This window comes from Micrasema longulum, unplaced genomic scaffold (genome assembly GCF_059751315.1).
Source record: "Micrasema longulum isolate JH-2025_06_02 unplaced genomic scaffold, ASM5975131v1 h1tg001567l, whole genome shotgun sequence".
NCBI classification, from domain to species: domain Eukaryota; kingdom Metazoa; phylum Arthropoda; class Insecta; order Trichoptera; family Brachycentridae; genus Micrasema; species Micrasema longulum.
In genome coordinates, this window is record NW_028278750.1 from 18,876 (window position 1) to 135,165 (window position 116,290).

Here is a 116,290-nt window from a genome sequence, read left to right on the forward strand (position 1 = left end):
GACACTCCGCGCCCGGCCAGGGGGCTCCGTGGGGCACGGGCCGCGCAGGGCGCACGGGGCAGCGGAAACCAATATTGAACTAATGTTACCAGAATAATGAACTGGCACTTTTTTCGTCCAATTTAATTCATTAGGGAAGAGCCACACACACGGTGGGACAAAACTCCGGTCCCCCTTCATTATCTTATGTATTATTAAAGTTGGATCATTTATATAGCGCCATTGCCCCAGAGCTGTAAGGCTCCGCTTCTTATTTTCCTCTTGGGAAAACTTAATAGAAAGTCAGCAAAATCAGGAAAAAGTTGTCTTTTTGACAGTTGTTTCCCGAGACTTTTTGTCAACATTTTTATTACTGCGATCAAACATGTTCAGTACTAGATACAAATAACTATTCACGTGCTTAAAAACATGCTAAGCATTTAAGCGATCACAATGAACAATAGTGAACATGCTTAAGTCATCGCAGTCATAATTCAACGCGTGTGTAATCTCTAAGTCAACGCTCGTGTCAGTTTGTTTGTTGTTTTCCTCGTAAATCTTTGTTTTTAAGTTTTGTATAAAATTGTAAGATTCAATATGTCCATGTATTAGTAATTTTATCAAACTGAACGGCTTGGGTAGATAAGATGAAATCGCCTTAAGGCAATATGCCCACCCCAGTGGCGAATGGTGATTTTATTTACAGGTAAGCTATAAAAAATATCATGTATATTTGTGCCTACATTGGAGGTACATAATATAACGAAAGTAATATATACCATAAATTGATATTTTTCTGTGGTTCTGTGTGATACAACAACTCTCATCCATGAAATCAACTCAAACGATGTAACTTCGTGATATATTATATTCTATAGATATATTATCCATTACTTTAATATATAATTCATTAAAAAATAAATAAAAAATACCACGAATTCAGTCAATATTAGGTATTCAATTGAAATGTCAACTGGCCGAATTGTTCTAGTAATTAATAGTGCTAAAAACGGCCGCGTGGAGCGCCATATGTCCCGCAATATGACGCATGAAAGTAATAATGGTCTTTTGTCAAAAGTACCATCTCAAAGAAAAATAGTCCTCAAGAAACAATGTTTGAAATGCTGTTTTCCAAATCAAAAATCTTCAAATAATTTGTGTAATCTGCAAGTTTAATCTAGGAGAAAAACCCGCACTGGGGTTAATACATTCAAAATATAGTATACTTATTTGTATGAAAAAATAAGCTGGAATAATCGGCTAGTTTCTTGGCTCACCGCAGGCGCTGGGCGCGCTTTATTAAAATTAATATTTATGTTAGGATAAAAATACAAACGGTGGAAATTATTCAAAATAAATGGTAATTATTTATTTGTTTTTCTGTAAATAAAGTTACAATAAAACATTATGATGGTTAGTCAAATATAATGGTAAGCTGCGCATAATCGCTTCTATATACGGTTCGCCCCTGGCCTACCCTTATTTGTATATATATTGTATATGTATGTAAAGTGTTAAATAAATACAGTTCACTGGCGACAAATCGGCGTTTACTATAAAAAATAATACAATATATTGCATTTGCAAAATAGTAAGGAGTATCTAATACAAAAAAGTCAAAATTAAATTACAATTACTATGGCGACTGCTTTTCTTGACATTTGGCTTGCCAACCTCCGGTTAAATGCAATAAATAGCGTGATAAATAATGAATAAATAAATGAAAATAGCAGTTTTGGAATATTTTCCATATTTACACTGGTGAAATTCAAATATGTGATTGCGCAGCAGGATTACACGTCGCGAAACGTAATTATTTTGACATTTAATATTACGTGTTCGCGGATGTTGCATTGCGATCGCAAATACGACAAACAACCACGGTGTGAAATTGTTATCACGTCGCTTATTAGCACGTCGATAGTTATTTGCGATTGAGCTACTGGACTAGTACTTGGAACACAAAACTGATCATTTTACTTTCACGTAACAAAAATGCTCAAGATGCGCTGCGATTGGTGTACCGATGCAGTGCCCTATGCACCATTAGGTGCGGAAAGAGAATTGATTTATTTATCTGACACTTTATTTACATTTACAATAAATATACATATAAGGGCGGGCATATTGCCTTAAGGCAATTTCTTCCTACCTACCCAAACCGTTCAGTTTGAGAAATTATAAATACATGGACATATTGAATCTTACAACTTTATACAAAAATTGAAAGCAAAGATCAACAAAAATAAATATATATAAAAAAAATAACACTATACTATGAAGAGAGGAGAGGGGATGGGAAGGAAAGAAGAAGGATAAAGGAATAATTTAAATATTTAGATAGTGACATTTCAATCTTGACTTAAATGTAAATAATGAAGGGGCGTCTCTAACATTAGTGGGTAGATTATTCCACAATCGAGCGGCTACTACTGCGAAAGAGGAGGCAAGAAAATTAGAGCGATGACAGGGTATTAAAAGGGTTCTCTCGTTACTAGAACGAAAAGATAGTCCGTGTTGTGATAGAGGTTGGATGAGCTCTCTCAGATAAACAGGCGAAGTGGGATATTGTGAAGAAGTGATAGAATGTGAATGTTTCTTCTATGCCTGATACTGAGCCAGTGTAGTTGCGTGCGATACTCGGTTATGTGGTCACATTTGCGAAGATTAAATATATAACGAATTCAAATATTCTGCAATCGTGCTAACTTATTAAGCAATTTCTGAATTGCAGCTCCCCAGGGAGTTGAATCCAGTCCTTGTCTACAAAAATTTGGACAAACTCAAAATATTGTTGATAAATTACCTGGTCCATGAAGAAGTACAGAAATTGAAAAAATAATATTTTCAGGCGTTGCCTAGTCTAGTATGTAGGTGAAATAATTCAATTATATGAATCTCACCCGCATAAATAAAGGTTTCAGCTCTTTAACTTAACAAACATCAACAGATGAAAGAATTGAAGTAATATAGATGTTCAAATATGGGCAAAATGGTGAATGTTACACAGTGTGTAACGTGGCCACTAAAACCAGCCAATGACAGGTCATAAGCCCTGTAGATGACTTGACTTCTATATTACATTCTTTAAAATGTTCTACATCTCTGTTGTAATATGTTAATGTTAACAGCTCCCCAGGGAGTTGAATCCAGTCCTTGTCTGCAGAAGTTTGGACCAACTCAAAATGTTCTTGTTTATTTATTGTTGTAATCGGGGTGGAATTTCTGGGCCACTCTGTACCGTGTAGCGGGTGCGTAGAACAAAGCACACATCACCCCCTGCCACCCTCCGCCACCCCCCGCCGCCCCTTCCAGGAGCGATAGTGGAGGGGGAAGCTAATAGAGTGAATGATGTTTCCTTTGGTAAATATTATATAACAAACAATAATGTCTTTTGTAAAGGGTACAGCGGAATTCGATACAGAACTGTGCGAGTACCGCCGTTTCGTTCGCGTCCAGGCGGGCGAAGAACACATATTTGCTCAACAATATTTTGAGTCTAGCCGAATTGTTGTAGAAGACCTGTACGCAACTCCCTTAGGAAATATCAATATTAATACAAAATTTAATTTGTTTTATTAACTTACAGCCAATCTGCCAAACAATATGGATTTTATACCCTTGAAAATAGACGCACTGCATCTGAATTTATGCTATTTATTTATTTATTTATTCACACTCTTTATCAAAATACAATTCCATGTTCACTTTGCCCAGCTAACAAGGGTACATACCCCGTTCCAAGCTAGGCAATTACATTTTAATATATTATAATAGTTGACAAATTAATATAGAGCACAGACAAACAAAATATTAACTTATTCGGCCACACATTTTGATTCATATACATACACACATACACATATATACACACATATATATACATGTACATACACACACGCGTACATACACCCATGCGCATACACATACATTCATAAAAACATAGACAATTTATTTATGCGAAACTTCATGGTTGTCATCTATAAATATATATTTTTTAAATTATTCCTTATTTTTTATATTTTATTTTTGACATCCAGTAAGATTCTCCAATCCGTGGCACGCACCAACTTTTCTGACTCCCTACGACCAATGTCACGAAAGAGCGAGGTCAACACCTTCCGCAACTTGACAACACTCCCGTCTTTCCACGATTCTGGCAAAAGGTTATGGACCTTTTTGCCTACGTTATAGTGTTGTCTCGATGCCAGAACAGTGTTGACCCCTTCACTTAGTATCAGATCCCTATTAGAGTATCTTGTATTATGGTTGTGGTTGACGCTCGGGTAAATGTCTCTCTTTATGTGTGTCCACTACCGTTCTCAATATGTACTGTTGAATAATATTCAGTACTCTGAATTTATTTACATAAATTATTAAATAATAAAGTAGACTCTTTTAACCTGCTCTCCAAAATTAATCTTAATGTCCCCTTTCGCGTGACAAGAAATAAGTATTTATTCCATCTGCCAGTCTGTAGCGTTAACTATGCACAACACTCTTTCCTCTGTCTATATATTATTGCTCTAACTATAATGTTTTTTATTCATCTATTGATATATTTTACGTACCCCTTAATTTATTTAAAAATAAATTAAGACTTATTATTTCTGGCTGCGATACGATCCCACTTAATATTTAATGATGCACACACCTGAACACTTACTCCCACACTAATACACATAAACACACACCTACACCTACAAATACACATAAACACACCTTTTTGTTCTAACACAATTTGATAATATGTATGATTTTTATTTAGAAACTTTGCTGGTCTGTCTTTAAACTGTATTTTTTTTTAAATGTTATTATATCATTGTTGACTGTTTGTTTCTTTAAAATAAATAAATAAATAATACATAAACGGCAAATCTGCCTTTTACAAAGATTTATAATGCTAACATATTTGGCTGAATATATATATATATTTTTTAAAACATAAATTTCCTTATCGCCAAGATTTATAAAAATAAAAAAAAACCAAAAATTATATAAATTTTATTAAAAAAATTATACAGCATATTCAGTAGAAAGTTTAAATAATAAAAATATAGATTACACAAACATCACTCTGTCAGATTTAAAATTTACACTAAAAATGTATTATGTAACTTAGTAGACATTATAATAATAAATATGAACATCTCCCCTCCCCTCCTTATCCTCTCTTCAAGCATTCTTGTCCTTATCCCGCCCAATTTACAGTAACTTAATGTTCTTAAAATAAATATTTTTTTAAATCCTTGATTATTGAGAACATGAAAATAACATTTTTATATGTATAAATTGTATGTATTTATTTGATATGTAATATTTTCTTTACTAACTTTGTATACTATGTGGAAATCTGTTATTAGTTCTGAGTTTATACACTACATCTGTTTGTTTACTATAAATATGTATGTAGAACTGTTGATTTCCCAAATAAAATAAAATAAAATAAGATAAAATAAAATAAGATAAAATAAAATAAAATAAAATAAAATAAAATAAAATAAAATAAAATAAAATAAAATAAAATAAAATAAAATAAAATAAAATAAAATAAAATAAAATAAAATAAAATAAAATAAAATAAAATAAAATAAAATAAAATAAAATAAAATAAAATAAAATAAAATAAAATAAAATAAAATAAAATAAAATAAAATAAAATAAAATAAAATAAAATAAAATAAAATAAAATAAAATAAAATAAAATAAAATAAAACATTCTACATTAAGAAAGTCAATACAATGTTATTGCTCCAAAAATATTTAATGATTTATTGCCAAATATAAACGACTCAAAATGTAAAACAAATTTTAAAATAAAAATAACTGCACATATAAATAGTGTAGCGAGAGATTTAAAAAAAAAAATGTAAATCAAAAAACGTAGTACTTTATACAGTTGGTACACATATTATTTATATTTTTATGTATTTCATTGCTTTATATTTGTTTTATTATATATTATACTATATTATTTATGTTTAAGTAACATGTATTCTTGGCACATATATATATACTTTATATTTGTATAATAACGATGTTTAATTTCTTACATTTGATTAGCCAGGCATTTATAATTAAGAAGTTTTAGTTTTTCTTTTTTATGTTATTGTTTTATTAGTATAGGACTACGTACGCTCTAAAGATAGACAATCTCCACCTTAGAACAGGCTGTGCCATGTTAGATGGAGACTATCATAAACAGAGAACACTCCGTTTTCATTTTACATTAATTGGTTTTATATAGATTCCCTGTTATTAAGTATGTATATTATTTTTTGCAATAAATTTATAAATAAAACTGTTTCATACAGCTGGGCAAAGTGAACAAAAAACTGTATATATTATGAAATGCACGAATAAATAAATATAATTACCATTCACCATCTTTGAAAAAGTTCAAAAGCTTTGTTCTTTAGGAACAATACCCTACGCTAAATATATTATATACGTGGGAATAACTATTGCCGAGTTCGTGAAGTCTGTTTAATACGGCATTACAAGTATACGCTGTCCGTGAATTGTCGCTACAAAACGGTGGCACCTGTCTAGTCATTCTTCCAGGCACCCTGAAGTTGATGAGAGGTATATGGTGGGCAAGCTGAATGCCTACGCTTCAATATTCCCTTCTAAAATTTGTCATCCCAAATGCTTTAACTTTAACCGCGCTGAAGAAAACATTTTTTATCCGCAATTTCCCGTTGCATTGAACTTCCTGACTCAATAGACAAATGTATTCCACCTCTGCCGACTGCCGACACAATCGAGTGTTGGATTTCTTTGTGAAGTTATATGGACTTAGCAATTTGTTAAAGGGATTACTCAGACGTTTTGTTCACAAACAATTTTCATTAGTCAAATGGTTTAAATTTTCAAGGTAAGGTTACTTTTAAATTTCATTTGATTATTTTAAAATATTCATTTATTTATCCAATTATGTGCAAATTTTTTTTTACCATTAACAATACTTCGAGCTCGTCCAAATTCTTATAGACAAAGACTGGACTGATCTGGTGCGTTAATAGATGTTGATATGAGATTAAGAAAGGGTCTCTGAGATGGTTTGGTCACGTAGAACGAATGGACGATGAGAGAATGGTAAAACAAGTATATATGGCAAAAATTAACGGCAACGTTAGACGAGAACGACCAAGGAAGACGCGGCATGATCAGATAAACCAAAATCTTAAGTCTGGTCATGTCAAAAGCAGACAGAACCGAAGGGCATCTATGACAAGATGTATGAATGTGGAAGAGGCTAGGATTGTATGCCAGGATAGACGTGTGTGGCGGTCCATTCTCTCTGCCTACCCCTACGGGGAAATGGCGTGATGGTAGTAGTAGTAGTAGTAGTAGTAGATATGATTTTTTAAGGAATATATAAACGGCAGGAGCGAACCGTGTATAGAAGCGATTATGCGCAGCTTACCAATATATTTGACTAACCAAAATAATGTTTTATTGTAACCTTATTTACAGAAAAACAAATAAATAATTAACATTTATTTTAAATCAATTCCACCGTTTGTATTTTTATCATAATATAAATATAAATTTTAATAAAGCGCGCCCAGCGCCAGGGGTGAGTCAAGAAACCAGCCGATTATTCCAGCTTATTTTTTCATACAAATAAGTATACTATATTTTGCACCCAGTGCGAGTTTTTTCTCCTAGATTAAACTTACAGATTACACAAATTATTTGAAGATTCTTGATTTGGAAAACAGCATTTCAAACATTGTTTCTTAAGGACTATTTTCCTTTGAGATGGTACTTTTGACATAAAACCATAATTACTTTCATGCGTCATATTGCGGGACATATAGCGCTCCACGCGGTCGTTTTTAGCACTATTAATTACTAGAACAATGCGGCCAGTTGACATTTCAATTGAATACCTAATATTGACTGAATTCATAGTGGTATTTTTAATTTATTTTTTAATGAATTATATATTAAAGTAATGGATAATATATCTATATAATATAATATATCACGAAGTTACATCGTTTGAGTTGATTTCATGGATGAGAGTTGTTGTATCACACAGAACCACAGAAAAATATCAATTAATAGGATATGACTTACATTATCTTATGTACCTCCTATGTAGGTACAAATATATGATATTTTTTTATAGCTTACCTGTAAATAAAATCACCACTCGCCACTGCCGTCTCGATATATACAGATGAAGATAGCGTTCATAATCGCAGGGACTGTGAAGTATTCTGGTGTGAAATAACCCTTTTAAATAAATATTTCATATCAACCATGACGGGAATCGAACTCGAGACCTCTTGCATGGTAGGCAGACGCGCTGACCGCTACACCACGAGGCCGCCAATAAAGTTATAAAGCCGAGTTATAAAACCAACTGGTCCAAAAATTGGAAAATCGTTGTCAGACGTTGCCTAGGATGGGAAATAATTCGATCAGACGAATCTCCCGACAACAATAAAGGTTTCAGCTCTTTCTTCACTAAAATAAACATACATAAGAATTGAAGAAATACGGATGTTAAAACATAGGGAAAATGGCGAATGTTACACATTGTGTAAAGTGGCCACTTAAACCAGCCAATCACAGGTCATAAGCCTTGAAAATTAATTGACTTCCGTATTTAAACAAACAAACAAACCGTCACGCCGTTTCCCCGTAGGGGTAGGCAGAGAGGATAGAGCGCCACATCACTCTGTCTTTGCATACAGACCTCGCTTCCTCTGCATTTATACATCTTCTCATGCACGCACACCGATTATTCCTATTCTTGGCATGTCCAATGTCCATCTTCAAGTATGGACTCGATCGTGCCATGTCTTTCTCGGTCTTCCCCGTTTCTGCGTCCGTCAGCATTCACACCGCAGATCCTTTTGGCCGTTTTTTCGCTGTCCATTCGCTCCACATGTCCAAACCGACGCAGCGCCCGTTTCTTGACCCTGTCGATAATGCATGTCTCAGACTTACACAGTTCGCGGATCTCGACATTTGTGCACCTATCATACATCGTTTTAACACACATTCGCCCGAGGGATCGCATTTCGACAGCATTTAATCCACTTCCATCATTATTTTTCCAATTCAATACTTCGCTCCCATAAATTAGAGTTGACACTACATCTCCATTGTGAACTGCTAGTTTTGCCTCCTACGACAAACACGTTCTCCATCCCTGTTGTAATTTGGCAGTCCTTCAAATTGCTGTTAATACAAGGACAATACATTCGAATCTGGGACAAGACAACATTATATTGTCCTCCCTTGAGGTAATGACATAAACGGCAATTTACAAAATATAATAATAATAATTTAAAAAAACATTTTACATCTAGATTGCCAAATTACAACAGGGATGGAGAATACCTTAATAAAGGAAATATTGAAGTCTAGGCATTTACAGGGCTTATGACCTGTCATTGGCTGGTTTAAATGGCCACTTTACACACTGTGTAACATTCACCATTTGGCCTATGTTTCAACATCCATATTTCTTCATTTCTTCCATTTGTTAATTTTAGTGAAGTTAAATGTAAATTACTAAAATTAACAAACAGAAGAAATACGGATGTTAAAACATGGGCAAAATGGTGAATGTTACACAGTGTGTAAAGTGGCCACTTAAACCAGCCAATGACAGGTCATAAGCCCTGTAAATTCCTAGACTTCCATATTCCCATAAGGGATTAAATAATTAAGGTATTCTCCATCGCTGTTGTAATTTGGTAATCTAAAGGACTCCCGAGGGGGTGAAATCCAGTCTTTTGTCTACAAACATTTAGACATACTCAAATATTGTAATTTTACATTTACCTTCTGTCACATTCTCACTTAACTAAAAAAAACTGCCTTTTAAAACGATTTTTTGACACATTTCACATAATTTTGCAAACTGGAAACTTCACGATTGATCAAAAAAACTATTTTTCTGCGTATTGACTGTTAAAAAATGAATTTTCAACTGTTTTTTGCCCGGAGAAATGTGGCTGTCGTGCGAAATCCGCGAGAATTTCAACGCTCGGTCGCGTATCTGTCAAAACTGTTCCAAATGAAAATTTGAATCCGGTAGGCGTGGCCACCACAGGGGGCGGAACCAATGGAAAACTCTTCCACCCGCACGCACGCCCCTCTCCCGAGCCGGCCAATACGTTCAGGCGGCTGCACACGCCGCCGAGACGCGCGCCAGTACGCCGGCGCGCGTACTGGCGCGCGTCTCGACCAGTATCGCCTCGAATCTCGTCGTCAATTTTTTCTCGGGAAACATTTCTAGAAGCCGTTTTCTGGAAGTATATTATTATTTAATCCAAATAAACTTTATTTAATTTTACAATACGCCCAAGGGGCATTTACAAAAAATATACAGGTAAGTAACAAACGTAGTAAGTAAAAATTTAAAAGATAAACAACGCTTTTTTGTATACATGTAGAAACAATAAAAAGCATACTGCTATGCAAAAATAAAAAGTGAAACACTGCGTAGTAAAAAAAATATGGAAATAAGAAAAGTTATTGAATTAAAAAGCAAATTGTAAATAACTTTTAAAGAATTTAAACAAAAAAATATTTACATTTACATATACTTATACGTATAAAAAAAATGGTATTAACAAATTATTGTTAAAAACAAATAATAAAAATTAGTTTATAGATAGTAACATAATATCTGGTACACAAAAATATTTAATACATTAATTTTCTTGAATATGCCTCAGTGGTCTGGTCTCCATTCTATGTCAATCGCATAAATCACATTGAATCAGTCCAACATCGCTTGCTTCGAAAAATAGCGTGGATGCTCGGACTAGAGAGAGATAATTATTCTTATGCTGAAATAGAGTCAATGTTAAATATTTCTAGTCTACAAAAACATAGAACTAATATTGACTCCATATATATGTTCGGCATACTAAATGGTATAATCGATGTTCCATCATTACTGGAAGAAGTAAAATTCAATATTCCGACTCGTAGATTGAGAAACAATGAAGTACTGTTCATCGATCAGCATAGAACAAACTATGGTCTAAATTCTCCAATGACCCGCCTTTGTCGTATTGTTAACTCAAGACAAGATCTGGACTTTTTTGGTTTAAGTTTACAAGGATTTAAACGAGCACTAAATAAATACTCCAGATTTTGTCTCGATGTCCCTTATGTTTGTCAATGCTTCTTTCTTTTTTTAAAAAATGTTTTAAACTATTCTTTTATTGTCATATTTAAACCTTATAAATTGTATACATGAACAATGCCCGTTAATAAATAAATAGTTTGTATGTCCACAAAATTTTAAACTAGAGCGAGATCTCATTCACTGTTTCACGCACCCAGAATAACGCACACTTATGAAAGTCAGAATTCACCCATTAATAGGGTAATTCGATTGCTGAATGCGGTTAAAATGGATCTATTTTTCTGTCCATATTTATTTATTTTGACGGCTTACGCCTTTAACAAAGTATAAAATAATATTGAAAAACAATTAAAACAAAACAAAACACCCGAACCCAGTATAAAAAATGTAGATTCATTAAATAAAATCAGCAGAAAAATTAAATAAGAAATTATAACATAGGTATGCAGCGAATTAACAATAAATAAAGGGTTTTAATCTAAAAGTATTGAAGTAACAGAGGCGATATATCATAGCATAAACAGTCAAACAACTATAACACTTGGTACATTTTTATAATTTAGAAAAGAAGTGATTAAAAAGTGAAGATTTTTAATTGGTATAAAGATAAATTAATTAAATCTAAGTTTCCATGTTTGCTCGCTAACATGTGGAGCCGTGGAAGAGGTGAGTATTTGGCATAGTTTGAACTATAGCGGCCTCCGTGGTGTAGTGGTCAAGACGCTTGACTCACGCACGGAAGGTTCCGGGTTCGATTCCCGGTGAGAACACGAAAATTAATAATGTGATTTTTCTCAAGCCTGGGTGCTCTGTGATGTAATTCACCACTGTAATTAGGCCTCCTGGCCTGTTATGGTGCAAAAAAAAAATGTAAACTATGCAAATCAATAGCAAAGGAAGTATTTTGTCTCGTCCCACGCTGTCTCACATAAAAATTCACACAATTTAAAAGTTCGGGACTGTCAAGAACATTATTGAATAATTTGAAAAGCAGCACTAAATCTGAATTTTCCCTTCTATCACTAATACATATTAATTTTAACTGCTTCATTAAACATTTATAGTTAAGCTCTTCAATCGGAATGTTTAATTTGAAATTTATAAATCTTAAAAACTTGTGTTGGACTTTCTCCATACTGTTTATATGGGCATCTTTATGAATATTTATATCGGCAGTTTAGCCGCTATCTGCTTTCTATTTTATAACTTATATTCAGTCACTTCACTTATAACAGTCTGCATTAAGTAATAGATTAATTTAAATATTATTTTAATACAACCTATACGAAAAAATGTATTCCTGTTCTCCACTAATATATATGTATGTATTATTATGTATCCTCATATATTTTCTACTAATATGTAATAATTTTTATTTTAAATTTAAATTTTATTTCTCTTCTTAATTCATTTTTATTTTTTGCTCCTTTCTTTGTGTAAAATGCATTTCTGTCTTCGTATTTAAAAATGCCCTTCTGTTCTTTCCACGTTTATACTAATATGTAAAAATGATATTTTTGATATTTTTCTTTTTCTTTTAAAAATCATTTTTTTATTTTTTGCTACTTCTTTGTAAAATATATGTCTGTTTTTATTTGTATATATGTATGTAAAATCATGTAAAAGCCTAAAAGGCGTTTAAATAAATAAATATTTTTTTTAAAAAATACAAAATAAACAGCCCGCAAAGTAATGCAGATCACAATTGTCAAATAAATAAATATGCGGATGTGTATGGTTTTTTCTTTATTTTTTTAAGGCAGAAGAAGGCCCCAAGAAGGGTGATTTCTATGCATCGGTGGCCTAAGGCACTACTACACCATGAAGGCTAGATAGATACTTAACTCACGTACGGAAGGTTCCGGGTTCGATTCCCGGTGAGAACACAAAAAACAAACGCGATTTTTCTCAAGCCTGGGAGTTCTGGGTTCTTCACCACTGTAATTAGTCCTCCAAGGGCTTTTCTTTTGATTTTCATCTCAATATTCTTCAATGTTCTAATTCATCCACTCAAATTCAGTGTTCTAATTCATCAAATTTAATTCAGATTCATCTCAACGTTCTTCACCTCTGTTGTAATATGTTATTGTTAGCAGCTCCCCAGGGCGCTGAATTCACTCATTGCCAACAAAATTTTGGACAGTTTATTTGTAAAATAATTTATATATCCCCATAAATGCGCGCACATTGTGATGAAGACTTTCTAGTTAATTTTAAATATGTGTATAAACAATGTTTTGAGTATATCCAAATGTTTGTAGACAGGCTGGAGACTAAACATTGTTGAATAAACTAACTGGTATAAAAAGAAGTATGAAAGTTGAAAATATGTTTTCAGGCTTTGCCTGATAGATGAAACAATTCAGCTAGAAGAATCTCACTCACATCAATAAAGGTTTCAGCTCTTTTTTCTTCTTTTTTACAGTATACATTCTTATTAAGACAGAATATTAAAAAAATAAAGGATAAATTACATAGCAATGAAATACATATTAACAGTAAAAATAGTAAACAAAAATCCCACAAAGGCGGGTGCTGTTCGTGGATATACAAGAAATGTTTATGAATTTTGCTCCTATAATAAATAGACCAGTATAATATTTTTGTTTAATATAAGAAAGAGAAAAGAAAATATTCTGTAAAAGATTAGAAGTTGTAGTTAAAAAAGGAAATAAAAAATATAAAAAAACATAAAAATATTCCTTATTATTAAAGGGCAACAAAATATATCATAGAAAAAAAGAGTTCATATCTTTAGTTTGAATCCAGGATAGTGCGTGTTTTTTAAAAGAAGGAAAATTTTGAAAGTTTGGATCAATGAAATGTCATCAGTAAAAAAAGAATTAATTTTTCTTTTCATAAAAAAATTCATTTTACTTCATAAAAGTCAACAGATGAAAAAGTTGAGGAAAGGTGGATATTTAAGCATGGACAGAATGGTGATTGTCACACTGTGAGTAAAGTGGCTACTTAAATCACCCAATGACAGGTCAATTAGGTCAATTATTATATTCATTGTCGGCCTCGTGGTGTAATGGTTAGCGCATTTGTCTACCATGCAAGAGGTCTCAGGTTCGATTCCTGACATGGTTGACATTAAATGTTTATTTCAAAAGGTGTTTTTACACTAGAATATTTCACAGTCCCTGGACTGGTACCTGATGCGTAAGACTGATCACCTTACCTTCATGTAACATAAAGGATCAAGATACGCTGCGATGGTGTACCAATGCAGTGCCCTATGCACCACTAGGTGCGGATTGGTAGTGACGATGATGATGATGTTCAACATAATTTAGACTTTATGTGTATTTTTACAAACAGTTTTCTCAATGGTATAACTAGATTTAAAAAAAATCTTCATTGCTCATATTCAGGCCGCCATCTTGTCGAAAACCTAAAAAAATACGCGAAAAATGACAAAAATAACGCGTGCATTCTCTCCGGCAGTCCGTAGCGTACTGAAAGATGTCCGTTCACTACTGTTTAGCCAGCGCCCTTTGACCTATGTTGAAATACCGACAATATTCGGGTCGGCGTGCTGCCAGCGTACTCGCCAGCGTACTGGCGAACGTATTGGCAAACGTATTGGCCAACGTGTAGAGCCGCCTCAATAAGGCCTCCTCAACATTCACCGTGCGTCGGACAGGGATGAGATTACGCGAGGAAATCTGTATCTGTGTCTCTTTCGCTCTCAATCAATTCAGCGTGAGCAAGAGCGAGACGGACGATGGAATCCTTGGATAATTTATGAAAATAGAATTGAGAATTTTGGCGCATCCATCTCGTTTTCCCTCATAGTTTCTTACGAAGAAAACCGAGACAAAACACGCGAAATAATTTATGAGCGTGTATACTCTTGTGTATTGTTGAAATTAAGATAATTTTAAATACGTACAGGATGTTCAAAACCTCGCACAGATAAATTTATTATTCATAAATACAGGATGCGCAAAAATGAGATTAATTAAATATTTTATTTTTACTAATTCGTTAGTACAAACCCGGTGGTGTACAGGGCACTGCAATACGCCTGTGATCCACTCCCAAAGATCATGAAATATTGCAATAAAAACCATTTAGAAGGGGGGGTAGTCAGAGAGGATAGAACACCATACCGCTCAGTCTTTGCATACAGACCTCGCTTCCTCTACATTCATCCATCCTACGCACGCGCGCCGATTATTCCAACTTTTGACGAGTCCAACTTCGAGTATTTGTTGAGTTTGGTCACGCCATCTTGTAATTTTTTCTGGTTGTTTTTTCGCCGTCCATTCGCTCCACGTGTCCAAACAACACCCCTTAATAATATTTTCACATATTCGGGATTCGAACCCGCGACCTGATATAGCAGGCAAAAGCTCTAACCAACCACGAGGACCAATCTGCACCATCCTTTTTCAGTTTTGTTTCGATTTCTCACACAGAGCTGTATTCTTCATTCGAATGGACAAGGAAAATGCAAACACGTTTTACAAATAAATATCTTTATTTTATTAATAATAATACCTTATTTATTGATTAAAATTAGATTACATATTTTTTGGGTAAAATTTTAAGCATAATAAAATTTTACGTAACTAAAATAATTTAAATGATATAATAAGTTTGTTTTTCTTAAAGTCACGTCACATCTTCTTTAGTATTATCACTACTAGATGCAATAGAATCTGCGGTGCTAACAAGCGCAGAATCAGCAGTGTTAACGATAGAAGAATCAGCGTTGTTAACAATAGCAAAATCAGTCGTGTTCAGAATAGCAAAATCAGAATTGTTAACATTAGAAGAATCAGCGGTGTTCAGAACAGCGGAATCAGCGGTGTTCAAAACAGAAAAATCAGCAGAATCAGAAGTTTTAACAACAGTAGAATCAGCGCTGTCAACATTAGAAGAATCGCCGATGTTAACAATAGGAAAATCACTTTCGCAAATTTTGGCAGAATCGCTAGTGCCAGCATTAACAATAAAAGGGTCAGTAGTATTAAGATTAGTGGACGCACTTGGGTTTGCATCAGCAGTTCTACTGGTGTTAACATTAGCACCATCTTTCTCGTTCGTCTTCGCCGCCCTCTTCTGCTTGTCCTTTTTGTCCTTTTTCTTCTTCTTTCTCTTTCCTTTGCCGCCCTTGTCCCGCTCGGCGCGGCGGTGGATCTTCAGCAGCTTCTTGTACATGCGCATGAGCTGGTGCGCGTCCGTCGCCATCGCCGCCCTCTTTTGCTCCTCGAGCTGCGCCCACGCCGGGTCACGTACTTGACGCAGCTGGGAAGCGTCATGTAGAAATCTACCGATCCAACATCGGTGGCGTTATCGACCCCCGCATTATCGACTGGGTTATCGACTTTCAGATTGTCAACTTCAGTTGGCTCCGGGCCTGTTTCAGCTGGCTCATCTTCTTTCGTTTCTTTCATGTTTTCAGCATCTTTCGCTTTGCTTTCAACCAGTTTAATTTTAATTTCTTTGTTTTTCTTCCTGAGCGCATTGCAAAGATTCGAAGTCGCCAATACCTTTTTAACCTTGTCGCTTTTGAGCCAGCGGCATTTCCAGTTGCTGTCGTTAATTGATAGTTCTTCCCCGCTCACCCCCACGCTCTTCAGTATTTCCTGTCTCGTTTCGTCGTCCACGTCTCCCGTGATGCTCTTCTCGAACACGATTTCCTCTCTCTCTATCTCGCAGTCGATCTTCTTGCTGAGTTCCTCGATTTCTTCGGCGGTCGGTTCTTTGGACAGACAGTTCCCCCCTTCGTCTCCGCTGGAATCGTCGGAAATTTCAAACACTTCGTAATCCATCAAATCTTTGTCAAGTTTTTTTGGTTCCAAACCATCTTGGGTTTTAGTTTTAATTTTACCATCTGTTAGTAAGCACACTTCGTCCGTATCTTCCAAATCTTCGTATTTACCCAATTCATCGTCAGTGTTCTTTGCTTTATCAATATTGTCAGCGTCTGCTTTTATATTTGTTATTTCATTGGTTTCCGGGTGCTCAGAGCTCGCGCTGCTGCTTGTCGATTTTCTGCGTTTTCTATACCTTTTCTTCTTAGGTTTTCCAGCCACAACGCTGTCGACGCTCGACTCGGAAATGCATACAACTTCATGCTCTAACTCCGTAATTTCAATCCCGTCCGAGCTATAACTGCATTCCCCTTCAGACAAATTAGCTTCTGGTGATTTGGCCTTCTCATTTTCTGTACATTTGTCTTGTAAACCTCCCGTACTTTCTTCATTTTTCGCCTGCGATTCTTCTAAGTCTTTGGAATTATTTTGGCGTTTTTTTTTAGCCACATTTTCAGAATCATCTTTCTCTGTTCTCGCGCCTTTCTTTTCTTTCTTGTCACTTTTCGACTTCTTAGATTTTTTGTTCTTTTTTTTGGAACCTCCGACAGCTCCAACATTCTCGTCTTTGTTGATCTTCTCCGTGTTCTCATCGCCTTTCTGAGCTTCCTCACCTAGTTCTTTCTCCGGAATATCTAATCTGTTCTCTCGACTGCTTTGTACGCTTTCATCACCTTTTGCATCAGTTGCACGCACTTCGACATTCGGTTCCTCTATTATATCACTACACGCTCCACTATCTAGGTCTATGATATCATTTTGAATGTGATCCGAAGAGTCTTTAATAGGCTCGAAACATTTAGTATCATCACTGACAACTGTTGTTTCCTCACACGCGACCGTATCACTCTTTTCTTGCTCACTTTGTTCTCCGGAATCGCTGCTAGTATCTGAGGAATTAAAACTGTCTAAAAGATCCATTTTTTCCGTGTCCGACAGATCTAGCATGATCTCATCTTCGTCCAAAGTACTTTTAGTTTTTTTAGTGGATTTGTTTTTCTTCGTAACCTTTCCAACGCCTTTGTTTTTTGGTCTTTTTACGCCATTGGCATCTTCAGCAGGTCTGTTCTGATCATTTTTTGAAGCTGCACTCTCTACTTTGTCTTCTATTGCTGTTTTATCAAGATCTATAACGGTGTTGCTTATTTGCTCTGTGGCAGCAATAGTTGTCCTGTTGCTAACAGAGACAACCAAATTATTTCTGTTAAGTTTGATCTTCCTCGGAGGGTTCGGATCGACTTTAGCAGCGGGCATAGATATGACGAGAGTCGACGTAGACTTCGGTGGATCGGTTTTGTTTCTATCCTTAGAAGAAGCACTGGAAGATGGTACGCTTTTAGAAGATTTTTTCTTTACTGAAAAAGAAACAATAAATTAAAAACATAATAACTTAGAAAAACTCATTGTGCGACTTACAGTGTATTCAAATTAAGGCGACGACACGCATAAAAGGCGTAAACATACAATCAATATCTCAACCAAATCCATATCTACTCGTCCCCCCTATTTCCTAGCGCACTCCACGTAACAATAATTCAATGTGTAAGTGCCGGTAACAACATTGGCAGCACTAATATAACATCAACTAACTAAAGTGCTTAAACAAATCATTCATCAAGCGAGCTGTGCCAGCGTCCATTAAGACCGCCAGCTTCATCAGCCAGGTTCCAGCGCACGTCACGCCTCATCATCAGCAAGTAAGTGCAGTACCTTCCTTCCCCGATAATACAGCTTTGGTCCTTCGAGCCGGATTGAAACAGCGGATAAAATGTTTTTGATTAAGATGAACTGTCGGTTTACCCGTTTTGTTTTCATCGTCGGACGAGCTGCCAATATTGACGACTTCCGGCGGCTCTTCCTTGATGACCACTTCGTCGTCAGCACTGATTTCCTCAACTTTTGGACTAACACTGTTCGATTCTATGACATCGGGACCTAGAAACAGGGCGAACACTCAGCAGATATGAGACAAGAACAAATACAAACATTCGATACAGCAAATTAATATTTATTTATTTAACACTTTACATACATCTACAATTTATAAACATATAAGGGCGGGCATATTGCCTTAAGGCAATTTCTTCCTACCTACCCAAACCGTTCAGTTTAAGAAAACTACAAGTACATGGACATATTCTATGGTCCTTAAAATTTAGCTTGATTAGAATGACAGGTGTCAGAAAAGTGACGACTTTAATTTGTAGTAATAATAATAATAATAATGTTTGGATAATTTATACAGCGCAATTTTTGTGAAAATCACCTCAAGGGCGCTGTACAATAGATAAATATCCCAGCACGTCTTGCAGCTACAAAGCGCATGGACGGTTGGGATTCTAGTTCCTCGTCTACAATTATGATATATTACAACATTTTATTTGACAATGAAGTTTTTTCAAAGAATTTAATTGTCACTTTTTTGTATTAGATACTCCTTACTATTTTGCAAATGCAATATATTGTATTATTTTTTATAGTAAACGCCGATTTTTCGCCAGTGAACTGTATTTATTTACGAGGAAAACAAAAAACAAACCGACACGAGCGTTGACTTAGAGATTACACACGCGTTGACTTATGACCGCGATGACTTTAGCATGTTCATTATTGCGTGATCGCTCAAATGCTTAGCACGTCGATAGTTATTTGTGATTGAGCTAATAAACTCATTTGGAGATATCTCATTTATATCACGGTTATGTAAAGGCTGTTACAGAGAACTAGCTCTCTCTTAACCCTACCCGTGTGCACGCGGACGGCCTGCAGCTGGGCCCGGATGGCCCGCGCCCGAGCCTGCAGCTCCAGCAACTCCAGGACGGTCATGCCCGCGGGGGGCGCTTCCGCGGAGGCCTCGGGGGGCGCCTTTGTCTTGCGCCTCGAGTGGCGAGACTTCTTCTTCGGCTTGAAGAAAAAACATCAGATTTTAACTCGCAAAAGAAGAGATATTTTGAAATACATTTTTTATACAAATAATTGCAGACAAGCCTGGATTTCACTCTCCAGGGAGTTATATAGATGTAGAAACATAAGCAGAATGACTGAGACTGATCGTCGGTGAAATGACTTGGCATTAACATCTTATTAACTCTCTAGGGAGCGAAAATTAGCCTCGTCTAAAAACAGTTGGACATACTCAAAATATATTGTTGAACCAAAGCCTATTACTCACAAATGCGTATTTTTTTTTCCTTTGATCTAAATATTTTTCCAACACATCTGAATATTTTTCCAACACATCTAAATGTTAATCCAGCACATCTGAATATTTTTCCAACATATCTAAACAGTTGACCAACATATCTAAATATTTTCCCAACATATCTAAATATTTTTCAAACATATCGAAATATATTTCCATCATATCTAAATATATTTCCATCATATCTCAATATTTGACCAACATATCTAAATATTTTTCTAACATACCTAAATATTTGACCAACAACTCTAAATATTTTTACAACAAATCTAATTTTTTTAACATATCTAAATATATGACCAACAAATCTGAATATTTTCCCAAAATATCTATATATTTGACCAACATATCTAAATATTTGACCAACATATCTGAATATTTCCCAACATACTAAATATTTTTCAAACATATCTAAATATTTGACCAACATATCTGAATATTTTCCGAAAATATCTATATATTTGACCAACATATCGAAATATTTGACCAACATATCTGAATATTTCCCAACATACTAAATATTTTTCAAACATATCTAAATATTTGACCAACATATCGGAATATTTTCCCAAAATATCAATATATATGAGACCAACATATCTAAATATTTGCCCAACATATCTAAATAATTTTCCAACATATCTAAATATTTGACCAACATATCTGAATATTTTCCCAACATATATAAAGATATTTACATCATATCTAAATAAATGACCAACATATCTAAATATTTTTCAAACATATGTAATTCAAACACATATATGACCAACTGTTCTGAATATTTTTCTAACATTTGACCAACATATCTAAATATTTGACCAATATATCTAAATATTTGATAAACATATCTAAATATTCGACCAACATATCTAAATATTTGACTAACATATCTAAATATTTGATTAACATTTTTTTTTTTCAACATATCTAATTTAAATAACACATCTGAATACTTTTCCAACACATCTGAATATTTTTCCAACATATCTAAATATTTGACCAACATATCTGAATATTTTTCCAACATATCTAAATATTTAACTAACACATCTGAATATTTTTCCAACATATCTAAACATTTTTCTAACATATTTAAACATTTTTCCAGTACCTTGGCAGAAAGCGGTGCCTCGTCGGAAGAGATGCTGTCCAAGGAAATAGTCTCCAGATCCATCAAGCCGTCTCCGCTTCCAGCTGAACTATCCGTGTCCGACGGACAGTCGTACCCATCAAGGATAGAATGTAAACGCTTTGAACTAATTCCCAGAACCTGTAAAAGTTAGAAAGAGTGTCTTAGCTGAGTTAGTAAAAAAAATCACCACGCCGTTTCCCCGTAGGTGTTGGCAGAGAGGATATAATTCCATATGTTCAAATATAGGCAGAATGGTGAATGTTACACAGTGTGTAAAGTGGCCGCTTAAACCAGCCATTGACAGGTCATAAGCCCTGTAGATGACTGGACTTCTATATTACCTTCTCTTAAATGTTCTTCATCTCTGTTGTAATATGTTAATATAAACAGCTCCCCAGGGAGTTGAATCCAGTCCTTGTCTACAAAAATTTGGACAAACTCAAAATAATGTTAATAAATTACCTGGTCCATGAAGAAGTATAGAAATTGAAAAAATAATATTTTCAGGCGTTGCCTAGTCTAATATGTAGGTGAAATAATTCAATTAGATGAATCTCACCCGCATAAATAAAGGTTTCAGCTCTTTAACTTCACAAACATCAACAGATGAAAGAGTTGAAGGAATATAGTTGTTCAAATATATGCAGAATGGTGAATGTTACACAGTGTGTAAAGTGGCCACTTAAACCAGCCATTGACAGGTCATAAGCCCTGTAGATGTCCCTGTATATTACCTTCTCTTAAATGTTCTTCATCTCTGTTGTAGTATGTTAATATAAACAGCTCCCCAGGGAGTTGAATCCAGTCCTTGTCTACAAAAATTTGGACAAACTCAAAATATTGTTGTTAATATTTTGTTGGGTTCTTTTGACCTCACTTAATTTATCATAAAATGTAAGCAGTAGGCACCTCACAAACAATTGTCTTACATCCAATATCTTTAACTCAGCGAATAGATCTTCCGTTGGATACCTCGAGGGTTTTTTGAGAATGATCTTCATGATCCATTTTTGTGCTATTTTTACTGGTTCAAGGATTCACCTGAGAGATTGCATTTCGACAGCATTCAGCCAACTTTCATCCCTGTTTTTCATACATCAGAATCAGGACCAGACTCCATTGTGAACTGCTAATTTTGCCTCTCGCGACAAAACATTTATTTGCCAAGGTTGATGTAAGCGCACCGTTCACTCTGTTGCAGGCACTGACCCTCCTTTCAATATCTTTAAGTAGAAGTAGACTCGAGAGTGGCTCGATGATTTGGGGGCCACATGAGCTGAAGTACTCTCTTATGATAGAGAAAATCCAAAAGAAGTTTTTGAGATATCTCTGCATGAGAGAGTGCGGGTATTATCCTCGGCTCTACCCGACCGAGTCTCTCCAGGGTACGCTCGGCTACAACAGTTTAGAGACTAGAAGGAATGTGTATTTGACTACACATTTTTATCGATTGTTGCGCGGTATGATCGATAGTTCTGAAATTATGATGAGCATTGGTTTGTATGTTCCTGATAATTACCTAAGACAGCGTCAGCATAGATTGTTTCATATTCCGATATACAGGAGCACCTGCCGTTGGAAGGGCTATCGCTACTCTGAACAACATCCTTCTGGATATTGATCTGTTCCATGTATCCGAGGGGTTTTCCGGAGCAGGATTCTTCTACTACTTTGACATGAGTCTCTTTCGTGTATTCTTTTTTCTGTTTTATAATATTCTCGTATTGAATATATTTTTGTAATGTATTTGTTATATTTAAAATAAATGAATAGAATTGAATTGAAAATCTTTTTCAGTCATTCCATCCCTAGTAAACATACTTCCCTGATACACAAATTCCTCTACCTGTTTTAGTTCAACCCCATTCACAGTGATTTCACATTTAGTCATACTTTCATCTCTTTCAAAAACCATCACATTCGATTTATCGACATTCATCAACAAGTCTCTTCCCTTAGCAAATATTTATTTATTTACAGACATTGTCCATTTATACAATTTATAGGGTATTAATATTACAATATAAAAAATAGACGTATTGCCGTATTAAACAGACTTCATGAACTCGGCAATAGTTATTCCCACGTATCTGATATATTTAGTGTAGGGTATTGTTCCTATAGAACAAACCTTTTGAACTTTTTCAAAGATGGTGAATGGTAATTATATTTATTTATTCATGCATTTCATAATACATACAGTTTTTTGTTCACTTTGCCCAGCCGTATGAAACAGTACTTATGATTTTCTTGTTGTATTACTGTAGAATGTTTTATTATTTAAACTTTCTACTGAATAATATTTTGAGTTTGTCCAATTTTTTGTAGACAAGGACTGGATTCAACTCCCTGGGGAGCTGTTTATATTAACATATTACATAGGCAGAATAGTGAATGTTACACAGTGTGTAAAGTGGCCACTTAAACCAGCCATTGACAGGTCATAAGCCCTGTAGATGCCTTCTCCTTACCTTCTTACCTTAAGATATTACCTTCTCTTAAATGTTCTTCATCTCTGTTGTAATATGTTAATATAAACAGCTCCCCAGGGAGTTGAATCCAATCCTTGTCTACAAAAATTTGGGCAAACTCAAAATATTGTTGATAAATTACCTGGTCCATGGACATTCTTCATGAAGAAGTATAGAAATTGAAAAAATAACATTTTCAGGCGTTGCCTAGTATGTAGGTGAAATAATTCAATTAGATGAATCTCACCCGCATAAGTAAAGGTTTCAGCTCTTTAACTTCACAAACATCAACAGATGAAAGAATGGAAGGAATATAGATGGTCAAATATGGGCAGAATGGTGAATGTTACACAGTGTGTAAAGTGGCCACTTGATCCAGCCATTGACAGGTCGCAAGCCCTTTAGATGCCTAGACTTCTGTATTACCTTCTCTTAAATGTTCTTCATTTTTTTTGTTAATTCTACTGAATATGCTGTATAATTTTTAGGATAAGTTTTTAAATATAAATCTTGTATAATTTTTACGTTTAATTTTTTTTTATAAATCTTATGTTTTATAAAAAAAAAAATATTAAGCCAAATATGTTAGTATTGTAAATGTTTGTAAAAGGCAGATTTGCCGTTTATGTTTATAAAATAAAATATAAGAATATTAACATATTTATATATTAACTCTTTAGGACATGAGATCTGCATTTGATACTGTGGACTATAATATTTTGTGTGAACGTCTAGAAAAAACTTATGGTGTCCGTGATCAGGCGCATATGTGGTTCAGTTCATAATGAAAGCCAATATGCAGTTGTGTTCCAGGATAAAAGCTCACCCAACTTTCAGGTGTCTACTGGAGTACCTCAAGGGTCAGTATTCGGACCACTCCTTTATCTCCTATTTACTCAATATAAAGAGAACATTACCAAAGAATGTGCATTGTATAGCATGTGATAACAAAATAAATTATTTTAATTAAATTTATTGATCTATAGAATCATTTTTTTAAGCGCCCTAGAGGCAATATATTACGAAAAGGGCACGAAATTATTATCCATTATGTTATCCATAAGTTATATATAATATTTAACTGACAAATATTTAACATATTACAACAGAGATGAAGAACATTTCAGAGAAAATAATATAGAAGTCTAGGCATCTTACAGCGCTTATGACCTGTCATTGGCTGGTTTAAGTGGCCACTTTACACACTGTGTAATATTCACCATTCTGCCCGTATTTGAACATCTATATTCATTCAATTCTTTCATCTATTGATGTTTGTGAAATTAAAGAGCTGAAACCTTTATTTGTGCGGGTGAGATTCATCTAATTCAATTATTTATCTAAGGAATAGTTAAAAACATTTAAAAAAAGAAAAGAAGCATTGATATTCAATCCATATATCCCTTCTAATCATAAAACCGCTCTGAATATCCTACAATCTATCTTTAGTAACTTTTTTTACTCTCTCAATCAGTATTCTACCAGGCATTTTACCAACAGCGCTTGAAAGACTAGTTCTGTAACCACAGCATTCCACACTAGAGCTTTTCCCCCGTATAGACGTTGAAAATCAATTTTTAAATACCTCTTCTAAGCACAGTTCTTGCAGATCGTCAACTTTGAGGGTTCGCAGACACTGCGGCGCCATGGCCAGAAGTTCCCTGTCCTTCAACACAGCGAAAATTTGCTTCATCAGTTCGACACGGTCTTTGATATAGTGAGTTAGATCTTTTTCCGCAGTATCGGGAACTGGTGGCGCTCCGGGAGGTCTGATTTCGATTTTCTCCTTCTTAACTTTTGTCTTTTTGGGCTTTTTCTGGCGGCCGGCGTGCATTTTAGGAAAATTATTTTAAAATAACCTAAAAAATTGTTCTACATTTGATCCAGAATTTGACGTTTCGCTGTCCGTTGTTGTTGTAGACATATATAACTATTATCTATGGTTATCGACGTATCACTAGTGATATGATTCGAATAAAAATAATCGATTGAATTCAAATTGTGTATTCATTCGAATGAAAATCCAAATGCATATATTTTTTTTAAATATTGAAACACAGGGAAAACGTTTTTGAGCGGGAATTTGGAAGTCTAAGCATTTACAGAGCAATTTGGCCTGTCATTGGCTGGTTTACGTCGGCCTAGTGGTGTATTGGTCAACGCGTTTGCCTACCATGCAAGAAATCTCAGGTCCGATTCGCCACATGGCTGATATGAAATATATTTTTAATTTTTTTAAACATTCATTTAATTCCCGCCAAACTGCAGAAGACGTTTTTTTTGTAGGAATTTCTCTCTTTAAATATTTTAGTAACACATTATCATAAAAATAAATCATAAATATATCAACAAAATACAACTAAAAAAATAAGATAACAGTAAATCAAGTCTTTTTTTGTATGGAAAAATATTTAAAAAAATAATAAAAAAAGAAATATTCGCGTTCTTATGTTTTACCCAAATATTTCATTTTGAGGACCATTTTCAACGAGTTGTAAATAACTCACTTTTATAAAATGGAATCAATAAACTATAAATAATCAATAAACTAGAAAATAATAAACAATCACTTTTTTTTAACACTGTTTCCAACTGTTTGGTTTTTTTTACACACTAAACGTAGAATTTAGGTGAAAGATTTTAAAACAAATTTAACCCTATTTTTATTTATTTCACTTTTTTCTATTTCGTTCGGGAAAAGGGTGTTTTTACACAAAAATATTTCATAGTTCCCAGACTGGTACCTGAAGCGTAAAGCTGATTATCTTACCTTCATGTAACAAAAATGACCAAGATACGCTGCGATTGGTGTACCAATGCAGTGCTAGATGCATCATTAGGTTCGGAAAGGGAATGATGATTATGATTGACTGGTTTAAGTGGCTTTATTTTGCACACTGTGTAAGATAGTGGGTTAAACTTAATGTTAAGACACATAATTAACAAGTTAAGACAATAATAAGGAATATTTTTATATTTTTTTGTATATTTTTATTTTTTTTATTATCCCTTTTAATTACTATAAAAAAAATACCGTATTATCCTTTACAGAATATTTTATTTTCTGTTTCTTATGTTACACAAAAATATCATAACTGTCTATTTATTATAGAAGCAAAAATTCATTATCGTTTTCTTGTATACCTACGAACAGACCATGCCTTTGTGGGATTTTTTGTTTACTTTTTAAACTATTAATATGTATTTCATTGCTATGTAATTAGTAATTATCTTTTATTTTTTGAATTCTCTGTTTTACCTCTTATGTATATTGTAAAATAAAAACTAAAAAAACAATAAAAAAACATATATATTTATGTGTTAAACTCTCAAGTAATAATTCGCTCCCACTCATAGAGACGCCCTTTTCTTTGCATAAAACAATAACGTTCTACATTATTGGTTTAGCAACAGACGTGTAAAGCTAGGGTTTCCTAGGACAGCGGTGCCCGTATTTTAACGGCCATAGTGAACGGTGATGCAGTGGACAGCCATCGTAAAGGTGATTAGAGAGTGGTTTCCTAGGAAAACGGTGTTAAATGGTGTTGATAACACCGTTTTCCTAGAAAACCACACTCTAGTCACCTTTACGACGGCTGTCCACTGCATCACCGTTCACTACGGCCGTTAAAATACGGGCACCGCTGTCCTAGGAAACCCTAGCTTAACTAACGGTTTTCGTTTGCGCTTGCAATCCTCGACTTGAGTACATACGACCCATTTTATTGCTGTAAATTGTATCTAACTTCGTGATTGATAATCATAGAATGGTTTTTGTCCGTATGGGTGACTCTATAAGTGGGTGGCGTATTATTTCTCTGAGGCTAAACTTTAGTGCAACTCCGTTTATCCGAACTCTATTTACCCAGATCCAAATAAATAAAAAAATATTGGGTGTTGATACTGAAAACTATGCCTCTAAGAGTGTAAAGTGGGTGATAACTTATATGTACTAGCCAATGTTTTTATTTGATTTTTTATTAAATTAAAAATAAGCTACATCTAAAAATATACTTTTTGTCATTTTTAGCTATAATACTGGTTAATTTTTCGTTTTTTTCTTAGAAAGTATCGAGAATCTAGTCATCTGACAGCAATCAAAAGTATGGAAATACATCAAGCAATTTTAGACTCTTTGAATGGCTGCATTAAAGACTAAAATTGTTTACAAATTATTATCACACATTTCAATGCCGTAATTACCACAAGTTTCTGTCAATATAATCTTTAATCGCCATAAAACCGAAAAAAAAAACACGAGTTGTTTTGATGTTTCGCGGACGTAATTTCGTGATTCTTGAACTTGTTTTTATCAGTAAAATTCGCCGGCATTATTCGAATTGCGTAAAATTTTCACACCGTAATTTGTAAGAGACTCGTAGCGGCTTTTGAAAAGTGTCTTTCAAAAAATTCAGTGTATAATATTCGAGATGCGAGCAGATTCGTGCGCGGTTTGATAGATCCGTATAAGTAATGTCGATTTTTGTGTTTCCTGATTATGTTCTTGTCCGCGCACGGCCCAGCCATGACAGAAGAGGACATCGCTGGTACCAGCTTCGGGGGTAGCTTCCGGTTCGAGGGGCCGTCCTCGGAGCTGGACGACACTCTGATTCTGAACGGCGTGCGGAGCAGGAAAAAGGTTGGCGAGCTTCCCTGCTGCCCGATTTGCAGCTGCACGATCAGGAACGGAGAGCTGCAGACGCATTTGAGTCTCGAAATGGACAAGTTGACCAAGATTTCGTGCGGGAAGAGGAAGTGCGCTGGTACTCCCAACTCCTCGAGCTCCAGTTCCAACGGGCTGAACGAAGACTTGGATATTTCTGGAAGTACTGGCAGCGAGGTATACGAGGTACATACTGACTGCACAATCAATCTTCAACATTGAGAAAAAAAAGAAATTACATTCCATACAAATTCGAGCTAAAAAGTCTTTCCCAGTAGCTCAATCACAAATAGCTGTCGACGTGCTTAATCCTCCCTCCCCGGTGATGTGTAGCTAGTACACATTGCGTCTAATAACTATAATATCTTTATAAATATTGGGTTTAGATTTTCTAAATTCCTCCATAACTCATTTACGTATTGACTGAAATAATTTGTTATTAAATAATAAGTACTTTAAAATCAGTACTTCAGGGTGCCTGGAAGAATGACTAGACAGGTGCCACCGTTTTGTAGCAACAATTCACGGACAGTGTATACTTGTAATGCCGTATTAAACAGACTTCACGAACTCGGCAATAGTTATTCCCACGTATCTGATATATTTAGTGTAGGGTATTGTTCCTATAGAACAAATCTTTTGAACTTTTTCAAAGATAGTGAATGGTAATTATATTTATTTATTCATGATAACTGTACAACTGTATGAAAGAGATAGAATGTATGGGTATTGGAGCAAAAATGGATAATTTTTCAGTAAGCTGCTTATTGTATGCTGACGATGCAGTTCTGTTAGCAAGCAGTAAGGCTGATTTGCAGCAAATAGTCTCTAGAATGTATGATGTATGCCTGGAGAGCGAACTGGCGATGAACGAAAGTAAGTCAAAAGTGATGGTATTTGAAAGGAGAAGTGAGGTTATGACTGCATAATAAATGTAAACAACGAATGTCTCGAGCAAGTAGAAGAATTTGTGTATCTGGGAAGCATGTTTTCAAGACATGGAAGAGTAGAAAAAGATGTCGAAAGAAGAGTAAATGCGGGCAACAAAATATACGGAGCACTAAGCACAGTAATTTCTAATAAAAATATGTCGATCGAAGCTAAACTGGCAGTGCACAACGAAGTTTTAGTCCCGACACTTATGTATGGAAGTGAAACATGGAACTGGCAGAGGAAGGATGAAATCCCAGTGAACGCGGATGAAATGCGATCTCTTAGACGAATGTGTGGGAAATCAATGTGTGACAGGGTCACGAATGAGAAATCAGGCTAGAGTGTAAATCTGAGTCAAGTGTAATTGATAAGATTAAAAAAGGATCTCTGAGATGGTTTGGTCACGTAGAACGAATGGACGACGAAAGAATGGTAAAACAAGTATATATGGCGAAAATGAACGGCAACGTGAGACGAGGACGACCGAGGAAGACGTGGCATGATCAGATTAACCAAAATCTTAAGTCTAGTCATGTCAAAAGCAGACAGAACCGAAGGGCATGTTTGACAAGATGAATGAATGTGGAAGAAGCTAGGAATGTATGCCAGGATAGACGTGTGTGGCGGTCCATTCTCTCTGCCTACCGCTACGGGGAAATGGCGTGATGGTAGTAGTAGTAAATCTCTTATTTTTTAAATGTGAAGTGACTACACAGCACCGTAACTCGAGGGTGTTAAAAACACCTAAAAGGACAGTAAGGAAAAGGTTAAAAACATGCTAAGCATTTAAGCGATTACAATGAACAATAATGAACATCCAACATTGTTTTGAGTATGTCCAAATGCCTGCAGACTGGCTGGATTTTCTCCCTAGGGAGTTGTTCATATTTAAGTTTGTTGCAGCAGAGAGAGAAAATATTTTTCAGAAAGAAATATGGGAGACTAGGTACTAACAGGGCTTATGACCTGTTATCGGCTGCTTTAAGTATATAAATATGAATATATTAATCATTTTTTTGTTTACTATATAAATATAAATATATTAATCATTTTTGTGTTTACTATTTTTCTATTAATATGTACTTCATTGATATGTAATTATGCTTCATTTTTTTTTTAATACTCTGTTTAATTATCATGTTTATTGTAAAAAAAACAAAAAAAATTGAATAAAAAAAAAAGGAACATTATTTTTTAAAGCTTTCCTAATGTGAAATGTTTCCATATTATTTACTTTTAACCCTTTATTATTTGTATGTAATATTTGAACTTCTGTATTTTTATTAAAGTCACAATTAAAATTGATCAAGTGTTTTGCGAATTTGAGGAAATAGTTATTGTGAAGACACCTCATATGTTCTTTAACACAATATCAAAATTTCTTGATATTCTTCCAACTTAAACTGAAGGACAAGAATTTCATTTTAATTGGTAAACACCTGAATTATTCCACCTTTATTTTTACCAGTGACCGGGTTTCGTCGTGACCGACATCGTCATACTGGGGGAAATGTATTACCACTGTAAAATAGTTTCAATAAGTCTGTAAATAAATAAATATCTAATAATCGTTGGATGGAGTAACGTGCGAGTTTGTTTACAGCGCGTGCGAAGGAACAGGTCGCGCAGGCTCCGCGCGGCCCGCGGCAGGGGCGTGGTGCAGTGCCCCGTGTGCTCCGTGCGCCTGCCCGCGAGCGCGGCCGAGGCCCACGTCGAGGCGTGTCTCGCCGCGCCCGAGGAGAGCGTCGACGTCGAGGTAATCAAAACTATTTTCTTAGACAGTTAGATTTCTAAAATAATGTTTCATTTTCAAGTAGGACTGAGTCCGCTAATTTTCACAAAGTTCAAAATCTCGCAACTCGGCGTACCGTACCATGTTGGATATGAGCTCTCTCTACAAAATTGTTAATAACGTAATTGATAGCCCAGAAATTGTTGGAGGCATTTCATATCGAGTGCCTGTCCGTGGAACTCGTCAATCTGTACTCTTCGACATTCCTAACTCGATGACTAATTATTTGAAAAATAGCACTCTTCGAAGAATACAGATTACCTATAATGACAGTTTTAGTGACATCGGCATACTACATTGTAAATACCATGTTTTCATCAGATCTGTTAAAGACATTTAAAATTTATCTCCTGTTTGATTTTAACTTTTAATTTGACTCTTAATTTTATTTTTCAGTTTTAACTTTTTAATTTTAAATCTTCATTTTAACTTTTAATTTTAACTTTTAATTTAAACGTTTAACTTTAATTTTAATTTAAACTTTTAATTTTAATTCTTCATTTTAACTTTTAATTTAAACTTTTAATTTAAACTTTTACCTTTAATTTTAATTTAAAAACTAAATTTAACTTTTTTATAAACTTTTAACTTTAATTTTAATTTAAACTTTTAATTTTAATTCTTCATTTTAACTTTTAATTTAAACTTTTAACTTTAATTTTAATTTAAACTTTTAATTTTAATTCTTCATTTTAACTTTTAATTTGAACTTTTAATTAAAATTTTAACTTTAATTTTAATTTAAACTTTTAATTTTAAATCTTAATTTAACTTTTAATTTAAACTTTTAACATTAATTTTAATTAAAAAAAATAATTCTTAACTTTTAATTTTTATTTTTATTATTTTTTTTTTGTTTTTTCACAATAAACATAATAATAAAACAGAGTATTAAAAAAATAAATCATAATTACATATCTACGAAATACATATTAATAGTAAAAATAGTAAACAAAAATCCCACAAAGGCATTGCCTGTTCGTGGGTATACAAAAAAATGTTAATGAATTTTTGCTCCTATAATAAATAATGGACAGTTATAATATTTTTGTGATTTCAACTCTTAATTTATACTTATTCATTTGTACATCTACTATCTGCATCTTAATAAATTATTGTTGGTTGTGAATTTTTACTAAGAAATATAAATATTCATGGAAGCAGAGAGAGAGGGAGGAAAGTAGGGTTGGAGCAATGTCTTCTCCCTTTTATGTACTTTTTATTTAATATTCATATTTTTACTTTTTTAGAATTCAATTATTTTTCCCGTCTCCTCCTGCATTCATATTAAATTAGTGTATTGTATTAATTGTTCTTTTGTACCTTGTTTTATTATATAAGGACTGCATGATTTCTTTAATAAATAAATAAATAAATATAACCATTATTGACTTTTCAATGTATACCGGTTTCATTAAAAAAGAATTGTTTTTTAGTATGAGGGAAACCAATAGAAGACTCACAGTCTCAAAAAATTTCATCACATCACAAAATTCCATTTCATATGCATTATTAATTTTTTTTGCAGAACGATGCAGAGACGGGTTTCGGCACGGTGTACTCCTGGTGTTCGGAAGAACGCGTCCGGGCCGGGGCTCTCCAGCTGCGCGAGGGGGGCGCTTTGCCCTCAGGGGCGCACAGGGTGCGCAGAGCCTCCACAGACACGGACCTGGTAATGTCTATCTTTAAATTTATCAGCATTCCATGTCCGCTCCCTCCCCGGTTGGAGCATATGGTATCCACAAAGATCTCTATTGGCTGCCAACTCTTCTGCGTCCTCCCAAGTCACGTTCTCGTCCCGAAATTCTGACAAACTGTCGACGAACAGTCGGCAGTGGACGTCCGGGACGTCGATAACCTGATGCCTTGTAAAGTAGGCAAGCGTGGTTAAGACTCTCAGGAGGCGTCCGCAGCACATGGCCAAGCCAACCGTATCGCCTCCGGTTGATGACAGTTGTCATCGGAGTTTGCTGCGTCCGTACTCTTATTACTTCGTTCCGCACGAAGTCAAACCACCGCACACACAAGATTCTTCTGAGACACCAATTCTCAAAACTCAGTATCTTGCTGTTTTGGGCCCTAGCGAGGTGCCATGATTCACATCCGTAGAGGAGAATAGGTGTTACGCAGGCGTTATATAGGCGGCATTTGGTTTTCACTGAGTAAATATTCGATCTCATTTATATCAAAATTTATATTGATGTTTAAACATAGGCGGAATGGTGAATTTTAATGAGGCCGGAGATGGGTTCGCGTCCCGTAGTTCAGACGTGAAATGCTGACATACTGCAGGCATTTATAGGGCTTATGACTTGTCTAAATGATCCCATTGAACACTGTGTAACATTCATCCTTCTACCTTTCTTTGAACATTGACATTTCTTCAATTTTTGTAAGGGAAATAAATCCAATGAGACTTCCATATTTCCTTGTTAACAATGATTGAAAATAGGAATCAAGTTTTGGGGCTCTTTAGTGCTTACACGCTTTTTGTTTGCAGGTCGTGGACGGAGACGATGACATTCTTTTGTACGGACCGCCACAGTATTCCCCGGAAAGGATCGCTCCCGAGGTCAGTACGGAATATGAGGCAACGGACGCAGCGACCGTATGTTGAATCCATTGGCCGGGCCGCATACAGTTCATTTAGCTACGCTGCCTTACTGCTGACAGCTTATGTCTGGATTACGGAACTCAGGAAAACACACAGGAGTTGGCCATATGCCTAGTGATGATGCCTGTAAATTCAATTTTACAAATTGTGATTATTTTGCGTCAGGTGTATAGTTGAAGCACATGGTGTCCATAAATGGCTTCTCTGTCAGCCGCCAACTCTTTGTGTCCTCTCGCGTCCCGTAGACCAGCCACTATCAGCAGTAAATAAGTTTTGACACAGCTTTCAGAGGATATTCACAGTATATGGCCCAATCAACTAACTGTAACGCCTCCACAGACAGTTGTCACCGGAGGTTGCTGCGTCCATTCTCTTACTTTTGAAAAAATATTTTTTATAATAAGTTTTTTTCAGGTAAGTGTCGTCAGAACGAAGAATACAGTTCTGTACTCCTACTCCCCCTACTACTGTACTGTATGGAAATATGGAAATGTAGGCATGTACGGAGTCACTGGCCGGTTTAAAAACCTGGTTGTGGTCCCGTGGCCGGTGTCGCGGACTCACGTATCACACTACCACAACTTGATTCCCATTTTCTAATAATAGACGTTTTTTATTTATTTATTGAAATCTACAGTCATATACAATAATACAGTTCTAATATAATAGGTACTTAAAACTAGACTAAAAATGATCTCAAACTTATAATTATCAATATACGTATGGAATTCAAAAACATAGGCATTTTGAAGTTGATGTATACTTCATTAGTGAGAAGCCAGTCAGAGTACAACTCCACAACATGGACTCCTTACTCCTTACTACAACTGTCACCAAAATTCTCAGCAAAGAGTCCAAAAAAATTCTTACGGTACATAAATTTTGAACTTAGAATCAGTCATGAATTTTTAAATGACGATTTTTTACTAAAAACATGAAATTTGTTAAAACTTAACAATAGGAGAAAAATTATAGACATTTTAAATTTATTCAAAATTGTAAATTCAATATGGGATTGCCCCGAACTGTAATCTCCCATCAACTTCAGGGTGCCTGGAAGAATGACTAGACAGGTGCCACCGTTTTGTAGCGACAATTCACGGACAGTGTATACTTGTAATGCCGCATTAAACAGACTTCACGAACTCGGCAATAGTTATTCCCGCGTATCTGATATATTTAGTGTAGGGTATTGTTCCTATAGAACAAACCTTTTGAACTTTTTCAAAGATGGCGAATGGTAATTATATTTATTTATTTATGCATTTCATAATATATATATTATAATATAAATATATATATATATAAATTTTAAATCTGACAGAGTGATGTTTGTGTAATCTATATTTTTAAATTTTGTATTGTTCACTGGAAAAGTCTTAGGAAAAAAAGCATTTTTAACATACGACATTTTACTTATTGGTACATTGAAACAGGTGGTACCGCCTACAAATCCTGGCTGGCACATGTATTGTCATTAAACCAAGCAGCAGTGTGATTCCAAGATGGGAATATATAAGTCTAGGAAATTACAGGGCTTATGACCCGTCAGAGTCTAGAGTCGATTATTGTAATGGTATCTATGCAGGTCTACCAATGAACAAAATGACTCGCCTACAATCTGTATTGAATGCCGCAGCGAGACTTATTTTCGGAATCTCTAAGTTCAGTCATATCACTCCACTACTTCGGGAACTACACTGGCTACGTTTTCCTCAGAGGGTCGAATACAAACTCTGTCGGCTTATGTATAAGTCACTGCACAACTCGGCTCCGGAATATCTAAGGGAATTATGCATTCCAGATGAACTAGCTGACAGGCGTCTCACGCTTAGATCAGCTACGTCGACGGCGAGAGGAAAAGTTATTATACCTCTACGCAAACAGCGCACTAAATTTGGTGAACGCTCATTTGCGGTCGCAGGCCCTACGGCATGGAATGCTCTCCCAGCGGAGGTGCGAGGCTGCGAAAGTGAGATGATGTTTCGGAAAAGACTTAAAACCCACTTGTTCTCTAAATCGTTTGAATGAATCCGTAGCACGTGTCAACAAAATAAATAATTTTAATTAAATTACAAATTTAAAAGCTTCAATTAAATTAACTTAACAATAGAATCACCATGTAAAGCGCCCTTGAGGTATTTTATTACGAAAATGGCGCTGTATTAGTTATCCATAATAAATAAATAAATAAAAATTGGCCGGTTTAAGTGGCCGCTTCAAACACCATTTAACATCATTGATTTTGGTTTGCAGGAAAATTTTTTCGAGGGACACGCCAGTGAAGAGACATCCCAGACGCCCCGAGACGACGAACCCGACGATGGGACGTCCGTCGCCCTGCAGCTGTCCAACCACTCGCACCACAACTCGTTTGATGTAAGCAGCGAGCTTTATAGAATACAAATATACGTTCTTCTCACAGCCGGTCGAGGCCACACTGCACTAAATTGTTATTTATTTATTTTATTTTATTTTAAACAAAACAAACAAACAAACCATCACGCCGTTTCCCCGTAAGGGTAGGCAGAGAGGATAGAACGCCACAACACTCTATCTTTGCATACAGATCTCGCTTCCTCTACATTCATACATCTTCTCGTGCACGCGCGCCGATTATTCCGACTTTTGACATGTCCATCTTTAAGTATTTGTTGGATTTAGTCATGCCATGTCTTTTTCTATCTTCCTTTATTTCTGCATCCATCAACATTCGCATTGTAAATATTCTTAGCCGTTCTCTCGCTGTGCATTCGTTCTGCGTGTCCGAACCAGCGCAGAGCTGCTTTCTTGATTTTGTCGATAATGCTCGTCTCAGCCTTACATAATGTACGGATCTCGACATTTGCGCATCTATCGTACATAGTTTTACCACACTTTCGCCTGAGAGATCGCATTTCGACGGCATTCAGCCTTCTTTCATCCCTGTTTTTCCAAGTCCATACTTCGCTCCCATACATCAGGGACGGGACCGGGACTCCGTTGTGAACTGCCAATTTTGCCTCTTGTGACAAGCATTTATTTGCCAAGGTCGATTTAAGTGCACCGTTCACTTTGTTCATGTGAACAACTCCCTAGGGAGGAAATCCAGCCAGTCTGCAAGCATTTGGACATAATCAAACATTGTTGGTATAGGTAATATTTAACTCTCAAAGGACTGCGGTAAATAATCCCTTTGCGCGCGGTGTTGTAACATCGTGTTACCACTAGTAAAAGATGGAATATTCTAAAGTTTAAACATTCAAAAAAAAAAAAAACATAAAGACATACTTTTTAATAAATCTATTCATAATTTATAATTTAGCCCTGTAATTGCAAAATAAATTAAAAATCACAAATACGCCGCTCATATTACGCGCGTGCGTCCCCCACAACTGTCATCAACCGGCTGAAGACTGAATCTGTTTTAAACAACACCCGCCGCAGAATAGCGTCTCTGTCTTCCTTGTTATGATTTTTATCTTCGTGCCCTCTCTTGTATAAGGTATCTGAATAGATGTGTTGCTGAATTAGCGGACTCATTCTTCGCGTAGCATGGATACATATTTTTCGTATTAACATTTAGCATAGTTATACAAATTGTACTTTGCAAATCGGGTGTGAAAATGTCCATTTTAAGATTACAGAAAATACGAATTCATTATTCAAAAAAATAAGAGAGATATATCAAATCTTGTATCCTATTTATTTATTTATTTATTAACGGACATTGTCCATGTTTACAATTTATAAGGTTTAAATATTACAATAAAAGAGTAGTTTAAAACATTTAAAGAAAAAAGAAAGAAGCATTTACAAACATAAGGGACATCGAGACAAGATCTGGACTATTTATTTAGTGCTCGTTTAAATCCTTGTAAACTTAAACCAAAAAAGTCCAGATCCTGTCTTGAGTTAACAATACGACAAAGGCGGGTCATTGGAGAATTTAGGCCATAGTTTGTTCTATGCTGATCGATGAACAGTACTTCATTGTTTCTCAATCTACGAGTCGGAATATTGAATTTTACTTGTCCCAGTAATGATGGAACATCGATTATACCATTTAGTATGCCGAACATATATATGGAGTCAATATTAGTTCTACGTTTTTGTAGACTAGAAATATTTAACATCGACTCTATTTCAGCATAAGAATAATTATCTCTCTCTAGTCCGAGCATCCACGCTATTTTTTGAAGCAAGCGATGTTGGACTGGTTCAATGTGATTTATGCGATTGACATAGAATGGAGACCAGCCCACTATTCTAGGAGGCATATTCTAGAAGAGGGCGAACAGTCGAGCAATAAAGAGTTTTGATTGTACGGACATGAGTAAAATCAGAGGATATTCTGTTAATGAAGCCAAGTAATTTCAGTGATTTATTTACTGTATGTCGACTAATGTGACATCACAGCCACACAAGAGTTGAAAAAGCAATATAACGAGAAGATTTTAAACCAAAGGCAGTTGATAAAGTTTCAGTAAAGCGATTTTCGCAGTAATACAAATTTCAGAAGAAAAATCCGATTAAAATTAATAATTATATACAAATATTCAATAACATTTAGAAAAATATAGTTCAGTAATACCTATTCATCGAAATTACCAGATTTTCCCTGATTTTCTTTTTTTTCCACTGGTTTTCAGAGTCAACCGATAGTTCTGGCCCTCAAAGACAGAGTGAGGGAACTGGAGTCTCGACTGGCCAGCAGAAATAATCGCGCTGAGGTATTTCTATTATTTATTTATTTATCTTATTGCGTCCGCGTGCAACGAAGAGTGCACTGTTCTGTGAGTGAAATAGAGCCGGAATCATCGAGTGTTTTCGAGTCAACCGCTGCCCGTTTGATTCCCGAGATCCCGGGTTCGTCTTCCCGGTTCACGCTACCCGGCTTAGCGGAGTCAACCTCAGTAGTCCCGCAGGACTTTCCGACAGGTGTTGGAACGGAGATGCGAGCGCAATTCTTTCAGAAAATTACAAAAATTAGAAAATATAGCATCATAAAAAAAATCATAAATAATGTTTGGATAATTTTTGTGAAAATCACCTCAAGGGCGCTGTACAATAAATAAATATCCCAACACGTCTCGCAGCCACAGAGCGCATGGACGGTTGGGACTCTAGTTCCTCGTCTCCAATTATGATATATATGAGCTAGATAACAGAATGTCTTGCAGCTACAGAGCGCATGGACAATAAGAAATCTAGCCCCTATTTACATTTTTATTTTTTAATTTTTTATTTGACGATGAAGTTTAGAGTTTAAGTGATATTTTAAAAACGAAATAAAAAGCAAATTTATAAAATTAGAAGTTAGATAACAACAAGTCTCGCAGCTACTGGGCGCATGGACGGTTGAAATTCTAGACCCCATTTACTAAATTTAGATATTTGATAGTTGATAACATTTACATAATATGATAGCAATATGTTTTTTTTTTTAATGAATTTAAAAAAAAAACATGTCCAAATAATTTTATGCAGGCACTTAACTTAAACACGAAAATAAACATTTTTATTTGCGTAAAATGCGTACAAAACCCACTTGTTCTTTAAATCATTTGAATAAATCCGTAGCATGTGACAACAAAATAAATTGTTTTAATTAAATTACAAATTTAAAAGCTTCAATTAAATTAATTTAACAACAGAATCACTATGTAAAGCGTCCTTGAGGTATTTTTTTTACGAAAATGGCGCTTTATAAGTTATCCATAATAATAATAATAATGCTTATTATAATCTCAGGATTATCGACCATACCGCGCAATAATCGATAAAAATGTGTAGTCAAACACACATTCCTTCTAGTCTCTAAACTGCTGTAGCCGAGCCGACCCTGGAGAGACTCGGCCGGGTAGAGCCGAGGATAATACCCGCACTCTCATGTAGAGATGTCTCGGAAACTTCTTTTGGATTTTCTCTATCGTAGGAGAGTGTTTGAATGAATGACGTCATGCTGGCCAATATTAACTATTCGATTTCATATTTCAGACCAAGTGCCTTATCTGCATGGGACCTTATTCGGAGCCTGTAGTCTCCATAGAGTGCTGGCACGTCTACTGCGAGGTATGTCAATTTCTTATTCAGAATACACGCATTGGGTATCTTTTTAGTCTACGGAAATATGACCACGTGTCTGATTATCGTAGGCAACTGAAATGACTCAAATTAGACATGGGGGAGACTATCACTTCTGTTCAATGTACTTCAGTCCCAACGCTTATCAGTTCATGGTTTACCTCTTCGTTCTAACTCACAAGACATCCTCTCAATACCCATCCGCAATTCCTCTTTCTTCTCTAACTCGTATAGTGTCCATGCGGCTCCACTGTGGAATCATCTCCCATCCACCATCAGAGATGTTACTACATTATCTCTGTTTAAATCATGTCTGAAGACACATCTCCTTTCTCTTCCTCAATCTCTCCTCCTTTCTTCTTTATTAATTTTTCCCATTGGGTAATAGTATTGATTTAAGGTAATTTATAAACAAATATAATTATTATTTATATCACTACAGAGATGGGTAGAATTTTTGTTTCAAGATTATGGATATTGGAGCGTTTACAGGGCTTATGACCTGTCATAGGTTGGGTTCAAGTGGCCACTTTTATGTAGAATTCTACAACATTCCCCATTTCGCTTATTAGCGAATATCCATATCGGTGACATTTTAATACTTAAATACTTAACCTCAATATCAAATACATAGATGGCGCTCCAAACGCGCTAGCGAAAGCTTTCCCTGTTTCATGACATATATACTAAAACCAAAAATGTCACCGATATGGATATTCGCTAATAAGCGGAATGGGGAATGTTGTAGAATTCTACATAAAAGTGGCCACTTGAACCCAACCTATGACAGGTCATAAGCCCTGTAAACGCTCCAATATCCATAATCTTGAAACAAAAATTCTGCCCATCTCTGTAGTGATATAAATAATAATATACCTACTACCCCTTGGGATAAAAAAACCCAGAATTGTGTGTGTATAAATATGTAAATATATATACATACCAAAATAATATTGTGTAAAATATAATTATTTATATTTTTGTATTTTTATTTGTTTATTCATTATTTTTCCAAAACAAAGATTAAGCTGTTATTTTTTGACAGTCGTTTGAGTAAGTTTCTATAAGTGTTTGTGTAAAAAAGATTTTTGTAGAGAAGTGAATTTTATATAATTTTGTTGATTTATATGTCAAGCATTGTATTAAAAAAAAAAATTAACACGCCAGATACAAATGATTTTCGTGTGTCAATATAAATCACTCCTTAAACGTTACTACAAAGTTATGTCGTCACTTTTGCTGACGGCTGTCCTTCCAATCAAGCTATATTTTAAGGACTATAGATTCAATGACCGTTGTTATAAATTTCTGATTTTTCGTTTCTTTCAGAATTGCTGGCTGGAGTCCCTCAGAGCGAAGAAGACATGTCCACAGTGTAACGCCATAACTACAGCGTCCCACCTGCGGAGAATATACATATAATGCCCGTATTAAACGACTCGGAAATGTTCGGCACAAATATTTTACTTAAGCCATGTCCGCTCCCCGGGTTGAGGTATAGGTAACCCAACGTAAGTTGAGGCCAACAAACACATGGGAAAATATTTGTGTAAGTGTATCTGTATACACTTCCGAAGGGGTGGTTTCAGACTGGAATCGATTCAAGCCCAGTCTTCCATTTCGGTCGACCAATATGAATAAATTTAATCAAATATAATATTGGGACTAGAGATGGGAGTTTCAGTTATTTAAAGAGAGTTTCCTGTTACTGTTTCGTAAATTAAACTGTTTTGTGCAACAGCTTAAATCGGCGTCAAAAAAATTAGTACAAGCAACTGCTGGAACAGTTTCACAAAAGTTAATTAAACTGTTATGACAACAAAATAAATTGTTTTAATCAAATTAAAAATTTAAAAGCTTCAATAATTTTTTTTTATCCATAGAATCACTTTGTAAAGCGCCCCGAGGATATTATGAAAATGGCACTAAAAGTTATCCATAATCATAATAATAATATGATTATGATACTTGTTACGAGCTATGCCGGCTCAAAAACCTGTTTTTAAGAAACAGTTTTCTACGCCTCTTTATAAACTGTTTTTTTAGAAACAGTTTTCTACGCCGCTTAAAGAAGTTTTTTTTTAAGAAACAGTTTTCTACGCCACTTGAAAACTGTAAAAGTTTTCCACTGTGAAACAGTTTTCTACGTTACTTGTAGAATTGTTTATTTAAGAAACAGTTTTCCACAGTAAAACAGTTTTCCATGCTGCTCGAAAAACTGTTTTAATAAGCAGTTACTACGCCATAGAAAAAACTGTTTTTTTAAGAAACAGTTTTCTACAGTAAAACAGTTTTCCATGCTGCTCGAAAAACTGTTTTAATAAGCAATTACTACGCCATAAAAACTGTTTTTTTAAGAAACAGTTTTCTACGCCGCTTAATAAACTTTATAAGAAACAGTTTTTTACGCTGCTCATAAAACTGTTTTTTTAGAAACAGTTTTCCACATTATTCGTTAAACTGTAAGAAACCTTTAAGAATCAGTCTCACATCCGGATGTGTCCGGACACATTTTTCATTTCATGCGGGGGACACCTTTAAACTTTTATTGCACACACTTTTGAACTGTTAGAAACAGCTTAATTTAAGACTAGTTTTTCCTTTAATCTAGACCTTGGAAAGAAGTGTTTGTTTGGAGGGCGAGAACTAATTCACGGGGACCCGTCACAGTAGAATGTAGCTATGCGGAAAGTAGCCAGGCCGCAATTGAAAAAAAATGGATATCAGTGTTATCGGGGGTAGTAATGTCAATGTGACAGTTCAGTGGTTTTAAAAAAAAAATTGTTAATTGATATGATTTTTTAATGTTTTGTATTTCTGAAATTACGGCGGACGACGCTGTCGACGGAGCTGGGACAGGACAGCATCGTCCGGAAACAGTTGCACCCAGGATGTTAACCAATGTTGACCTGGGCCTCGATTATGATGGGAAGGTAAAGACGTCACACCTTCACATTGACGGTATAGTTGAAGATAAATTCCTTCTAGCGATTATAAAGATATACTACCGACCCCCCACATTCAAGTTTTAGGTAGGTACATTGATATGAAACAAGGGGAAGCGTACGTCACGGTACACATATCTACGCTCTAAAATGACATAGCTTCAGTATCAAAAATTTCGTTCCACTGAGCAATTTTTCCTTTAATTATGATTTATTAAAATTTTTAATCGTCTTGAGGTTGGCACTTTTTTTCTTAAAAGCCTATTAAAAATATGAGAGAGAAATAAGTAAATTTTGAAGTCGAATTGAATTCCGACATCAATGTCATTTCGATAAAACTATCGCCTAGATGTGAAAATAATGTCACTAGGTTCTGTTCTGTCCTATCAACAAATAAGAGTATCTAGGCGTTAGAAAGTTACCACTCTAAAAAAATAATTTAGTTATTATATTTTTTCCATCTGTTTTACTATCTTTCCGAGTGTATGTATCGAGACGTTAAAGGCGTTGTAGTCGATCGGTAGATACATATAGACGATCGTTAAGCGTACCGTCTAGGTGATTTCCAAAAGTCATTCAAAATTCATGTTCAAGCGAGCATTTTTTGCTTGAATCGGGATTTATTGGAGTTTATAATCGCTTTGAAATGGGCACTTTCTATCACAGAAGCCTATTTAAAATATAATTGACAACTATTTTAAATGTTAATGACGCAAGGAACGCGGAGTAATCGGTAAAGTAAGTGGTCATTCCATTGGCTTGTTTGGATCATATGATGTGGATATGGCAAGCAGGTAGAACATACCGAGGTAGATACAGATAGTACAGAAGTTAAGTATACCGTCTCGATATATACAGATGAAGATAGCGTTCATAATCGAGACACAGACCCCCGTATGTAAAAATAAGGCCAACTTTGTGTGGTAAAAATCTGTCAATTTTACGAATGTCGCACGAGGGTGTACGTTCGATACCCGCGATTGTCGACTCGTACGATAAATGAACACATTACAACAGAGACGAAGAACATTTTTGGGAAGCGAATATAGAAGTCTAGACATCCACAGGGCTTGTGACCTGTGCTTTAGCTGTGTAACATTCACCATTCTGCCCATATTTGAACATTTGTATTCCTTCTATTCTTCCAACTGTTGACTTTTTGATTTTATGCATTGATAGGGGTACATTTTTAAAATGAGAGAGAGGTTGGGTTGAGTTTAATTATAAATAAAATAAAAATATTATTAAACTTAACCCAACCTAACCTAACCGTTTTCGGTTCGGCTGTTTCCAAAGGGCTAGCTTACGACCAGCCAACACGTTGAACGTTGAGTTATCTTAATTCGTTTGATGAACGGCTTAGCCATTCAGGTGAATGCCGGCATTTAATGAACAGCCTAGCCGCTCTGTTGAGTGGCTGATCCAACTATTTGACGGCGACATATACAACTTGATTTCGGCTATTGTCACTTAGCCTTTTTACTGTTGACATACAAAATTATCATAAGCTAGTTATATTATGTCTAAATTGTAAAAAAATTAACATTAAAAAAATAAAAACATTGCAATATTTTTTCATATCAAACCTTGTCCCTCTGTGTCTGACAAAATGAAGAATACGCTGAAAGTAGGCTGAATGCTGTCGAAATGCTCTCAGGCGAATGTGTGGTAAAACTATGTACGATAGATACGCAAATGTTGAGGTTCGTACATTATGCAAGGCTGAGACAAGCATTATCGACAAAATCAAGAAATGAGCTCTGCGCTGGATTGGACATGTAGAACGAATGGACAGCGAAAGAACGGCTAAGAATATTTACAATGCGAATGTTGATGGATGCAGAAATAGAGGAAGACCGAGAAAGACATGGCATGACCAAATCTAACAAATACTTAAAGATGGACATGTCAAAAGTCGGAATAATCGGCGCGCATGCATGAGAAGATGTATGAATGTAGAGGAAGCGAGATCTGTATGCAAAGATAGTGTTGTGGCGTTCTATCCTCTCTGCCTACCCTTACAAGAAAACGGCATGATGGTATGTTGGTTTGTTTTTCCTAAAATTTGTAAATAACTTGTGCGGGAGAAGTAGGAATCGAGTACTGGTAAAGTGGGATTTGAACTTCGGACGTTTAATCCGCGAGTCCACAACACTACCACGGGACTACAACCCGGTTCCTCGCGTGCATGAGAAGATGTATGAATGTAGAGGAAGCGAGATATGTATGCAAAGATAGTGTTGTGGCGTTCTATCCTCTCTGCCGTAAGGACGGGGAAACGGCGTGATGGTTTGTTGTTGTTGTTGCTCTCTGTTAAAATAAATTTAAATATGAACAACTCCCTAGAGAGGAAATCCAGGCAGTCTGCAAGCATTTGGACATACTCAATTGAGGGTTATTTGGCATAATAAAGTACAATTTTTACTTTTGTTCATTGGATTTATTTAAAAATAATGAAATTACAAACACACGTAACATTAAATCAGTCTCGTTATCAATAAATTGTACCTTTTATGATAATTTCTCTGTGCTTAGTACGCCTAAGGTACAATCAATCACCCACTGTGTAGGCCAGGTCTGGACCTGGCACCGAGTTATTTTTTTTGCTTCCAAATCTAAAGAAAGACATTCGTGGGGAACACAGCAACGCCAGTGAAGGACACCTTGAAATCGCTCGGATGGAGTGTCCTTCCACACCCGCCGTGGTCCCCCGACCTGATGCCATCTGACTATCGCCTCTTCGCATCGACGAGGCATGCGCTCGCAGAGCGGCGCTTCTGAAGATTTACATCTTCTCCAAGCGTACAGCTTGCCCACCACATACTCCACACCGCATCTGGACATAAGTCTCCTTGGCGGTGCCCACATACACGGAAAATTTGCTCGTTGTCAAACGAGAAAAGCTGCCCGAAGGAGCTTTGTGCTGAAAGAAAGTAATCCAGAAGTATACCAGATCTGTATATTCGACAGGATCTATAACAGGGCCACGGATCGTAGCGAGAAGCTCCATTCGGTAATCATAGAGAAGGGGAAAGGGACAAGAGCACAGGATGTGTTCGGAAGATTGGTTAGGATATCCGCAGCAGCACGAAGGGGAGTCAACAATATTAAAAACATATCATTTTTAGAGAAAAATCACATTTAATTTTTGTGTTCTCACCGGGAATTGAACCCGGAACCTTCCGTGTGTGAGTCAAGCGTCTTGACCACTACACCACGGAGGCCGCCAATTTTTAATGTTCATTCAAGTTCATACCTATCTAAATATCAGCTGTTTCATTCAAGTTCACACTTATTGAGACAGCCGGTATTTACCGGCTGTCTCATTCAAATTCACGTCTATCTAAATACCAGCTGCCTCATTTAAGTTCACACCTATCTAAATATCAGCTGCCTCATTCAAGTTCACACCTATCTAAATACCAGCTGTCTCATTCAAGTTCATACCTATCTAAATACCAGCTGTCTCATTCAAGTTCACACCTAACTAAATACCAGCTGTCTCATTCAAGTTCACGCCTATCTAAATACTAGCTGCCTCATTCAAGTTCACACCTATCTAAATATCAGCTGCCTCATTCAAGTTCACACCTATCTAAATACCAGCTGCCTCATTCAAGTTCACACCTATCTAAATATCAGCTGCCTCATTCAAGTTCACACCTATCTAAATATCAGCTGCCTCATTCAAGTTCACACCTATCTAAATACCAGCTGTCTCATTCAAGTTCACGCCTATCTAAATACTAGCTGCCTCATTCAAGTTCACACCTATCTAAATATCAGCTGCCTCATTCAAGTTCACACCTATCTAAATACCAGCTGCCTCATTCAAGTTCACACCTTACTAAATACCAACTGTCTCATTCAAGTATACACCTATCTAAATACCAGCTGTCTCATTCAAGTTCACACCTATCTAAATATCAGCTGTCTCATTCAAGTTCAAACCTATCTAAATACCAGCTGCCTCATTCAAGTTCACACCTATCTAAATATCAGCTGCCTCATTCAAGTTCACACCTAACTAAATACCAGCTGTCTCATTCAAGTTCAAACCTATCTAAATACCAGCTGCCTCATTCAAGTTCACACCTAACTAAATACCAACTGTCTCATTCAAGTATACACCTATCTAAATACCAGCTGTCTCATTCAAGTTCACACCTATCTAAATACCAGTTGTCTCATTCAAGTTCACACCTATCTAAATACCAGCTGTCTCATTCAAGTTCACACCTATCTAAATACCAGCTGTCTCATTCAAGTTCACACCTAACTAAATACAAGCTGTCTCATTCAAGTTCACACCTATCTAAATACCAGCTGTCTCATTCAAGTTCACACCTAACTAAATACCAGTTGTCTCATTCAAGTTCACACCTATCTAAATACCAGCTGTCTCATTCAAGTTCACACCTGTCTAAATATCAGTCAGTAGAAATTAATTCAAACTAATCGAATATTAGTCGCTAGATTCAAGTTTAAAAATATGTATCTAAAAGTTTGCTTGACTGGAAGATATTGCGTTTAGCAATAAGTCTGCGGTGCGTATACTCTTGTATAGATAAATGAACACCAGTTTGCAGACCCGTGTTCATGCATATCTAAAAATCAGTCGCCAGATTCAAGTTCACACCTATGTAAACACCAGCTGGCTTCCAGTTCACACCTATCCAAGCTTAGATCAGTTGGCAGGTTCAATCTTTGGTTTTTTCAGCTTGAGATGTACCAGGCGCACGTGCGTGTTGAGAGTGGAGAGCTGGGCAAACTTCTTCCCGCACTCGGAGCACTCGAATGGTCTCTCTCCCGTGTGTACCCGGATGTGCTTCACGAGAACTGCTTTGGCCTGCAAAGGAACATCGAATTAAAAATACTTATAGGAAATAAGTTCTCGCGGTTTCCCGACACGGTGTTATCTTAGCCTCAACAATGTTTTAAGTACGTCCAGGAATGGGAGACTCTCAGGGGTGAACAGATATTTTGTACTATCCTTTCCCATCAAAGGAAAGTAGTGTTGCCTAGATAATGTCAGGAGTAATCAAGCACATCTCTTTCCATGACCCACTTTTTTGCACGTTCTTTAAAGGTGTGATTGGTTAAAATTCTCCACTCCGATGCCATTCCAAGTCACCAAAAAGTTAATTCCATATATATAATATGAATTATATAGGCAACACCGCTTCCCTTTGATGGGAAGCGATAGTACAAGATATTTGTTCACCCCTGAGAGTCTCCCATTCCCGTGTGAGTACAGTGAAAATGGCGACTTACCCGGAAGGCCTTGTCGCAGTGCGGGCACGCGTGCGCGCGCGCCGCCCGCACGCCGTCGTGCACGCGGCGCCGGTGTGCGCGCAGCCCGTCGGCCGAGCCGAAGCGGCGCGCGCACGCGGCGCACGCGTAGTTGCGCTGGCGCAGGTGCGCCCACGCCTCGTGCGCGCGCAGCGCGCGCTCGCCGGCGTAGCGCCGCGCGCACTGCCCGCACGCCCACCTGGGGAAAGACAGCGCACGTTTATATCACAAAGAACACCCAAAAAGTAGATTTCGTTTGTATTTCTCGTCATCGTCATCTGACCTATTGACGAGTGGACGCCATTATGAGTTAGCTGACCGTAGTGTATGCTTCGTGGTGCTTGTTTGAAATGCCGAAAAAAAATTGAGGATCCTGCCGTTGATGAGATAAGATCCATAATGCGAAGACCATTCCCTTACTGTCCTAAAAACTTCCGCGAGTTACGGTGCTGTGTAGTCACTACACATGCAAAAATGAGAGATTTTAAATCGTAAAAGTGTAATATTCATCGGCAATTGCTTCAATTATTTAAAGTTGAAGTCAAAAGTTATGATATTTTTAATCTAATTGCTAAAAACACGGAAAAAACATTATTCACGCTCTCAGTGCGCGCAAAAGAACCGCCCCCAACGAATGCCGGGAAGCTACTAACGCGGCTAACGGGCGTCAGGGAGAAGTACAAGAAACTTTGCTGTTCGCGCGTGACGCATAAAAATTATCTCTCTCGCTCCCAAATATATATGTATTATCGAGAGTGAGACGTAAAGAGTGTGCGAGACAATTATTTTATTTTATTTATTTATTTATGTTCGCACCACAACAGGCCAGGAGGCCCAATTACAGTAGTGAATTACATCACAGAACACCCGGATTTGAGAAAAATCACATTTTAATTTTTGTGTTCTCACCGGGAATCGAACCCGGAACCTTTCGTGTGCGAGTCAAGCGTCTTGACCACTACACCACGGAGGCCGCCTAATATTAGGATTACCCTTTTACTACAAACGCAACTTGGTAAACTTTCTATTGTATCGGTGATATTTCAGATTTTTGACGAAAGGCTTTTTATGTTCCCAATAAACATTAATTATTTAATAAAAACGTAAATGTATAACGAAGGAATAGGAAAAATCTCAACCCATCATTTATTATATTTACGGAGATATTAAAGTTATTAGATGCCCCGTGTACTGGCTGCACATCACCGGGAAGGGAGAGTTGAACCAGTCCACATTCATCCACAGATCTGCGAGGTGTATGGAGAACATGTGATGAGTATCTTTATGTATCTTAATGGACCTCGATAAGTTCTTATATCCATCATTATTCCTAGCACGGACGCTGGATTACGACACCCTCGAACCTCGTCGTCAAATTTTTCTCGGGACACATTTCTATAAGCTGATTTGTGGAAGTATTTACAGGTGTTCTTTAAACCCCGTCACATCCAAAACCACGATGATCAGAATGGGCAAAAAGACATATTGCCATATTTTAAAAAATATTTAGAACTAAGAAAATTCGTAAAAATAAAATATTCAAAAGAACAAATGGTTGCTTACTTCTGCAGGGGAGAAGCGAGGGGGGCGCGGACGCGTGGTTAACGGTGTGTCAGACTCCCTCCCCCAGGGGCGAACCGTCCATATAATCGATTATTCGCCGCTTACCATTATATTTCACTACCAATAATAATGTTTTATAGCAGTTTTAATTATAGGAAAATAAATAAAATAATCTTTATTTATTATAAATTAACGTCACTGTTTATATCTTCCTCAAAAAGTAAATATAAGCTGCAAAATGCGCGCCCAGCGCATCGCCCGGTTCCGATTATTGCAGCTTATTTTTTAATACAAAATGTAAACTGCATTTTAACATTCAAAAACCCAGTGCGTATATTTTCCTCGCTAAGTTCACTCGCAGATTACTGATATTATTTCGAGCTTCTCTATTTGGAGAGTAGCATTTCGAGCGTTATTTCCTAAATACCATTTTCGTTTGATAGTATTCTGTTGACATATGACGCCAGTTTTTTAGTCCGCGCGTTTTAGCTAGTGGCGCCTCGCTCGGTGTCGTCAATTTCTCGCATTATTCATTCTCAGTTTAGAAGGAAACGAAGCGAAAATACAAGAAGTTAATAGTTTTAAACAGTTACAAGACATTATCCAAAACGAAATAAAAAAGAACACAAAAACCAAGGTGAGAAACTTCACAACGTCAATAAAGGAGGGTTGGCTAACTAAAAACATATTTCAAAAAATAAAAAATAAAAATCAAGTATATAAAAAAATGATTAAAGAAAGAAATAACAGTCAACTTGTAACTGAACTAAAAAATATTCAAAAAGATTTAAGAAATGAAATCAGAAAATCAAAAAAACAATATTACCAGAATTATATAAAATCAGCAGAAGGCAGCAGCAATAAACTTTGGAAAATAATAAAAAATATCAAGTCTGGAGAAAAATTGCAGTCAGCTAGTATAAAAGAAATGAATGTAAAAGATGGGATTTTCACAAATGATGAAGAAGAAATATCAAACATTATCAATGAATATTACTCCAATGTAGGCCAAAACCTTGCAAGTAAATTAGATGGACCATGTCTAAACATATCAGAAAAACGAAGAAGAAACATAAATAGTACCTTTTTTCTTAGACCAACAACGACAAAAGAAGTGTGTAAAATAATTGACAATCTTAAAAAAAATGCATCGCCAGGATATGATAAAATTAAACCTTCACTCATAAAAAATCTCAAAGATATTTTAAGCCCGGTCGTATCAAAATTAATTAACATGCATATAAAGTTAGGAATCTACCCGGAAGAACTAAAGACTGCAAGAATAACTCCTATATTTAAAGGTGGAGATCGAACGGAACCTAGTAACTATAGACCTATAGCAAATTTAACTGTATTTAATAAAATCTTTGAAAAATGTATTCATAAACGATTAATGGGACATATTAAAAATCTTAATATAATATGCTTAAACCAACATGGTTTTCAAGAAAAAAAAGGAACTGGAACCGCTCTAGTAAATTTGATTAATTATATTCAAACAAATATGGATGCTAAAATTCCAACCACAGGAGTAATATTAGATTTTAAAAAAGCTTTTGATACGGTTCACATTGAGACCATGATAAAAAAATTAAATGATATAGGAGTAAAATCTCAAGAATACAAACTATTAAAATCATACTTAACTAATCGGAAGCAGTATACCTTTGTAAATGAAAAAAAAAGTAAAATACAAACAGTAAATTTTGGAGTCCCACAAGGATCTATTTTGGGTCCACTGTTATATATTTTATATATTAATGACTTATCACTGTATAATTTTAAAGGGAAAATTATTATGTATGCCGATGACATTGGACTTTTTTATAAAAATCAAACAGACGTATTAACAAACAATGACATAAACGAAGACCTTACTATATTGACTAAATGGACAAACACAAACTTACTTACACTTAATGAAAAAAAATGCAATATTATCCATTTTGAATCTAGAAAAAAATGTCACAAAGTAGATGCTTACATAAATAATGAACGACTAACTGAAATTGAACATGTTAAATATTTAGGACTAACAATAGACAGACAATTGACATAGACAATTCATATCAACAATTTAATTAGCAAAGTGGCAACTTTATCGAGTCTATTTTTTAAAATCAAAAACTTTGTTCCAATAAAGGAAAAAATTTTAATGTATGAAGCATATGTTAAAACTAAAATATGTTATATGCAACTACTATGGGGAACAGGATATCAAAATGACATAAACAGACTACAAAGACAGCAAAATAAAATATTAAAGTTAGTATATGACCTTCCCTATCTAACAGCAACTAAAGAACTTTTTGAACAAACTAAACAATTAAACGTAACTGAACTCTTTAAACTAGAATCTTTAAAATTTATTCATAAATTAGCCACTGATGTAATTGTAGACGAAGAATTAAAACTTGAAAAAAATTGTAGTAAACATGAACACAATACGAGAATTTCAGAAAAATATCATATACAATCTTTTAAAACGAGAAAAGGACAATCGAGACTTATAAACCATGGACTGAAATTATACAATAAACTACCAGACAAAACTAAACAAAAGACTCAGGCAACCTTTACAAAAGATGTTAAAAATATTATTATTAACAGTAGAATTTGAATTTTAAAAGTGAAAACATTTTGTTAAATGTATGTAACCCGTAAGGGTTTATCAATAAAAAAAAAATTTAAATAAAATAAAAAAAAAAAAAAAAAAAAAAAAAGCTGACGGCCGGCGCGGCGCGGCGCGGCGGTCACGACGGTCACGTGACATTTTTGTCGCAATATTATTGCGAATATTTCTAATGAATGTTATTGTTATGTTATGTAATGCAATATGTAAAGTTAAAATTATGTATTTTGGCATAAATTAATTAATTTAAATCTAATCTTATTGTTTTTTTTTTTTAATTTTTCAGAAAAAAAAATATATAGTAAAAGAAAAAATATTTTTTTGTGTACATAATGGGAGTGACGTCTTACAATAAAATGTTTACTTCCTTTTATATTAGTACCTAAATAATTGCAGTATAAAATGTAAATTACAAACAAATATACGGTGTTTTTAATCAGTGCCAAACAAAAAGGAATTATGAATATACTTATTTTATTATCCTTATTTTTTAACATATTTTATTTTTTTTAACTTTTGCATACATGTACTGTCTTAAAATAATGGAGAATATATCTACATATTAGGCAAAGTTATTAATTGTTGTTTGTTTGTTGGGTTATTGGTTAAAATTATTTTGATTAAAAATAAGTAGGTATTGCGTCTTCTGTTGCCAGCAGGTGAAACTGGAGCTGGAGAGATGAAGTTGTTTTTACACAAAACCATAGAAAAAGAATCCGTGTACCTGTATATACTTTTTTTATACGCCTCCACTCATTTGCGAGATTACTTATATGTATGTATTATGTATGTACATGCAGGTACAAATTATGAAAAAAATTAAAGCTTACCTATAAAAAAAGTCGCCGCTCGCCACTGCCCTCCCCCCTCCTCGTTTCTCCCCCGCAGAAGTTAGCAACCATTTGTTTTTTTTGATATTTTATTTTCAAAAAAATATTCGTTCTAAAAGATTATTTTAATGTGCCAATATGTCTTCTTGCTCATACTGATCATCGTGGTTTCGGATGTGACAGGGTTTAAAGAACACCCTCTATAATCCAAATACAGTAAAAAAAACCTTTTTACGTTTTTCAAGGGAGCGAGAAAAAAAAGAGTGTAAAACTGAGTTAATAGATCGCGGTAAAATTGTTTCCACTTTTGTAGACAAGGACTGGATTCAACTCCCCGGGGAGCTGTTTATATTAACATATTACAACACAGATGAAGAACATTTAAGAGAAGGTAATATAGAAGTCTAGGCATCTACAGGGCTTATGACCTGTCAATGGCTGGTTTAAGTGGCCACTTTACACACTGTGTAACATTCACCATTCTGCCTATATTTGAACATCTATATTCCTTCAATTATTTCATCTGTTGATGTTTGTGAAGTTAAGAAAAGTTAAGTATAGAAATTGAAAAAATAATATTTTCAGGCGTTGCCTAGTCTAGTATGTAGGTGAAATAATTCAATTAGATGAATCTCACCCGCATAAATAAAGGTTTCAGCTCTTTAACTTCACAAACATCAACAGATGAAAGAATTGAAGGAATACAGATGTTCAAATATAGGCAGAATGGTGAATGTTACACAGTGTGTAAAGTGGCCACTTAAACCAGCCATTGACAGGTCATAAGCCCTGTAGATGCCTAGACTTCTCTATTACCTTTTATTAAATGTTATTCATCTCTGTTGTAATATGTTCATATTTTTTATAACTTTAAATATTTTTATTGTTGTGTTTTAAACATCGCAATTTAATGATATTAAAACTTTATTGTTCCTAAACGTTTGTCAACTGCGCATCATTATTTGTACAAGTCAATATGACGTTTTTGTTCCAATGAAAACTAAGACTAACCCTAAAGGAAGACACTTCAACAAAAAGGTCCATTACACTGCACCTGCTTTGAATTTAGGCTAAGACAATAATTTGTCCTTTATTAGTTGTTCACCTGTTTTTATTCTACATTCGCGTGGCGAGCGCGGCGGCGCGCGGGCCACGGCATCGTTATTACGACATGGTTTTGGCCTTTTGACGCATCAAATGAATTCCGAAAATTTTTAAACGTAAAACCGAGGTGATCAAAAATGTAAATAACGTTATTTGGGGGGAATATTTGTATGAGAATGTGTGAAGAAAAATGGGTCCTGAACATTTCGGTGTAAAAAGCGGGAAAATGTAAAATTGAGGAACGTAAAAACGAGGTTTTACTGTATACTGAAAGAGATCAGATTAGAGCGAGATCTCATGCACTGTTTTACACACCCAGAAGCACGCACACAGATCAGAATTCACCCATTAATAAGGCAATACGCTTGCTGAATAAAATATATTTTCTGCGAATAATATTTATTTATTCACATTTTTTTCTTACAAACTATAATTAACAATATTTTGAGTTTGTCCAAATTTTTGTAGACAAGGACTGTTGAAATATGTTAATATAAACAGCTCCCCAGGGAGTTGAATCCAATCTTGTCTACAAAAATTTGGACAAACTCAAAATATTGTTGATAAATTACCTGGTCCATGAAGAAGTATAGAAATTGAAAAAAAACAATTTCAGGCGTTGCCTAGTATGTAGGTGAAATAATTCAATTAGATGAATCTCACCCGCATAAATAAAGGTTTCAGCTCTTTAACTTCACAAACATCAACAGATGAAAGAATTGAAGGAATACAGATGTTCAAATATAGGCAGAATGGTGAATGTTACACAGTGTGTAAAGTGGCCACTTAAACCAGCCATTGACAGGTCATAAGCCCTGTAGATGCCTAGACTTCTATATTACCTTTTCTTAAATGTTCTTCATCTCTGTTGTAATATGTTAATATAAACTATAATTAATAATAAAAATAATGTGACCTCACTGGGGTTACCCGTGCCGAGGACACTTAACAATATACTTTTTTTAAATTACATTTGAGAATACACAAAGAAGACTTACTTTAAAAAAACGAAGATAATTAACAAATATTCAGACAGTTTTAAAAACAAGGTATTTATGTACATTTATATTATTTATATTACAAAACACACAATGAAAATAACAAAAACCTAACATAAGCTATACACTTGTGGAGCAGTTGATTCAATATTGGTATGGGCGAATAAGACAATCCATTTTACTTCTACCTAGCTCCACTATCCATTTTTTTATAGCCTTTTTAAACGATATGAATCGTTTTTTCTGTACATATCGACAGTTTAACGGCTATCCGCTTTCTAGGAATTAATTTCTACGTGCTCTTACTTGAGAGTGGCGGGGTCAGCGTGCTTGCTCGCCTTGCGCAGATGCAGCCGCAGGTTGGACTGCGTTTTGAAGCGCAGATCGCACTCCACGCAGTAGAAGTCCCGGGTCTGCACGTGCGTGACCTTGTGCGTGTAGAGGAGCGAGGCGTAGCGGAACGTCTTGGGGCATTGGTCGCACGAGAACTTCTTCTGGTCAGCGTGCCGACTGCGAAACAAAACGAAAATTACATTCTGAGAACAAGAGAACCGACAAAGCTTCCATAGAAACAATCGCCATGCCACTCGTATTTGAAGCACTGAAAATTCTTAAATGAAGATTGCAGGAAGGTGGGAGAAAGGCGACTTGATGGAGGCATAAAATACTAAACAGTCACTAAGCAGCCCATATTTCTATCCCGTGTTCAAACCAAAACAGAGGCCACAGCCTCAGACCGGAGAAAACCAGATCAACCTTAAACCATGGAGCAATACGATAGTCAATAGTAAAATCAAAGTGGTTGATGAATTCATATATTTAGGACACAGAGTCAAACTTGGTAAAGATAACCAGACAGCGGAGTTACCAAGAAGAATTGGGCTGCTTTCGGCAAACTAAAATATGTTTTTGAAAATAAAGAAGTCCTTTTATATTTTTATTTATATCCCTACAGAGATGAGGTAGAATTTTTTTCCAAATTCAGGATTATGGATATTCGAGCGTTTACAGGGCTTATGACCTGTCATTGGCTGGGTTAAGTGGCCACTTTAAGTAGATACTACAACATTCCCCATTCCGCTTATTAGCGAATATCCACACAGGTAACATTTTTGATTTTTGTATATGTCTTACTAAACGAGAAACCATTCACAAGCGAGTTGGAGCGCCATCTATGTATTGATATTGAAGTTAAGTATTTTAATTAGCAGATTACTTTATTTTTATGTAGTTAAGACTCTTCCGAGTTAAATTAAGTACTAGTAATCGCCTGCAGATGACTCTGCAATTTATTTTTACTTATATTTGACCAGATCTTATTACACAACATTATTTTGGTACGTGTATTTGTACAGATTTGTGTACAAATACACGTACCAAAATAATGTTGTAAAATAAATAAAAAATAAAATAAGTCCTTTTATGCTTGAAAAGACAATGTATGAATCGTGCATATTGCCGGTGACAACATACGGACTAGAAACCATGTCTGTAGCACAAAAAGTAGCCAGAAATTAAAATGCACGCAACGATCCGTGGAAAGACAGATGCTCGGTGTATGTCTAAGAGACAGAGTAAGAAATTAAGAAATAAGACGCCGAACCGGAGTCGTGGAAATCATGGATCGTGCAGCGAAATTGAAATGGCAGTGGGCAGGACACTCTGCGAGGCAAAATGATGGCAGGTGGACACCCAGAATAATAAAGTGGAGACTATGGGCAAATAAAAGACGAGTTGGATGGCCACAGAAAAGATGGGTCGACGACATTGCCTCCATTGCCGGTAAAACGTGGATGGTGAAAGCGGGTGATAGGAAGGAATGGAGACGCTTGGAAGAGGCCGCCATCCGCCATCCAGCAGTGGAGAGAATAAGGCTGAAGAATACGAAGAATAGGGTTGTCGGTGGTTGGAATAAGCTGCCGCAAGAGCTGCTCTCAACGTGTAGTTTCAATAACTTATTAACTAAAATAGGCTAGATTTGTTTGAGAAAAGTTAAAACACAGGTGTCCCTCAAGGTAGCCAGCTAGGGCCACTTTTATTTTATATCTACGTTCATAATATTGGAAAATGGTTTCTTGACTCAAAATATACGGTGAATGCTGATGACACGAAGGTGTATTTGAATATTGAAAGAACTTATGATTGTCAAAAAATGCAAGAAGACTATAGTCCTTAAAATATAGCTTGATTAGAATGACAGTTGTCAGAAAGGACAGATGGGACAAATTGATCAATGTAAATTGATCGAATAAAAAAAAATTATTCATTCGATGTTGTTCATGAAAAAAGTATAAATGTCTTATTTTTTGTGTTTTTTAAATGTCTCGTTTTTATATAAATTTTTGGAAACAGTTTCATGTTTGCATGAAAAAACGGATAAAATCGATTTGATCGGTACATCATCAATGATCAGTAATTTTTCATCACAAGTGACATTAGTTCGGCAGCTGTCATTTAATCGAGCTATATTTTAAGGACTATAGGTCTCCGGAAACAATATTTTGAGTTCAAGTTGCCATTTGGCAATACGCTCGCCAATGTGCAATGCCAGTACAAAAAGTTGTTGTTACTTACTCTTTGCTATCCTCATGATGGCTGTAATAAGATGAAACAGAAAAGTTAGTGGATATAAAACTATAATATTAAATATAACGGCAATAACGGCAAAAAGCACCTGGCAGTGGCAATCGGTGAGTTTTTAAATGGGTAAGCTACGAAAATTCTGATAAAATGTCCATAGCGGTAGTATGGCATATAAAAAACAAGTCTATTTTATATTTGATATATAATCCACAGCAAATGGCTCCAGCGGCTAATAGTTTCAGTAAAAATATTTTATAATATAGCACAAACATTTGATTAAAAAAACATAATTGCAAAAAAAAAATGGTACCCCTAAGGACTCGAACTCCCGCCTTCGTCATTAGAAAGCAACGACCCATCCGCGCAGCTATTCCGTGTTTTGGGCCAAGTGCCGAAAAAGTCATTTATAAAACTGGATAATTCATTAGCGTACCGGTGCATTTCTGTTTAAGTCTGACTATTATAACTTGTCTTGAAATAAAACACTATTTCTTCATAAATGAGATAAAAACTAAATAATTAAAAAGTATTCCTTACCGAGTACGATAGTTCACCAAACAAAACATAAATTACGTTTTAAGAATCATTGTTTCATCGACTTTTATATCACATTATTATTCACAAAACGACATAAGTTATACATATTATAATTCTTCATATATATTTATTCTTAACACTATACACTAGTAACGTTTTTATCATAACTCTAACTAAATTTTAAAAGTTTAAATGGATACTGAAGAATAACCTATAATATTCAACTGTCATCGTATGCACAAAAACGAATTACAATTAAAAAACAATTAGCGAATCTTTGTTTTTTAAAAACCCACTAAAAGATTTATACTGACACGCTAATATTATGGATTAAAATATCAATTCGTTTCGATTAAAATATCAAAATATCAATTTATTTTAAAGCAAATTTACTTTCAAATCACCGAAACATAAGTGTGATAAAGTATTATTGTAACTTCCGTGTTAAGACATACAAAATATATTCGTTATCTCTTTCTCACACATAACGAGTGCGTATATTGTCACCTCCCTTAGACTGTCGTAAGTCAAATTGATGTATTTTAAAGAATACTAGACCTTATGAAAAAGTATTGAAAGACTAAATTACATTAATGAAAGCTGCAAGATTTTACTGTAATCGCAAGTGTAATTTTTCGAACGAGATTCTAAAATTTTAGGTTTAAGACGTATTTAAATGAGTGTTTTTTCGTCAGCAGAGTAATCTCGTGTGATCCAGTAGTAATAATTTTGGCGCAACTGGTCGCTGTGTGGAATAAAGGAATATGATATAAATTTACTTACCCAAGAGAAGTAATATATTTTTTTGGTGATGTGTTTTTTCCTAATAATACTGTAACATAAAACATTACTTTCGATGTCAAAAAAATATGGTAGGCTGCAAATAATCGATTATAAGGAGCATTCGCCCCTGGCACCTGGCCGGCACCATGCGAAGAAACTACTGAAGGGATACATCAAAAGGATTGCTTTAAGTCAGAGGTCCCCAAATCTTTTGTCTCTTAGACACCTTGCCGATCTTTCCATTTTGCGTAGACCCCCTGCTTTCTATATTTTTCAAAGAAATTTGTGGCAACACTATAGACGTCACGCGCGACGCCGCGCGCCAGGTCCGAGCGACGGACACGGAGAGAAGCGTTTTGGCTGTGTTCGGTGACACACGTTCTTTAGACAAAAACTTGATTTAATTTTAATTGTTACGATTTCATACTTTTTCTTAACTGCTTTATTTTACGTTTTACAAATTAGATTCCTTGAGTTATTTAAATTTATTTCAACAGAGAGGGAAAATTTTTGAGAAGGGGATATGGAAGTCTAGGCATTTACAGGGCTTATGACCTGTCATTGGCTGGTTTAAGTGGCCACTTTACACACTGTGTAACATTCACCATTCTGCCCATGTTTGAACATCCACATTTCCTGAAATCTTCCATCTGTTGACTTTTGTGAAGTAAAAGAGCTGAAACTTTTATCACGTGGGTGAGATTCATCCGGCTGAACCAAATCACCTACTAGGCAACGCCTGAAAACAATTTTCCAATTTTTATACTTCTTCTTTTACCAGGTAGTAATTCAACAATGTTTGATTATGTCCAAATGCTTGCAGACTGGCTGGATTTCCTCCCTAGGGAGTTGTTCATATTTAAATTTATTTCAACAGAGAGGGAAAATTTTTGAGAAGGGGTTATGGAAGTCTAGGCATTTACAGAGGAAATCCAGACAGTCTGCAAGCATTTGGACATAATCAAACATTGTCCTTGAGTTATTATTAAGTATTTCAATTCTCTATTTTATTAAGTTTAGTTAGGTTCATATATTGTATCTTTTGTATTGATAAAAAATCATAAAACTGTAAATACAATCTTTTACTCTATCTGCGCATCACACATACCATGTTAGTCTGAAGATTTGTCCAAAACGAGCGAGAAGTAAAAAACGTTCTCACGAGACGATTTTTACGGAACGATATCAACGCGGATAAATATTAAGCAATTTATGTGGAACCTACTAGGCAGTCGACATGACTCGACGTTTAGTAGGCAACAAATAACCATAAATTCATCAACTACAAATGTGTTTTTGAAGCTGACGTAGAACTACTCACTTTTAATAGGCTTACTGTACGGCGGCAAATTTAGAAATAAAAGAAACTTCGGTGTGAATGAGTGATTGATGAAAGTCTCCATCATTTTCTGCAGACGACCGCCTGACTCCGGCAGACAGCCGGTGTCGAACCAGCGCAACATGTGGTATAATTTCATCTGAAATATAGTGTCACGACTCCAAGGAGAAACTCAGCGTTTTCTATTGAATTCAATACATTATACTCTGCGAAACACGAGATCAACGTCCTGCAGTACATTAACATCGTCCCCTACCATGGAGATATGAAGAACAAAGGAACGTGGCCTATAAAGAGACCACAGGGCGCAGTCAACGCCCAGTCCAGTTCAACCAGTCACTCAGTTCCAGCATGTAGCTCAAGTGTAGTTACTTCAACTCCTCATCGCCGTAGCACTCGCGCGACACAATTTATTATTTATTCGCTACTACTACTACTACTACCATCACGCCATTTTCCCGTAGGGGTAGGCAGAGAGAATGGACCGCCACACACGTCCATCTTGTCATACATGCCCTTCGGTTCTGTCTGCTTTTGACGTGACCAGACTTAAGATTTTGGTTTATCTGATCATGCCACGTCTTCCTCGGTCGTCCTCGTCTCACGTTACCGTTCATTTTTGCCACATATACTTGTTTTACCATCCTTTCGTCGTTCATTCGTTCTACGTGACCAATCCACCTCAGAGACCCTTAGTTGCATCTTATCAATTATACTTGACTCAGATTTACACTCTCGCCTGATTTCATCATTCGTAACCCTGTCATACATTGATTCCCCACACATTCGTCTAAGAGATCGCATTTCAACCGCGTTCACTCAGCTTTCATCCTTCCTCTGCCGATGCCATGTTTTAAGATTGGAATAACAAGCATTTATTCGCCATGTAATAAATACACATTAAACAGCAACTACGTGTATTCTGTCAACTTCTAACTGGGGTAGGAGCTCCAACCTTCAACTACTAAAATCCTACAGATCTAAAGCTCCACTCAGTAGCCCAGCGCTCTCAACATCTAGGTGAATCGACCTAGTGGGGCCCCTCACAATAGTCAGGTCGCGGTGACGTCTTTCAAAACAGGAATAAAAATACACGAAGTTTAATAAATGAATTATAAAAAACTTACAGCATATGTGCTCGGAGAGTCTCTATAGATTTAAAGAGCTTCCCACATTTCTCGCAAGGTAGTTTTGTGCTGGGAAAGTGTATTTTCACGTGCTTCTGAAACATCGTTCTTTTCCTGGAATAAAAATTACATCATACAATCAATATATATATATATATATATATAATTTATAGCCAGACAAGGAGTTTACAAATGGGTCAACTTTGTAGTCCATTGTTATCTCATCTTGATGAATGCATTAGAAAATGAAATATTTCAAAGTAATTCTCCACTTCTGAAACGTATGGAGACGCTATGTAGAAGATATTTTTTGCCTTTTTACAGGAACTTCTAAAATTCTTTCATTTCCTAAATTCCATTGTTTCCTGACACGTTTATGGACGAATTAGAGAATGAAATATTTTAAAGTAAGCAATTTGCCACTAGCGAAACGTATTATAATATGGAGACGCTATGTAGACGACATTTTATGGTTTTTTACAGGATCTTCTGAAATTTCATCATTTCCTAAAGTCCATTGTTTCCTGACATGTTAATGGACGAATTAGAGAATGAAATATTTTAAAGCAAGCAGTTCGCCACTTTTGAAACGTATTATAATATGGAGACGCTACGTAGACGATATTTTTTGTATTTTTACAGGAACTTCAGAAATTCCTTCATTTCCTAAAATCATTACATAAAAAAAAAAAATTAAAAAAATGAAGAATTAAAATCTCTTGAATATTTATTATTTAATGTAGCAGAGAGGGAAAACATTTCTGAAAAGGTAATATGGAAGTCTAGGCAGTATAAAGCTTATGACCTGTCATTGGCTGGTTTAAGTGGCCACTTTACACACTGTGTAACAAGAGTTGAGAGAATGTGGATGTTTAAACACAGGCGCAGTGTGCAAACTGGCTGGTCACAAGCCCTGTAAATGCCTGGACTTCCGTATGCCCCACTCGGCACTTAGCGTGCGTATTTTAACACATTACAAAGCGGTGAAATAATGCGACAACAGTCTTACGTGAGTGTCTTCCCGCACACGTTGCAGACGTAGACGGGCGGCGTGTGCGTGTGCAGCAGCCCGTAGTGCTCCAGCATGTGCTGGCGCGACGCCCGCACCTCTCCGCACGCCTTGCAGCGGTACTTGGTGAAGTGGGACTTCAGGTGGCCGCGGAGCGACGTCGCGGAGGGAACTATCTGCGAGCAGAGACATCGGGGGTGATAGAAACGGGAGCAAGCTGTACTGCCGTGTACTGCATTCGCACACCAATCGCAGCGTATCTTGCCCAAAAAACTCTATTTTTTCGCTACAACATTCGTTAATTACCATAATCTGATACGAACATCGAATGTTAAGGATCTGGGCGTTAGATTTGTGAGCACTCTGACATTTCACGAACACATAGAGACAATCAGTGGTAATGCATTGAAGATGTTAGGATTTGTTCTGCGTACTCCCAGGGTTTTCGAAAATACCCGTGTATTAAGGACTCTTTACAACTCCTCGGCGCGAAGTAGACTCGAGAGTGGCTCGATGATTTGGGGGCCACATGAACTGAAGTACTCTCTTATGATAGAGAAAATCCAAAAGGAGATATTTCTACATGAGAGAGTGCGGGTATTATCCTCGGCTCTACCCGACCGAGTTTCTCCGGGGTATGCTCGGCTACAACAGTTTAGAGACTAGAAGGAATGTGTATTTGACTGCACATTTTTATCCATTGTTGCGCGGTATGGTCGATAATTCTGAGATTATGATGAGCATTGGTTTGTATGTTCCTGATAATTACGTAAGACAGCGTCAGCATAGATTGTTTCATATTCCGATATTTAGGACCAGCCTGCCGTTGCAAGGGCTATCGCTATGCTGAACAACATCGCTCTGGATGTTGATCTGTTCCATGTACCCGAAGGGGTTTTCCGGAGCAGGATTCTCTTACTACTTTGACATGAGTCTCTTTCATGTATTTTTTTATTTTTATAATACGTACGTATTGAATATATGTTTGTAATGTATATGTTATATGGCGGTCTCCGTGGTGGAGTGGTCAAGACGCTTGACTCACACACGGAAGGTTCCGGGTTCGATTCCCAGTGGAAAGACAAAAATTAAAAAATGTGATTTTTCTCAAGCCAGGGTGTTCTGTGATGTAATTCACCACTGTAATTGGGCCTCCTGGCTTGTTGTGGTGCAAAAATAAAATAAAATAAATAAATGAATTGAAAAATCGTTTTTTCATACTTGAAGGTAAGATGATCAGTCTTATGCTTCAGGTGCTATGAAATTCAATAAATATTTCACATCAACCATATCTGATTTTTACTGTTTGATGTGACTGTGTTTGAATTTGTAGGGAATGAAGTAATAAGAGAACAGACGCAACAAACTCCGGTGACAACTGTTATCAAGCGGAAGCAATACGGTCAGCTTGGCCATGTACTGCGGATGCCTCCTGAGAGCCTTAACCACGCTCGCTTACTTTAAAAGGCATCCGTTTCTCGACATCCTGAACGTCCACTGCCGACTGCTCGTCTGCAGTTCATGCCAGATCTACGGGACGCGAATGTACAAATAACATTATGTACAAAAAGTTAAATAAATAAATAAATAAAAAATGATCAGTTTTACGCTTTAGGTGCCAGTCCAGGGACTGAGAAATGTTATATTTTAAAAACGCGTTTTATGTATGGTAGGCAAATGCGCTGACCACTACACCCCAAGCCCGAAAAATGTAAAAGTCTAGATTTGCTTCCCTATTTAAAAACCTCACAACAGGTTCCTTGGGGCAATCACAAATGCAATCTTCATCGGTTCATAGAGAGACGGTATAACGACGGTAATGTTGAGGCTATCTTTGTACCATTTTAAGAGGGTTTAATATATTGGCGTATGCACCACCCCATCCTACAATACCATATTGTAACAAAGATTGTACAATTGAGTAATAAGATATTTTTAAAATATTCCTTAATGTAATAAATATGTATTTACATTTTCTAATTCGTTCTAATTTCCATACTTATTACATGCTTTTGGTACTGCCAAGCCACCATTAGACGTGAAGCGTGTATTATGGTTATGTTTGAGAGGAAACTTGAATGTATTACTATTAACTTGTTCCAAAATGATGCAAAGCCACAGAAGTCCCCGAACAGGCAGAGTTTTGATTGTTTTGTACGGGAGATCATTATTACTTCTTTGTTCGCGTGTTTGGAATGACAAATTTGTGTACCTGCTTGCAAAGCGAGCACTGCTCCCCGGGCCCGGTATGCTTAGCTCTGTGCTTCTCCCACACGTCCGGGTAGTTGAAACCCTTGACGCAGTCCTCGCATTTGTAAGGAGCCTGCTGATATTTGGCGCCGCTGAGAGCCTTGTCTCTTTCCTCGTTCACCTCTTGTAAGCTGAGCCGGATCACCTGCGAACAGAATCATCGTCGGTCGGTTGGCTAGAACTTGAACCACCACCACAGCCACCTAAACGTGTCGAGTTTTTGGTCATCTTATTTAACTCTCCCTTCCCGGTGATGTGTAGAACACATCGCATCTAATAACTGTAATCTCTCCATAAATATAACAAATTCTGGGTTATTTCCAGTATTCCTCCATTCATTTACGCATCAGTTTAAACACAATATTTTGATTTAAATTTACCGCGAGGGAAAAACATTTTTGAGAAGGGAATATGGAAGTCTAGGCATTTAAGCTCTCGGTTGCAATAAATTTAAATAAGAATAACTCCCTAGGGAGGAAATCCAGCCAGTCTGCAAGCATTTGGACATACTCAAACATTGTTGACAATATTTTGAGTTTATCAGTTTGATAATTTGACTTAAAGACTGGATTTCACTCTCTAGGGAGTCATTATTCATTCTATATTGGTTCTATATTCGATTATCTCTTCGTTCTAGTAATGAGAGAACACTTTTAATACCCTTTCACCGCTCTAATTTTCTTGCCTCTTCTTTCACAGTAGTAGCTGCTCAATTGTGGAATAATCTACGCACTAACATTAGAGACGCCCCTTCTTTATTTACATTTAAATCAAGATTGAAATGTCACTATCTAAATATTTGACTTGTTCCTTCTTCTTCTTTCCTTCGCATCTCCTCTACTCATAGTATAGTGTTATTGATAATTTTTGTTTTTAATTTTGTATAAAATTACAAGATAAAATATAGTTCCTTAGAATATGTCCATGTACTTGTAATTTCTCAAACTGAACGGTTTGGGACGGTAGGAAGTAATTGCCTTAAGGCAATATGCCCTATGCACCTGTAGCGAAATCTTTTGTTAAAATGAAATGGTTGGTTTGACTAACCGCAGTTTCGTTGAAAGGTTGTGTGAAATTAAATGAAAGATTTACTTACATTGTTCTGAGATTTAATGGATAATATGATGAATACAAGATGTGATTAAATTAAGTAAAACACTGAATGAATTAACCGAGACACGAATTTTCACAATGTGGGTATTTGTAAGTTTTAGAAAGAGAGAGCAAAAGCCAACTGAACCGAAGCAGACCGGGCACACACAGATTCTGGCGATCGTGCCGACGCCGGGCAGTTCCGGCGTGTCTTGCGCGGCGTTGTTAGTGGTAAAAATGCGGCGAGAGTGCGTGCCCATACCCCAAAATAAAGTGTAGAAATGAAATAAATTAAGATTAACAAATTACAACAGGGATGGAGTTCAGTTACTAATCCCTTTGCATAAAATTATTCCTTACCGTGTATTCATCAGTCTCCAGGACCATGCGTTTGCTAACGCGCTTCTCTTGCTCCGGTCTTGTTTCCTCATTTCTTGCATTTTCCGGTTCCAATTCGAGGTATTTTTCCTTTTTCTCTTTTCTTTTTTTGATTTTATGTTTTTTCCTCTTTTTGCTTTTTACCTTTTTTCTCAACATTTCCGGTGTCAGCGGAGTTCCACCGGCAGCGTCGGTTTTTTCTTCCTGTAAAAGATAATTATGAATCAAAATACAGCTTTCTCATAGAAATTTTAATTTGGCTTTGGTGTCGACGTAACGTCGCGTAGCAAAAATCTAGCGGCATTTGGACTGGGACCTTGATATCTAGATAGAATAGGAACCTCGGCATATGCTAGCTATGTACTTTTCAGAAATAATTCTCGTTATTCCTTTACAAAAATGTGGACAGCCCTGAAATGTTGGGCTAGCCAATAAAGAGCTAGCTGCGCGCGCACTTCCCTCGCGAGTCCTGGCCAGTCCTTGACAATGCTGCAATGTTTTGAGTTGGTCCAATTCGGAAAATTGTTTCGGACAATTCGGAAAATTGTTTCGGACAATTCGGAAAATTGTTTTGGACAATTCAGAAAATTGTTTTCAGAATGTGAAATAATTCAGTCAGATGTATCTCTTCGCGACAATAAAGGTTTCAGCTCTTTAACTTGGCTAAAATCAACAGTCGGCAGAATTGAAGAAATATGGATGTTCGAACAAAGGCAGAATGGTGAATGTTACACAGTGTGTAAAGTGTCCACTTAAACCAGCCAATGACAGGTCATAAGCCCTGTAAATGCCTAGACTCCCATATTCCCTTCTCAAAAATGTTTTCCCTCTCTGTTGCGACAAATTTAAATATAAAAGAGTATTTTCTTACCTTGACTTCATCACAAGGCAGCTCCTCTTTGAGAGTTTCTAACGCACCATCGTCATAGTCCGCATGTCCAGAATCGCTTTCGAAGGAACCGTCTTCCAACCTGGAAAACAACAATGTCCATTCACCAAATGCCATCAACAATCAATCATCACTCTGCTCGCCTCCTCCGCATAACATTACGAGCGTTTTGAAGAGCTGTGAACGCTAATACTGCGGATCACGTGATAGTAGCTATCGCGCCGGCAGCTTCCTAGCGGCGAAGAGGAGAAGAACTGGTCACGCGGTAGACGGACTGGCAGCAAAGAGGCAGCAGTAAAACGCTCTGCGAGGAGAGGAGAGGATATAGGATACTTTGGTGTTGAGCAGCGCCCTTCCGAGACAAGATTTAGCGTACTATGTGATGTTATGCGAGGCGTAACTCTCAATCAATGGCAGAATATAATGTTTAATAATCATGTACACTTGATATACACGCATCAGCTTCATAGCTGCTAGTGTATTATTATTAATTGATTGATTTGGTGTTTATTTTGTAGAACTCCATATTTAAACTTAGAATTAGTTAGAAATTAAACATTGATTTGAGTCTACTGAACACTTTATTTTATTTTTACAAATATAAACATATGAAAATTAAAACTTTGTATATGATTTATTTATTTATTTATTTATTAACGGACATTGTCCATGTATACAATTTATAAGGTTTAAATATTACAAATAAAAGAGTAGTTTAAAACATTTAAAGAAAAAAGAAAGAAGCATTGACAAACATAAGGGACATCGAGACAAGATCTGGACTATTTATTTAGTGCTCGTTTAAATCGTTGTAAACTTAAACCAAAAAAGTCCAGATCCTGTCTTGAGTTAACAATACGACAAAGGCGGGTCATTGGAGAATTTAGGCCATAGTTTGTTCTATGCTGATCGATGAACAGTACTTCGTTGTTTCTCAATCTACGAGTCGGAATATTGAATTTTACTTGTCCCAGTAATGATGGAACATCGATTATACCATTTAGTATGCCGAACATATATATGGAGTCAATATTAGTTCTACGTTACATGATAAAGATTTATCAGAGAGGTGAATTTTATTTATTTATTTATTTAAATCTTAAAGTAGGGCACACATATCATACATATTGTTATGTGTGTTCTAATAATAACATTGCAAATATATTTAATTTATAAATTGTTTATCACATATGTCTTGACCATTATTTTAAATTTTGATATGTTTTTTTCTTCAGAAATATTTAATTTTTTTCACATGTGACTTTCTCACAGAACGGTAGAAGCAACAAGAATTTTGAAATAGGAAGGATTTGGGAAGGAAATGAATATTTACAGTCTTATATGAGTTGCCAGTATGGAAAATGTAAAATCAGTACTTGACAAATATAATAAAAACTTAATACTAGGCTAGAAATTATTTCATACTTAAAATTAACAATGCATTGCCAAGTTCAGCTCGTATAATAATATTTATTAACATTATTTTGAGTTTGTCCAAATTTTTGTAGACAAGGACTGGATTCAACTCCCTGGGGAGCTGTTTATATTAACATATTACAACAGAGATGAAGAACATTTAAGAGAAGGTAATATAGAAGTCAAGGCATCTACAGGGCTTATGACCTGTCAATGGCTGGTTTAAGTGGCCACTTTACACACTGTGTAACATTCACCATTCTGCCTATATTTGAACATCTATATTCCTTCAATTCTTTCATCTGTTGATGTTTGTGAAGTTAAAGAGCTGAAACCTTTATTTATGCGGGTGAGATTCATCTAGTTTAATTATTTCACCTACATACTAGGCAACGCCTGAAAATGTTATTTTTTCAATTTGTATACTTCTTCATGGACCAGGTAATTTATCAACAATATTTTGAGTTGTAATACCTGTAGATGCCTAGACTTCTATAATATTACCTTTTCTTAAATGTTCTTCATCTCTGTTGTAATATGTTAATATAAACAGCTCCCCAGGGAGTTGAATCCAGTCTTTGTCTACAAAAATTTGGACAAACTCAAAATATTGTTGATAAATTACCTGGTCCATGAAGAAGTATACAAATTGAAAAAATAACATTTTCAGGCGTTGCCTAGTCTAGTATGTAGGTGAAATAATTCAATTAGATGAATCTCACCTGCATAAATAAAGGTTTCAGCTCTTTAACTTCACAAACATCAACAGATGAAAGAATTGAAGGAATATAAATGTTCAAATATAGGCAGAATGGTGAATGTTACACAGTGTGTAAAGTGGCCACTTAAACCAGCCGTTGACAGGTCATAAGCCCTGTAGATGCCTAGACTTCTATATTACCTTTTCTTAAATGTTCTTCATCTCTGTTGTAATATGTTTATTAACATTAGTTTAAATGTCTGACCACAAAGGTAATGCTTTAAACATAAATGATAATTAATTCATATTTAAATTTATTTCAACAGAGAGGGAAAAAGCTTTTGAGAAGGGAATATGGAAGTCTAGGCATTTACAGGGCTTATGACCTGTCATCGGCTGGTTTAAGTGGCCACTTTACACACTGTGTAACATTCACCATTCTGCCCATGTTTGAACATCCACATTTCCTCAACTCTTCCATCTGTTGACTTTTGTGAAGTAAAAGAGCTGAAACCACCAGCCGATGACAGGTCATAAGCCCTGTAAATGCCTAGACTTCCATATTCCCTTCTCAAAAGCTTTTTCCCTCTCTGTTGAAATAAATTTAAATACGAACAGCTCCTTAGGGAGGAAATCCAGCCAGTCTGCAAGCATTTGGACATAATCAAACATTGTTGATAATTAATTCCTTTATCTATTTGGACGGACACACTTACTTGGACGGCAGTATCAGAACACTTATGTTGGGAGAAGACGGAACATCATAGTGATCTGAACCCAGGTGCAAGACTTCAGACTTGATCAGTCTCGAACTTCGTCTATTCGTCAACTGAAAATTACAATACATTGCAAGATTAGAGCTTGTTCAGCAAAAGTTTCTTAAACCTAAGGAGTGATGGGATATTTATTTGACATTTTGTACATAATGTTATTTGTACATTGGCGGGCTGATTGCCAAATGGCAATTTCTTCCAACCAACCAATGAAATAAAAGTTTTATTTTTATAATTCAAGTTACAGAACATATTCAACAGAAAAAAAATATTAAAAAGCTAAAGATATATAAAAATAGAAATAAACGTATTTGTTTATAAATTACCTTAAATCAAAACTATTACTCAATGGGAAAAAGGAAAAAAGAGGAAAAAGGAAAGATTAAGGAAGAGAAAGGAGATGTTTCTTCAGACGTGATTTAAACAGAGATAATGTAGTAACATCTCTGATAGTGGATGGGAGATGATTCCACAGTGGAGCCGCATGGACACTATATGAGTTAGAGAAGAAAGAGGAATTGTGGATGGGTATTAAGAGAGTCCCTCGAGAAGTAGAACGAAGGGGTAAACCATGAACTGATAAGCGTTGAAATTTTTCACGCAGGTATATAGGAGCGTTAGGACTATGAAGTACATTGAACAGAAGTGAGAGGGAGTGATAGTCTCTCCGCTGTCTAATTTTGAGCCATTTCAGTTACATAATGCATAATTTTTTACAGGAGCTAGGTTTTAACTGATCTGGTCTAGAACTCATCTGATATCGCCCACTTATTTATTTATTTTATTTTATTTACAAAAAATACAGTACAGTTACAAAGTTTTATATTTTACACAGTTAGACTTAAATCTAATGGACCAACGAAGTTTCCATATTATAAAGTATTATTATTATTATGGATAACTTATATAGCGCCATTTTCGTAACAAAATACCTCAAGGGCGCTTTACATAGTGATTCTTTAAAATTTGTAGTTTAATTAAAATAATTTATTTTGTTGTCACATGCTACGGATTTATTCAAATGATTTAGAGAACAAGTGGGTTTTAAGTTTTTTCCGAAACATCACTTCACTTTCACAGCCTCGCGCCTCTGCTGGGAGAGCATTCCATGCCATAGGGCCTGCGACCGCAAATGCGCGTTCACTAAATTTAGTGCGCTGTTTGCGTAGAGGTACAATAACTTTTCCTCTCGCCGTAGACGTAGCCGATCTAAGCGTGAGACGCCTGTCAGCCAGTTCACCTGGAGTGCAGAGTTCCCTTAGATATTCCGGAGCAGAGTTGCGCAGTGACTTATACATAAGCCGACAGAGTTTGTATTCGACCCTCTGTAGAAAACGTAGCCAGTGTAGTTCCCGAAGTAGTGGAGTAATTATATGTAAGGTTGTTAATTGAAGTACAAAAAAGAGAAGGAAAAAAAACATAAATAAAAGTTAACATATTACAACAGAGATGAAGAACATTTAAGAGAAGGTAATATAGAAGTCTAGGCATCTACAGGGCTTATGACCTGTCAATGGCTGGCTTAAGTGGCCACTTTACACACTGTGTAACATTCACCATTCTGCCTATATTTGAACATCTGTATTCCTTCAATTCTTTCATCTGGTGATGTTTGTGAAGTTAACGAGCTGAAACCTTTATTTATGCGGGTGAGATTCATCTAATTGAATTATTTCACCTACATACTAGGAAAATGTTATTTTTTCATAGAAATTGAAAAAATAACATTTTCAGGCGTTGCCTAGTTGCCGATTGGAGTTTGACGTTTGCAAAAAGAATTCTATATTTTTGAAAAATATTTATTTTATGTTTTGGAATTCAACCATAAACAAGTACCTAGGTACCTACTTACCAATAAAAAGTATTTTCCCGAGGCAAGCCAACGTTCGGACAGGACAACGTCTGTCGGGTCAGCTAGTTCGATATAAAATAAGATTTTATTACTTATAGAAACTACCGAGTATAAGAGAAAAATGTGTGTTTTAAAACGCGCATATAAATACAATTATTTATATTGTTTTTTAGCCTTTTAATTTTTATTTTCTATTCAATATGTTGTAATAAAACTTTCTTTTTCATACAATTCTTTCTCTGTTTTTGATGTGGATTATTATTATCTTATCTCTTTCTGATATTAATTTGTCAAATATTTTCGTGTACCGTATATTATATTATTTTCACATTTATACTTACTGTTAACTAATTTTCATTATTTGTTTTTAACAATAATTTGTTGATACCATTTTTTTTAAAACTTATAAGTATATGTAAATGTATTTATTTTTTGTTTGAATTCTTTACAAGTTATTTAGAATTTGCTTTTTATTTCAATTACTTTTCTTATATCCATTTTTTTTTTTTTTCTTTTTTACTATGTAAAGTTTTACTTTTTATTTTGCATGGCAGTATGCTTCTTATTGTTTCTAAATGTACACAAAAAAGCGTTGTTTATCTTTTAAATTTTTACGCACTATGTTTGTACTTACTTGTATATTATTTGTAAATGCCCCTTGGGCGTATTGTAAAATTAAATAAATAAAATATGTTTTGCAAGATGAATTATTGAAATAAAACATTTATTTTATCGGTTGGCTGGAAGAAATTGCCATTCCGCAATAAGGTTGCGAATGTACAATCAACATCATGTACAAAAAATAAAATTTAAATAGTAATGCCATACCGAGCTGACTGCAGCCAGTTGCGAGAGAGTCAAATTTGTCTCTAGGGCGTTATTTCTCAGTGAGAGAGAGGACTGAGTCACATCGTAACATTTCCAGCAAAGCGTCGGCACCTGAAACCATACAAAACACAAGCTTTCACAGCGGTAGCTGCTTGATTGTGGAATAATCTACTGGTCCCTTCATAAAATGGCTCCAAAATACCCATCGGACCTTTGCATTAGGGAAATACGTGGCAAAGAAAATCTACTAATCTAACTTGTCGAAATCCGGCGCTCCCCAAACACTAGATTCGGAGATCGCGCTTTTGCCGCCGCCGGCCCCTCTGCCTGGAACCGATTGCCTTCAAACTTACGAATCATCGACAGCCCCGGTCAGTTCAGATCCCAACTAAAATCCCACTATCATACCCTCAATTTTAAATGTGGAAATATAATATATCACTCTAGTTTAGTTAGAATGTAAGTTTAGATATACAATTGTAAAGCGCCCTTGAGGTAAGTTTTTACAAAAATGGCGCTATATAAATCAGCCAAATATTATTACATTACTAATGTTAGAGACGCCTCTTCTTTATTTACATTTAGGTCAAGATTTAAATGTCACTATCTAAATATTTAAGTTGTTCCTTTATCCTTCTTCTTTCCTTCCCATCCCCTCTCCTCTCTTCATAGTATAGTGTTAATTTTTTATATATTTTTATTTTGTTAATCTTTGTTTTTAATTTTTGTATAAAATGTAAGATTCAATATGTCCATGTACTTGTAATTTTCTCGAACTGAACAGTTTGGGTAGGCAGGAAGAAATTGCCTCAAGGCAATATGTCCGCCCTAATATGTATATAAATTGTGTATTTATTTATTCGTATTTTTCTCTTACAAACTATAATTAATAATAAAAATAATGTGACCTCACTGGGGTTACCCGTGCCGAGGACACTTAACAATATACTTGTTGAAATCTTTTTCTACATTTGAGAATAAACAAAGAAGACTAACTTAATAAACAGAGATAATTAACAAAATGTCCAGACAGTTTTAAACACTACGCATATATGTACATTAGAGTGGGCCAATGATGTATGAGGTTTATCAAAGTGAAAGGGGTCTAAAAAGTTGCATTTTGGATCACATGCCCTCCTCAACATGGCCCTCAACCAGGAGGTTTGAAGTTTATCACTGTCTGAACATTTTGTTAATTATCTATATTGATAAAATTATTTTGTGTTAGTACAGAAATAACTTAATCACATTACAAATTCGAACGCGCTTTAGAACTACCGAAATGGAAAAAGTTTACACTCCGCGGAACTAATTCCGGCGGGCGCCTGGCTAATATTGACGAAAACAATGGCTTATTAAAACAATGCTACCCATTTATAACAAAACAAAGTGCAACTCACGCCCTTAGATGCTTATTTAATAAGATTTAATTTTATTTTATTTTCTATTTTATTTATTGGGGATATCAACAGTAATACATGTAACAAAAATACAACAAATAAAATATACAGGGAATAAAACCAATGACAGATATCCACAGAAATACATTAAATACACGTACAATACATACTAGCGTGTTTGTGTGAGTGTAAGTGAGTGAGAGGGTGGGTGAGTGGGTGTTATATTGGAATGAGGGTGGACATGTGTGTAAATATTGCACAAGTGTCAAGTGTCGAAAATATATGTAAATATTGCACAAGTGTCAAGTGTCGAAAATATAAATATGTTTAAAATATTAAGAATTAGAGATAAAATATAATAAAATAAGATAAAATAAGACTTTATTATTGAAACTAAGTATAAGACAAAAAAGTATGTTTAAAGACGCGCATTTTAAATGTTATTTTTTTAAAATCAAATGGATCAATAAGGGGAAAGTTCAAATTATATTCACTTACAAAACGTATAAGTGGAGAGTTCTGGGCATAGTTCGTACGAACTGCTGGCAGATGAAATAGAGAGCTCGACGTGTGACGGGTGCGGTAGCCGGGGACATTTAATGATAACTCCGACGAAAGAGCCGGACTATAACATTTAATTAGACTGATTTTCTTACTTAAATACGAAATGACAGCCGGTTTACTCCAAAAAATCGACTTTTTCGAAAATTTCAAGCTCTGGTTGAGGGCTAAAAGTAGTATCGAATATTTTTTGCATTCTGAGTAATTCAAAAGGCAACTTTTTAGACCCCTTTTATTTCAAAATCCAGAAAAAAAAATTATCGGCCTACCCTAATGTACATCTATTTTTATTTATATTACAAAACGCACAATGAAAATAACAAAAACCTAACATAAGCTATACACTTGTGAAGCAGTTGATTTGAGTATATAAAGTGTTAAATAAATATGCGCCTTGACGGCTTCCTGCATGACATAATAGAGGGAATGGCCGAGGGCGGCCCCGACGGGAGTATTTGGAGCAAGTGTGCGAGGATTTGAACTGCGCCCGTATGTCGAGCTGAAGAGGGCTGCAGAGAATACAGAGCAATGGAGGACGAGATGCAGGACTTGGCTGCAAACCAATCCCCAGGATTGAGACGGCACAGAAGACTACTTAACTATGGTTACGTTTTCGTGTCACAGCTTTTTAAAATGTTACTCTACAGGGCATGTCTATGTATTATCAAAGGTGAAAATTAAATAAATACCTTCAGTTGCGTCAAAAAGTAAAAATGCTCCCACAATTCACTCTTCAAAGGAACGAGACATTCCTTGGAAAGGCAGGCACCGCACGTGTCCTCTCTGTCCTCCATCCTTACTTATTTTGCGGCCATAAATCTACTTAAACGCAGCCAAAGTAAAAATATTATATACTAATAAATTGTTATTAATGAGTTTTGTTTTTAGATAAATATACGCGTTCTTATGATTCACGCAAGTGTTTCAATTATGGGGTCCATTTTCAACGCATTCCGCTGTTATAAATCGGGAACAAACAAGCGGCAAAGAGTTCGAGACTCGAGACATGTTATTTGTTATTTTGTTAGTAAAATTTTAATTTGATTGACAGGCTAAATCCATAGAAACACTGACAGCACCAATTACTTGACAGGTTATTGTTTGTGAGGTGCGTTCGAATACATTTCCAGACCGTATTTTTTAACAGTTTTTTTGGGTTATTGATTATTGAAAACAAAAACAAACCATCACGCCGTTTTTCCGTAAGGGTAGGCAGAGAGGATAGAACGTCACATAACTCTGCTGTTGCATAAAAACAATGCTTCCTCTAGATTTGTTTATTTTATTTAGATTTTTTCATCCTGAAATTGGGAACACAATCATATTTTGTTATTTATTCAGAATTTTTACAGCTATTACATAAAAAATAAGTAGAAATATATTGATAATGCTAGAGCGTAATAAAAAAATCCACTGACAACCTAGTGATACATAATATCGTGGGTATACTGGCAAAAACGTAAACTCGAAAATATGCGGATTTGAATTAATGATGATGCAGTTTTGTAAAGTTTTTAACGCTCTACAAACTGGAAAATACATATTAAATTTCATATATCTGTAGTTCTTTAAATAAATTTAAGGTTAAGCCATACACCGGGTATTTTATTCTGGCTAAAAGCTTTAAATACGGGAGTTTCAAATAATTTAATTTGTGAAGAACCTAAGACTAACAGAAAAATAAATAGTTTTGTGTATACAGCAATAAATTTTTACGATTCATTTTCTAATGACCTAAAAAATATACAAAACATATACGCACTTAAAAAAACACCTAAGTAAAACAGTTTTAACAGCCCGTGTGACGAGTGATATGTGATGTTTTTTTTATCGAATTTTTACTAAAAATGTTGTGTTATAATACTTAATATCCCCTCATACCAGCACTTTTGTTAATTAAGAATATTTCGTACAAAAAACTATGCAATGTAATGTAATACGCAAACTAAAACAAAACGATGTATTTTGTCACAAATAAATAAATCTAATCTCATTTAATATTTACTTAATATAAAAAAATTAAGAAACGGAAAAATTAACATGTTTTTAAATGAGCACTTAACATTTTACTATTTACATTGAAATAAAAAATAAAAATGTGAAAAAATTAAAATCATGCGAACCGGGTTGTGATCCCGAGGTAGTATTGTAAGCTCACGAACCAAATGTTGGTGGTTCAAATCCCACTCTACCATAACACGAATTTTATTTTTCCAGAACAAGACATTTACTACTTTTAGGAAATGGTCTGAAAATCGAAATATTTTAGTAAATAATTAGAACTCAAGTATTTTCATTTTTTATAAAAAAATAAGTAGGTATAAGAAAAGAGTTTACAAAATTGTGTGTTTGCGACGTTTGTATTCATGTATGTGTGAATGAATGTGCGAGAGCGCGCGTGTGTGGGTGCGTAAATAATTTTCTCAGAAGAATGTTTTATATTGTGTAATTTTTGGAGATCCCGGTGGACAAAATATATTATTTAAAATTATTAAGTATACCTAAATTGTGAAATAATTGTTTCTTTTGCGTTAAAGTTTACTTGAAGTGAAATAAAAACCACGGTAAAATAAATTAATTAAGCGCAATTTTAAACACCGATTACCTACATCACAAGAACGTTTATGTTCATGTCCATTGTTCTTAATCGTCCGAATTCTTGTGTGTTTTTTCCTTAGTCATCAACATGTTTTTATCATAAATATGTCCTTAATTAATAATAATAATAATATAATAGTTTATTAACAAAAATAACTATGACTTTATCTACTACATACACACTTAGGTAAAAGATTTCTCTGGATCATGTCTAGTCTACCTAACTAGGTACAACCTGTTTTAAGGCAGACATTTTTATGCAAAAATAAACAACATTTTGAGTTTGTCCAAATTTTTGTAGACAAGGACTGGATTCAACTCCATGGGGAGCTGTTTACATTAACATTTTACAACAGAGATGGAGAACATTTAAGAGAAGGTAATATAGAAGTCTAGGCATCTACAGGGCTTATAACCTGTCAATGGCTGGTTTAAGTGGCCACTTTACACACTGTGTAACATTCACCATTCTGCCTATATTTGAACGTCTATATTCCTTCAATTCTTTCATCTGTTGATGTTTGTGAAGTATAAGAGCTGAAACCTTTATTTATGCGGGTGAGATTCATCTAATTGAATTATTTCACCTACATACTAGGCAACGCCTGAAAATATTATTTTTTCAATTTCTATACTTCTTCATGGACCAGGTAATTTATCAACAGGTAAATAATTAAATTGAATTAAATAATTAAATTAAAAGTAGGTGAAATAATTCAATTAGATGAATCTCACCCGCATAAATAAAGGTTTCAGCTCTTTAACTTCACAAAAATCAACAGATGAAAGAATTGAAGGAATATAGATGTTCAAATATAGGCAGAATGGTGAATGTTACACAGTGTGTAAAGTGGCCACTTAAACCAGCCATTGACAGGTCATAGGCCCTGTAGATGCCTAGACTTCTATATTACCTTCTCTTAAATGTTCTTCATCTCTCTTGTTTTGTTAGGTAGTAATGTTATTGTTTATTTTTATAAACAATAACATTACTACCTACTGGTTAATTTACTATACTAACTAACTAACTAACTAACCATCACGCCATTTCCCCAGAGGGGTAGGCAGAGAGGATAGAACGCCACACCACTCTGTCCTGGCACACTTCCTTTGCTTCCTTCACATTCATACATCTTCTCATGCACGCACGTCGATTATTCCGACTTTTCACATGACTACTTTCAAGAATTTGTTGTACTTGATCATGCCATGTCTTTCTCGGCCTTCCTCGACTTCTACAACCAGACACATTCGCATCATAAATCTTTTTAGCCGTTCTTTCATCATTCATTCGCTCCACATGACCGAACCATCGCAAAAGACCTTTCTTAATTTTGTCGATAATGCTTAACTCAGCCTTGCATTCTGCTCTAATTTCGACATTAGGGCACCTATCATACATTGTTTTTCCGCACATTCGCCTGAGGGATCGCATTTCAACAGCATTCAGTCTACTTTCGTCCCTTTTTTTCCAACTCCATGCTTCGCTTCCATACATTAGGGTTGGTACCAGAACTCCATTATGAACTGCTAATTTAGCCTCTTGCGATAGACACTTATTTGCTACGACAGACTTTAAGACACCATTAACTCTGTTACCGGCACTAACCCTCCTTTCAATATCCTTGTCCATATTTCCATCTCTAGTAAACATACTACCCAGATATACAAATTCTTCGACCTGTTTCAAACTATCTCCATTTACTACAATCTTACAATTTACTATACAGTTATACAATATTAATTTATGCCACTTATTATCTAAGAATGCATTTTGAGTAAATTTTCTGATTTTTCTCGTCCTAAACCCAGTAACCATTTTTATACAAATCTATTGAATGGAATCCGGATCATGGTCTTACAATATTTTGTAATATAATAAATAATTGTCCGTATGTTTGTATCATTTGTCCTAATCGTATGTATGGATGTGGTTGAAGATGGACAAGTCAAAAGGCGTAGGTACGTGCATGAGAACATGCACGAATATAAAAGAAGCGATGTCTGCATGCAAAGACACAATGATATAGCGTTCTAAACTGTCTGCCTACCCATACGGGGAAGCGGCGTGATAGTTTTATTTTTTGTCGCAAAAACACCAAATAATTCAAATGTGTTTCTGCATTCGGCCGCGTGGTGTAGCGGTCAGCGCAGTTTCCTACCATGCAACAGGTCTTGGGTTTGATTCCCGACATGGTTGGCACGAAAGATTTATTTAAAACAACGGAGTTCTAGTTCCAACACTTACGCATAGAAGTGAAACATGGAACTATCAGAGAAAGGATGAAAGCCGAGTGAACGCGGTTGAAATGCAATCTCTTCCTGCATCACATAATAGAGGGAATGGCCGAGGGGACGAATTACAGAGGGCGGCCCCGACGGCAGAGGCGAGTGGTGATTTTATTTACAGGTAAGCTATAAAAAAATATCATATATTTGTACCTACATAGAAGGTACATAATATAATGTGAGTAATATTTACTATACGAATGTGTGGGAAATTGATGTATGACAGAGTTACGAATGATGAAATCAGGTGAGAGTGTAAATCTGAGCAGGTTTAATTGACAAGATTAAGAAAGGGTCCCTGAGATAGTTTGGTCATGTAGAACGAATGGATGACGAAAAAATGGTAAAACAAGTTTATATGGCGAAAATGAACGGTAAAATGACAAGGACAACCAAGAAAGACGCGGCATGATAAGATCAGCCAAAATCTTTGCCTGGTCTAGTCATTAGCAGACAGAACTAAAGAGCATGTATGAATGTGGAAGAAGCTAGAAATATATGCCAGGATAGACGTGTGGGGCGGTTCATTCTCTTTGCTTTTCCCTACGGGGAAACAGTGAGATGGTAGTATTAGTAGTAGCAGTTTTTACACTAGAATATTTCATAGTCCCTGGACTGGCACCTTAAACGTAAGACTGATTATATAACCTTCATGTAACAAAAATGATCAACATACGCTGCGATTTGTGTACTACTGCAGTGCCCTATGCACCATTAGGTGCGGAAAAAGAATGATGATGATTCTGCATTCGAACTCTTACTCGAATTAATAGAATAGTCGATTCATTCGATTATTCGAATTGAAAATTATGCTCGTTCTGATTTCTATGGTCACAAACGTCAAACGTGAAAACGTCAAACGCCAAACAAATATTATTCAAAATCGTGTGCCGAGTTTGTGTTTTAAATATTGTGCAAATCTGGGAATGTAATTTTGAAACATTAATAATTGAAATACTTTTCAAGATGGATTTAGGCCGGCCGTCGCAGCGTACGGCGGACATTTGCAGAATTTGCATCGAGACTTCGGACGCTTTGGTCTCAATGTTTGATACTAAACCAACGAATTCTGTCACCGTCTTTGAAATGCTGAAGACGTTTTGCGAAATGCAGGCGAGACATTTATTTACTGTTGTTATTTATTTATTTACAGAAACAAACAGTCGACAATGATATAATAACATAAAAAAGATACGGCTTAAAGACAGACCAGCGAAGTTTCTAAAGAAAAATCATACAAATTAAATTGTGGTACAACAAAAGGGTGTGTGTGTGTGTATTTGTATGAGAGTATGTGTAGAGGTGTGTTTGTGTGGGAGTACGTGCTCAGGTGTGTGCTGCCAGAAAGAATGACTCGTAATTTATTTTTAAATAAATTAAGAGGCATGTTAAATACATCTCTTCAAGACCGTCGAAATAAATCCGACCTTATAGTCCTATTTAAAATTCTCAACTCACTCTTTGATGCGCCTGAACTACTGAGCTTAGTAAAATTAAATAATATCCCAACTAGAAACCTCAGACAAAACTGACTCTTTCATACCGATACGATAACCATAGAACTAACTATGGTTTTTATTCCCCTATGCCCAGAATTCTTAGGTCTGCCAACAAACATACCAGTCTTGATTTCTTTGATAGCAATTTGTCTTCTTTCAAACGATCACTGAATCAAATTCAATTGTAAACACCTCTCTCCCGCTTCCACTCCCACAAAGTCTACTATAAACCATCGAGTCTTTCTACTTTTTTAATAATAATTTTCTATGTATAAATCTGTCCATAAAAATGCCCATTGGGTGTATATATAGATAAATAAATATCTAATTATTCCTATTTTGAAATATAGGAATCTCTTAATCTGTCTTCATTGGAGAGACGTAGAACTGAGATGGACCTTATATGCATTTTCAAAATACTTAATGCTTTAAGTGATGTCCCATCTCTGTTGCAATCAATTTCTTTTCATGTTCCCAACCGTGTCACCAGAAGTCAAAATCTGCTATTTATAAAATCTTCTAAGAGCAACTTTGGTTTTTATGCCCCAATGTCCAAAATGTGTAGATTGGTCAATTCATCACACGACTTGGAATTCTTTGGGATAGATCTTCCGGTTTTTCGTAGATCTCTTCGCGACTAAACAGTGTGGGATGAAGTTGGATTGGCATGGTTTAGCTTGACGTCGTATGTTTTCGTCTTTACCAATATATTGTATACCACTATTGTATTGCCCTTGTTTGCCTTTGCTACATAGTTTTATGTTCTTTTTGTTCAGTTTCTTGCATTTATGTTTCTTCATTTAACTGTAGTAATTGGCTTAGGCCGTATATATAACAAATCAATAGATGAAAAAAATCATTATAGTTAGAGCAAGAATATATAGACAGAGGAAAGAGTGTTGCGCATAGTTAGCGCTACAGACTGGCAGATGGAATAAATACTTATTTCTTGTCACGCGAAAGGGGACATCAAGATTAATTTTGGAGAGTAGGTTAAAAGAGTGTACTTTATTATTTAATCATTTATCGACAACATTTTGAACAAGTCCAAGTTTTCGTATCTCAATTTGTTGCAACAGAGAAGGAAAACGTTTTGAAAAGGGAATATGGAAGTCTAGGCATTTACAGGGCTTGTGATTTGTCGTTGGCTGGTTTAAGTGGCCACTTTACACACTGTGTAACATTCGCAATTCTGCCCATGTTTAAACACCCATATTTCCTCAACTCTTCCACCCGTTGACTTTTGTGAAGTAAAAGAGCTGAAACCTTTATCATGCGGGTGAGATTCACTCGGCTGAACCAATTTACCTACTAGGCGACGCCTGAACACAATTTTAAATAACTCCCTTGGGAGGAAATCCAGCCTGTCTGCAAACATTTGGACATACTCAAAACATTGTTGATTAAGCTAACTGATATGAGAAGTTTAAAAATATGAATTGTTTTCAGGCGTTGCCTAGTAGGGGAATTGGTTCAGCCGGATGAATCTCACCCACATGATAAAGGTTTCAGCTCCTTTACTTCACAAAAGTCAACAGATGGAAGAGTTGAGGAAATGAGAATGTTTAAACATAGGCAGAATTATGAGTGTTACACGTGTGTAAAGTGGCCACTTAAACCAGCCAGTGACAGGTCATATGCCCTGTAAATACCTAGACTTCCATATCCCATTCTCAAAAGCATTTTCCCCCTCTGCTGCAACAAATTTAAATCCAGGTTGTCTGCAAACATTTGGAAATTCTCAAAACATTTTTGAGTTGTAAATAACTTACTATTTATTGATTTATTTATATATACGCCCAATGGGCATTTTTAAGGACACATTTATACAAATAAAATTATTATAAAAAAAGTAGAAAGACACAATGGTATATAGTAGACTCGGTGGGAGTGGAAGCGGAGAGAGGTGTTTATAATTGAATTTGATTCAGTGATCGTTTGAAAGCAGACAACTTGTTATCAAAGAAATCAAGACTGGTATGTTTGTTGGCAGACCTGAGAATTCTGGGCATAGGGGAATGAAAACCATAGTTAGTTCTATGGTTATCGGTATGAAAGAGTAAGTTTTGTCTGAGGTTTCTAGTTGGGATATTTAATTTTATCGAGCTCAGTAGTTCAGGCGCATCAAAGAGTGAGTTGAGAATTTAAAATAGGACTAGAAGGTCGGATTTATTTCGATGCCCTCGAAGAGAAGATATATTTAAGGTAGTTTCTAACTCATTATACGTATATTGGTCTCCGGATAAGCCCAACCTCCAGCCTATCTTTCTCAAAAATCTACGTTGAACTGATTCAATATTCTTGATGTGAACATCATAATACGGAGACCAGATAACAGGAATACTCTAGGTGCGGGCGAACTAGCGAAAATGCCAATCATATTGCGGTAGAGTGCGGTTCGAACCTCGGACCTCTGATCCCTGAGTCCGCTGCACTCGCCACGGGACCACAACCCGGTTAAATACTTTACCACACATTGTCTGAGAGATCTCATCTCGTCAGCTTTCCTGCGTTGTGTTATTTTTAAATGTTTTTAAAATATTTTTAGTTGGGGGAGAATGGCTTCTTTAAACAAATTTGTCTCAAGTGTACAGAAGAAACTGTACAAGCTTATGCATTCAAAATGAAATGCGAATATGCAGACTCTTACCTTCAAACAAGATCCAAGGTATTTTTTATTTATTTTATTTTACTGCCTTAGTTAGAAGTAATTTAGGATTCAATTCACCAATTTGGTCACCTTATTACAATGTTCATATTTTAAAGTTAGAAAGAGTACAACGTAAATTCCTTAGATTCATCAATTACAAACTTAATATACCCACTGAAAATATTGATGACGATAATTTATTATGTACAATATTTGAGTTTGTCCAAATGTTTGTAGACGAAAGACTGGATTTCACCCCCTCGGGAGTCATTAAGATTAACAAATTACAACAGGGATGGAGAATACCTTATATAAGGGAATATATATAAATAGATTTGCTTTTTATTTTGTTTTTACAATATCACTCAAACTCTAAACTTCATTGTCAAAAAAAAATGTAAATAGGGGCTGGATTTCTTATTGTCCATGCGCTCTGTAGCTGCAAGACGTTCAGTTATCTAGCTCATATATATCATAATTGTAATATATCATAATTGGAGACGAGGAACTAGAATCCCAACCGTCCATGCGCTCTATAGCTGCAAGACGTGTTGGGATATTTATTTATTGTACAGCGCTTTTGAGGTGATTTTCACAAAAATGGCGCTATATAAATTATCCAAACATTAATATTATCAAAAAAGTATAGAAATTGAAAAAATAACATTTTCAGGTGTTGCCTAGTATGCAGGTGAAATAATTCAATTAGATGAATCTCACCCGCATAAATAAAGGTTTCAGCTCTTTAACTTCACAAACATCAACAGATGAAAGAATTGAAGGAATATAGATGTTCAAATATAGGCAGAATAGTGAATGTTACACGGTGTGTAAAGTGGCCACTTAAACCAGCCATTGACAGGTCATAAGCCCTGTAGATGCCTAGACTTCCATATTATCTTTTCTGAAATGTTCTTCATCTCTGTTGTAATATGTTAATATAAACAGCTCTCCAGGGAGTTGAATCCAGTCCTTGTCTACAAAAATTTGGACAAACTCAAAATATTGTATTCCAAATGGCTTCTGACAAATGTATAATATAATGAAACAAGGGCCTTTGGATTATCAAAGTGTTTACTCATTCGAATTATGAAACCTAACATGCTCAATGCTTTGGAGGTAATTTTATTGATATGCGATTCAAAAAGTAGTTTTGAGTCTAAAACAATCCCAAGATCTTTAATTTCGTGCTTTCTCATTAGTACATTATTGTTTAGTTTGTAATCAAAATTAAGAATTTTTCTTTTCCTTGTGAATGTAACACAGACACATTTATTTATATTCAAAAACAGTTTATTTTCAATACAATAGTCAGTTAGACGGTTAAGATCGTCTTGAATCATGAGGCAATCTTCTCGAGATTTAACTTGAGCGTATATTTTCATATCATCGGCATAAAGAAGAAATTTTGAATAACGAAAGCAAACATCAATGTCATTTATATATATATATATAAGAAATAATAGGGGACCGAGTAGACTTCCCTGGGGAACACCAGTGGAGATTTCTGCCCAGTCAGATTTATACCCACCAATTACTACCGATTGACATCGATTACTAATATATGATATCAGCCAGCGCAGAAGATCACCATGTATACCTATAGCCAAAAGTTTGCGTGTTAAGACTGAATGATCAGCTTTGTCAAAGGCTTTACTGTAGTCAGTATATATAGCATCAGTTTGGAAACCACTTTCCATTGTGTTTAAAATATCATTTGTAAATAAAGTAAGGTTTGTAACGGTCGAGCGTCCGGAGAAAAAGCCATGTTGTTGAGGATAGATATAGGATTTTACTGCATGGAATAATTTTACATAAATAATTTTTTCAAATAATTTAACGAATGTCGATAGTATTGAAATTGGCCTATAGTTGTTTGCGTCATTTTTTGATCCAGATTTAAATATGGGTGTGATGTTTGCTTTCTTCCATTGAGATGGAAAAACACATATTACTTTTCTTTCCGGCTGTAAATTGATTGTTTTTATAAATTTAGATAATATTATGTAAGTTAGTATTGATATAAATCTCCACCAACAAGCTACAGAAAGTGACTTGGTGGGATTTTAGTTTTAGTAAAAATAAGAAAATTGAAATGTTAAAAGTGTAAAAATCTCAGAGTAACAATGCGTAACCTAGAGAGGAGCCCAAACATAGGAAAACCATTAAATTACTATTTGGTATTAAGTTAGCTTCAGTTAGCAGCAAAAAAATGGTTTGTACTCAGGTGGAGAATTGGCAAATGGATATTAATTTGCATTGTAAATACTTTTAAATATGTACCCGTGTATTTATCATTTCTGGGTTATTCCAATCTGTTTTTCTATAATTCCCCTATATTTATTTTATAAAACTGAAAATACATGTTTGTGTTTATGTTTTTATTTATTTATTAATTTTATTCACAATATATTTATGTTATATTTATTGATACATAAATTCCACCTCCATGGAACCAAAGTCCCGTGTTGAGTTTGTTGGTTTTTCCGTCACATCTCCGAAATGGCGAGTCGTAGCGGCCTGAAATTTGGGCGCGTCATTTTAGATGCGATTTCAAGGTTAACGTTGCTATTTTCGAGTAAAATTTTAATCGACCTCTACTCGATAAAAACTCAAGCTTTATACGAATGCCTAGTGCGGCCCCGACATATTGCCCGTAATTAACTGTCATTATCAACAGTAAACATACTTTAATTCACAAATTTATCCCCTAAATTGAGAAAAAATTGTATCTGAGGTCAATATGTTGATATAAGGAAAGTTTTTAAGCAACGTAATACACGTGTCGGGACAATAAATGCCAAAAATCAATGTAAATCATGGGAAAATATTCGGAATCAATTACCTGTGAAAACTGACTCCTTTAACAGCTTTGACGCTCCTATTGCTTCAACCAAACATACTGCAATTCACCATAGTGGATTTTTATTTATTATAACGTAAATATCCAAGTTATTTACTATTTACAAAGCCAAGCACAGCGACAAAAGCATCCGATCGAACCGCTATGTTTATGTTGTCAAATAAAACAAAATGGCCACCAATTGGTTGCTAACCAACAAACCAACATCGCTTGCGTTCTATGAAACATAGTGGTAGGGCTTCTCTCTAGGTTACGCATTATTACTCTGAGGTAAAAATGTATATTAATTTTAATAAAATAAAATAGAATAAATGTGAAAACAATAATTGGACAGAATGGTGAATGTTAAATGATCACCCAAACCAGCAAATGTCAGCTCATATGCCCTGGAAATGTCTGGATGTCATCAGTCTTTGATTTTTTTGCAGGAGTTGCTCGCCGAATCGGAATCCGCCGATTTAAAAGCAGAATTGAAAATTGAAGAGGATCTTGCCGTAGTGAAGGATGAAAATGCTTCCGACGACGCATTCGATAACGACGAAGTGGTCACACAGACATTGAGAACAAAGAAACATAAGAAAACAAAAGAAAAAAAACGAAAAAATAAAAGAAATGAACAAATGAACGACATAGAGGACAAGGAGCAATTGTACGATGAACGAGGTTTTAAAAAAATGTGAGTATCTTAGTCAAGCTCGTGGCCCAGTGGTTAGCGTGTTTGCCTACCATGTGTAGCTGGCACAAAATAATTATTTCATAGACTGGGTCATGAAGCGTAAGCTGATGGTCGATACTCTCTTTTCTAAAATGTTTTCCCTCTCTGTTGCAACAAATTTAAATATGAACTACTCCCTAGGGAGAAAACCCAGCCAGTCTGCAAGCATTTGGACACGCTCGAAACATTGTTGAACTAACGTATAAAAAATGGGAAATTGTTTTCTGGCGTTGCCGAGTAGATGAATTGGTTCAGCCGGATGAATCTCACCGCGTGATAAAGGTTTCAGCTCTTTTACTTCACAAAAGTCAACAGATGAAAGAATTGAAGGGATATAGATGTTCAAATATGGGCAGAACGGTGAATGTTACAGTGTGTAAAGTGGCCACCTTAACCAGCCAATGACCGATCATATCTCCCGTAGTTGCCTAGACCTTTATGTTATTATCTTCTCTAAAATGTTCTTCATCTCTGTTGTAATATGTTAATAAAATATTTATTTAAAAAGGTGTTTTTACACTAGATTTAGGATTCCGAAATAAATGTTAATCTCACGTCAAAATCCGGCTGGCGGTTAAAGAACGACTCGATACACGTAGGGCAGGACTGAGCGTTTGGGTATAAGTGTCATAATTTTATGCCGGATGAATCTTATCCGCATGATAAAGGTTTCAGCTCTTTTACTTCACAAAAGTCAACAGATGGAAGAGTTGAGAAAGTGTGGATGTTCAAACATAGGCAGAATGGTGAATGTTACGCAGTGTGTAAAGTGGTCACTTAAACCAGCCAATGACAGGTCATAAGCCCTGTAAATGCCTAGACTCGGACAATGATGATGGTGAACTCCAAATATTGTAATATATCATTTTGTTTTTTTTTTCGCAGATATCAATGTCCGAGTTGCTACGCCATATTCCAAAAGTTCCAAATGGCCAAAAAGCACCTTCTCAAATTGCACGACATTTGCGTGAGCACGGACAGACAGTTTGAGAACCTGCTGCCGCCGGATTCGAAGCTGGAACAGGCTGTCATTTGTGACAGCCAAACTGTCACTTTTGACAGCCGATCCGCCAAGTTTGACAGCTGCGCGAGTTCCTATTTCAAATGTCCCGAGTGCGAGTATAAAGCTGGCGGTTTCAAGATGATAAAGTCACACATTGTGAGTCACTGGGGAGAAAAATATATTCGCTGTGACCAATGTAATTATAAGTAAGTTTTATTTAATGATTCATTTGGTGTTTATTTTGTAGAACTCCATTTTTAAAGTTATAATATTAGAAATCAAACACTGATTTGAGTCTACTGAACTCACCTAGGGAGTTGTTCATATTTAAATTTATTTCAACAGAGAGGGAAAAATTTTTGAGAAGGGAATATGGAAGTCTAGGCATTTACAGGGCTTGGCAAACTTGGGCAAACTTGGGCAGAATGGTGAATGTTACACAGTGTGTAAAGTGGCCACTTAAACCAGCCAATGACAGGTCATAAGCCCTGTAAATGCCTAGACTTCCATATTCCCTTCTCAAAATTTTTTCCCTCTCTGTTGAAATAAATTTTAATTTTATTTCGCTGTATTTTATTTCATTTGTACCTGTATTTAGTATAAGAAAACGTGTTAAAATAGACTGTATAAGTCCGTCAATAAATAAAAAATAATAAAAGAAAAAGGACTATCGTAAAAACGTGCAAAAACTTTCCGTATAAAAGGAAAAATACTTTTCATTGATATGTAGGTACCTAGGTACTTGTTTGTGGTTGAATTCCAAAACATAAATTAATAATTTTTCAAATAAATAATTCTTTTTGCAAATGTCAAACTCTACGCTACCCGCCGGCAGCGGTGCATTCTGTGCAAGAATCCGTTTTTCGAAAACGTCTCGAATGTCGGTTAAATTTTTTAAACATTACCAAAAATGCATTAAAAATATGTTAACACGTAGAAATTAAGAACTTGTTGGGAATTTAATCAATTTAGTATCCAAATTTAAATTATATTTCAACAGAGAGGGAAAAAGTTTTTGAGAAGGGAATATGGAAGTCTAGGCATTACAGGGCTTATGACCTGTCATTGGCTGGTTTAAGTGGCCACTTTACACACTGTGTAACATTCACCATTCTGCCCATGTTCGAACATCCACATTTCCTCAACTGTTAGTTCACAAAAGTCAACAGATGGAAGAGTTGAGGAAATGTGGGATATAGATTAGATTTTAAAAGTTTTAAAAATACCATGTGGCTCTTTACACCTAATATCATAAAAACATATCATTGTCGGCGTCTCCGATATACCATTGAGAAATACTATCAATAAAAAGTGAGAATTTAATAATACTTCCGATTGAACGGCAGGTGTTACTTTTTTCCATCAATAACATACTTATAATTTAACAAATGAAGAAAAAAAAATCATTAAAAAGGTTAATATTTGTCCCAAAAAAAAGGCGAAATCAACAAAAAAATAATGAAAAAATCATATTTCAGAAACGGTTGAGGCACATTTGCTTTTTTTTCTTCTGCACCCTGTATTTTTTTACGTCAAGTATTTGGCCACCTGCATATATATTTGAATGGTTGCAGATGCTCTCTGGTGGCCAAGCTGAAAAAACACCTGGTCGTTCATTCCGGGGAGAAACCGTTTCTCTGCTCCGACTGTCCGTACCGGGCCAACACTGGCTCCATACTGCGGACGCACATGGCGACTCAGCACAGTGTGGCGAGACCATTCCAGTGCGATCGCTGCACTTACACTTGCAAACTAAAAATGAAGTAAGATTTTTCATAATTCTACCCAAATATTAACAAATTACAACAGGGATGGAGAATATCTTAAGCCATGGATATGTAAGTCTGGGCATTTACAGGGCTTATGACCTGTCATTGGCTGGTTTAAGTGGCTACTTTACACATGGTACCATTCACCATTTTGCCTATGTTTTAACATCTATATTTCTTCAATTCTTCCATTTGTTGATTTTAGTGAAGTTAAAGAGCTGAAACCTTTATTGTTGTGAAGAGATTCATCTGACTGAATTATTTCACTCACTAGGCAACGCCTGAAAACAATTTTCCAATTTTTAAACTTCTTCTTGGACCAGTTGGTTTCATTACAATATTTGAGTTTGTCTAAATGTTTGTAGACAAAAGACTGGATTTCACCCCCTCGGGAGTCATTAAGATTAACAAATTACAACAGGGTTGGAGAATACCTTAAATAAGGAAATATATTTATTTTCTTTTTTTTTATTTAAATTTTTGTACATAATGTTATTTGTACATTGGCGGGCTTATTTCCAAATAGTAATTTCTTCCAACCAACCAACCAATAAAATAAAAGTTTTATTTTTATTATTCAAGTCACAGAACATATTCAATAGAAAATAAAGATTAAAAAGCCAAAGACATATAAAAATATAAATAAACGTATTTGTTTATAAATCACCTTAAATCAAAACTATTACTCGATGGGAAAAAGGAAAAAAAGAGGAAGAAGGAAAGGAGGAGAGATTAAGGAAGAGAAAGGAGATGTTTCTTCAGACATGATTTAAACAGAGATAATGTAGTAACATCTCTGATGGTGGATGGGAGATGATTCCACAGTGGAGCCGCATGGACACTATATGAGTTAGAGAAGAAAGAGGAATTGTGGATGGGTATTAAGAGAGTGCCTTGAGAATTAGAACGAAGAGGTAAACCATGAGCTGATGAGCGTTGAAATTTTTCACGCAGGTATATAGGAGCGTTAGGACTATGAAGTACATTAAACAGAAGTGAGAGGGAGACAAATATACACGGGTTTTTGGGGCCAGACCGCGAAACTTCATAGGATCATTCTTCATAATAGGCTATAAAGAAAATCATAATAAAGTTTTTTCCAAGAAGTCATTTAAAAAAAAAAAAAAAAATCTCAAAATGTAGTAAATACTTCATTTCTCGGACAAGCAGTTCCTCCACAAACCCCTACCACTCTTCCTACCCAGCCGCTTCCCTTGTCCGCGTCTGGTGCGTATCGCTTCGTTGGTCAAATACGTTTTAATCGCATTTTTTTTGTCGGGGAGAAGTAGGGGTGCTGGTCCGAGAAATAAAAGATTTGCTCCATTTGGAAATCATTTTTTTTTTTTTAAATGACTTTATGGAAATTAATTGTCAAGATTTTTTTTTAAAGCTTACCATGAGAAATGTTCCTCTGAAGTTTCGGGGTCTGGCGGATAGGCTGTTCATTAGATGCCAGCATTCAACTAAATGACTAGGCCGTTTCCGATAACTCAACGTTCAATGTGTTGCTTGGTTGAAAGCTAGGCCTTTGTTTAAATTAGAGTTAAGTAAAAAAAAAAATTTTATTGTGAAACTTAATCCAACCAATCCTAAGCTAACTTCACGGAACTAAAAAAAAAATGTGCCAAAAACATCCGCGCATTACGGTGATGTGAAGTCAATACACATGCAAAAAATATGAGAGACTTCAAAGTCAAAAGCGATTATATTTTAAATCGAATTGCTAAAAACATGATAAAACCATTGAGCACAACTGGCGTACTGTGGCAGTGGTACAGGTTACTTTGCTGTTGGCCTGCGTGACGCGTGAATTTGTCTCACAAATATACCTATTGCAGCGAGAGTGAGACGTCGATCCTAACTGAGGAATACCGAAAATCTCGAGCCAGTATTCATAGTCCATTGATCGATGACACACACACGTGCTAAATCATTTCACCTGAAGTATAGCGCAACGACTGATGAAGCAAGTCATAATTTTATATTGAAACAAGACTAGCAGTATTGCACAAAACGGCGAGAGCATCGTCCTGCAGTACATTAACATCGTTCTATCATGGAGACATGAAGAAAAAAAAAACGTGGCCTACAAGAGACCACAGGGCGTGGTAGTACCCAGTCAGCCCGAACAGTCAGCCTTAAAAGTCAGCTCAATGCAGTCACTCAGTTCCAGCGTGTGGTTCAAGTGCCATCTGTCAATCTCTAACTCCATTACATACAGCAACACTGGCAATACTTATTGTCAGAATGGTGAATGTTACGCAGTGTGTCAAGTGATGATAGATCAAAAGCTCTGTAAACGCCCAGACTTCCAGACCACATTCTCAACAGCTTCATCTTGATGTCAACCCATTCAGGAAAAAAATCAGAACTTGTTTAAAAAGCTTTATAATACCCATTGAATGTTTGTTTGCAGTTTGGCGCACCACATAATGCGTACGCACGACAATGTGCGCGCGCACGCGTGTCCAAAGTGCGCGAAGACGTTCTTCAGTTCGTATCAAATGAGAATGCACTTCCTGACACACACGGGGGAGAAACCGCAAGTTTGCGAGCACTGCGCCATGAGGTTCATTCAGGTGAGTTATCGTCTAATAATAGACAGAACAATATTGTCTTGCCTCTGCTCCTGCAAGCAGCCTCAAATGCGTAGGACAGGACAATAGGACGGTACAAATATCCGGGTGTAGTTCCATGTCAATTTATCTTCATCCCAAACTGTTTTAGTGGCGATGAGATTTACGAAAAGCCGGAAGATCTATCCCAAAGAATTCCAAGTCGTGTGACGAATTGACTAATCTACATATTCTGGACATTGGGGCATAAAAAGTTGCTCTTAGAAGATTTAATAAAGTATGCTAAAGAGCTTGCCCCCTACCCAATAGCCCGATACTTTACGGATGTGGGCTTGGAGGAGAGATTTAGCAAAATGTAAACTCTCGCCTTCCAGACAGTAGCCAGGCTCTTTATAGACCTGGGCTTGGAGAGCGAGAACTATTCACGGGGTCCTGTCACAATAGATCTTCACAGGTCGCAGTGACGTCAGGAGTTTGAATAGCACTGATCCCCACCTCTAAGAATAAGAATAAGAGGATATTAACTGTCCGAAAACATTCTTCAGGACAGTGTTAACGAAAAGGCGGACTGTAAATGATAAACGAATTTTATTCAGTTTTGTGATAGGAAAATATTTGAAGAAAGGATAGGAACATGGAATGGACAATGGACACCTACCTTCAATATGATATGAATGTTTTTCAATTTCGGGCACTGGATGACAAAATGCACTATAAAATGTAACAATGTTTTCAACGACGCGCGACGAATCCAAGCACTCTTTTTGCAATTTTATGTTACGAGTTACGACTACACAGCACCGTAAAGGAAGGGTTACAATGCAATATTTTATTGTTCCCAGACTGGCACCCGAAGCGTAGGACTGATCGCCTTATCCTCATGTAACATATGATCAATTTTTATAAACGTAGCGCCATTTTCGTAATATATTTCTTTCTGATTTGCAAAGTGATTCTACTTGTCGGTTTTGATTCGATTTCACGGTTCGTTTGTTTGTCCCGCGCAGAAGTCCAACCTGGCCAAGCACGTGGCGCTGGTGCACCGGGCGGACTCGGCGCGGCCGCACGCGTGCGCGGCGTGCGCGTACCGTGGCAAGACGCGGCAGGCGCTGCGCGCGCACGAGCGCGTGCACTCGGGCGAGCGCCCCTTCGCGTGCGACGTGTGCCCCTTCACGTCCTCCACCCCCGGCGCCCTGCGGCTGCACAGGTGAGGAGGTAGACGGAATGATAAGGAATCAGCGGAGATGGAACATTTTAGAGAAGGCAATGTAAAAATCTAGACACTTATAGACCTTATATGCATTTTCGAAAAAGGTAAGTCTGGAGTACCGCAGGGCACAATTCTCTGCCCTTCACAATTTACCTTTATAATTATTTTTATAAGAAAACCTTTATTTAACATGAAAACAATACATAAAGAAATAAAAAATAAAACGATTCAGGTTGAACTTGCCAAAAAAGAGTCAAGCTCTTGTGTTTACCAAGGCTACAAATTGATATTAAATAGAAAAAAAAATATACAGGCATATATATATGTACATAATATGCAGATGTACCCAATCATCATTATCATTATTCCCTTCCCGCACCTAATGGTGCATAGGGGATGACATGCAAAAATGAGAGATTTAAAATGTAGTATTTATATGCAATTTATTCAATTATTTATACAGTAAAACCTCGTTTTTACGTTCTTCGATTTTACGTTTTTCCGCTTTTTACGCCGAAATGCTTAGGTCCCATTTTTTTCCATACATTCTCATTCAAATATCCCCCAATTAACGTTTTTCATAACCGGTTTTACGATGAAAATTTTTCGAAACTCATTCGATTTGTCAAAAGACGCCGAACCGCACGCCGCCGCGTTTGCCAAAAATGGTGAATAAAAACAAGGTTAAAAAAAAAGTGTAAATTTTTGTCTCAAACTAAATTCAAAGTAGGTTCAGTGTAATTGACCATTTTGTTTAAGTGTCTAATTTTGACATAATACTAAATTGTGACATGCGGTTTACGCATGAAAGATAAAGCCTTTACATCAATAAATTACGATGCAAAAAGTTTCAAATTTGGTGAAAGATATATTATTTGAAGTTATAAACATAATTTGGAAAGAAGATTCTTTAAACAGTTATCACAAAAGTGTGAAACAGTTTTGCCGCGATGAAAATGACAGTTGAAATTCTGCGTTGCCATACTAAAAAAAGTGATACCATATAAATAAAATTTCCCAATATTTAGGGAAAAAATCATTGTATGCATTTTATGCAAATTCAAATTTTTATTTTCGTGTTCGTACATCACCATCATTCCCCCTTTGTCATGCGACAATGCGACCATTGTCATGTGGAAATAATGGTCTGCCTGTCTATCTATGGGACGATGTCTCGGTCCATTGTACTGTCCTCCAAATTCATGTCCTACTTGAGATAGCATAGATAAGATTGTCGTGTGTTGGTTTGACGATTTGCAGAAGGCGCCACGTGGGCGATGCGCGGCACGTGTGTGGCACGTGCGACTACCGCTGCTACACGGCCAACAGGCTGAGGGCTCACGAGCGCACGCACACGGGCGAGAGGCCATTTCCCTGCGATGCCTGCAATTACAGGTAAAGTCCGGCGTGCGCGAGGGATGCGCAGAGCGTGCATGAGGGATGCGCGGGGCGTGCTTGGCGCGTGAGTAGCACATGCGACTATCGCTGGTACGCGGCCAACAGACTGAGAAACTCTTCCTCTGCGACGTGTGTGGTACGTGGATTTCACACGTTACAGCTTATGCGCTTATGCCCTGTCATTGGCTGGTTTAAGTTAAAGAACATTCTAAATTTGTTGAAACAGAGAGGGAAAACGTTTTTGAGAAGGGAATATTTATTTGTATATACGCCCAATGGGCATTTTAAAGACAGAAAATTAATATAAAAAAAATAGAAAGACTCAATGGTATATAGTAGACTTTGTGGGAGTGGAAGCGGGAGAGAGGTGTTTACAATTGAATCTGATTCAGTGATTGTTTGAAAGAAGACAACTTGTTATCAAATAAATCAAGACTGGTATGTTTGTTGGCAGACCTGAGAATTCTGGGCATAGGGGGATGAAAACCATTAAACCATTATCTTTCTAACGCCTAGATACTCTTATTTGTTAATAGAACAGAACCTAGCGACATTATTTTCACATCTAGGCGTTCGTTTTATTAAAGTGACAGATATGTCGGAATTTAATTCGACTTAAAAAAATATTTATTTCTCTCTCATATTTTTAATAGGCTTTTAAGAAAAAAGTTCCAACCTCAAAACGATTAAAAATTTCAATAAATCGTAATTAAAGGAAAAATTGTTCGGCGGAACAACATTTTTGACACTTTTAATGCGTAGATAAACGTATCGAGGGGTTCTAGACCCGTTTGTATAAACCGATGTACTTACATTAAAACTTGATGGTGGGGGTATCGGTAGTATACCTTTGTAGTCGGTCGAAAGACTTTTATCTTCAATGTTATCTTTTTTTATTGAGAATGACCTTTATCTGCCTTTGAAATTATAAGTTGATTATCTTTAATTTTATTTTTGATGGATTTAATTACGCGCGTTTCTATTAAGTCAGTTTTATTTTGTTTTGAAAAATCTTGTTTTATTATTTTGGAACACATCGAAGATGTCGCGAAAGCGATGAAACCGGTCACTGGATATTCCAAATTTGTGGATTAAAGTATCACTCGTGTTTTATTTATATAATAAATTACAATGAACTTCCATCAAGAATTTTCACTTACAAACTTAAATGTTTTACCTGTAAGTGTTTAAATAAATAAATATGCAATAAAAACCACACAAAATTTTCGTATAAATTAAATATCTACGCAAAAATTTGGTTACTAAGCGGCTCAGATTGAATGGTAAAGGATCTGTAATTGAAAGTAACAACGGTGTTGCCGACTGTTACATGCATTTGTCAATCATATTCTTACTGTTTCAGAGCTACAACTAGCCAGAGGCTCAAGAACCACAAGAGGTCACACGACAATAGAAAGAATTACGCGTGCTCCAGTTGTCCTTACAGAGCCAACTATCTGTCCAACCTCACCAAACATAAGGAGAAGAATTGCGGCTTCAAGGACCAATTATTAAGGTATCTTTGTTTCATTTTTGCTTTCGTTCCGTTCTGATGTATGCTCGGAGAGATTGTTATAATAACATTCGTTCAAAAAACCACCTAAACGGTCCATAGTCCATAATCTATGACACACACTTGCTAAAACGTTTCACCGGAAACTGCGTTATAACCGAAAAAAGCAATGTCATCATTTTCTATAGAATCCAATACAGCAACTGGTATCGTAGGAAATGAGAGAGCAGATGAACGAGCAAGAGCTGCAACTTGTAAAAGAACGGCACCTTTCTTCTCAAAATTTCCCCTTACCTAAACACGGTATAAAACAAAATACGCTGCAGCGTTGGGAGGATCATTACCGCGCTTCTTCCACAGGTAAAATCACTAAACCCGACGCTGGCTGATCTGCTGGCTGCAAACTTCCGTCGTCATCACCAAAGTACTTTTGAAACGACCCAAATTTTTACCGACACGGAGCTATGAGAAGTTACCTATATAGGTTTAAATTAAGGAATGATGACTTGTCCACGCGATGATATTTCTTCACAGAGTATCGAACATCTGTTATTTCAGTGCCCATTTTTCAGTTTACAACGCCATAATCTTGAAGCAGAATGCAGGAAAGATGGAATATCCTTAACAGATATCCACACTGTTGTTAAAAGTAGTTATCACGCGCCATTGTTCTTAGACTTTGCAACAATGGTGATTGGACTCATAAAGGTAATAACCAAAAATCAGTGATCGAACATCCCATTTCCAAGACAAACAAAAACGATTTTTCCGAGTACCTTAGCCTTGTACATGACACGTAAGGCTACAAAATACAGGGGTCCAAATATATATTTAAAAAAAATACAGCAACTCTAACAGTATTGCACATGAAATTAAGGGGCATCGTTCTGCAGTACATTCACATCGTCCCTACCATGAAGAAATGAACAACAAAGCAACGTCGCATATAAAGAGACCACAGGGCGTGGCAACGCCAGTCAGCTCGACAAAGTGACTCAGTTCCAGTATGTAGTTCAAGTGCAGTCTCTTCAACGCATCATCGCCGTAAAACTCTTGTGAAATAATGTAATAAATAAACATCAAACGGCAACCTCGTGTCTTCTCTGTCAATCTCTAACTGGGGTAGGAGCTCCGACCCCTCAACAACCTAATCCTACACGTCCAAACGGTTTTTGAACCGGTTGGCCGAAAGAATGGACAGCTAGGCTTGGTATTTTATTCCAGTCTGAAACTAGCCTGCTGGAAAGGAAGTTTATCTTGGGATTAAGGTGGAATTGAGGACGATAGAGCTTCCAGTTAGGATCCTGTAAATTTATGTTGGGATTTAATTGATACATCTCATGCAGGAGGCAGTCTTGGTAATTATTGAGTATCTTATAAGTTTCAATAAAGTCCTCTCTTCCATCGTTCTTCCAATGATGTAATTCCTAGTGCTTTTAATCTACCGTGGCAGAGCATCCTTTTGAGTAATTTAGGGGTTTTCGTAGCACATCTTTGGATTTTCCAGTAAAGGTCTTACAAGAGTCTTGTATATTTTTGAAAATATCTCTGGAGTAATATTTTTGAATGCCTTTTTCATCGAGTAAATCATTGACTCGGCGTTCTTGGCCACTGATGCGATGTGAGCTTCCTATTTTAAATCCATTGATATGATTATGCCGAGATCTTTTTGATGCTCTACGGGTTTGAATCTATTTATGTGTTTAACCCTCAGCGCCAAGCAGTGGCGAACGGTGACTTTTTTTATGGGTAAGCTTTAATTTTTTTCATAATTTGTACCTGCATGTACATACATAATACACACATATAAGTAATCTCGCAAATGAGTGGAGGCGTATAAAAAAAAGTATATACAGGTACACGGATTCTTTTTCTATGGTTTTGTGTAAAAACAACTTCATCCTCCAGCTCCAGTTTCACCTGCTGGCAACAGAAGACGCAATACCTACTTATTTTTAATCAAAATAATTTTAACCAATAACCCAACAAACAAACAACAATTAATAACTTTGCGTAATATGTAGGTATATTCTCCATTATTTTAAGACAGTACATGTATGCAAAAGTTTAAAAAAATAAAATATGTTAAAAAAATAAGGATAATAAAATAAGTATCTTCATAATTCCTTTTTGTTTGGCACTGATTAAAAACACCGTATATTTGTTTGTAATTTACATTTTATACTGCAAATATTTAGGTACTAATATAAAAGAAAGTAAACATTTTATTGTAAGACGTCTCTCCCATTATGCACACAAAAAAAATTAATTTTCTTTTACGATATATATTTTTTTTCTGAAAAATTAAAAAAAAACAATAAGATTAGATTTAAATTTATTTATTTATGCCAAAATACATAATTTCAAATTTACATATTACATTACATAACATAACAATAACATTCATTAGAAATATTCGCAATAATATTGCGACAAAAATGTCACGTGACCATCGTGACCGCCGCGCCGCGCCGCGCCGGCCGTCAGCTTCGTTTCCTTCTAAACTGAGAATGAATAATGCAAGAAATTGACGACGCCGAGCGAGGCGCCACTAGCTAAAACGCGCGGACTAAAAATCTGGCGTCATATGTCAACAGAATACTATCAAACGAAAATGGTCTTTAGGAAATAACGCTCGAAATGCTACTCTCCAAATAGAGAAGCTCGAAATAATATCAGTAATCTGCGAGTGAACTTAGCGAGGAAAATATACGCACTGGGTTTTTGAATGTTAAAATACAGTTTACATTTTGTATTGAAAAATAAGCTGCAATAATCGGAACCGGGCAATGCGCTGGGCGCGCATTTTGCAGCTTATATTTATTTTTTGAGGAAGATATAAACAGTGCCGTTAATTTATAATAAATATAGATTATTTTATTTATTCTCCTATAATTAAAATTACTATAAAACATTATTATTGGTAGTGAAATACAATGGTAAGCTGCGAATAATCGATTATACGGACGGTTCACCCCTGGCGCCAAGCTATAGAGGAGCCCAAACTTAAGAAAACCACTCTATGACCATTGTGTATTAAGTTAGCTACAGTTCGCAGCAAAACAATGTGCCGTGCTCAGGTCGAGAATCGCCAAATGGATATTAATTTGCATTGTAAATACTTTTAAATGGGTACCTGTGTATTTATCATTGCTGGGTTATTCCAATCAATTTTTCTATAATTTGTCTATATTTATTTTATAAAACTGAATATATATGTTTGTGTTTATTTTTTTCTTTATTTATTAATTTTATTCACAATACACTTATGTTACATTTAGAGACATAAATCTCAACTCCATGGGTCGAAGTCCTGTGTTGAGTTTGTTTGTTTGTCCTTCACATCTCCGAAACGGCGAGTCGTAGCGGCCTGAAATTTTAGATGCGATGTCAAGGTTAACGTAGCTATTTTCGAGTAAAATTTGAATCGACCTCTCCTCGATAAAGACTCAAACTTTTTATGGATGCCTAGGCATTGGTGCGGCCCCGACATATTACCCGTAATCAACTGTCATTATCAACAGTAAACATACTTCAATTCACAAATTTATCCCCTAAATTGAGAAAAACTAGTATCTGAAGTAAATATGTTGATAAAAGGAAATTTTTTAAGCAACATAATACACGTGTCGGGACAATAAATGCCAAAAATCAATGTAAATCATGGGAAAATATTCGGAATCAATTACCTGTGAAAACTGACTCCTTTAACAGCTTTGACGCTCCTATTGCTTCAACCAAACATACTGCAATTCACCATAGTGGATTTTTATTTATTATAACGTAAATATCCAAGTTATTTACTATTTACAAAGCCAAGCACAACGACAAAAGCATTTGATAGAACCGTTATGTGTATGTTGTCAGACGAAACAAAATGGCCGCCAATTTGTTGCTAACCAACATCGCTTGCGTTCTATGAAACATAGTGATAGGGCTTCTCTCTACGTTACGCATCATTACTCTGATGTGTAACCACTGCCGTTCTCAATATACACTCAGAATTCTTTGAAGAGCCAGTCACTTTAGTAACTATAAGTTGTACATTTAAATATTTGTTTGCGGTTTTTGTTAATGAATTTGTATATTTTTCTCGTGTTTTCAGGTCTTACCCGAGCGCTGTTCCCGTTAGAAAAATAACGCAAAACTCGGAAGAACAGAATATTCCAATGCAGGAAATCGAGACCAGTGGAAGAGTCTAGTCTCTTTCGACGGATTATAAATTATGGAAGCCTTTATTTTAGTTAGTAGTAAGAGATTCATGATTGAATAATTTCACATACTAGGCAACGCCTGGGCCTCAATTATGAACGCTATCTTCATCTGTACATATCGAGACGGCATACTTAACTTCTGCACTATCTGTATCTTACCTCAGTATGGTCTACCTACTTGTCATATCGACATCATATGATCAAAATGAACCAACGAATGACCGCAAAAATTAGTCCGCATTCCTTACTTTCAATAACATTTAAAATAGTTCTCATTTATATTTTAAATAGGCTTCTGTGATAGAAAGTCCCCACTTTAAAGCAATTATTAACTTCGATAAATCCCAATTCAAGCAAAAAAAGAGCGCTTGGATATGACTTAGCCATTGCCAAAACGATTTGATTGGCGATCGTCTGTATTTATCTACTGAGGTAGTTAGTACTGAGGAATTACAAGGCCGACTCTCGATGTGTTCTCTCAGAAAGATAGTAAAACAGATGGAAAAAATAGAATAACTAAATTTATTTTTTACAGTGGTAACTTTCTAGCGCCTAGATAACCTTATATGTTAACAGGGCAGAACCTAGCGACATTAATTTTTGCATCCAGACGTTTGTTTTATTAAACTGACAATTATGTCGGAATTTAATTCGACTCTAAAATTTACTTATTTCTCTTTCATATTTTTAATAGGCTTTTAAGAAAAAAGCGCCAACCTCAAAACGATTAAAATTTTTAATAAATCGTAATTAAAGGAAAAATTGTTCGGTGGAACAAAATTAACGTATCGAGGGGTTCTAGACCCGTCGGTATAAACCGATGTACTTACATCAAAACTTGACGGTGGGGGTATCGTTAGTATACCTTTGTAGTCGGTCGGGAAACTTTTATCTTCAACTATGACGTCATACTGAAGCTTTGTCATTTTATAGCGTGGATATGTGTACCGTGATGTACGCTTCCCCTTGATTCATATCGGTCCCATATCATACCTAAAACTTGAAGGTGGGGTCGGTAGTATATCTTCGTAATCGCTAGAGAGAATTTATCTTCAACTATACCGTCAAGATGAAGGTGTGACGTCTTTATCCTCCCATCGTAATCGAGGCCCTGGGGTGTTATTCTGAGTCTTCTCTACCCCTACTCTGAAGTAGAAGAGCTGAAACCTTTATCGTGTGGGTGAGATTCACCCGGCTGAACCGATTCACCTACTAGGCAACGCCCGAAAACAATTTTTTAAATTTTTATACTTTTTCTTATACCAGTTAATTTAATAGACAAAGTTTTTGAGTGTGTTCAAATGTTTGTAGACAGGCTGGATTTCCCCCCAGGGAGTTTAGTTCTAAATTTGTCGCAACAGTGAAGGAATGGGATGAATCTCACTCACATAATAAAGGTTTCAGCTCTTTTACTTCACAAAAGTCAACAAATAAAACAGTCGAGGAAATGTGAATGTGCGTTTTAAGGGCTTATGACCTGTCATTTACCTTTAGTCTAATCTAGTTAATAATTTATTCATCTTTTATTTTACATGATTTATTTAGGATAGTGCCATTTTCGTTCAAACCCACCTTAGAGGCGCTGTACGATAAACATCCCAACACGTCTTGCGGCTACAGAGCCCATAGGCGGTTGGAACCCTAGTTCATTATTTACGATTATTTTGATTATTGATCAATTTACAGGAGCTAGATTACACCACGTCTTGCAGCTACAGAGCGCGTGGACATTTAGAAATCGAGCCGTCATAAATTATACAATTATTACACAAAAATCAACAGATGGAAGATTTGAGGAAATGTTAATGTTAATGTTGCACATTGCGTAAAGTGGTCATTTCAGTTTCAGTGCTGCAGAGCAGCGTTTATTTAATATTTTAAAATCATCGTCATCATCATCAGTGGCGCTACAGCCCGTTGTGGGCCCTGGCTTCCTTCAGAATGTGTCTCCACTCGTCCCCGCACCCCGCGGCTCTCCTCCAGTTCGTCGGGCCAATCGCCCTTATGTCACCTTCCACATTATCCAGCCATCTTCATTTTGGCCTGCCTCTGCTTCGTCCGCCTTCCGGAGTGGTATAAATGATATTTTTCGGGGTGCGGTTATCATTCATTCCGTGCACACGGCCCGACCATTGTAATCTTCTGATTTTGATGAATCGCCCAATGTTGGGTTCGCCATACAGCGCCTCTAATTCATGATTAAACCGTCTGCTCCACACTCCGTTTTGGTTGACTGCACCAAATATCTTCCTTAATATTTTTCTTCCAAATACTACTTCTCTTCGCGACTAAACAGTGTGGGATGAAGTTGGATTAGCATGGTTTGGCTCGAAGTCTTATGTCTTTCATTTTTATGAATATATTGTATACCATTATTGTATTACCCTTGTTTGTCTTTGCTAAATAGTTTTACATTCCTTGTTTTCTCAGTTTCTTGGTATATATATTTGGTATTAATTTTAAACTTCATATTCCTGCTGCTTTATTTAATTATAATCAGTTGTTGTCTTCAGCAAATCTTTTAAGACTTTCTGATAGATTAAGAATCCCAACTGACCTAATATTACTTTTTAAGGTGATCAATTCATTATTGACTGTCCAGATTTGCTGGAGTTGGTGTGTTTGCGTGTACCTGGTCGACATACCCGCCACAGATCTCCTTTTTGTTCTGCAAGTTCTAGAACCGACTATCACATGCACTCGCCTATCCCTAGGCTCCATAGATATGGCAATCAGTATGAGGACAAGGCTGATATATTTGGTTCTGGACTTGATAGTTATAAAACGAGTCTGATTACTTTTTTTCTCTCGCAATATTATTCTTAAACTTTTCTTTTTATTTAAAAATGTTTTTTCCTTTTTTGTTTTTTCATATTTATGTATTTATTTCGTTATTATTTTTGGTTGCTTTTATGTATTTACCTGCTTGTTACTATTGTTATAGTTATGCAATTTTTATAATTTTTTGTTATGTTTTTATGTATGTATTTTTTTTTTTTCATATTTATGTTCAATATATGTTAAAGGCAATTTATGCCGTTTATGTAAAATAAATAAATAAATAAATAAATATATATATAATAAAAAAATATATAAGTTTCGCTTCACGGATTATGCTTAAACTAGCCAATGACAGGTCATAAACCCTGTTAATGCCTAGACTTCCACTTACTACGTGCTCAAAGATGTTTTCCCTCTCTGTTGCAACAAATTTAGATCTAAGTCACGAACCCTAAAAATGACCGTTTTGTCGAATATGCCAGTCGGTGAGTCAATCCGAAATTATTTGTTTTTTTATATATGAAGACATGTTAATAATCATTTCTCTAAATAAAAATTAATTTTTTAACCACAAAATTACAATAATTATTCCTAATTTTTTCCTTCCTTTACCTCACTCTTAAAGCTCGCATTGTCCAGATCACATCGCACTGCGTCCAAAAGTCTGACGTCCCGCCTGTGCGCATGCGTGAAGTGGCCGCGTAATGTCGCCAGACCGCGGACAATGAATTGCCATAACACAAATATAAGACAATGCTGTGTTATGTTTCGTTGTTATACCACAAAAAATATTTTACTGACTGGACTATGAAAATATTTGTGGTGCGAGAGAGAGGCGCGAAAGTTATTTACTCGGTCAGGTCAGCCAACACACACATTATTAAGGACGTTTACTGCCACTTAATATACAATGGAAATCGACTCAGCCGTGTTGAAGTGTTCTCCCTCGCTCCACCAGATATTATTTGCGGGAATGATGTGGATGTTAAGTTCTTTCTTATTCTGCTTTGTGTATCAGGATTTATGAATATTGGATGCGGTGATGATAATAACGCTTTTGACACTTTAGCGGTAAATTTATATGCTATCATAGGAGCGGTAGGAATATTATTTGTTGTTAGTTTATCGTGCGGACCACAGAAGACACTCATTTGTTTTAAGAAAAATACAGATGTCAGTTTTATTTTGAATATGGAATTTGTGAATTGTTGCAATGCGGTAGGTACTGCCAGGCTGCTCGGGTTCCTACTGCTCAAGGAAAGCCGACAGCCAAAACATACAAATGGCAGTAAACATTCTCGCGTAACCAATTTGCGTTTTTATGATTTACCCAAATATTAAATTTTGGGGCAATTTTCAACGAGTTGTAAACAACTTACTATTACAAAACGGCAATCGAGTTGGCGTAGAGTGGGATTCGAACCACGGATCTTTGAGCCGTGAGTCCGAGACACTAGGCACGGGACCACAACCCGATTCACACTCTCTTCGGACATCTATCTCCCTTTGTTAACCATGGAGTTGAAACAGTGCTTTATTTATTTAGTTTTTTATTGCTTACTTCTTGGCATGAACACTTGACAAACTTACTACTATGCTCTATTTTTTGTAAATTTATTGATATCATTCTAACTTCGCTAGAATTCCACTCGTCCATGCGCTTTGTAGCTGCACGATGATTGGTTATCAAGCTTTCATATATCAACTTAAAAATACCTAAATTTTGTAAATGGGGTCTAGAATTCCAATCGTCTATGCGCTTAGTAGCTGCAAGACGTGTTGTAATCTTACTCCTTTTTATTATTCATATTATTTAATTTTTTTAGTATCATTAATACACTAAATTTATTTGTCAATTTTTAAAATGTACAATTGGGGGCTAAGTTTCTAACTGTCTATGCGCTCTGTAGCTGCGAGACGTCCTGTAATCTAGCTCATATCTGTTATGATTTTTTATTGATCTTAATTGAAAACGAGGAACTAGAATCCCAATCGTCCATGCGCTCTGTAGCTGCAAGACGTACTGGGATATTTATTAATTGTACAGCGCCCTTGAGGTGATTTTTACAAAAATGGCGCTATATAAATTATCCAACTATATTTATATATAAACGTAAAAAAAATATCATTCTGTAATTAAATAAATTAATACCGTTTAATATTAAGGTTTATTTATAGAAAGCCGGGTAAAAAAATCGACTACCCTGGCAATACTAATATATGTTATAATTCTTAGTATTATGTGTTATTAGGTACAGAAAAAATTCGGAATTCATTGCTGATATAACTGAGCATGAGAATGGTTTATCGCCAACATAAGTCAAATTATGTTTGTGTGTCAACATGTGTACTTAAGCTGCTTTTTCGGAAACATTATAACTGGCACTCTGAGCATGAGAATAGTTTCTGCCGGTATGTGTCGATTTAAATCGGTTTAACATTTATACTGACACTCTGAGCATGAGAATGGTTTCATACCAGTGTGAGTCATGTGTGGTTTTAAATGGCCTTTTCGAGAACATGTACATTGATGGTTTCTTACCGGAATGTGTCAACATGTGTGATTTTAATAGGCCTTTTAGAGCACATGTATATTGACACTCTGAGCGTGAGAATGGTTTGTCGCCAGTATGATTCAACATGTGAGGTTTTAATTGGCTTTTTGAGAACGCGTATATTGACACTCCGAGCATGAGCATGGTTTCTCACTGGAATGTGTGAACATTTGTGATTTTAATTGGCCTTTGAGAGCACATAAAAATCTAGGAGTACAAATGGATGAACATCTCTGCTGGCGAGCTCATACGAATGAATTAAGCCGCAAAATATTTTTCAGTCTACACCCACTTAGAAGGTTGTAAAAATTCTTACCCATTAATACTAAATGCACCCTTGTACAAGCATTACTACTACCCATTCTAGATTACGCTGATGTTTCCATGACTGATTTAAGCTGTGAGCAACTCGATCAACTTGAACAACTTCATAATACATGCATAAGGTAAATTTTTGGTCTTAGGAAATATGACCACATTTCTGATTATCGTAGGCAACTGAAATGGCTCAAAATTAGACAGCGGAGAGACTATCACTCCCTCTTATTTGTGTTCAATGTACTTCATAGTCCTAACGCTCCTATATGAAAAATTGTGTGAAAAATTTCAACGCTTATCAGTTCATGATTTACCTCTTCATTCTTATTCTCAAGGCACTCTCTTAATACCCATCCACAATTCCTCTTTCTTCTCTAACTCATAAAGTGTCCATGCGGCTCGACTGTGGAACCATCTCCCACCCACCATCAGAGATGTTACTACATTATCTCTGTTTAAATCACGTCTGAAGAAACATCTCCTTTCTCTTCCTTAATCTGTCCTCCTTTCCTTTTCCCTCTTTCCTCTTTTTTTCCTTTTCCCATTGAGTAATAGTTTTGATTTAAGGTAATTTATAAACAAAAAAGTTTATTTCTATTTTTGTATATCTTTAGCTTTTTAATCTTTTTTTTCCTACTGAATATGTTCTGTAACTTGAATTATAAAAACAAAACTTTTATTTTATCGGTTGGTTGGAAGGAATTGCCATTTGGCAATAAGCCCGCCAACGTACAAATAACTTATGTACAAAAAGTTAAATAAATAAAAAATACATTGACACTCTGAGCATTAGAAATGTTTCTCGCCAGTATGAGTCAACAGGTGTTGTTTTAAATGGCCTTTAAGAGCACATGTATATCGACACTCTGAGCATGATAATGGTTTCTCACCGGAATGCGTCAAAGCGTGTGATTTTCAGTAAATTAGTAACTAGTGGTATAGTTGCAGATAAAAATGGGCAACAGAATGGTTTATCGCAAACATGAGTCGAAATTTTGTTTACGAATCAACATGTGTACTTAAATTGATTTTTGGATAACATTTTAATTGGCACTCTGAGCATGAGAGTTCTTTCTGCCGGTATGTGTAAACATGTGTCGTTTTAACGCGCCTCCTCGAGAACACTTAAATCGGCACTCTGCGCATGATAATGGTTTCTCGCCAGTATGAGTCAACTTGTGTGATTTTAAGTCGGCTGTACGAGAACATGTATATTGGCACTCTGGGCATGAGAATGGTTTCTTGCCAGTATGAGTCAACAAGTGTGATTTTAATGTGCCTTTTTGAGAAAATTTTAATTCACACTCTGAGCATGAGAATGGTTTTTCGCCAGTATGAATGAACATGTGCGATTTAAAATTTCTAATTCGAGAACATGCATATTGACACTCTGAGCATGAGAATGGTTTCTTGCTAGTATGAGTCAACATGTGTTGTTTTAACGCGCCTCTTCGAGAACACTTAAATCGGCACTCTGCGCATGATAATGGTTTCTCGCCAGTATGAGTCAACTTGTGTGATTTTAAGCCGGCTTGACGAGAACATGTATATTGGCACTCTGAGCATGATAATGGTTTCTCGCCAGTATGAGTCAACTTGTGTGATTTTAAGTCGGCTTTACGAGAACATGTATATTGGCACTCTGAGCATGAGAATGGTTTCTCACCAGTGTGAGTCAACATATGTCGTTTTAAATTGCTAATTCGAGAACATGCATATTGACACTCTGAGCATGAGAATGGTTTCTTGCTAGTATGAGTCAACATGTGTTGATTTAACGCGCCTCTTCGAGAACACTTAAATCGGCACTCTGCGCATGATAATGGTTTCTCGCCAGTATGAGTCAACTTGTGTGATTTTAAGTCGGCTGTACGAGAACATGTATATTGGCACTCTGAGCATGAGAATGGTTTCTCACCAGTGTGAGTCAACATATGTCGTTTTAAATTGCTAATTCGAGAACATGCATATTGACACTCTGAGCATGAGAATGGTTTCTTGCCAGTATGAGTCAACATGTGTATTTTTAGTTGGTCTTTTTGAGAAAATTTTGATTGACACTCTGAGCATGAGAATGGTTTGTCACCTGTATGACTCAGCAAGTGTGATTTTAATTGCCCTTTTTGAGAACATGTATATTGACACTCTGAGCATGAGAATGGTTTACCATCGGTGTGAGAAAACGTATGCTCTATCAAAATACTCTTCTTTAAACATTTATATTGGCACTCTGAACACGCGAAATATTTCTGGGTAGCTTGTAAACCTGAAACAAGAACAACGGATGAAATCTCTGTGAATATTTTTCAAATTAACCAAGCCTGATATAATCAGGGGAAAATAAATAATGCTGTGAGTCACGTGGATTTTTTTATAGTTCTTTGCGTTTAAAGAAATTAATTATGATGAATTTCAATGACTATTTTTAAATGAATTTCTTTTATTTCTTGACCCACACTATGCATCATAATATATCAACTTTCAGTCCCATTCTGTATTTCTAGAATAAATAAGCTTCAGAGAAAATGGCTAAGTCCTATCCGAAAATTAAATTTCATTTATTAAATTGTTTGACACATTATTATCCTTCGGTTTGAAATTTGATTTTTTTCTTCATATTTTTTTTTTCGTAAATCTAAATATTATTTTACTGCCTAATAAAAAAATTATAGACCTTTTAAATTTATTCAAAATTGTAAATTCAATATGGAATTGCCCTGAACTGTTATCTCTCATCAACTTCAGGGTCCCTGGAAGAATGACTGGACAGGTGCCACCGTTTTGTAGCGACAATTCACGGACAGTGAATACTTGTAATGCGGTAAAAACATACTTCATAAACTCGGCAATAGTTATTCCCACGCATCTGATATATTTAGTATAGGGTATTGTTCCTATAGAACAAACCTATGACTGAATGTAAGATTGTAGTAAATGGAGATAGTTTGAAACAGGTCGAAGAATTTGTATATCAGGGTAGTATGTTTACATGAGATGGAAATATGGACAAGGATATTGAAAGGAGGGTTAGTGCCGGTAACAGAGTTAATGGTGCCTTAAAGTCTGTCGTAGCAAATAAGTGTCTATCGCAAGAGGCTAAATTAGCAGTTCATAATGGAGTTCTGGTACCAACCCTAATGTATGGAAGCGAAGCATGGAGTTGGAAAAAAAGGGACGAAAGTAGACTGAATGCTGTTGAAATGCGATCCCTCAGGCGAATGTGCGGAAAAACAATGTATGATAGGTGCCCTAATGTCGAAATTAGAGCAGAATGCAAGGCTGAGTTAAGCATTATCGACAAAATTAAGAAAGGTCTTTTGCGATGGTTCGGTCATGTGGAGCGAATGAATGATGAAAGAACGGTTAAAAAGATTTATGATGCGAATGTGTCTGGTTGTAGAAGTCGAGGAAGGCCGAGAACGACATGGCATGATCAAGTACAACAAATTCTTGAAAGTGGTCATGTGAAAAGTCGGAATAATCGACGTGCGTGCATGAGAAGATGTATGAATGTGAAGGAAGCAAAGGAAGTGTGCCAGGACAGAGTGGTGTGGCGTTCTATCCTCTCTGCCTACCCCTCCGGGGAAATGGCGTGATGGTTAGTTAGTTAGTTAGTTTTAGAACAAACCTTTTGAACTTTTTCAAAGATCGCGAATAGTAATTATATTTATTTATTCATGCATTTCATAATATATACAGTTTTATGATTACTTTGCCAAGCTGTATGAAACAGTACTTATGATTTTCTTGTTGTGTTACTTGATCATGTTTTATTATTTAATTTTGTTTTTTACATTTATTCTTGAATTGTTTAAACTTTCTACTAAATATGCTGGGTAATTTTAAGGTTAATTTTTGAAATAATAATCTTGTATAATTTTTAGGATTAATTTTTTTAAATAAATTTTGGGTATAAGGAAATTGATATTTAAAATAAAAAAAATATATATAGTCATAAAAAAGTATAACTAAAACTACTTAATTATAAATGCCTAGCTAATCAAATGTAAGAAATTAAACATCGTTATTATACAAATATAAAGTCTATATATGTGCCAAGAATACATGTTACTTAAACATAAATAATAAAGTATAATATATAATAAAAAACAAATATACAGCAATGAAATACACAAAAATATAAATAATACGTGTACCAATTATAAAAAGTACTACGTTTTTTTTTATTACCATATATTTTTCAAAAAAATCTCTCGCTACACTATGTATATGTGTAGTTATTTTTATTTTTATTTTTTTTTTACATTTCGAGTCTTTTATATTTGGCAATAAATCATTAAATATTTTTAGAGCAATTACATTGTATTGCTTTTTACCAAAGGCGGTTGATACAAATGGGACAATACAGTTAATTTGTGTTGCTGAACGAGTATTTATATTTTGTTGGGTTCTTTAGGCAGGCACCCCACAAACAATTGTCTTACATCCAATATCTTTAACTCAGCGAATAGATCTTCCGTTGGATACCTCGAGGGTTTTTTGAGAATGATCTTCATGATCCGTTTTTGTGCTATTTTCACTGGTTCAAGGATTGAACGAGAGCAACCTCCCCGAGCTAAATTGCAATATGATAGTTTGCTTTGGCAAAAAGCAAAGTAAATTCGTCTCATAAGTTGAGCATTCAAAATATTTCTTAGGCTTTTATAAATGTATGCTGATTTCCGTATTTGCTTGGATATTTCTATAATTTGATATTTCCAGCTAAGTTGAGAATCTATTATGACCCCTAAGTATTTTATTGAATTAACTTGTTCTAAATTTTCACATTTGCGCAAAGTATTAGGTATGCACGAATGGATCTTGAGTGAAAAAATTTCAGGTTCTGTTTTTTTTGTGATACTGAAGCAGATGAATTTGTTTTTTTTAATATTAAAGGTGAGTAAATTATTGTCTAACCAATCTTTTACGCGTCGGATACCTTTGTGGCAACACTATATACGTCACACGCGACGTCGCGCGCCAGGTCCGAGCGACGGACACGGAGAGAAGCGTTTTGGCTGTGTTCGGTGACACACGTTCTTTAGACAAAAACTTGATTTAATTTTAATTGTTACGATTTCATACTTTTTCTTAACTGCATTATTTTACGTTTTACAAATCAGATTCCTTGAGTTATTTTTAAGTATTTCCATTCTCTATTATATAAAGTTTAGTTAAGTTAATATATTGTATCTTTTGTATTAATAAACGATAGTAAAACTGTAAGTACAATCTTTTACTCTATCTGTGCATTACACATACCATGTTAGTCTGAAGATTTATCCAGAACGAGCGAGAAGTAAAAAACGTTCTCACGAGAGGATTTTTACGGAACGATATCAACGCGGATAAATATTTAGCAATTGATGTGGAACCTTCTAGACATTCGACATAACCCGACGTTTAGTAGGTAACAAACACCAACATACCTTATCACATTTTTGTTTTGCTTTCATCTAAGATTCAGAGTCGAATATTAGTACCGTGTCATTAGCGAAAGTTATTATACTTACTAAAGTTATTACATTACTCCCAAATATTTAATTTCACTTAGTTCATTTGTTTTTTCATTTCCTATTACAATTGAGAACGTTAATTCTATATGTTTGTTCCCTATATTCATATATTTTGTTTTGTTTAAGATAGATGGCATGAATAACACAACTCTCGGTCCGCAGACTCGCAACCTCGGAGCAGATAATGTGGAAGGAAGTATCACTCACTTGAAGGTATTTCCCTGTTACGAGTGGAATCCAAACATTCTTGTTTAACGTCGGGATAGTCGAAGTCCATCTCCGTGAAGATAATTATATCGCTGGTTATCCTAGGCAGGTCAGAACTGGTCCCCGGCTCAGCCTTCACCTCCAGGCTTATACGGGGACGTGGCGCCCCTTCCCCGGCACGGAGAATGTCGCCTTCTACATCGCCAGTCCCCGGTTCAGCCTTAATATTCACTGAAGCGATTTCCATTTTTAATAGTAAATATCCTAAAAATCGCACAAATTATCAATATTATATAAAGTAAGAGTTACACAAATAAGCCTTTTAAGAGTCAACTGATGATAAGCAGGGAAGATCTCTCAGACGCGTTATGCCAGTCATTCACTATATCTTGTATGTTGTATAAACAGTGGCGTGCGTTCCATAAAGGCATATAAGCAGTGCCTACCCTACTAGAATTTCATTAAAATAATAGCAAAAAATAATATCAAAAATATAAGTAACTTTTTTTTAAATTTGAAAAACGCGCCAGAGATAATTCGGTAAGTTATATATTGTACCGATCAGCGCGCCGCTATCGGCCTGGGTCGGGAGAAGCACGAACTACAAATGCCCTTTTCTTCCATATGAACATAACGCGATGCGGGAACAAAATGTTTATGTGTGGGTTTGATTTCAATTGTAATTACGCGTGTATGTGTAAGCTGGTAGGCAGTGCTTTTTGAACGTTGGTAGGTACATTGTTTTAGAAAGAACAAATAAATACGTTACTGACATTTAGCGTTTTTTTCGATTATTATAAAAGACAGTCATGTCGAATAAATAATCTTAAATTCGTTTCTGTTATAATTATCCAATCGAGAGTATTTTTGTTTCGCGTTTATTTAAATTAAAAAAATGTAATTTTTTGGAACTTATTGATTTGCTAACTAAATATGTCGGTATCTTGGAAAATCACTTGCAATTATCTAGCAGTGCATTTACTTCTTCTTCTCTTAGTGCCCTGTCAGGTATCCCCAACGTTGGCAATCACTCTGGCAAAAGTCTCCCTGTCCTGTGCTGCCCGGAAAATCTGCTCCACAGTCCTGAAGCCGGTCCAGTCTCGTGTATTTCGCAGCCAGGACATCTGTCTTCTTCCAGCCCCTCTATGACCCTCGATCTTGCCTTTCAAAATTAAATGAAGCAAGTGGTACCTTTCTCCACGCATTATATGCCCCAGATATGATAGTGCATTTACGAGAATATCAAATAGAGCCCAAAATGATTTAATTTGGAGTGTAGCAACCGTAATAAATGAAAATAAAAAAATATTTGAAAGAAGGATTTCGTAGCAATATATTACGTAAATTATATTAAAAATAAGAAATATATCATATAAATTTATCATTTATTTGGATATTTGATGTAGCTTAGTGTTGGGGCCAAAACTAAATTGAGCAATATTTCGTTTATTAAATAATTCTTTACAGAACGCATTTAAATTACTAACTTCGTTCCGAAGATTTGGCGGGTTAAAATAATACTTTACAAAGAACGCTTTATTGAACGCTTTTGTATACCGACTAGCAATTTCAGATGTTATTGTTCGGCTTTGCAACATGTTCATTTATTTCAAAAGTGTCGTATATCGTGAATTATTGTTTTATGCCCTTTTAAATGACGTCTACTGAAGTTGAGATATTTATTTTTCTGTGTATACTTTGTACCCTTGTATTTTTTTATGTAATATTTCAAAGAACCGGACATTTGTCCTGTGTTAAGATCCTAGTTTAGTTTATTGTTTCTTGTCATAGGATGTCACATATAATTTAATTTATTGGGGAAGAGAAATCTCGTAATTGTTTGAAAAGGTCTTAGATATATTTTGTTTGGCACTTAAAATATCAGTATTTTTTGTAGAATGTAATCGAAATAGGGTTTGGAAAGCTTGTGAGAGAGGAACAAGCTTTAGTCTTCATCTTGAAGTCTGCAAGTGCGCTTGTAAAGTTGCTGACGGAAAGTCAGACCGTAGCAGGCGAGGAGTGTACGCATCCTCGAGTGTTACGTGTATTAGGTAAATGTGTACCTATGTAATCATTTAAAGAAACTGCGGTTATCTTTTAGAACAGTTACAATAATGATTATTTCTGTGACATTTAATAGTGAGTCTCTAGAGACAATGACGGAAGGTCCTAAATGACAGGCGAGGCTTGTACGCATCCTCGAGTGTTACGAGTTGCGAGTGTGAGGGTGTGATTGCCGTGTGGTTTTATTTGAGCTGATTTGTGTATTTAATGAATATGTACCGGCTCAACTTTTTCAGACTATTTTCAATTATGATTTATGTGACATTGCGGAATTAGAAAATAAATAATATTTTGAAGAAACTGTGTGTCTTTTTCCTCGTTTGCATGTCACCCGAGATTGGCGAGACCGTCGAAGCGAGAACCCTGCACCAGCTGGCGTGAACACTTAGGTAATTTCAATATTAACTATCTACAACATAGTGATGCAAACTAATGTGTCTAGTGAAGGAAACTGTTTGGTAAGATTGATTAGGTACTTATACTATATATAACGTACTTTTTTTCTACTGCCTACCCTAGTAGAAAACTCTGTGCACGCGACTGTGTATAAACATGTGTTTGATGTTAATTGTTACAGTGTGTAGGGTTAAATTGTTACCGAGCATTACCTGCATTGTCATGGTATATATATACGCTCTACCGAGAATTAAAACTACCACAGCCAAACATCATTATACTTACATAGGACGGAAGCTTTTCAATAATTTACCACAAAATCTACGTCAAGAAATAAATTCGGAAAATTTAAGAATGAATTAAAGAAAAGCTTTTTGACATAATAAACATTAACTGTATTTTAAAAAAAGAGATGTTTGTTTAATATGTGCCCGTGTTTACAAATTTTGTGTTTTTATTTAATATTTTTTAGTGTTATATTTTCTCAATTTTTAAAATTATTTAATTTTTTATTTATTTTATTATTTTGTTTTGCATTTGTTTTGCAGTTCATAATGGAGTTCTGGTACCAACCCTAATGTATGGAAGCGAAGCATGGATTTGGAAAAAAAGGGACGAAAGTAGACTGAATGCTGTTGAAATGCGATCCCTCAGGCGAATGTGCGGAAAAACAATGTATGATAGGTGCCCTAATGTCGAAATTAGAGCAGAATGCAAGGCTGAGTTAAGCATTATCGACAAAATTAAGAAAGGTCTTTTGCGATGGTTCGGTCATGTGGAGCGAATGAATGATGGAAGAACGGCTAAAAAGATTTATGATGCGAATGTGTCTGGTTGTAGAAGTCGAGGAAGGCCGAGAAAGACATGGCATGATCAAGTACAACAAATTCTTGAAAGTGGTCATGTGAAAAGTCGGAATAATCGACGTGCGTGCATGAGAAGATGTATGAATGTGAAGGAAGCAAAGGAAGTGTGCCAGGACAGAGTGGTGTGGCGTTCTATCCTCTCTGCCTACCCCTCTGGGGAAATGGCGTGATGGTTAGTTAGTTAGTTAGTTAGCCAAACACAAGAGCTAGACTCTTTTTTAGCAAGTTCAACCTTAAGTGTTCCATTTTTCTACTGAATGTATTGTTTATTTATGCTAATAAAGGTTTAAAAAATATATATATTCTAAGGATATACCCGGAGGCAACATCTCAGCTCCCGGCCAGATGTACGAGTACATACCATCCAGCATCACATTCACATCAACGCTGTGTGTGCTTATGATCTGTGTCTGGAGGTAATATCTCGGCTCCTAGCCAGTGTCATCCAGTAATAATACTCCCCTAAACAGTATATCACATTTGAGTTCACCTCTGGCACCAGGCGATAGCAAACACTTCTCACATAAACATATTCTGAATAAGATACGACACTATATAATATAACGAAAGAGTTTTACCTACAATTAAAACTCCAATT

At 35.8% G+C, this 116,290-nt stretch overlaps 4 protein-coding genes across 5 annotated transcripts; 2 read left to right on the plus strand and 2 right to left on the minus strand.

Annotated features, from left to right (window-relative positions):
* Positions 1–15,714: 15,714 nt before the first annotated feature.
* Positions 15,715–25,702, minus strand: LOC148274820 (uncharacterized). Its single transcript, XM_088236529.1, is given in 6 exon segments — positions 15,715–16,308; positions 16,311–18,290; positions 18,736–18,870; positions 19,680–19,839; positions 21,252–21,410; positions 25,329–25,702. Coding segments are annotated over 6 exon segments (3,261 nt in total). The 5' UTR covers positions 25,578–25,702; the 3' UTR covers positions 15,715–15,730.
* Positions 25,703–27,836: 2,134 nt separating this feature from the next.
* RNF220 (ring finger protein 220) lies at positions 27,837–41,639 on the plus strand. Its single transcript, XM_088236542.1, has 8 exons — positions 27,837–28,592; positions 30,943–31,095; positions 32,660–32,803; positions 33,632–33,703; positions 36,002–36,124; positions 38,377–38,457; positions 39,725–39,799; positions 41,141–41,639. Exons 1-8 carry the CDS (start codon positions 28,242–28,244, stop codon positions 41,231–41,233), a joined length of 1,092 nt encoding a protein of 363 aa, XP_088092668.1. The 5' UTR covers positions 27,837–28,241; the 3' UTR covers positions 41,234–41,639.
* A 3,535-nt stretch (positions 41,640–45,174) lies between these two features.
* On the minus strand, positions 45,175–75,763 carry LOC148274822 (zinc finger Y-chromosomal protein 1-like). 2 transcript variants are annotated; one of them, XM_088236540.1, is made up of 12 exons: positions 75,382–75,763; positions 72,732–72,842; positions 69,995–70,107; positions 67,145–67,244; positions 66,256–66,477; positions 64,766–64,948; positions 62,554–62,729; positions 61,545–61,658; positions 57,750–57,770; positions 55,482–55,685; positions 48,031–48,247; positions 45,175–47,605 (listed from the first exon to the last, which is right to left on the minus strand). In XM_088236540.1, the coding sequence occupies exons 1-12, from the start codon at positions 75,484–75,486 to the stop codon at positions 47,444–47,446; spliced, it is 1,728 nt and encodes a 575-aa protein (XP_088092666.1). In that variant the 5' UTR covers positions 75,487–75,763; the 3' UTR covers positions 45,175–47,443. The 2 variants fall into 2 exon arrangements, with proteins under 2 accessions (XP_088092666.1, XP_088092667.1); XM_088236541.1 differs by lacking the exon at positions 57,750–57,770.
* Positions 75,764–80,418: 4,655 nt separating this feature from the next.
* LOC148274823 (uncharacterized) lies at positions 80,419–101,639 on the plus strand. Its single transcript, XM_088236509.1, has 10 exons — positions 80,419–80,692; positions 83,627–83,746; positions 87,020–87,267; positions 88,192–88,515; positions 89,884–90,072; positions 92,495–92,657; positions 93,662–93,861; positions 95,125–95,259; positions 96,626–96,778; positions 100,881–101,639. Exons 1-10 carry the CDS (start codon positions 80,546–80,548, stop codon positions 100,975–100,977), a joined length of 1,776 nt encoding a protein of 591 aa, XP_088092635.1. The 5' UTR covers positions 80,419–80,545; the 3' UTR covers positions 100,978–101,639.
* The last annotated feature ends 14,651 nt before the right edge of the window (positions 101,640–116,290 follow it).

Coding starts and splice junctions, on each gene's coding strand:
- RNF220 (XM_088236542.1), top strand. CDS start 28,242: ATGTTCTTGTCCGCGCACGGCCCAGCCATGACAGAAGAGGACATCGCT. Junction 36,125..38,376: donor CGCACCACAACTCGTTTGAT/GTAAGCAGCGAG, acceptor ACTGGTTTTCAG/AGTCAACCGATAGTTCTGGC. Junction 38,458..39,724: donor GCAGAAATAATCGCGCTGAG/GTATTTCTATTA, acceptor TTCATATTTCAG/ACCAAGTGCCTTATCTGCAT.
- LOC148274822 (XM_088236540.1), bottom strand. CDS start 75,486: ATGGAGGACAGAGAGGACACGTGCGGTGCCTGCCTTTCCAAGGAATGT. Junction 64,949..66,255: donor TGGAGACTGATGAATACACG/GTAAGGAATAAT, acceptor TTCTGTTCGCAG/GTGATCCGGCTCAGCTTACA. Junction 57,771..61,544: donor ACTCTCCGAGCACATATGCT/GTAAGTTTTTTA, acceptor ATCTTATTACAG/CCATCATGAGGATAGCAAAG.
- LOC148274823 (XM_088236509.1), top strand. CDS start 80,546: ATGGATTTAGGCCGGCCGTCGCAGCGTACGGCGGACATTTGCAGAATT. Junction 80,693..83,626: donor AGACGTTTTGCGAAATGCAG/GCGAGACATTTA, acceptor AAATATTTTTAG/TTGGGGGAGAATGGCTTCTT. Junction 95,260..96,625: donor TGCGATGCCTGCAATTACAG/GTAAAGTCCGGC, acceptor TTACTGTTTCAG/AGCTACAACTAGCCAGAGGC.